Source organism: Galleria mellonella, unplaced genomic scaffold, assembly GCF_026898425.1.
Source record: "Galleria mellonella isolate WM207_F2 unplaced genomic scaffold, CSIRO_AGI_GalMel_v1 utg33, whole genome shotgun sequence".
NCBI classification, from domain to species: domain Eukaryota; kingdom Metazoa; phylum Arthropoda; class Insecta; order Lepidoptera; family Pyralidae; genus Galleria; species Galleria mellonella.
This window is the reverse complement of record NW_026442079.1, coordinates 1,103,165-1,225,403: the sequence shown is the minus strand read 5'-3', so window position 1 is coordinate 1,225,403 and position 122,239 is coordinate 1,103,165. Positions and strand designations below refer to the sequence as shown.

General features: G+C 32.1%; 1 protein-coding gene across 2 annotated transcripts; it reads right to left on the bottom strand.

The window, feature by feature from the left end:
* Nucleotides 1-56,030: 56,030 nt before the first annotated feature.
* LOC113518967 (homeobox protein caupolican) lies at nucleotides 56,031-118,462 on the bottom strand. 2 transcript variants are annotated; one of them, XM_026904011.3, is made up of 5 exons: nucleotides 117,971-118,462; nucleotides 94,362-94,697; nucleotides 86,373-86,482; nucleotides 60,127-60,425; nucleotides 56,031-59,833 (listed from the first exon to the last, which is right to left on the bottom strand). In XM_026904011.3, the coding sequence occupies exons 1-5, from the start codon at nucleotides 118,010-118,012 to the stop codon at nucleotides 59,319-59,321; spliced, it is 1,302 nt and encodes a 433-aa protein (XP_026759812.1). In that variant the 5' UTR covers nucleotides 118,013-118,462; the 3' UTR covers nucleotides 56,031-59,318. The 2 variants fall into 2 exon arrangements, with proteins under 2 accessions (XP_026759812.1, XP_026759820.1); XM_026904019.3 differs by having other exon boundaries at nucleotides 94,362-94,681.
* Between the last annotated feature and the right edge of the window lie 3,777 nt (nucleotides 118,463-122,239).

Genomic DNA, 122,239 nt, shown 5'->3' with positions numbered 1-122,239 from the left:
TACTTCTCTTGATAACGCTTTTCAAAGCCTATTTCTTATTTCGGTTTCGGTATCTGAAGCTTAAATAAGCCTCATATGCTTCGCAAAGCTTCCAATTTGTTTCGAGTCTATTTTTTTTTTTGTTTTTTATTTTAATAAATTCACCGTAAATAAAACAGAATGATCCAACGTGCCGTTCACACTATTTTGACACTAGGTATATTCTAACTATATAAGGCACAAGAGTCGGTTGTTACAGCTGTGAAAGACAAATAAACATTCACTACTGTACCCTTCATCAATAACAACCAATTTGCAATCAGAATAGTCAAAGATTTAGCGTCTATTACTCATAGAAACAATAAAAAATTCTCAAAATATACTTACTGACGTAAATTACACAAAAGCAAACATTAACAGTTATAATTGGATATCTGAGTGTTTTTCAATGTTTATAATCAGAATTCAAGCATTAGAAAAGAAACACATTTTTTTTTGTAGAAATATGTAATTTTATTATAATTATTATTTCAGTCGTTAACTGCTTCTCCATAAGGGGAGTTTTGCCAGTAGTTGCTACGCTTGGCAGGTAAGTTGGCAACCGCAATTAGGTTTTTAGAGATATTTTAAGAGGGTCGCTGCTGCTCATCCCTCGCTTGCCCTGTCTTAGTCGCTTCTTACCAGACTCACGGGAAAGGAAGGGGTGGCCCATTCTATGCCGGGGCACATACAACGAGAAATATGTAACATATGATATTATAATAAATAAACTTTTTATTGAATTGTTTATGTACTTTACACCTTACAATAAGAATAATAATTTATTTAGAATTAAAAATTCCATGTTTTAGGCCATGACTGTAACCATGGCTGAAACCTGGCAGTCCTCAATTTTAATTATTAGATCCGTTAGGTATATTCTATAGTTTGAAAGGGTCAGTGACAAATTTTTAGTAAATACTCAAATGTGAGTAGTTTTTACCAGTTGCCATACAACCATTCATTTAAAAATGATATATTTAATAAATATCAAATAGTTTTAATAGATGTATAATTTGCAGTTCATATACGAATATAATATTTTTTCTTTTTTATAAAACTTATGTTCATTTTTTATCGAATATTTATATAGATACATAACTGGAAATTAACGATCTCATTGTGTTTTTTTTTGCGACAATTTTTCGACTTTATCCGAAAGTCTTCTTCAAGGGGTGTTCGGCGTTTGCGTTACAGCGTCTCGCCTCGCGCTATATATTATATAATATTTATTTACATTATCCTTATTGTTAGTCCTGTACTGCATTTGTTCGTACGGAGTCGCCATTTAAGATAGTTTCTTTCACATCGGTTGTCAGTTCCTCGAGCTATGTGCCTATTGACATTTCAGCTTTATCTTTGGGCTATGTCGGTCGCTTTAGTTCCTTTGCGGATATCCTTATTCCGGATTCTGCTACGCAAAGAAACTCCGAGCGCATATAGCTCTCTCCATTATTCGCTGAGTAATTTGAAGTTTTTGCATACGGGCAACCTATTGGTCAACTTGTTGACCACTGAGACATCATTGAACAAATGGCCTTAATCACCACGATGAAGTCTGTCTTATTATTTATGTGTCCGTCGGGGCCACCTCAAGTCCATTTTCTGTGTGCTCGCTTTTGGAAGAAGGAGTTCACGATAATCCCAATTGCTGTCCCTTAGAATTTCATTGCTTACTTATTTTTATTGGTACTTATTATTAATTTTGGAGGGATTTGCCAGTAAATTTCTTGATAAAAACAATATAAATAAATGATTGCTGTAGTTCGAGAGTTTGAATATTAGAAATGAACAATCTTATCTAAGTATATTAATAATATTTACTTTTCAAATAAACATATTGAATAAATAGGCATTATTTTATTTGGATAAAATTTTTTTGAAGAGAGTAAAAAGACAACATATAAAAAAAAATCACACTACAACTTACATAATTATTATCTAATTAAATATCGAATCTATACTTTTATGTAAATTACTTTTTCTTTCCAAAAAAAAATCTTGTAATATCTACCGTCTATAAATATTAATAATAGACGTGGGCGCGTACTGACATCGGAGTCAAATCACCGCTATCTGTCATGATGCACATAATTGGGTGTCTGAGATGTCCACTCTGCACTAACTATTAACAAGTAGCGAGTTGGCCCCTCATAGCCTTATACACATGTACGGTTGGCGCGAAGTTAAGTGCATAGCCGTGTAGTGGTACGCGCACGACAGCCTGACGGATGGCGGAGTGGAGCCCCATCTTGCGCGGCCCATGTGAGCCCTATACATGGATTTATAAAATTATAAATATAACGTAACGAAAATATAATCTAAATTGTTATTATTGTTTCAAAATACACAGTAACATTTGTTTATTTTAAAACAACTATATGTCGTGAAGTTTTCTGTTTCATTTCCCGTTACAAATAAACGTGATTTTTGCAGTAAATTATTATGTAATGTACGGAAAAATAATAGTATAAAATAAAAATGGTGTTCCATAAAAATAAATCTACTTTAATTTTGGCAAAACCAATTGTGGTAGTATCCAATATATATTTTGGATAAAAAAAAAGAAACTTAAATTGGATTATAACTGTTGGAGTTATGAGGTAACAAACATAAAAGAACACCATCGATTGTGAACCGTAAGTATAGTAAGAATAGTAAGGCAATACGTGGCCTTCCTTTTGTTCCTGTCGTTAGTAAGTTGCTAGAAGAAGCTGATTTGTGTAAATTTTTTAAGGAAACATATTTGTATTTTGCATATATCTATCTATGTTTTTATTATATAATCGTATCTGTTCTTAATTGTCTTATCCACATTGGACGCTCTCATAGATCGATGTTTAGATTCGTAACAACATCCAGCACGGCTCGCCCGATTGCCGGGCTCCCAAAATGGCGTAGCTGATGTCTTAAGTGTCGTTATCGATGATATTCCAAATGGTATCTATCCCTTAAGTAAGTAATTAAAGAAACACGTGATAATAACCGTCCATAGAAAAAGTTATGTCGGATCTTTACACAAAATTCATCATTTTTTTCATATGATTGTTAAGGCGTCAGACGTTCTAATAATATTAGAGTTCAGACTGGGATATTGCAGAGATTGTTAATTTATCTGAAAAAATCGCTGTTTCACCTACGTCTAGGTCCTTCACTTTAAAATTTATGTTTAATTGTTTATATTCAATTTCTATTATCGATTGCTCTAAATTACTTTTGCAAATTAAATGTCAGACAAAAATATTGGAAAGGTAAAATATCAGTACTTACATATTGTTTTTCACGAATAAATTTCTAGGGCAGTTAAAAATAAGCATTGGAACCCAAGTCAGTCATTTTTAGAATTAATGTCTGTCATTCTTTACAATAAAACATACAGCAGTCCTAAAATTGTATTAATACTTGTGCTACGTATCCCAAACCTGGTGTATATTTTATCAGAGTCGGTCGATCGCGGCGAGATACAGCTTGAACCTTTGTATAAAATCGCATAATACATAGAGGTCTCTGTAATTTATATGACAAAATAGCTTTTACCCGCAACTGCATTCATGTGTCTGTGATATGTTCACTGACCGGGATAAAAAGTAGCCTATGTCCTTCTCCATCCCATACATATGTATGTGTATATCAAATTTCATAGTGATTTTTTAAGCCGTTAAGGCGGAAAGTGGTCACAAATAAACAAACTCACTTTTTCATAGTTCCATTTGTTACTTAAATAAATAGTAAGATTGTCCAAAAATGTCCATATTAAATTTGTAAAAAATTCACATTAAAAACTAAAAGTTCATTTTTTATTCGTGTATACATATATGTAACATTAAAGTAAAATAAAAATAATTATTTTTTCCTTAAAGGCCTTAAACTAATGCCATTTACCTTTACTTTACAACATTTTTTTTTCTGCATTAGACAACATAACTTGACTTTTTTATACAAGGCTATTTGCTTTTCCTAATTTTTTTATGTAACTTAGAATGGCAAACAAGCTAACGGCCAACTTGATGGAAAGCGGTAACCGCCGCCTACATGAACAAATATGAACAATGTCATGGATACCACAGAATATACTATGACGACCATATATCCCTCATATATTGCTATTCCTGAGGTAATATCGGTACCGCCCCGATATCTATATATTGGGTTCCTCTATTTCTATGTGGCACATACCAGTCAGATATTTATATCTATATCTATCGGGTATTTCATTTTAATATATTGGAGAATCAATATTTAACATATTCTTCACTGGGACTAGGTATTATCTACTCAGTACACTATAATTTCACAGCCGTATCTTATCTTAAAAACTGAAATATTTCCGTGGAAGCATAACTATTTAGTAGCCGAAACACAAATGGGACTAAGTACCTATCGACATTTTGCTATCAATTTTAAATTTCATATCGTTTTCACTTTATATAGTACTTACAGTCTTATAAATATCCGCTCGTACCAACTTGTCAGCATGGCATGGTCAGGGTAAGACGCCCAATTTTTTTGCCTTTTATCGATCCACACTATATATAATACTTTTGGCAATAAATATATATTCACCATCACTAATACAATTTTCCATTAAATATACCACTTATTTCGATTTCATAAAATATAATAAAAAAGTTATTTGATTAGAATTATTTTATTTAATATTTTTTTTTATACAACTTAGAATGGCAAACAAGCTGACGACCCACCTGGTGGAAAGTGGTAACCGTCACCTATAGACATGAGCAGCACCATGGACACAACAGCGCACACCGTTTCGTCCATGATACCCCCCATGCGTTGCCATTCCTGAGGACTCAGGTGTTATTCCTCTGTACCCAGTAAATTAACGCCATATCCCACCCTTCAAACCGAAACACAGCCATGCAAACACAACTGCTTCACGGTTGAAACACGAATGGGACAGAGGTACCCAAGCAATCGACTTTTGTACAAAGTCTCCCTCTGGTAAAATTAATGCTATGTATGTGTAATAGTGATTGCCAATCATCGATAGTTGGCAGTACACACACACATACTGATGGTAGCGTAATTAAACAAAATAATTCTAATCCAATAACCAGTGATATGGAGTTCCGCAAGATAACACCTAGTTCAATAAAATATTTGCATAATCAAAATCACTAAAATCAAAACTCATTAACCATTTATAAAATATTGTTACACTAGCTGTTTTCTGTGGCTTTGCTCGCGTGAATAATTATATAAAGTGTTACTATGTATTAAATTAGGTAGCCTACCTCATTCAAATCCGTCTCAGTTTAAGTCCAATCTGCAGTTTAAGCATGATTTTTACAAATATTCACTTGTATTATATTTGTAGAATACAAGTTTATTATTTTTAGTAGTAACGGAAAAAATGGTAGTAAGTTTGTCACCCATTACAACGTAAACAGAAAAAAACAAAACAAAAAGAATAATAATCGCTTAAAGCAGGAAGATCGCGAATTTACGTACTTATAGTAATAAATATTACTAATTAAGTAGTTTTTAAATCAATCTAAAATAAAGTAATTCGGTTACACCGCGTGTTTATTGAGCAATCACTCAGGGTTGTCGCAAGCTCGACGTATTGACGGCTCTATCTGAGCTCTGGCAATGCATGCGGAGTCCGCAAACACCTATCGCCCCATCCCTGCGTGCAAACGCGTGCCAAAATTTGATAAAGTCCTGAGTTCATGTTTAATCATACGACATTAAAGGCGAATGTACACAGACAGGGCGTTGAGTGCGCACGATCACATGCATTATCATTTTCCATTAGGCCAAAAGCGGCAATGTTGATTGACTGTTCAAACGTTTGTTTATCCCGTGAATGGCGTGTCTATTTTGTAGCGCACTAATTCGTTTTTATTGCCAACGAAGTAAACGGCCAATATTTTATTTTTTATACTCATGTAAATGTTTTACTTTTTGTTTACATTATTAAAGTATGTAATAATAAAAATAATAATACGAATAAGACGAAAAACAATATTATGCATTCTCTAAAGCTTAAAGCAACATTCAATTTCAATTCAATTTAAATTTATTCAAATTTATGTTTGGATCATTTTAAAATTCATGGATTATTATAAAATGATACAAATATGTATGTGACTTTGGATAAAATTGTCTTTCACAAAAAAAAAAAAACAACCAACTTCCATTACGGCAAAATTTGTTATTCTGATTTAAAAACTATACCACTGAACAGATTTTGCAAAAATTTCTATTGCACCAATCTCTAAGTATATCCTTTTAGATAAGAAAAAAAATCAATATACAACTGATGGAGTTATGAGGTAATTAACATAAAAAATACAGCCGAATTTTTTACTCTTTTTGATGTCGGTTGAAAATTCAGAAGTTTAAATATTTCAATATTAACGCCCCCAAACCGTAATTTAATAGATCAATAATTACATTCAGCGTAATTACTAATATTTTTCAATTTATCCATGGACGTAAATCTCTAGCTCTAAATTTTCTAATAAGCAAGCATGGGGACACAAAATGTGCTACTGTATAAATTTCGCGCTTCATCACTCTTTAACTTCACCCTTTCCCAGCTGATATTAAAAATTAAACTGCTCGAAGTGCTGTTTTAAAACGAGTAAAAGTGTTGTCAAGGCAATTAGAAACAGACTACAAAATATTAAAAGTTCCCCTTGCTATGAAAATGTGTCAGCGACAACGCACTGCCATTCGTCACACGCGTTGCACTGACAATCGTAGACACCATACACGCGCTGCTGTGCACTTAAAATTATATTTAATGTGAACACACCCTGTATAATACATGTATTTATTTAAAATTTAATGCACAGTGTGAATATATGTATTAATTATATTTCTGTTTTATTTTTATAATAATAATAAAAAAAATGTCTCTTGCGTCAGAAATTATAGTAGGATTTTGAGGCATCGTGAATCATCATCATCTTCCTAACCTTATTCCAATTATTATTTGGGGTTGGCGTAATATTCTGTGGCGCTAAACTCCAAACCTTTTATGGACCATCATAAACTATTTTTTTTTATTGGCGAAAATGGTATGGTAACCCCGCCTGCGCTAACGGGATACGCTGGCGGAGCACCGGTGAAGGGTGATAGATGAGAATGAAAACAGGCCAGTTAGCCCATCATGATGAATTCATCAGGAATTAACCATGATAGTTTCCAGGGAGAACCGCGAGGAGGTCAACTTGGTTAGGTATATTGCTAGCAATGGGATTCTCGGTCTTTATTACTAACAATTCCCTTCCCCCCTCATAAACTAAATTTCGCCGTGTAGGTCCCGGTATAGAATGGACCACCCCTTCCTTTCCCGTGGGTGTCGTAAGAGGCGACTGGGAGCATATGGTAGAGGGATGGGCAGCAACGTCCCTCTTAAAACATATGTAAAAGCCTAACTGTGTTTGCCAACCCGCCTGCCAAGCGTGGCAACTACTGGTAAAACTCCCCTTATGGAGAAAGCTAATGTTCACCAGTGGACAGTTAACGGCTGAAATAAAAATAATAATAATAACTAAATTTTTAATTAGTTTGACTATAATCTATTAAAAAATTAGTTCATAATAGTCTTTAGTGTTAAGATTTCGCTATGAGAATTAAAACTCAAAATTGGATCCCAATATCTCACAGGAGTCATTGTGTCTTCTAATCGATTATTTCTCTCTTAGGGTTATTTTAGTTTTTGAGTTTTACATGATTCAACGAACATTTCCTGTAATGTAAAAGGGGTCACCCGCACTTCCAAGATTGTACATCGTACCTACCTCTGTTTTGATCTTGAAACTAAAAATAAGTCGGAAAATAAGAGAGATTTAAAGGATAAAGATGTAGAGATATTATTTATATAGCATTCTGTTTCTACAGCAAAGTCAACGAGTAAAATATTCTATCCGTCATATAAGATTATAATTTACAACAGATGCGTCATCCGATCCACATTTAAAGTTTGCAAAAACTCCGTTGGTAAGTTAGCGGAGCTAGCTTGTGCATACAGCAACACTGCGAAGTTATCCTTCGCAATAACAATAGGTACTAGTCGCAGACTATTCTGCTGCGAGAACGTTTTTCTTCAACTTTTCATTAAAACAATAGATCTTTTAAATGTTTTTGTTTTCTTTGTTTTTTTTTTTTTAATATATAATTATAATTGATGATTAAAATTATATATAAAAAATGACAAATATATAATTAATGGCTACAGAGAACATCTAATTGTCCTTTGTTACAACAAAATTATGCAATGGTTCGGTAATCTTTACCGAGCAATGTGGTATTTTTTAGAAGATATCCAAGCTTTTTTTATTTGGGGTTTTTTCAGTCAACGAGATGGAAGCTTGATAGTTTAGAATTATATATATATATATATATATATATATATATATATATATATATATATATATATATATATATATATATATATATATATATATATATAGCTTCGACTCCTGTCACAATATCATAGTCGGCTAAATATTGTCTTCTATTATTTATTTATTTAAACGTTATTGATCAATGTAGTACAAAAGGTAGTAAGGTGAGCAACCGATCGATCGCGACTATTTGTCCAGTCGATAGTGGCAAGAAAAGAAATATAATATTTTGCTAACTTAGCGGTAACTCAGACGCTATACTCACTAATAGAAATGAGTAGATACTAAGAATAATTTTCAGTTTGTTTTCTCTCTTAATAAAAAAATAATAATACAATACTACATTGTTGTGTACTATGTTGTTTCATTTGAGATTTCAAGAAGTATGTAATTGGTACATCGCACAGGGTTTCGTAAGTACACAGTAGGTTTTGGGTGTAGTCGAGTCGGCCACCCCTGCTATAGGCATTCTTTACTAGTCAACCTTTAATAAAGAGGAAGAAGTTGTTAGTGAAGTCCATCAGCTCCGCTGCGGGGGAAATGGGCCTTAACTGCCTCATTGGGAAGGGGAAGAGATTGTTGGTAATGCGAACTACTCGGAGGTCATGAAAACTACCGTGCTGAAATACTGGTGAAATTTTCATGATGAATTACTTATCTGCCTTATTATCTCACCTATCATCCCTCACTGGTGCCCCGACATCGTGTACCTTAAGCACAGGCACATTACCATTCCATTGTCATCCATAAAAAAACTGCCCCATTGCTAATAATATACCCTATCAGGTCGACTTTCACGGGGCTCCCCTTGAAAACCGTTGTGATTAGTTCTTGTGGAATTCGTCACGGTGGGCTAACTGACCTGTTTTCATCCTCACCTATCGTCTCTCACTGGTGCCTCGCGTAAACCGATATCGCAGGTAGGATTACCATTTCATTTATACCTCTAATAAAATACTTCTTAAAGTGCTCGTAATTTGCTAAATATACCATCTAGTGTTTTTCAGACTCTTACAAATGAATTTTAAAACTTATTTATATGTGTGATATTGTATTGCCCACAATTGTTTTTACGGTAATGATAGATATGGTTGCTTCGACAGATTATTATTATTATTGTTGATTGAAATTTTCACGAATAGTGTAATTAAATTAGTGTAACCAGAGGTACCTTTACTTTTATCTAAAAATAAACCATACCACCCCTTTTCAGGATAATAATAATAATTGGAGTATATTTTTTTTGTTTAATGTTGTCATATATGCCGAGATCTAAATATATTCCTCCACTGATTACCACGAGACAACCAAAAAGTGACTTTTCCAAATTGCAAAACAGTGCAATTTGCTTAATGGCTACCTAAACGTATTAGACTAGGCATAAATTAATGAAAGGGGAGGGCAAACGGAGTTCATTAGTAGCGTGGCGCCAAAGCAACACTCGTAAAAATGAAAAAGGAAGAGAAGGGATTTCACAAAGCCGAGACCAATTTGGATTCAATGAGCCGCGAATTGGCCATACTAAACTCTCCAAGAGGGCTTAAATAGGTGCCCCTCAGTAATAAAATGTAGCTTAATCTACAGACCAAGTTCTATAGTAATTATTTTAACACAGATTTAAAGATATCAAAAGTTTTATAAAGTATTACTTTAAGCTTTAGGTAATATGGAAGATTACAAGGATATAAAATCGCTATAGTTTCACTGCTCATCAATTTTAATGCTACTAGATTTCTCAAATAGGTTTGGTGGTGTGTTACCTTTTAAATAAACACAAATCTTGTCGTTATTTATGAGTTAAATATTTAAATTTCGTCAGTGGTAATGTAAGATAATATTTTTATTTGTTGAAATTAATAAAATGTTTCCGAAAAACACAGTGGGGCTTTAGAGCTTACAGCAGCTAAGCTATATTATGATTTGAACGTCCTGATGAGATTTTATGTCCTGGTAGATTTATTTTAATATATATTACTATAGCATCTTTATCCATACTTAGGCGGGTGCCTACGCTAATGGTATACAATGGCGAGGCCCCAGTGAAGGATGAAGCAATGAAGATGTAGTCATTCCAGTTGGCCCATTGTGATCAATTTAGTAGAAATAAACTAGCACGCCATTGTTGTCTGGTCCCGGCATAGAATAGGGCACCTCTTACTTTACTGTGGGTATCGTAAGAGGCGACTAAGGGAGGGCGACGGGTGAAAGGAAAATAAAGCAAAACACGACATTTCTCTTTATTTATGTATACTTTAAAATATTCCAAAATTGCTATGCTTGCCAGGCGGATTGGCGACCGCAGTAAGGATTAGGAGCTGTTTAAAGAGGGGTACTGCTGTTCATCTTTTGCCCTTAATTATTTCTTACGACACCTACGAGAAAGGAAGGGGTGGCCTATTCTATGGCATGACCACAAGCCAATTATTATTATTATGTCCACTACTGAACATAGATAGATCTCTCCCATAGACTGTTTTTGTCATTCGAGGATTTTTTTTTAATAAATGATAATGGAATGGTAGCTCCGCCTGCGCTAACGGTATACGCTAGCGAAACACCAGTGAAGTATGATAAGTGAGAATGAAAAGGCAGGCCAATTAGCCCATTGTGATGAATACACCTGGAATTCAGCACGATGGTTTCCAGGGAGAACCACGGGGGAGGGGGGGGGGGGCTCGACCTGGTTTGGTGTATTGCTAGCAATAGGGCCCATAGTCTCCATTACTGACAATCCGTTCCCCCCCATCAAAAGTTTAGCCAATTGTTGGCATACTTGGCAGTTCCTACCACGTATTACACCCAAGAAAACGGAAGGATTTCAACATTCTATGACGGGACCACGCGACGATATGGTATGTTTTTTTTAACAGTTAACAAATAATGTAATACATGTCTTGTCATTAAACTATGTAAGATTAAGTAAACTATTATAAAAAAGAAATACAAAGTTTAATTTTTGGTAATGGTTTTGAATTCCGATTCCCTTTCTTTGACTTGGCATAAATAACCTAAACAATTAAAATAAATGACGTTAACAATTAAAATCTCTATGTAATTATTTGATCCATTGTGTCATATTTGGAGACAGAATATTTCGTTTCATGCATTATAAACTAACTGACCACCCTAGCTTTGGGCGGGTGTACTAATTTTATTTATTTATTTTATTTATATATAATTTTCGTGGGAAGCTTACAGCTATAATAATTTAATAATTAATTATATATGACAACAAAAGCTATAAGTGTGCAAATACAGGCTAAACATCGTTAAGATCACTGAATAAATAATTTGCGATGGTTTTTCTTATATAACTAATGAAGAAACTAAATTTTTTTTTATCTTAAATCTTTTTTTATTTATTTATTCTTTATTGATCACATCAAAAATATCTGGTACAAAAGGCGGACTTAATACTATATAATATATAATAAATCTTCCTTCTGAAGTGACAATTTGGTACGTATGCACTTAATATAGTGTCTTAATAAAGAACTCCAGGATTTTCATAAGAATTTCCTTTTATCGCTGTACTTATACTAATAATAATAAATGATCTAAAACTTGCATAATCTCAATACAATTCAATGTTTGTATTTTATATCAAAGCGGTACTAAATTTGTGTTCCCTAATTGTGAGTCTTATTACACATTGAACTGAGGTATTAAGTAGTAATACCGTAAAGATAATATAAAGCGAACTACGCAACAAATCCAGCCAATGGCTTAGTGGTGTTTACAGAGTGTCTCGGTGTAGAGTGGCAGCAATATAAAGATGATCGGTCGACATGTCACCTCATGTATTATGTGCATACAAATTTGAGTGGGCGCCGTCGTGTGAGAAGGCGCTACTGATATGACGTGCTCCTTATGACGGGAGTAAGGAGCGAGGAGGATACATTACAGCCCAGTGTCGCGACGCACTCCTCATGCCACCATCCCTCGCTCGACACGTGTAAGTGAACACTGACGCTTGCTTGCCAACTCCACTAGACCCAACGAATTCGGCGTCGTTCAGTTTGTTCCGCGCCATATTTACATGAAGCGGGAGAGATTTCTGTATTCGATGTAGACGTACCCCTTTTCCGCTTCGCTGTAACAAGGAAATTGTCATAGACGTCAGTTTCACTTTGTAATCAAATTTGCCCACCGCTTTGTTCAGAACTAGGAATTATTAGTCTTTCTTTACATTTATTGCTTATTTATGTTACCATTTTTGTACATATGTGTAGGTTTACTGCAATTTGTTTTTAATACCATCTTAAATCCTGATTTCCAAGTAATAGGCTCTGTAGAAAAATCTTTATTAATAAATATTATTGTTAATTATACATACATACAATTATATCTGTCACGCCTGTCTCCCATTAGGGTAGGCAGAAACAACGGAACGCCAAATGCTTCGATTCAAACAAACCACTTTCGCTTCCTCCACATTCATCAATCTTTTCATACACGCTCGCCGGTTACGGGTACTTTTAATTTAGCCCTTCTTTAGCACGTCGTCTATTAATAATATACGTACTTAAATATCTAAAAATCTTTTTTATTTTTTTACTTTACACTTATATCGATGCAGAATGGCCTATGTTAACATACGAAACATTTATTACTTAACTGATTACAATCGGATCCGACCAAGCACTTTTTGTTATAACATTACGCCATCTAATAACATAAGCAGTTTAATAATGAATCCGTTACCAAAAAGGGCCTGTTGAAGCCCTTAACAAATAATTCCGGTTCAATGTGGGGTTGCTTATGTAATAATAAAGGTTGAGTACAGTGAATACCGCGATGTTCGCTGCGAAGCCTACACGAGTGTTTATATTAACATACAAAGTTTAGCTCCCTGTTAGAAAGGAACCACCCTTTAGGGGTGGTTATATTAGTATAAGCAAAAGACATAAACACATCCCCCCTCGTGAGGCAGACGTGGTGTGCATACAATAGAGTCGGGCATTGATTCTGAGTTAAATATCACCCTTTCTGCATTGTTGTACATCGAACGTGTACAAACATAGTGACATGAATTATCGTTACCAGTTCTGTATTTCTTTGTCGCTATTAATCAGCGGAATACGTTTTTAATACAATATGCAACAAAAGGTGCATTCGAATATAGAATGTAATTGAACATATTATGGTACATATTGAAATATTACAAGTAATAATTGAAATAAAAAATTTAGATATATTTAAATGTATAATAGAATTAGCATCCAATTTTTACAAATAAGTACGAGTATAGGCAATGGAAAACAGACATATGATAACATACGTATAATAATGTATATAAAAGTTAATAAACTATGTTAGAAATGCCCGTCTGTATATTATATTAGCTTTTCATTTTAATTGAAATTTCATATAGGTAATGACAAATGCCGCCTAATAGGATATTATTATTGTAGATTATTTTATTAATATGTTAAAATCAAGTCAGATCTATACGTGAGAGATATGTAAAACAAAACTGATAAAAGTCCAATAGAAGTCAAATAATATTTTTTAATAATTTTGTTTGTCTGTTTGTTTTGATGTTACGCAAAAACTAATGCACTAATAACTTAAAATCTGATATTATGTTTTATCTCGATATGACATAAAGATGATCTATTTAATTAGTTTTCTTAATTTTGAAATCCATTCGTATGAAGTAGTAGGCAAGGAGTAAAAGTATACAAAATATATAAATATTTCATGTATATGCGTACCAAATTTTAAATGCTTTTCTAAAACTTTTGCCCAGAAAAAATATTTGCTACTAGCTATTTTCTTTAGCTTTATAATTTTTTTATAGACCCTTAACAGTTTCACTAATTACTATGAAATTTGGTACACACGCACTTTGTAGGATAGAGAAGGATATAGGCCACTTCTATCCCGGCGTGTAAACATATCCCTGTCACGAGGACGAAAAAGTTGCGGGTAAAAGATAATAGTACCATATAAATCACAGATTCCAAATCAGTTTCGGCCAGTTACTGATATTTTGCCAAAATTTTGACATTAGGTGCTATACAGAAATGGTTATTTGATTAGATCTATTTTGTTTAATTCCGCTACATATATCTAAAATATTATAACCATTATTTGGTAGAAAGTTGCAACGTTGCTTTTATTTTTAATAATCAAGTCTATTAAATTCGTTACCCATCAGATAGAGACTTTATACAAAAGTCGTCTGCTTGGATACCTCTGTCCCATGTGTTCGGTCGTGTTCGTGTTTTTTCCGTGAAGCAGTTGTGTTTGCATGGCTGTGCTTCGATTTGAAAGGTGGGATATGACAATAAAATCACAGAGTATAGAGGCATAATACCTTAGTTATCAGATATTGGAACGTATAAGAAAATATCATGGGTGACACAGTACACTGTGTTATGTTCATGGTACTGCTCATGTCTTTAGACGACGGCTTTTTAATGGATGATAATGGAATGGAAAAACCGCCTGCGCTAACAGTATATGCTGGAGAGATACCAGTGAGGGATAATAGGTGAGAAAAAAAAGGTTTAATTTATCCAACGTGATGAATAAGTCTCGATGGTTTCCAAAGGAGACCACGTGGTGGTCTACCTCACAGGGTAAGGCCGTTTTTCATAAAGTTGGCCGCCAACTTGTTTACCATTCTAAATTGCAAAAAAATCTAGTATTAATAGAAATTGGATCTGATCGCCTATTCGTATTTTTTTTTCTTTAAATACAATATTAGGCATAGAGAGCATAATCTTTTAATAACAAAACGCTATTGAGTAGCCATGTACTTGATATCGTCAGATTTCATTTCGTCAACGTTTGCTTCTTTTGTATGTAATTATTGAATAAAACTTGAAAGGAATATTATATATTGATCTCCAAATAAGATATCTGTACTATTGTAAAGTTTCTAACCCTTTTACAATGTGTACAATAATACGATTGACGAATGAACAAAATTGTATTACGCATAATCGCAAATGTCTCGTGACATTAACGCGAAAAACAACAAGGCGTACATCCGCGTAGTCTAATGTATCGTAGAAAATTACCTGCATTCATTTGTTTGTCAATAGGGTAATCTGTAAACACAAACTGTTAAAATCCGCTCTTTGACGGTATGAGATGGCCAAGTTTGCTCAGGTGTACCCATACAATAAACAGCTTGGTTATAAGCCCTTGAATGTCCCTAACCTACATCATTTTTGAGGGCTGGTGACAGTTCAAATAATAATGTTAAATAGCGCGGTAAAGCAGACCTCTGAAGTAATAAGGTTCTTTATATTCATTTATTGATCAAACTAAGGACATATTATTTGGTAAATACAAATTATTACTCGTAATGACCCTTAGACATTACAATAAAAAATCAGAACAAAGATTACTTATTTAAAACATAGTAATTTTTACACAAAGCTTCAACAAATTCTCTCGCAGACGCAATCATATTCCATATTATTTTGGTCTTCGTATAAAAGAAGTATGTTATGATTATTAAAAAATAAAAATTTACATATTTTCTCAAAAGTTGGCAAATACAACGTTGCGCAGATCAAGGAAGCCTTTATTTCAATTCCCACACATTAAAAATACTTAACGATGCATGGAAAGCGGCAGCGCCAAAATCCCACAGGCTTACTAAGTCAACGCGGCTGAAAAAAAAACCACAATATGTTCACATCTCTTTGTCCTTTTATTCATATTTAATCTCCGGAGAGTCTACAAAAACGAGTGATTTCACGGTACAGCATTAATGCATGTAGGCATAACAGAGAGGCGACCCAAGGCAAGGTAAACACAAGACCATATATTAAAATGTTGTCAATCCTATTTACAGACATTTTACTCTCTGTTTATCTTATAAATCTATTGTGTGCATGGCGGTCGAAATTATGGGATTTTGAGTAAATATTGACGCCCAGCGGGTTTGTCGGCCGTTGCATTTAACACGTCCCACCAGCGGTAAAGATAAATTCAGAGTAGTTGTGATGTGCCAAATGGATAATAGATGGCGCTAAGCGTCGCGGATTGCCCCTGCTTACGCTACAGAATGTCTAAAACATTGACTTATTTGGAAATTAATAAGAATTCATTCAATTTAAATGAAATTTCAATATTAAAAAATATATATGCTTATGAAACTAAATCAGTATTTTATGCTAGATATAGTATATATACAGGTATTTACACAGTTTTGTTTAACAAATTAATATTATCAGATTTATTGTGTATTTATTAAAACATTATTCTATTAGTAAATTACGTAAGTACACATTATATTTTAAAGTAAGAGCAACCGGATTAACTTACATGTATTTTAGTCAAGAGAGCTCGACAAAAATACACGTAAATCCGGTTGCTCTTAAATTAAAGTTCAAATACTTTACTTGGTATAGATCTTTATTCATCTAGATAATACAAGAATGATAGATAATACAAGATGTTTTAAAGAATAATGAAATAATAACTCCTCCTGTGCTGTCAGTTTTCACTGGCGGGGTACCAGGTGAGTAAATAAATATGAGATTAAGTCAGTTGGCCCATGGTGATGAATTCCCAATGAATTAACGACACCTGATGGCTTAGGCATCAAAGTACATAGTAAAACTATATTAGCTACTTCTGTCATAAAACAGCAACTCATAGTTTGTTGTTTCCGCTTTCAGCTAGTGTCATTTCTAACACAGGATTCATGGTACAAGTATTCAGGGTTGCACATCCACAGGGCTACGTGTTATTCACGATTTTATTCATAAAAATAGCAGACTTTTTAACGAAGATATGTACCCAAAAAATAACTGAAATAACAATCCAAATAAACGACGGCACATTTCCACTATATCGTCAAATAATTCATAAAAGGATATATTGATTAAATTAATCAGAACAAATAACTACTGTTTGTTATTTGCGCGGTAGTGTATACAAATGTCATCGTCATTTCAAACGTTAATTGAACATTGAACATAAGCCTTTCCTATAAGAAGAGTTCTAACAGTAGTCGCCAGGCTTGGCAAGCGGGTTGGCAACCACAGTTAGACCTTTAAAGATATTTTAAGTGGGATGCTGCTGCCCATACTACTCTCTACTCTACCATTAAGTTCCCTTAGTCGCCTCCTACCTTTACCAGAGGGAGACTGTACAAAAGTCGATTGCTTGGGTACCTCTGTCCCATTCGTGTTTCAACCGTGAAGCAGTTGTGTTTGCATGGCTGTGTTTCGGTTTAAAGGATGGGATATGGCGTGAATTTACTGGGTACAGAGGAATAACACCTGAGTCCTCAGGAATGGCAACGCATGGGGGGTATCATGGGCGAAACAGTGTACTCTGTTATGTCCATGGTACTGCTCATGTCTATAGGCGACTGTTACCACTTTCCATCAGGTGAGCCGTCAGCTTGTTTGCCATTCTAAGTTGTATAAAAACAGATAACGACAGGAAAGGAAAGGGTTGTCTATTCTATGCCAAGACCACACGGCCACAAATATTATAGTAATTTTAATTAACGTCATCTCTAAGTTTCATTTTCTACGTACTCTAAGTACTTACCTTTTAAACCAACCTAAAAAGTAGTCAAGAGATAATTTGCATTCTCATAAATTGCATTCTATTAGCCTGGTATTACTAGTTACAGGTAAGTTTAAACAATAATCTGAAATCTGAAACTAATTAAAAAATACACTTAACTTCTCTCTATATTTGTAATGCATACTCAGTTCCATTTAATTTCAGCATAAATACCTTTGTTCACTCAAAGAATGTTAAAATTGTGTTGAATTTCTGTTAAAACTCGTAGGTATATTCCTTATAAGTACTTAGTCACTTTATACCTACCTTAATTGTTGACATTGCTAAAGTGAGACAGATGGATTATACGTGACTACTTTGGTAGGTTCTTTTAGTGGGATAATATAGTAAGATAATGTTATATGTTATATACTTGCCGCAATCAATATTATTAGACTAAACTCCTTATTCATAAAATCGCCAAAGCTTTTTTAAACAATTTTAACCTTTGAAGTATTTTGTCCTTTTCTTTTGCATTAAATTCTCAATTTGAAAGACAACGACAAAGTACCCTAATAGTTAAAGTAAGTTTGTAGAACGTTTTAATTTTTATGAATAAAGGAGTAAGTCGATTATTTCTAGGTTCTTTTAATATTGTTTTGAAACTTACTTAAAAGAAAAAAAACATTAAGTAGTCTACCGAAATAGATAGTTAAGTTAGCGTTTTGCGAAATTACTCTAAGAAGATTTTAGTATCTTACTAACTTAAGCCTAGAAGTTGACACAGCAGTGTATGCTTACGATGCGCTGCTTGAAGAGCAAGATACATACTCGATGAAACCTGTAACTAACTTCTGAGGTAAAGTAATACATTATAGATATCATAAGCTATATAGTATAGACATTCTACGATATTCATGAATACATTAGTATTTAAGTACATAAAAGTACAGTAGGTAGACAGTTTATCCATAAAATTTAAAACTACATATCTATATTAAATATTAGAGTGCTTTGTGACTGTCTTTTAAACTGGGAAAATAGCGTTAAAGAAAAAAGCGAAACACTTCAGTAGCTAAAATGTGTTTGTAAGGGATTTAACGTTTTTATGAATTAGGGGGTATGTCTTTCGTCCTATAGATGGACCATTAGCTACTTTTAAGAAAGACAATAATTATACCTACATATAACAAGTCATCAAGCCACCAATAATATTATGTAAACGTCCCAATGAGTTTTTGTAAACCTACAATGAGTTGCCATTGAAATTCGCTTTAAATCGCCTTTTGATGGAGAGAAAAAAAAAGAGACGAAATTATCCGCGAAACGCTAAAGAGGTAAATTGAACGTCGCTGCTGAACAAAGAATTCGGTAAAAATGCGCCATGTCTACGGATATAAGGCGCGTCGGGATGTCATTAGTGAAAACCGGGCCTTTCTAATGCCTAACTGTGCACCGCCTCCCATTGTCGTGGTAATAATGAGCAACTAACGATTGAGACTGCACTCCGGGCCGAAAAGTTTATTTTTGCATCGAAAGCCCTCAGGAGAAGATTGTGCTGCGATTGTGATGGGAAAGTTTATTGTTACAAATAGTTTATGTAATCAATTTGTTGTTTATTAAAAAAAGCAATTAAAAAAATAAATTTAAATTTTTTTAGAAATGAAATTATTGCTCTGCCCCTGAATTTTTTTTAATGAATTTATGCAGTTTAATCATATCATAACTATTGGTACTTATACCGCCATCATCAACTTCAGCTTCTCCACAAATTATTACAAGGAATGGTCGTTTGTTTGGACACCTCTGTCCCATTCTTGTTCCTACTGTGAAAAAGTTGTGTTTGCATGGTTGTGGTTCGGTTTAAAGGGCATGTGAATTTACAGGGTACAGAAGAATAACACCTGTGTCCTCAGGAATGGCAACGAATCGCGGTTATCATGGGCTAAACAGTAAACGCTAAATACTCTGTTATCATGATATATATATATATATATATATATATATATATATATATATATATATATATATATATATATATATATATATATATATATATATAGTGGTAAACCTATGGTACCTGATCTGAAATCCAACTAATCATATATATGAACTTCACGGGGGTTCAAGTAGTCAACTTAACTATACCTTTAGCCTAATGTTTTATTTTTAGGTAATTGTATTTAAGTATAAAATTTCATTAATAAATCTTCTTATTGACTATTTTTACAAGGAACTGTGAAACGAATCGAAGTACTTATTCAAAACCTATATATAAGCCGTAGATCGTGAAACGAAAGTTCATCCTTTATTGAGAAAATAGTTTTTTACTGATGGATTAAGCACATTGAAATAATTTTTCATCTAAAAACTAAACTCTCGAACTGGTTTTGATGAATTTCTAGGAGACCAATCTGTAAATGTAACTTTCAGATGAAAAAATAATAACCTGAAAGGACTATTAATCGAAATCTGACTTTTATACATAATAAAACTAGGTTGCTTTGTCTTAGAAAAGACTGAAAATTGCTTAGCAATAAGACCGCCTTTTGTACTACACTATACGTATTGAAAATTGTTCAACAAATCCTGTTATGTTGGTGCAATAAAGTGTTAAATAAATAATAAATAAAATTTTAATGTCAAAAGAGAAGCAAAGACATCAAAACAGTGCAAACATAATATAGGTATATGTATAAATGTATAAAAGATGTACGTAACATTGACTAAGAGTCATCACAGTTTTTTTACTTTATCCTGTTAGATTTGCACATTACTATAACTACGGTATGCTATCCGTATCATATTATATTTTTTAGTCAACTAACAAACATCAAAAAGTTGTTCACGCGCAAAACTGCTCCGGGCGCTTTGAGACCGCTGTTTCGAGCTGTCAACGATACTCCTGTTATAGCTAGATACGAAAAGAAAAATGAACAAAAAGTAAAGGAATATTAATTACTCGTATATATAAAGTTTAATGAAACTAAAGTTTGTATAGTGAACGACAGACACTGTCTACTCACTATACTATAATTCAAATTGCAGGTTAAATTTTTTACTAGATGACTATTTTATGTTTTTTTTTTTTTTTTTTTTTTTTTTTATACTACTTAGAATGGCAAACAAGCTGACGGCCCACCTGATGGAAAGTAGTAACCGTCGCCTATAGACATGAGCAGTACCATGGACATAATAGAGTATACTGTTTCGCCCATGATACCCCCCATGCGTTGCCATTCCTGAGGACTCAGGTGTTATTCCTCTGTACCCAGTAAATTCACGCCATATCCCATCCTTCAAACCGAAACACAGTTATGCAAACACAACTGCTTCACGGTTGAAACACGAATGGGACAGAGGTACCCAAGCAATCGACTTTTGTACAAAGTCTCCCTCTGGTCTTACTTAAGCAATGATCATAATAAGTCATTTAATATCCCACTAGTGGGCAACGGTCTCTTTCTATGAAAGGAGGATATTGTTAGCCTACTACACATTGGCCAGGCAATTTAATATAAGGTTGTTTTTCTCCTATTGCATTGACATATTGTATTTTGTTCACAAAATTGATACTAACAATGAAAAGAAGAGATTGTATTGTTACTCCGTCATAACAATACATTTGACGTATGTATACATACATATCTGTCACGACTGTGTTCTAATAATAGAAAAAATAAAGAATAAATATTAGGATTATATTCGTATACTCCTAATATTTATTCTCTGTAAAATATATGATACCTATACGATGTTATTATCTTCGTAGACAGATATGTTTGTATACAAACGACTGTGAAGGGGTAATGTCATACATCATTCCCGACAACTGAAATAGGGACATCTTATTTCGCGTGCTGCAGTAGTTTCTGCAAGGTATATGTGTTTCTCATTATATATGCAGCAGTATTAATAATAAGGATAATAATATTAATTTGGGTAAATGCCATATAAACCACATAATCGATACTGCTTCAAGGTATAGCTACATCAGGCCAATTGTCTCATGGTAAGAGGACTCTAAATCGTTTTCCATTGCACTGCTGCGTTTGTGACAATTGTAATTATTACGTTATTATTTTAGCATAATCCTATCTAGATCTATATTCTTAATCTGCGATGCTTATTTTTAGTGCAATTCTATATTCAGACTTAAAGCATTTTTTGCACCTACTCACATTATTGATATTTATAAATTTGGTTTAGATTTCAATTAATATATTTCTATGAAATTACTAATTATTTGCGACAATTTATTAGTACATAATAAGTACCTCGGCAGAGGATAAAATTGGCTTTAAAATTAATGGTTTTATAAAAAAAAAGTTTGTTGTATAATACATTTTTTTACGTTTAATATTATTTTCAACTAGCGATCTGCCCTTACTTTACACGGGCTGATAGATGTAAGCTTTTTTTTAAATAAACACTACCCATGTCATTTGCTGAGAATATAGCTATCTATAGGTGAAAGAATTTTTAAAATCGGTTAATATATTTATTGAGCTTGTCTGTTACAAACAAAATATCAAATCTTGCCCCTTTACAATAATATTAGTTTAGACAAATAACTTTGCTGACGTTGCATTTTTTGGGACAACTAAAATTCGGCTTTTCAACGCCGCTACGAAAGTCTCTCGTCGCTAGAGACGACACGGATGATCGTGAAAACCGTCACGTTTCAAGATCTATGTGGGGTTCGGTGTCGCTGTTTGCATTCGTGTGATTTATCATCACTCGCGGCTCAGTATCGTCGTAGGTCACACCGCAATTAAACAGACTGATCAAACATTGTGCGGTTGTCCCATTGTGTTCCGCGCTGTTTTATGTCGTCTCATGGTTACTTTTACATCATTTAATATTAAATATGTGTGTAATATTAAAACGTTATATTACATTATTTTTTTTAACGATATTTTCTTCTTGAGTTAATCATTTGAGTAAAATATTAAAGTTTTTAATTGTTATTTTTTATTTCGCTTGTATTGTTTCTCTTTCCAGTTTTAATGACTCGTAGTGCCAGCGCTCTAATCCTTATTTATTTGTTTATTTATTGTATATAGTACTTACATTATTTCTTTAGTTTATCTTATTAAATGGAGATGTCATTTCAGTCTGTCACGATCTCTTCTGCTTCATGGAATCCATTCGGTAATAATTCGTTAATTTCAGTAATTATATATTCATATATAAAACACCTGGGTTACGCTGTTAGTTCACGCTAATGTTTAGAATTGTTTAACCGATTTTAAAAAAATCCATGAATATTATAGGTATTAGATGTATAGATAAAAACTTTTTTCCTCCAAAAGATTACAATAGTAATCTTATTCTATAATAATATATTTCTTGTAATTGTTTGTATCTATATACAAACAATTACAAGAAATAAATACACCGAGAAAACAATGGGCGATCTTATCGCTAAAAGCGATCTCTTCCAGGCAACCTTTTGGATGGAGAGGAGTAATTATAAAATTTGATCGGAGGCACGATGAAAATTCTATTATTTTTAAATATGGAGATATGTATATTACATACATGTAACAATTTAAATATATACACATACATATACATACATACATAGAATAGTTTTTTATTTCAATACGATAAAATTTCAGGTCAGTTAAATTACCTTAGCGTTTTAAAAGAAATACAACATGAGAATATAAATACTCTTATTTTGCTCAAAATAGTAATTCTGACAACAGTATTCAAAATTGTAGTTCACAATTACAGCATCACCAATATCGATCATATGTTGCCCTGTTTGCGATTCAGTCGCTTTTGTAACGACTAACTGAGCACAAACAGTAACTATACTATACTAGTGTACCCTTATTGTGTTTGCCTTCGTGTGATTTATAGGCTTCGTCGGATTTAGTCGCACGCACTGGGGAACTATCCGCGGTGTTGCGTTTCGTATGGCTATTAAGGCACCCCCGTCTTTGCAATATTGGATCACAGGCCCATCAAGAGATTTGGTAATCAAACTCCTATAAAAGTGGTATTATTGCTTTTAACAACGATACTTCACTATTTTCGTATGTTTTTACGAATTGATTTTTTTCTTGATTGAGAAAATGGATAAGCTACATCGTTGTTACTAAAGTCCTTATTATTTATAAGCATTTTTAAATCTAATAAAATTTGTATTTCAACTTATACATGAAAATATCACTAACATATTAAATTAAATTTAATACTGGTCCTTACGTTATGTTACTGTTATAAGTTTTCAAATTTTGGTTTTACTATCTATAATTCGTACAAAGCTCGTACAAATTCGTTTCTGAAACTTTAAAATTGACAAGTATTTTCTATCCATAAAACTAAAATCTAATGAGATGTTTGAAATATATGTAATTTTTCCATTTAAGTTCCCACCACATAAAATGTGTAATCAACAAATTGCAAGATGTAAATAATTGCTTATGCAATAGAATACATGCCTATATGTAAGTCCAAATATAATTTTACGTTTTATTTAATGTATAGATATTTTTTTAATGAAGTGTTTAGGTAATTAGTGATCCAATCAAAGTACTCGACCATCAATAAAATTAGATAATAATTATATTTTAAGCCAGTTTTGATTTTAAATAAAATTAATGTACTTATAAATTAAAAATAATCTTCTAACATTTTTCCTATATAAACTAGGTATGGTAATTGTAATAAATTTATTATAGTTTCATGTGGATAAAGTCGTATAAACTGGTTGCTGAATTTTAAATAAAAAAAAATTATTAATTAATTTATGAATACAATAATTATCCGAAAGTATGAAAGATATGTGGTCCCGGCATAGAATAAGCCACCCTTTCTTTTTCCATGGGTGTCTTACGAGGCGACTAAGGGAGGGCGAGGGATGGACAATAGTGTCAGGTAATCTTTAAACATTTCCAAAGTTTAACTGCAATTGCCAATCCGTCTACTAAGCATGGCAACTATTGGCAAAACCCATAAGTGGTGATGAGGGATATGTTTTTTAAATATAGATACAGATTTATTTCTCTTACACATACTTTATGTTTATATAATACAACACATGAAATAAAATTAACAATTTAAACATTTAAAACAATTAACTAACATAAAATTAACCAACGAATACGGAATTATGAGCTAAAATGTCAACAAGATCCCATTGGAGGTGGCTTTATAACCGTGGCCCAACTGGACAATGAAGAGGAGGGAACTGGTGTCATCTGCTTTCAACATAATTAAAATCACTTTAAATAATGCCACTAAGCGCCCAACCCTGTGAAGGTTTTATTTTAAAAAGTGCTATTAGCATTAAATTTAGTTTCGGGGATGATTATGTCGCGTTCAGGCACTGGAGGACATTATGCGCTCAATTTTTGTGAATTATTATTTGGAGAGTATAACCCTCGCCTTTTAAAACACGCTTTTGCCCGTTTTTGACTGCTTGCAGTAATTACTCTGACTTGTCATCTATATTAAATGATAATCCTTATTAATATTGTAAATGTGAAAGTTCGATTGTTTGTTACACTTCTTAGCATTTGTACTGCTTAATTAATCATTATGAAAATGGTATATACGCACTTTTTTTTAATGGATGATAATGAAATGGTAACCCTGTCTGAGTTAACGGTATACGCTGGTGAAGAACTAGTGAGGGGTGATAGGTGAGAATGAAAAGTCAGGTCAGTTAGTTCATCGTGATGAATATAATATAATATAATAATAATTCTTTATTTAGAACAAAAACATTGGTTACAATATTATTGAAAAACGACGATATCCGCAGAAGTATAAAACTAAATATATCCGGCATTCAGCACGACGGTTTCCAGGGGACCACGTGAAGGTCGACCTGACAAGGTATGTTGCTAGCAATGGGATTAGTAGTTCGCATTACTAATATATACCCCAGTATATACGTACTATATATTATGGAGAATGATATAGGCTACTTTTAATCCCGTAAACCAAAGTGAACATATTCCGGTTCAGCGGTCAAAGTCTCGGCTAAAAGCTAGTAGACAAATAACTTTGAATAAAGGCCATAAAATATATTATTTTAAAATAAAGTAATGAATTAAACGACGACATAGCGCCACCTACACAAAGTACACACGTACGATCCGAACATAAAGTTTGCTCACAACAAGCTTATCTCCCGAATCGGAGGCGAAGAATTGAAAGAAAAACAATCGTACATACTCCAAAAGATTCTTTTAATTTATCCGTCGCAGTTTTAAATCGGTGTTAAGAATCGAAAGTCGTAACGTTTTTTCAATTATCAGCGTTGATCTCCACGCGGCTTTACGATAGCTACCGAGGCCCGAACACGCCAAGACTTGGTCTTCGTTAAAAGGGGAAAAAAAATCTTCTAAAACTTACGCTTTGCCTTCCACTCGAGCACCGGCCACTCAATGAGTTCGATTCCGTCTAAACTTTTGTTAAAAATAAAGTGAAATGCGGTTTTATTCTACTTTTATATTCGTTTTTGATGTAATTTGTGCAATATCTATTTATTACTTTTTCGTTCATTATATTAGTAAAATTATAATGTTGGATTTTACTTTATTTTTAAGTTAATGAATTTTTTATATCTAATCTAATATTATAAAGAGATGAATGCCCTAAGTCACTGTCATCGGTTAGTAGAAATCATTTAATGTAAAATTTGTACATTATACTTACAGTAGATTGTCATTTTATAATGTAATGTCATGTCATTTTATAAATAACGCATATTACAATTAATATTCTTTATAAATTAATCCATGAACATGGGCTTTCTTTGAAACAATACTAGTGTAATTCAATTAAAATACAAATAAGAATAGTTAGGGACACGTTAATATATACGACGAACTCGAGAAAAGAAATAGAAAATAATATAAATACCTAATGTGCAAACATTTATCTAAAAACATTGTTTCTTCATTAAAGTGGATCGTTTATTTATTCCATTTTATTCTTTTGTCTATGGAGATCGATGAGATATGCTCATTTTGTTATTTAAATACAGCACGTTTGTTCATGTTGCAATTTTAATTCATGTTGTCAAGTCAGTTTCATTAGAATGTAATTGCGAATCGTTGTTTATAAATTTTTAAATATATATACAATAAGTAATTTTGATGTAAGTATTAATGTATGTAAAATTGTTGTAATGTTTAATATATAACATTTTATTACTTCTCATCATTGTTTTTATTATCAATAAGCAAAATTTTAAATTAATTTTTGATTTCTAATGTAATACTATAAATGTTGGTATTAATTGCATGTTTGATGACACCAGTCATTACTGTCCACTGCTAAACATAGACCTCCCCCATAAGGGGGGGGGGGCTTTACCAGTAATTGTCACGCTTGGCAGGCTGGTTACCAACCGCAGTTAAGCTTCGCTGATATTTTAGGCGCTTCTGTACGTCTCTTGACCATTTAAACTCCTCTAGTCGCTTCTTACGATATCCACGGGAAAGGAAGAGATGGCTTAATCTATGCCGAGACCACACGGCGACTTGCATATTTATATTAGGTATATGTAATAAGTTTTTTTTTTAATAATGGAATTCTAAAAGACCAAAGCAAATAATATTATTCTATGGTAAATTCTATGGCGAATCATCGATTTGTATCTAACCTGTTCTTATGAAACTCTTCTGTTGATTATTATTGTTTATAAACTATTACTAACATTATTAGTATTATAGTTGTATAACTATATATCTTTTTGAATGATTTGTATAATAATTTTGTTGATATTTATAAAATTTCCATAATTTTTAAAATAACACCGTCTTTGAATTTTAAAATTTAAAGTCGTTTTGTAGCTATGTATCTTTACGCTACGAGATAAAAAACAATATAAACATATCAAACAAAAACTATGGACATTTATGTTTGTGAATGATGTATGTAAATTTTGAAAAAAGTCAGAAATCTTACTAATATAATAAAATTTAAATTGACGATGTTTGTACATGTGAAATATTTAAGAAAAAATGATCGAAGGATTTTAATAAGAGCAATAAAAGAGTTTAATAGTCCCCAAAAGAATAATATTTAGATTTTTGTATGTCTGCATGTTTATTCCCGCATCACGCAAGAAATTTAATGTTGTTTTCGTAGCTATGTTCCTAAGATCTAACCTAAAATCTAGTATATGTTTCATATTGATACGATAACTAGAAGTTTGCCTACTTGCGAAATCAACACGTAATTGCGGACAAACGCCAGTGTGTAAAATAATTTTCTTTTTCATAAAATCACACTTGTATTTAAAACAAAATACTCGAAAAAGAAACACCAGGTAAAACGTAAATGAATGAAATGAATATTAGGGCAAACAACTGAACGCATCTCTGTGTAGCACTAAAGCAGTAAAACCTGACCAGGCCGTTTTAATACGGGGCACTATCTATAATTAAACAATGCTCTAACCCACCCTTCCATTACAACCATCGGCGACGTTTAACACATTCAGATAATCTCACTAAATCGGTTTAATCTCGACTCGGTACCGAACTTTATTAAATTTCACGTTAATTCACTTTTGAAAATGAGAACTGTAGCAGGGCGGGGCCGTTAGGATTAGGGCACGAGTGATACTGATAAGCATTTTATGAATTAATCATAGGTGAGTGTATAATTGTTTATATTGTTGTGAACTACTCTGTGGTAGGTATCAATGTGTTACTTATAATCTATATCAAGTACACTTACGCTGAAATAATCAATTGGTTATTAATTCTCGGTAGCAATGCTTATTAAGTACCTTATTTTTATTATTTATTGCTGGGTGGTCCCGGCATAGAATAGACCACCCCTTCCTTTCCCGTGGGTGTCGTAAGAGGCGACTAAGGAAAGCGAGAGATGAGCAGCAGCATCCTTCGTAAAACATATCCAAGGCCTAACTATGGTTGCCAATTCGCCTGCCAAACGTGGCAACTGCTGACAAAACCCCCAAGGGGGAGGCTTATGTTCAGCAATGAACAATTAAAGGCTGACATGATGATAATGAAGTACTTTATTGATGAATAGTACATGGGAGTAGGAATAAATTCATTGTACGATGATTTATCTTAATAATAATTGTTGTAATTTGATGTAAAAATATAATTTAGTAATTATATTCCATTTAAATTTTGATTATACAATAAATTATCTATACTGTCCACATAAATACGCTTAATAGATACTTATAGTAGATATGACAATCGATCTTTACCCAATTCTGTCCTCGTCAGATAAGTAGCAAACGACTGTATTCATAGATACGTTTACATTGGTTACATGAGTTAGAAAGAGACAGCAACATCTAGTATCTTATTCATTTTTATCTGCGCAGTAACGAAAATGTATCTACTTAAAAATTCGTTTGCGACTTGTCTAGGGGGACGGTACTAGATAGAAAAAATCTGAAAAATAAACTAGATGCCTACCATTACGTTAATACAGCAATTCAATCATTGTTTTATTTGCGATTCTAAATCTAGACACAAGCATAAGTTTTCGAATCTCTATGACATAAAAACAGTAACCTGCAGTGCCTCTGCAAGTGATTCTTTGTACTAGCAGAGCCCCCAAAAATAATGCAACAGTGTTATTTTGGAGTTCATAATTTTTCAATATATGTATATATATGTATATATTGTATACATAGATGACACAGTATGCTCTGTTACTGTTACGCCCACTGTAACTCTAGAGATGTCACGAGAACGTTCCTGATCCATAAGAAACCTTATTACGCTCTTTTTAAAGAAAAGTTTACTGTAGTTTCTAGGGATATCCTTAGCAGGAACTCATTCCATAATCAGAATGGTCACGAGAGAAAATTCACGATATTATATCACATCATACGTTAATTTTTAATATTATATCACATTTTTAAAGAGTTGAACCCATAAATTAATTTAGTTTTATAAATAAAAATATGTAGGGAACGACAATAAAATGACAGGTTACAGTGGCAAAACACCTTAGTTATCAGGAATGGCAAAGCATGAAGGATATCATGAGCGACACAGTATACTCTATTATTCATTACTGTTCATGTCTATAAGAAACGATCATCATTTACCATCAGCTGTAAGCTTGTTTACCATTTTAAGTTGCATAAAAAAAATAGAAATAATCACTCAGGTATGTTTTTACAACTTAGATTCTACTAGTGATTCGGTCGTTTGATTGCCCCTTAAACAATGATTACATTAGTAATTTATGATTTCCATGTTTGCATTCCTTTTGTATAGTTTCATATTAAAAAATGACATATTAGCGTTTATATATAAAAATACGTGGGCGGTAGAGTTTTTACTTGACGCTGATCGGACATATATAATTAATGCGCCGCCCAAAATTTTACGTAAAACGGTAATGCCCCATAAAAAATGGCTATAAGCAAAGCACGGTATTAGCAGGTGACATATGATCATCAGTCAGACGGTAGCCGTATCAAATAATGTAACTAATAGAACGATCCCAGATAATATTTATATGGTTTTGCACGCACAAATGATAAATCTCGTTATTTAAATCGTTACAGTAGATAGGCGAGACTGTTGTGTTGTGTATTTTTAGGTTACGTCAGATCGGGCGGCCGGCTGCCGAAGATACGACGCCGCGGCAAACTCATTTGACATTAACAAATTACATTGGCTGTCAACTTTCTGAAACAATATACCAGTTGGCGTTTAACTTATCTTGGAACTTTTCGTCTCGTGTAGATAAAATGTTGTAATACTAAAATGTCATTATGCTCAGTTGGAAGGCCAGTGCTCGTAAGTCACCGCAGAGATAAAATTTCATTGGGCGCGGTGCGGCCCCCGCTACAACGGCTATTATCGGTTCAGTTTGTATCGCGGCAAGCGATTTGTTATGTTATCTCATTACTTTGTTTGAGGTTGATAGGTCAACTTTAAGGTATCTTTCACGGAATCTACCTACTTATACACAAATGTTAGACATCAGAGACAATAGCCGAGTACCGTTTACTTAACTTCTGCTTATAAATGCTCGTAGGCTGTAACGGTACCGCGCTACTCAGCGTGCAGATCATCTCCACTTATGTTACTAATTAATTTGAAACAAATGCGAGCACTTACAATTTACAGAGCTATTATGAAACAGACCGAGTTTGCCTGTAAGTACGAGTACCAACATAACGTACACGACACGTTACAAATGATTGCTATTTTAGGATGCTGTCGACGCAACATTTTTGTTTGAAGTTTGTTACTTATCTACATACGCAAATGATACTTAACCTATTTTGACTTTAAATTCAACTATAGATTTTTTTATGCAATTTATAATGGCAAACAATCTGACAGCCTTTGATGGGAAGTGGCCACAGTCGCCTATACACATGAACAGTACAATGGACATATCAGAGTATACCGTGTCGTCCATGAAACTCTTCATGAGTTGTCATTCCTGAAAGCTAAAGTGTTATGCATGTGTACTCTGTAATTTCATTGGCAAATATTACATATTTATATTTATAAAACAAATATAAATTTACGGGTTGTACTCTTAAAAATTCTCAATATTAAAGATTACATACGAATCCACACCCTAAAACCTATTAGGTAACGTACAGCGCGTAACCTAATGGGTACGCGCTATGCGGTTTCAGTGGAGTTTCCTCTCGCGAACACTCAGGTTGTCAAATGAAGTTTCTGCCGAGGTTATCCCTAGAGATTACAGTAGGGTTTTATTTAAATAGGGCGTAATAAGGTTCCTTAAAGATCGCTTATGTTCTTGGGACGTCCCTCGAGTTGCAGGAGTCTCATCTGACAGTGTATGCCATATACTTGTTTGCCACTATTACCATACAAAAATGCGCATTGGGTGCTTTTATGATTAAAAATGGCATGTACGATGTTATACAATTTTGTCTGAACTTAGATTAGATTATTTATTTTTCATGTCTTTTATTAACGTTGTAAGTGACGCATCCATAATAAATTACCGTACTTTATTCACATATAACCACTGGTCTAACACCTTTGATATGACTTTTTGATAATTCGGGATCCTTTATCTAGACGTGTCTTTCGCATGACTAGTAAGATATATAAATTGTTGTAATATTGTGAATATGTACCACGCTCAAGTTTTATGTATGGACTGTATATAATACTGAATTCTAAAGAGCATAGCAGTGCTGAAAATTGGTATTGAATAAATATGAATATATATCATAGTGTAAAAAAATTAAGCTCCTTATACTGTAATAATAATACAATATTATAATTATATATAATAGAGCACCCCTTCCTTTCCCGTGGGTGTCATAAGAGGCGACTAATGTAGAGAGAGGGATGGACATCAGTGTTTCCCTTAAAACATCTCCAAATTCTAACTGCGGTTGCCAAATCACCTACCAAGCATAGCAACTACTGGCAAAATCACCAAGGGGAGGATTATGTTCAGCAGTGGACATTTAAAGGCTGATATGATGATGATAGTGGTAAAAAAAAGTAATAATAGTATTATATAGGTGGAGTCGTCTATATTTTTTCTTATCTCACGGTCACAGTAGCGTTCAGCTATTAAACTCGTACTTATTAGCTCTGAAAATCAACACAGGTTTTATTAATTGTCTCACTTATAATCTGTTGTGCATATTTAGATTAAGTTTTAATTAATTAAATCGATGAATAAAATTGATAGGGTTGTCACTTCATGTGATTCATGTTCATTTTAGTTGACGTGTCCTCTTTATAATAATTAATTGTTATTTATTATAGTAACCAAGAAAGTGTCATAGATAAGTAGTACAAAATTATATACCTCTATAGTCCTGAGTTTGAATCTACCTGACAGAATTTTTTTCAACATGCCTTTGAGAAGAAGAGAAAAGATGCGATCGACCACTTTCTGCCGAAATAGATTCAAGTATTTTTGGTGAAATGTGGGGTGGGTAATATTGTTTACAAAAGTATCAATCTGTAAACCTCTGAATACCCTATCTGGTTTGTACATTTTTTATTTTATAATAACAAAACATACGTTTCATTGTGTGATAAAATCCAAAATGAGGTAATTTGAAAAAGAAACTAAGGATAGCGATTAAGATAGAGAATATGCAAACTGAAGTGGCAATGGGCTGGTCACATAGCTTGAAGAACCGACAACTGATGGGGAAGAAAGAATTTTGGTGGCGACTCCATACGGACAAACGTAGTATAGGACGATATCTTACTAGCTGGAGTGATGACCTCCAATGCGTTACAGGGATTAAGTGCATGCAGGTGTCGCAGGAGTGTTCCTTATGGTAGGCTATGGGGAAACTTATGTTCAACAGTAGACAGACAATCGCTTAGATGACGATGATGATGATGAAAAGACATCCTGTAGTCGTAAGGTGTTAACATTATAGTAACTGTGGGTAACATGCCAGCAGTTGTCACACGAAACTATTGTTTGTTTTTCTTGCAATAAGAAAGGGAAGAGAGAAAATATTTATTTTGACAGTTTTTCGTAAAAAACATTCACATACATATGTGTTTGCTACAGCTAGCATCAAAATAAATATTTTAATATATATTTTTACGTTACAAAATAGTATATAAGTATGTGTGGGTGGACTTTGTGAAACTTCGTACCTAATTGTAAATATAGTCGCGTTATTATTAATATCTAATTATGAGCTCTTATTAATTTATTTAAGAACAACATGCAGCATTTTTGGTATTTCTAGTTTATAATTTTAATACAACAACGGTCAACTGTATGTCAAGTGATGATAAAGTCCTTACCTTACCTTCACCTATCATCCCCGGTCAATTCCATCATAACCAATTTACTAAGAATTAACCATGATAGTTTCTGGGAAGGAATGCGTGGAGGTCGAACTGATAGTGAAGACGGTATATTGCTAGCAATGGGGCTGCTATACCCCGTTACTAACAGTCCTCCTTTTCCTTATTTGCAATTTTATTTCTGCTAATACTTTACAAAATGAGTGTAAATTGAATGTTACTTAACGCTACAAGAACAAGCGAGAAATATATTTACCGTATCTGAAATTACGATCTTGAGCATATTTTTTTATAAGTAGGTATAAATATTTTTTACTTTAATGACCATATCATTTGAATGATTCCAGTAATATCAGATCATGTACTTAGATTAAATGGCAGTAATCATTTCCGTTCCCGTGGGAATCACGGAAAATCTCTTAAGTTATAACTGCAGTGTAAAAATTTATATTTCTAGTCTAGACTCATTGGTTTGTACTATGCAATGTCTTCCTTTTCCCTATATCTCTCTATTGTTTTATATTAAAGAGTTTAGTATATATAATAGTATAATTAATTAGGCATAGTTGTTTTAATGAACATGAGCTAAAGATACTGCTTGTTATAACGTACTTAATATAATTTATGCGACATTAAATTGCTGTTGAAATATTCACAGTACTCACCTAGTATAGGCATTCTTGCGTACAAAACTTCCACGTTCATACAAATGTTAAGTAAGCGATCCATGTAGGTATATAATTAGTCGACACTCTAGTTAGCAACTTCATAATTAGATGGCCATCTGCTACTGCCATTTCGACTCTGCTTACCGAAATGCTGCCCAGCTTAAACGCTATAACTAATAACTACCCATTCATGGTGGGTAAACAACAAACAATAGATTACTCAAACTTATAAAAATCAACTTAAAAAAAACAACGTTCCGTTCGACGTGTATAATTTTGAATGGGATTAAGTGTAATCTGACAGAAGTCCGCGTTAGATAGCATCGCGGACATCTCGAAATTTTTAAGACATATTGCCTTTTTAGACAAACGGTACAACACGGCCCACGTTCCTGACAATCGGTGGGTTTAAAAAAAACTAATCACACCACTTTTTTATTGCTCGTTTGGAGTGAGGCTAGAAGTGATTTGTCCAGAGCAATCTATCATTCAAGCACTATGGAAATAATTAGTGTCAGCGAGCGCATCCGGACGGAGTGCGAGCCAACAATGAGCCGCGTGACGCGCCATTCAAACAAACCATTAATAATTTTGAACGCTAGTTTTTCTAAGACGGATTCACTCTTGTAAATAAATGGTACAGCGGATTCTTAACTACCTACTTACGGAGACATTTTTTACTTGGACGATCCGTTAGGCGGTTAATGTCGCCGCCGCCGCGGTTGGGAAACGGCAATTTAGTCTTCTATGACTGGTATATGAGCCGTGAAAAGGCATCGTACAACACTTACTCGTAACGTTTCTCTCACATGACTACCAACTAATTTATATGAAAGTTGAATAAACATTAAAAAGTATTTAAGGTGACTCTAACGTCTAGAGGAATTGCAATGTGATATTATATAACTACCGTGTTTCAATAATAGGTACATTAAAGGATATTAAAATACAACAGACAAACTCAGCGAGTAATGGAGAGGGCTGCTTTCGGAATTTTTCACATGACCTAATTGGAAATGAAGATATTAGCAAAAAAAAAAAAAATTAATGTAACCGACATAGCCCGAAGGATAAGCAAGATAAAGTGGCAATAAGCTGATGACATAACCCGAAGAACATACCAACCGATGGAAAAGAAAGGTTCTTGAGTGGCGATCCCGTACGTGCAAATGATGTGTTGAACGGAAATGGACGGACCCCCTCCACTAGATGGAGTGATGATCTCAAAAGCAATGCAGGGAGTCAGTATATGCAGACAGATCAGGACCGTTCCTTACAGCAGTCTATGCTGGAGGTTTATGCTCAGCAGAGGTCAGATAATAACAGAGTTGATGATGATGACGAGACAAACTTATTTGTATGATTGTAGATAGTTAAAAGATGTTTCTTGTAAATAAATAAATAAAAAGCTGCAGTATTGTTCACTCTATTTTAATAGAATTTAATGAAAAGATAACTTTGTTGAAAATATAACAAAAACACTCTATAAATGCAATTATTTACAAATTGAAACATTCAATCAATTAATTGATTTTTGATTTATTTCATTTATACTATTATTGAACGTCAGCAGATTGTATTATAGTCGGATCAATCAATTATTTAGTTACACTTTCATGAAGTTATATTGAAAGAGGCTATAGTTCAGTAACAGGGCAAGTTGCAATTGTAAAGCGCATCGAGTCGCGGACTACAGTTGCACCTCGTTGTTACGTTCTTCAGAATCGTGCACGAAAAAATGTTAAAAATGGTTGAGGGAGCGCGGACGGTCACGGTCGCACACCGCGTTTTGTTTGAACTGAACCGGTGTGAATGACCTCAGCTTCATTCCAAGATATGTTTTAATACGCATTTTAATAAAGCTCGTATTGTTTAGACCATGCCGGAATACATTAAGCCTGTGTCGTTATCAACGAACCGCTTGAGACACCCGGAATTTTAATCGTAATTAAACATACACACGTAACAATGTCAGAATGGTGTCTACTTTCCCTGAGACGTGTTACTGCGAATTATTAACATTAATATAACTGTGTACCCGCAACTTTGTTCGCATAAATTTATTGCACGTTTCCCCTGGGAACCTTTTCGTTTTATTTCGATAAAAGTAATACAAATTGCTGATGAAGGCATGATGATTAATTAATTAGGCGTAATTCTTCTACGCATAACCACACTTTGATAATGCGTGGTTATACGTAATCCAGCAGCAGTATTTCCGATACGACATCGTAACCTTCAAGAAAAGAGCATATTACTTTTTAAAAGGCCGACAGCACACGTGTAATGCCTCTGGTGTTGCGAATGTTCATGGGCGGCGGTTGTGACTTACCATCAGGTGAGCCGCAAACTCATTTGCCTCTGCGTTATAAAAAAAATTAAATGTTAATAATGCACTTCTCTAATTATCATACGAAATGCAATATTCAAACAGTGATTAATCTGATAAGTGGTAATCAGCCTCTGATGTTAAGATAAATTATTATGAACAAATGGTGCGTCTACACTAATATTATTAAGAGATCTGTGAGTTTGGATGTTCAGGGTAAACTCCGGTACTACTAATCCATTTTTTTAAATTCTTTATTGTTAGAATGGTGCATTATCCTTGAGTGATATAGACTACTTTTTATTTTGGTAAATATATACTTTCAATACCATATCAGCCATAAATGGTCCAGTGTTGACCAGTTGCCACGCTTAGCAGGTGGGTTGATAACCGCAGTTAGGCCTTGGGGATGTTTTAAGTGGGGTGCTGCCACCTATTACTCAACCATTAAGTTTCCTTAGTCGCTTTTTTTAAGTCCCACGGGAAAGGAAGGGATGACCTATGTCGAGTCCACATGGTGATATATTTTTAATAAATAAATAAACAACAAATGTAATTAAAGTCGGCAAAAAATGCATAATATGGTGTGTGGCTGAAAGGTTTGAAATAAAGGAGTAAAATCTAGAGCAAAGATGTTATTACTTTTAGCTTTACAAAAAAGTCTGCGACACCATATATTTAAGATTAATATCTCAGCCAAAAAGATATTTTTTGGCTGAGATAATAAACAACTTGTAAAATAGATTTTACAAGCCGCTCATTTTAAAATCTTAGAGAATATTAGTACAATATTGTTACACACACACACCAAAATACCCGCCTTACTTAAATATGTTGAACAGTTTAAAACAAATATTTTTCTCGTTCTCTAGGGTCTCGGGTCGTTAGTATCTAAATAAATTTGATCTATTCTATTCTTATATATATATTATAAAATTAATAAGAAATTAATCGCGTTGGTTTTTAGGTAAGACAGTGTGAAGATCGACTGATGAGAATATGTTGTTAGCAATGAGGACAAACAAACAATCCCATTTCTCCCAGATTCTTTACGTTATGAACTCGTTGTAGAATATCACGTCGAAATTCTATATAAATATTATAAGTAAGAATATGGAATAAAACAACAATAAAAAAAAATTACAATATTAGCATAAGCTTGTTATTGTTTATTATTATTTTCACTATTTGTTGTTGTTATGCTTGTTATTGGAGCTTGTTCTGCTATCTGTGAGGTTAGACTATTCATAAATTTATCAACTGCATTTTAATCCATGTGTCCTCATTTTTTGTTAATAGGTTTTTTTATACAACTTAGAATGGCAAACAAGCTGACGGCCCACCTGATGGAAAGTGGTAACCGTCGCCTATAGACCTGAGCAATACTATGGACATAACAGAGTATACTGTTTCGCCCATGATACCCCCATGCGTTGCCATTCCTGAGGACTCAGATGTTATTCCTCTGTACCCTGTAAATTCACGCCATAGGTTAATGTCAATATTTATTATGATATTTTTTCATATTGCCATACAGAAAATCACACTTAGTACATATATTCAAGTCTGCACTTCCGCACCGGCGTATCATACTATTTTTTTTTATGGGTAAAAATGGAATGGTACTGGTAATGGTGGCCTGTGCTAACGGTATACGCTGGCGGAGCACCAGTGAAGGGTAATCGATGAGAATGAAAACAGGCCAGTTAGCCCATCATAATGAATTCATTAGGAATTAACCATGATAGTTTCGAGGGGGAACCGCGAGAAGATCGACCTGGTTGAGTATATTGCTAGCAATGGGATTCTCAGTCTCCATTACTAAAAATCCCTTTCACCCCATACTAAGGGTATTATAGGTATGTAGGTAGGAACTTATGTCACCATTATCATTACTGTGCTACTTCTAACCATAGCTAACAATGGATGCCTTTAATAATTCTGCCTTAGATCTAATACATGTAGATGTAGTATCAAATGTAATTTTTTTTTAATTAGAATATTTAAAATATTACGGAGAGTAATTCAATATAAAGAAAATGTTATATTTTTATGTTAAAAATCAACAATTACAAAATAAATCAATTTGATAAGCATGTTATTTTCTTTTTAAAGTTGGCTACGTTCGTAACATGTATTATTGACAAGGCATGGGTCATATCGGTACCGCTCCGATATCTATATATTGGGTTTCTCAAGACATTGATGTCGAAAAAAAAGATCATCATCTATTTAGACATCTACACCTATATGATCTTTTTTTTTTACAACACAGGGGGCAAACGAGCATGCGGCTTACCTGATGGTAAGTGCCTACCGCCGCCCATGATCACCGACAACACCAGCGGCATTTTTATTATACATCTATTTTTATTTCGATCAACCGAGCTTTATTTCGGTATTATAAATTGGATAACTGATATTTAATATATCCATTACAGGGTCAGTATACAGAAATTGCAGTTACAGTATCTATTATATATTGCTATATAATACCCATCCCGATTAATGCATAAGTTTGTCACTTATCAGCTATCGTTAGATTTATTTTTTTTAATGTTTTGAAATACAGTCGCGGGTACTACGGTAAATTATGTTGTAGTGTGTATAAGATGTTAAACCGTAATATAGACATTTATACCTACACATATGTTACTATTATTGAGTTTGTTATTTCAAAAATACAGACCATATTTTATAAAGTTAACTCATCATGGGGTCACGCGTGTAATAGGGCTGTCCATTTTTTTATGATATAACATGCATAGATATTTTATTGTACACAGCTTTCTTCATCTTGAATGACAACCCCGTACTTGCAAACGCAGTTTAAGACGACTTCTCACTAGGTCGAGTGACGACCTCAAATGCATTGCATTGTTAGTGGAAGCAGGTGGCTCAAGACTGTTCCTTATAGCGGTCTATGGGGAAGGTCTATGTCCAGCAGTGGACAAATAATGGCAAAAATAATAACAATAGCTATTAGAACATGGGTTATTAAGTGATATTCTCATGATTGTGCATGTTTGTTTTGTTTGATATATGAATTATAAGTCAACAAGTATCATATAACATTTACCATACGTTTAATTTAGATCCAGATGGTGGTATTAACCTCATACTGGAAATTGAAGCACTTACAAATTTTATTCTTTCTTCTTAATCTACTAGAAAGTGTAATATTGACATAATTCTTTGTACTTTCAAATTTTATACAATGCAATCTGGCGTCGATGGTGAAATGTTCTACACATTAGGGCGTCAGTGTAGATGTCTTCTGTTGGTCATTCTTAACATTAAAATTCAACAGTTAGATGTTGAATAATAGACAAAAGAATTTAATGTAAAACTATTATGCAGTTTAAGAGCGACATATACGATCAGAAGTACGCTTGCGAACATCTCCAATAGCCAGGAGTCGAAAGATGAGGAAATACCGAGACAAACTAAAAGACTGGCAGCGCACCTGCAATGCCGTTGGTGTTGTGGGTGATCATGGGCGCCGGTAGTCATTTACCATTAGGTGAGCTGCGTGCTCGTTTGCCTTCTGTGTTGTAAAAAAAAATATATAATAATTTTACAAATGATAGTCCATCAAGATTTCAGCGAACATCAATTTATTTTATAATTATTCATTATTTTACAGGATCTAAGAAAATTGTAAACCAATATTTATTAGCTGGTTGCAACCCTGAGATAATCGCGCAACAAGTAGGTGCCGTTTCTTACGCACTAAAAACTTAATGTACTGTTTAAACTGGGGGAGATTTATCAAAACAATATATGCAATGCGTACTTAGGCATACGTGTGAAGTTACTAGTAAATCTTGAATTAAAATATTTTAGACAAGCCGAGTTTAATGTGCAGTTAAAAATGCTAAAGACAACGAATAATTGTATTTAATGATAAAAAAAGGTGGAAAATTTTTATTGAGTGCTTTTATAATTTATCGTAACACGGCACGGTTTGATATGGTTTTAGTGTTACGATATAATATCGTAATACAGAATAATAATATGTTAAATATTCTGTGATAATAGTACACAACCAAGTTAAGCTCGCCTTTATATATTTGCTTACCTCTGTCATGGGGAGTGCTCTGAAGAATTGTTCGGATTGATACCTGCTGCTGATTTTCACCATCGTACAACCCGCCATAAACTAAAATTTCATCCCAATCATCTGGCCGAGTGGCGGTCCTCTACCGTGCGTTTTTCAAGGCACTTTCTCCCACGCACAACCACTTTTTGGAATCAACTTCCAGCAGCAGTATTTCCGAACCGATACGACAACATAACCTTCAAGAAAAGAGCATATTCCTTTTTAAAAGGCTGGCAGCACACCTGCAATGCCGTAGGTGTTGTGGGTGACCATGGGTGATGGTAGTCACTTACCATCAGGTGAGCCGCATGCTCGTTTGCCCCCTGTGTTGTAAAAAAAAGTCATTTTTTTATGTATTATTAGTGTGTACAATAAACTTTATATAAAAAATAAATAATCGCATTGCATCATGCATTGAATTTTCTCTCTCTGCGTCTCTTCTAACTGTGGTTGCGGACACGTAGAAATTTTACAAGTTGTTTAATTTGATTTTTGCTTATTATTAAAGTGTTCATAGCAGATACTGTAAAAAATAATAACAAAATATATATTTATGTATATTATATTAAATGCTAAGTGTTGTGTTGTGTAAAAAAAATATGGTACATATATGTAGTAAATAAAATCCAAATCCATTCATCCATTTAAATAACTTTCACTAATATAAGAACAGTGGAAACTCTTCACGAGCATTCATAGTTATTACATTAAAAGCACATTTTAGAATGGCAAATCTACCTGATAGAAAATGGTAATCATTGCCTATAGACAAGCACAATACCATGGATATAACAGAGTATACTGTGTCGCCCATAATACCGTTCATGCGTTGCCATTGCTTAGAACTAAAGTGTTATGCCTCTGTATCTTCCCTTCAAACTGAAATACAGCCATGCAAACAATTGCTTTACGCCAGAAACACGAATGGGACAGAGGCACCCAAGCAGACTTTTGTAATCTTCCTCTGGTACATACATATTTTTGACCTGTATAATTTCATTATAAAAGTTTTAAATTTTAAATTAAAATTAAAAAAAGTGTTTCAAAGTGTGTAAATATAAATGTAATTACACCTTTACATTAATATTGTAAAAAAATATTAAATAAGTTTAAAATAAAAAAATGTCTCATTGGTTTTATTTTATAAAAATTACCAATAAGTATAACATTATCCACCTTAATACCTGCGAAGATATAATTAACTTTCTTCTTGGACTATCCAAAAAGTAAACTTTAGTTATTACTAAAATTCAGGAGAAAACAGTTAATGTAAATGTGTGAGAAAAAACGAAACGGTAATTATTTTTTTCTGAATGTAATACTTAAACTTAGAAATTGCAAAAATTACATTGTACATTGTATAGCAAATAATAACAAGACAATGTACACACCTCATTTAACTTGACTAAAAAAAATACATGTAAGTACATTTATTTAGCATTATAATTTATGCTAATTAAATTAGTTTTAAACTCGGCAATAATGAATATTTTGTTACGGAAAGGGGTTCCGTGCGGCTAACCACGCGATGGCTTATAATTAAATGTTTCTTCGACTATTATCATTGTTAATCAAAACATTCAGATACTATAATTAACGTTTAATTTTATTTAAAACATATAATTACGTGCTTAATATAACAAATAATCCGTGTGGTCCCGGTATAGAATAGGCCACCCCTTCTTTTCCCGTGGGTGCCTAACTGCGGTTGCCAATCCGATCGCTAAGCGTGGCAATTACTGGCAAACCCTGCAAGTGGGAGACTTATGTTCAGCAGTGGACAAAAATTAAATTGTAAATTAATAAATTAATAATAAATTGTCGAGCATAAAATAAAAATGATTCATTCTTATTTTGTGTATTCAACAAAAATATTCTAGAATGATTAATACAATAATTATTTTTAATGAATTTATAAATATTTTTTAACCTACTGCAGTTTAATAATTTTATACATTGCATCGTATACGGAGACGGATCCCTAAAAATAGAATAAAAACTAACAATGGCGATTAACCTCCTCTAAAATATTTCTGAACGGGGCCTTCTCTCAGTATAATAAAGAACTCGTTCATAATTAGCGCTGTATATTAAATATAATGTCTAAAACGTGATAATAAGGAAGTAATGTAAGCAAGATCGTTATAATAAAAATAGAGATTTCTTTATGTGTACAACTAAGTGAGCGAGCGCATTAATTGCTTTACAGCAGCTGTTAACGTGTATGAAATACACCTAGACTCACACCACGGGGGCGTGTTATAATTTGGATTTAACTAAAATTTACATTGTAATTTTATTATTTAAAAATAAAAATAAATATAATAACATCTTCCTCGCGCCGCAGACATTATATATTAACTCGTTTGTTATTACTATAATAACGCACTGAAGCGTGGATATTAATATAATGTTTTTCCTTCTTTGAGAGCTTAATATCAAAGCGGTCGGATCCGGGCAGATTTTTCGGTATCATTGGCGCTATTACACAGAAGATGCTTCGCTGTCGACAGATTTAACGAACGGCCAAACAACGCCCTCACAGATATCTTTCACCTGAATATTTAGCTCTTTGAGTAAAAATAAATCTTTCCGCTTCTTGGAATAACAACAGTGTCAAGTCAACTCGCCTTAGAGCAAAGATTATATTTGTCATCGACGTTCGCATTAGACTCGTTTACGGGGTGTTGCGGACGCGGTAAACGATTTACTCGGAATACCGGCTGAAGGCTCTCACTCTCCGAACAGATGTTTTGTCAGCGCCATCCCGTTACATACTTTCTTTTCAGTCGCAACACACTTAAAATAAATACAATTTTTATACACTCCCGAAGTCGTATGGCGGCTATTTATAGAGCTGTCATCTCAGCTTAAAGACCTAATGAGCCGTTTCTAATATCGTATGGTAGTTCTCATTTGGTTTCCCTGTTTGTTTACGTAATTACTATCCACACGTTGCCGCCAAGAGTAGTCGCCGCGATGCTGTTATAGCGCATCGTACTTTAAATACTTAAGGGGAAGAACTGTCGCACACAATACTTCACATAACACGTTGCTTAACACACCATAGAACGATGGTAGATATTCACACGCGATTTTGTTTAACGAGTTTAATAATATAATTATTATAGCTATGATGTTCAATCTTCTCTTCATTATGACTTTTGTCTCATATATGTACTCGTACATTAAGCATATCTTCGTCTTCTCTATTTTGCTTGATCTTTTATTTTTATCTTGAGCAAATCATGGCAGTTACTTATTCAATTTGAGACCTGATGCCTTCTAATTATAAATTTAGGTATCTACTAATATTAAAATGTAGAAGTGAGTTTGTTTGTTTGTTACTTCATAGCGCATTAACGGTTTAACTAATCACTATAAAATTTTGTACACGCGTACTATATTGCAAATGGTTAATTAATCAATTAACAGAATAATTGTACAATATATTTAAATAACCAGACTGAATTCAATTTATTTTTGAATATTTAATATGATATTACTAATTTTAATTAATTAATTTAGTAGCTATAGTTAATATACATGCATTAACGTTTATTTAGTTGTTAGATTATATTTAATTACTTTTACAAAAAATTGCTTGTTTTCAAATAGCATTGTAACCTGACAAATCATGCAATAATTTCGATTTACACTGAATAAATTAATAAAAATTAGTAATATGATATTAATCATACAAAAATAAAGTGAAGTCAGTCTGGTTATTTACCTATTGTTGAAATGTTTCTATATCCGAACAGAATTCATGTACTTATATCTACGTCATAAGAACATTGTACCAAGTCTATATTATACTCTATATAACTCTACTCTTGAATGCATTAAATAAATATATGGAATAAACATATCCCTGTCACGCGAACGAAGCTGCGGGTAAAAAAAATCTACGTACCAAATGTAGTTTTTAATTACATTCAATATTTACTCTTTTCAAGTTCATACTAAACACTAAATTATATAAGTATCGTTAAATAGTTCATCATAAGATTTATCAATGCTAAATTGCACCTTTAAATGTACCAGAAAGGCATCAAAGGCCGTCCGTCGTTGGGCAATATCTCGGTAGCGGCGGGCACCAAAAGTGTGGAAGATTTGAAAATATTCGGGAATTAGTCGGCCCCGCCACCTGTCCGTTCACACTCGACCTCCGGAATTTTTCGGTATGGCCGATGCAAAGTTTCTCGTTAATATGCAAATTAAGAGTTATCTGCACAGAGGACCCACGGATTTAGGGTCACTTTCAAATAACGCAAAGTGCGATGTTAAATGAAAATTGAAACTTTACGCCCTGATTGCACGCGGACCCGTTTAAAGATTTAGCATAATTATTAGATTATAATATTTTTGTTTTATGTATCTTTATCGTGGTACACATACATTAACATATGATTACGCGTGAAATTCGTGACTCACAAAATGTAACTAATGAACTAAAAATTTTAATAATGTGTTACCAGTGCTTAGTTAATTCAAGTAGACTATAAAGAAAGACATAAAACTGTTTACTGCCAGCGTTAGCTTATTAAGAAAACAACTATTCTTTTACCAAGTGTACCTAACAAGTACCATATATTCGTTTCTGTATAATTAGGTACATATTTAGATAATTTTTTTTTTTATATGAATTATATTATAATCAGGAAGATTGTTATCAGTACCTAGAGAATATGGACCTTTTAAATTTCGCATTGTGGAAGTCTATAAAAATAGATGTAATTATATTATTAAGCGTAATTTTATTGAAGACGAAGTCATAAAATTGTGTTCTGGTAAATGTAGTAGGCGGTCATTTAGACAAGCTACGAAGCTATAAAAACATATTACTATTCTTGGTAGCATTCAGTATTTATGGGTAGCACAATATATTCGCAATTATCATTACCATAATGTCTATACTGGTGGCAACGTGGCGGGCCGCGATTTTGTTACTATCTACCTTAAGTACATATTGCTGAATGCAATGACGGCTGACTTCTCCGTCATACTCACGAAGTACCGCATCTTGTAGGTAGCAGTTTGCTGAAAATAAGAATGATTAAAAAAATAATTCTAATGAATATAAAGAGATTTATAATTCTATTTTATTGTACATAACTTAAAATCTTATAAATAAGGCAGGTAAAGAAATTATCTGGAATACTGTTTCTATCTAACCATATTATACTGATTACAGTCACTAGAATCTAAATACTTTTTGGGTTATTTTATAAATTATTTATTCTGGGTAAAAAATAGTATTTTCCATAAGGAAATATTTTCAATTTTGTTACATAAAACATCAATAATATTCCGTACATTGCAATGAAAGCAAAAATTACTTACAAATTGTTAATAAATTGTATTGTATTGCATAAGCCAATAACTGTCCACTGTTGGACATAGGCCTCCTCTTATGGGAACTTATGGATAAGTCTGTTTAAATAAAGATTTTTCTATTTGTATTTTATGCTATTACGGATAAATGTACTTACATAATAGTTCGCAAAACGCAAGTTTACTGCCATCTAACTTTTTCAATTTGAACGCCCTTCTAAGTACCTATTGCAAAATGAAGGTATCAGCTTAAATTTATTCTAGACTACGGTTTTGCTAACACAAACGTTTCATTTCTTGAATATCAATATATAAAAATCAAAATCGGAAATAGATGCAAAGTTTTTAGTACTACATTTATATGTAATGATAATTCTATGATAACGTTTTAGTTTGCTAATATATAGAATACTTTTTCAATAATCAGTGAGAAACATTGATAAATGCTCAATTATTTTTTGAAAATAAATTGATAATTGCAACGTTGCCATATTGTTTTATTTATGCTTTTAGCACTGGAGTCTTTTTAAGGGAATGAAAATGATAACACCACTCGCGCTATCGGTATATGCGGGCGGGACACCAGTGAGAGATGACAGGTGAAGATGAAACAGATCAGTTAGCCCATATTGAGGAATATCACAGGAATTAACCAAAACGGTTTTCAGGGGAAATCGTGTGGAGATTGACCTGATAGGGTATGTTGCTAATAATTGAGCAGTAATATCACCATTACTAACAATCTCTTCCCCTCGAGAAAAGGAAATTATGTCAGTTGGCTCAACATGACAAATTCACCAGAAGTTAACAATGGTTTCTAGTGTATGGAGGGTGAACACAACCTGATGGGGCAGCTAGTACTTCTCCCACACCACTCGTCGTCTATAAAAACAGGCTTGAATAATCTTACTAAATATTCTAAAATTCATGGTTTTGAAGTTTAGTGTAAACGAACACTGATATATATATATATATATATATATATCAGTGTTCGTTTATATATATATATAAATATCATATATTATATATCATATATATATATATGATATATATATATATATTTATATATATCAGTGTTCGTATATATATATATATATATATATATATTAATACTGGAATATAATTTATCAATACTTCTGTTCATATCTTGGATGACATAAGAGGCGACTCTAATCAACCTACCAGTGCGAGAGAATAAAAACTCAAATCTCCATCGTAGGGCAGTAAGGCGAGCTTCGTAATACTAGCTTATCTTATGGTGAGGGGGAAACCATCACTGATGGAAGAGAAGAGGGGGGAAGGGCATGGGAAAAACTTCTAAAATTGTCGTGGGACAATTCATATTTATTAATAATTAAAATTAAATACCATCATAAAAATAATTTATTCTTATGTCACCATCTTACCCATAAGTGCGTGGACGCTGTATTGCGTACGTCATTGTTTTGGTGTGAACAATTAAGATAGACAGTTTTACTTACATTGTGCCCGAAATTATGCTGACGGTTACTATACTAGCAATTCTAGAGTGGCAACACATGAGAAATAACACCGGGTACGGATCAGTTTTATACTGTGATAATCGATGATTTATATCTTTCAATATCTGTCTTCAAGATCACAATTATTATCACCTATATCCTAGTTTAATTGTAGATAAATAAGAAATTGGTTTAGGGATTTCTATTGGACCGACCATAACGCATCAAACATTAGTGTGACTAGGCATAAAATTTTTGTAATTTTAAAATTACACAAATAAAAGTATCATTTACCTTACCGAGTACCTTATTCATCATCATCATCATATCAGCTTTTTACTGTCCACTGTTGAACTTTAAGCCTTCACTTTGGGGGTTTTGCCAGTAGTTGCATTGCTTGGCAGGTGGATTGGCAACCGCAATTAGGCTTTGGAGATGTTTTAAAGGGGCGCTGCTAATCTTCCCTCGCTCTCCTCCCACGATACCCACGGGAAAGGAAGGGGTGGCCTATTCTATGCCAGGACAACACGGAGTTGAGTATCTTATTAATATACTGAAATTGTAATTAGACGACGTCTGTACATGGAAAATAGTTAAGATAAATTGAAGTGAGGAGTTTTAATAAGAGTAATGGATGTTAAAACAATATTTTTTTTTTACAAATTTTGTCTGTCTGTTTATTCTAGTATCATACAGAAAGTTCTCCACCAAATTAAATTTGATTTTCACAGTTGTATTCCTAAAGGCCTAACTTAAAAACTGGTATAGGTTTTATTAATAAAACGTCTGGAAATGGTTTATTTCATTGACTATTATTATTTGTGAATTCCACGCATACAAGACTCAGTACACTTAAAAATATTGAAATTATTCCCGTTATGATACTAAGATATCTCAGTATTCTCACATACGTTGTGATTTAAATTTTTTCATCGACTAATTGTATGACAACTATAAAAGACAAAATTTAAATTGTACTATTGTTATTTGCTTATTCCGCCGTGTGTGCTCCGGCATAGAATGTGCCGTCTCTTCTTTTCTCGTGGGTGTAGTAAGAGACGACTAAGGGAGTGCGAGTTATACGCAGCAGCGTCCCTCTTAAAACATCTCTAATAGCCTGACTGCAGTTACCAATCTGCCTGCCAAGCATGGCAACTACTTGCAAAGCCCCCCTTATAAGGAAGGCTTATGTTCAGCAGTGGACAATTAACGACTGAAATAATAATAAATAAAATACGAATTAGCGGACCCAGTGCTATTTCATGAGTTCAAGCCTTTACGCGGTCTTTCCTGGTGAATTCGCCATTATATTTTCATTCATTAAAAAAGAAAACTACTACTACGGTATCCAATAAAGTACAGGATTCTATATATTCAAGCACGCACCTATTATCAGCATGATTGTAGTACTTCTAGAGGTAACAGATGGCGGTAAATACGGCTGCAGTAAATTACTCCTTGACCACATTAAGACCCGCAACCATTCGATGAAGTGTCACATAGCGATTAATTCCCATGCGTGCTGAAAAAGATTTATTACGAACCATTTGTGTGGATTCCTTAAAGCGGTCTAGCGTCATCGATCGCCTTCAATGGGCGCTGTTTCACTAATGTATACATACTCATAATCAACAGTCTACAAAAAGTAATTCGTAACAAAAACATACCAATTGACGATCGATCTCTTAAACGTCTTAATTGTTTAAATTACAGCGAACAAATTAACTTGTATCCAAAAATGAAAAAAAAAATCGCGCGGTTTTAATTCATGAGCACTCGAGATGAAGCCAGCGCTGATTGAAGTCCCGAATTAATTATATTTTGAATAAATCTTAAGGAAGAAGTCTGGGGATTGTTATTTGAAATTCCAACAAAATAACATTTAGTCGGTATGACAAAACCATCGGTGGACAGCCTTGTTGGCGGAATACTAATATGTCTTAAAGAAGAAATAAAGAATCGCATAATGTTGTGTCGTATTTGTAATATGGACATCGATAAATCATAGGGAACCGACCACAGTCGTTCCGATGACATGGTATGCTCACAAAAAATAATACAAGCAATCATTCAGATGCCCCGTAGAATTGGGTGGGACCTTAGCTCTTCTATAGGGTTGCAATTGTAGCCATTTCGAATAACTACAATAAACATAATATTTAATTTCATTAAAATTTGTAAACATGAGAAGGTGAGGACTTAATAGTCCTCACCTTCTCTTAGCGTAGCATCATTAATTAAGATTAAATTATAATTCCTATATAATGTTTATTATTTTCAATGCTCAATGCAGCTCTAATTTTTTTAATTAAAGTTTTAATTTTTCTTTGCTAAAACTTTTAATATCATAAAATTTGTGAGTTTCTCTGTTTAATAAAAATGTAGTTAATTGATTTTTTTTCATGTTATCTAAATAATTTTCAACGCTACTTAACAATTCGTTAACATTTTAAGTATATACATATATAAATACAGCACAATTTATTTTTGCCAACCTTACCGGATCACGATTCAGATACGAACAAAAGTCGATATTATGTTGAATGGTAATATGACGACTTGTTCCTAATTTATTTTACTATTGTATCGACGTTTACATATAAATGATAAATTTTGTTATTATTATAATATTTCGTTGACCAAATATCAAATAATGTCTCAGTTTTGCATATTTATGGATTTGCTTTAGCGATTTAGCTTTATCTCTTAATGAATATTGAACTTGTAATTCGCAACATTTGCTTTGTTTTTATTAAAGTTTTTATTCAATATATTAATTTGGTGCTAATCTTTCAAAACGTAGGCTCTCTATTTTAGTTATTATGCTAGCACAAAATTAAGCTCTCTCGTCTACCTTTTAGTAACAATGTAGGCTCTTATCAATACTGAATTTTGTGGTATAATATACATAATTTATATTAGAAATGGTGGTGTTGGTTTTATTGAGATAATACACGGTAACTTTAGTGAAATTATGTCCACGTGGGAGAACGTAATGTATTTTAAAGTATGCATGCATTCCCTTGACGATCCCGACTCATTGTTTGTGACCAAAGAAAGAGCAAAACAGCAACCAAGATGGAGATGTCCAATATTTTAGATGGCATAGCAGTCGCCGCTACGAAATCGGAATTTTTGCCTCAAGGATTCTCTATAAAGTTGATATGAAAAAAACATCTGTAAATCAACATAGTTAAAGTCTCTATTACGATGCTCTTAACGGCGCACAATAAGACGATATCAGGACGTTCGAACAACGCTTTAGTAACCAGGTATGCAATAGATAACCATGTCTTATGCTAATCTTATAAGCAGAAACATAACTTACAAATTTTCGAGGGCCTTGGTAAACTTAATGTTTAGTCATGAGGAAGTTGGCTTTATTACAAGTGGATGTAGAAGCGTCCAAGTGTGTGCACGGAATTATGAGCAATCAACTCATAGATTGTTGCGTTGACTTTTGCCCGTCATCGGCTATTAAGATTTCTTTGTTATAGAAACATGTTGGACTATTTACACAACACGTTGCCCTCTGAGCGCCTTTTGTAAAACTAACTTGAGGCTTTTTTCGTTCGTTCTTGTCGGTCGGCGTATATCGCTCTCACGAGTTTGAATGAAATACTCAAGTCACTTACGATGTGACGTTAGAATTTGCTTTCAATATATGAATCGTTTCGATAACTCTATAATATGAGCTGAATGATGGCGATATAGATTGGTAAAGACATAACAAAGCGGGCATCTCCAGTTGACAATGACCTCTGATTGGTGCGTGAGAGTTTGTAATTGAATTGTGAGCCTAAACATCGATTCTGAGTCATCGGCCAAATATGTTGATTGGCCTTGGTATTTATACTATTTAATCACTGCATAATAAATATCTACTTGAGATGTGATGTCAAATAATATCTATAATTGATACGACATAATAACTAAAATAATATGGATTATTCAGCACAGAAACTTTGTACCAAATGCTTCTCAGTTTTTCATTCATTTTTATTTTAATTATAAATTTATTTGCTTATAATAAAAATAAACATTAGGATAAAAGTAATATTAGTGATCTAAACTCAGTTAAAGGACTTACTTGGTGATTTTCATAATTTTATGAGGATATAACTGTACCTATTGACGAATTAAGTTTATAGAACGACCATTCGGATAAATTAACTCTGTAAAAAAATTAATTCATCTATTTTAAATTCTATCTATCTAGTCTATTCTATCTAGTAATCATTGTACGCTTTTTATTTATCTTGACGTCCCACCTGAATTATAATAGTTATTACTGCCTATGGACATTTGAATCTAGACGTCCATTGATATCATCATCGTCGCTATTATTATGTAAGCTTATTTCATTTGAATAGTTAACCATAACAAGCATTCTCCTATATTATCTCCAATAATATATATTGGTGATTAGTTTGCTTAGTGCTTAATAATTATTACATATGAAATTTTAGCAGTAAATTTATATCAATCTTATTGCAATTAGTACAAAAAAAAAAAAACATTAGTTACAGAATAAATCCGATATAAGTTTAGGATTAACATTTCATACTTGGTGTTTCCAAATACAATATTTAATATCAAATTACAGTGATAGGTGTTTATGCTGAAAGAAGGAAAGATAACTATTAAAAATTTCCATAAATTTGTATTATTTTAAAATTTATAGAACTGATAAATCACTCATTAGCTTAAAATCCATAAAGTGCCAAGCGGTATTAATACAGGATGGATGAAAGCAATTGAGTAGTTCTCATGAATTCCAATATAACTCAGTCATGCGTCCTTTCAACGTTGTCATAGCCTGTGCTTCACACGATTTGTTTATTTATATTGTGGTCGCCTTTCATCTAGTATACGTGAGTAAATAATGAATGTACGACATATCACGAGTCGGTGTGCTGACGTCACTCTGCACACGCTTACATCAAAGGGATCACATCGATGATTTATTGTATTTTGTTTGTCCACATCCCAATTACGATCGTGAAAATTTGTGCATTCTAATAATGCGTTTACCGGTAAAGTACTTTGATGTCTAATTAGGCACAAGATGCGCTAGGTAACCAAATACTGAGCGCTGATAGATTTATTGCCGAGCAAAACTTGAATTTATCTTACAAAGCGTGTTGTGGTAATTACACGCGCTCTTTGCAGTACGGGATTGCATATCGATTGACCCGATCGCAAGATTTGCAATCCTTAATTGACAGAAAACATAGATAAGCTGTTAGGTCAGATTGTGTAGAATTATTCATTATTACAATAAAACAAATACCTCTTTTAAAGACTTTGTTTAATGCAGTAATCTTTGTCTTTTTTTAATACTTTTTAACAACTGAGACTGTGACTTCGGCCACGTGAATAAAAAGTTTGTTTGTCTGCTTGTTTTCGCTGTTAAAGTTCATAATGATTATTATTAAAAAATCAATTATGTTTCACTTATGATAAATTCATTATATCCTTAAACTCCACTCTTATTTGATTGAGCTGCTTAGGTGCCAAATAGTAACAAGCAAACGAACCTTTTCTTATAAATGACTAGTATTGTGTATATTTCTGGGAGAATAAGAATATTTCTTATTCAGGTAAACTTAATTATAAGCATTTTTGAATAGTTATTTATATATTATCCTATCTCCAATAAGGAAAGAAATTTTAGCTGAGAAGAAATGGTAAGAAATTTAATTATAGTATTTTTTTAAACAAAACATTAATTTATACTTATAATTTTGTGTTAATACGGACTAACAAATAATATGTGTGTTATTTAATTTATTTAATATTTACAATATTCTATATTTCTACAATATTATAATATTTTAATATATTATATTGAGTTGTCTAATATTGGACTGTTCGATAATAACTACCTCAATATTTGCATGCTTTAAGCTCATTTCTGTTTTTTTTTTTTTTTAAATTAATCTTTTTTGGAATAGTTAAGAAGTATTTCGTAGATTGTTACATTTGTTAAACATAAATTAAACAATTTGCGTCCATTTTCTTAGAAGATTCCAATTCAAAGTGGCAGATGGTGACTCTACCTTTATCTCACTGATAAATTAGCTTTACTAAAATGAAGGGTGTTTTATTATCAGTGCGAAGTTCGCCGGAAATTTTAAACACAAAAACAAAGGGAGACTTTTTACTGTCATCTATATTGGTGCCTTTGGTCCATTAGTATTTCTGTTGCCAAGATGACCAGATATGTAAGTAGATAGAAAGAACCGACTGACGGTTATACTTCACCTTATAGAAATACCTTGCAAACCTACAGGTTTAACAAATTGAATATTATCATTAAAGAAGGTATTCCTGTTTTCCTTACCTTTCCAGGTAAAGTACAGATTACACTGTTTACTTACTTTAACCTTCTAAACAAGAGTATAGCAATATACGAATATATTGCACAACACAAAGAAATGAATTACACAACTAGTGGTAATTTAATCATTATTATAAAATATCAAATTTTAAATACAGTACAAAGTTCGACCATTTTCTACTATAAATTTTATTCCTTTCGCTTAAACAATGATGAGTTTATTTAATTCATTCGAACTATGTCACTTTACTTCAAAATTTGATTGAATTTGAATTGTAAAAAGCAGTGCAAATCTTGACCAAGTATCTTTCGAGTAAGACGAGGGTCCTTACAGAGAACAACTACGACACTAGACGTAATAAATTGTCTTCAGCAACAATACCATCGTCTTCTGCTGCCATCGCTATTCTCTCGCTTGCTCGGATGTCTTCAATGACACAGCAAACTGTAACACTGCGACGTAAACACCATATATAGCTTGAAGAAGACTTTCGGAAGAAGTCGAAACACTTGTCTTAAATTCTTGTTCAGTTATATGATTATATTTCTAATCCGGAATTTTTTATTAGGTGTACTAGCTATATCACATAATAGTATAATATACTTGCATACTAAGATCGATGACTGTGTGGTACTGGCACAGAATGGGCAACTCCTTACTGTTCCGTAAGTGTCGTGGCAATTCTGATAGTAATTCTCCGTGTGGTGCCGGTAGAGAAGGCCGTCCCTTGCTTTCCTTTGGGTATTGTAAGAGGCAACTAAGGGAACTTAACGGTACAGGGATGGGCAGCAGCATCCCTATTGGACATCTTTAAAAACCTAACTGCGGTTGTTACCTGCCTGCCAACCGTAGCAACTATTGGAAAATCCCCCGTTACGGGAGAAGCCTATGTCCACCAATGGACAGTCAACGGCTAATACAATACTAAGATCCATATCGTACCATCACAATGGTAGTTGCGTCGAATACGGTCAGTTTATAACAAAATCACTACGCGAATTAGTCTTCACTTACTTGATAGCCCTAAAAATAGTAGAATTTTTTTATTATGCCTTCAAAGTCAGTCAGAACCAGTCAGAATTAATGTTTGCGGTTTGACAAGTAAGATGGATGATTGAGTCAAGATTTAGTGAAGGTAAAACTTATTGACTTTATATAATGAGTAAAATTCCGAAGGATAATAATGATGATTTTATATACTTATAATCCTACTATAAGTATAAAAGTTTGTGAGGATGGATGGATGTTTGTTAATTTCATATAAAAACTACTGAATGGATTTAAATAGTTTAGGACAGAGGTAATATCCTACATTAAAATATAGGTTACTTTATATAAAAATTCACATACGCCAAGCCGCAAGATATGGCTAGTAATACATGAATACTTTTGCTGCAGAAGAGCTAATTGTTGCGTATGGGTTCCAGACTTACTCTTGGCTGTTAATCTTTCTATTAATTCCGACCTAAATTTTTGAATGCAGTTTTCAATGGAAAACGAGCTGTCAACCCACCGGATGAAATGTGAATCCACTTTTCGTTAGGTAGCTTGACGGGTTGTTGGTTACCAGTCGCTTATAAATATTTCTGGCAAGTATTTGTTAGTCACATTAATTTGTATATGATGATGCTTTTTCTTAATAAATTTCACATTTATCAAACATAATTACATTTTATATATGTATGTTTCTACAAATATTTTCTTTGAAATTTTTCATAACGAAGTTTACCAAAGTATGGCAATACCAGAATTGATTAATCATATTTTTAAAAACAATAAAATATAATAAATAACATAGTGAACGAAACAGTTAATCGTAATCATAGTTACACATAAATTGCCACAAAATATTTTGAATATTTAAAAATTTGTATTTGCTTCAATATTTTGATTAATTTTTTGCCATCCAAAATTACTAATGGTAAATTAATAAGAAATTCTATGATTACCGTATTAATTTGCTATCAAAGTACTTTTAAATTAGGCAATCGTTTTCGGAAAATTGACATATAATTCCAAAATTGCCGCACTTAATTAACTTCGATATAAATAGTTTTAAGTAATATGTAATATTTAGTTATAACATTCAGTAAATGGTAAGGGTAAAGAAATAAAAACACAAAGTTATTACTTCTTTATTTATGGCTTTCATTTCTTTAATGACAGTTACCGATTATCGATTAATATAATGTTTAAGTTGGTTATAATAATACGTGTATAAAATCGTGTTATATGTGTTTAATTCGTAAAAAATAAGGGCAATTGAAATAAAAATACAAAATTATTACTTCTGTATTAAATTTTATTGCATCTATTCACACACCTTCATGGGGTCCAATTAAAAACGTTTAGCTATCAAAAGAAAATATTATTTAAATAAATAAAGTAAATTGTGGAATAAAAAATAATAACTTTATAGTCCATAAGATGAAGCAATGTTCCTAGATTTTAGAATTAAATATGCATTTAAGAGTTAATTTCAAGTAACAGTTTTAAATACAAAAACTATTTGTTTTGAAATGTTTTTAACGCAATAAAACTCCATTCATAGATCATCCGTCTTCGAGAAATTTTTTTCGTTGTTTATATAGCTACTTAGAAGATATCTCGTCTTCCGTCAGAATTTATTTACATCAAAGGACTGCTAATACAGAAAATTTATTGCATTTACCTCTCTTAAATATTCACGTTATTATTACAATATATATACTTACAACAGTGACGTATGTACAAAACTATAGACTCAATTTTGGACTTTCAGTCTCTACATACAATATTGAAAAGAAAAAAATATTTTACAGTTATATAGAAACAAATTGAAAATATAAATTTACATTTATTTAACTTTTACAATAATACAAGGCCATTTGAGACTTAAGTTATTTCAAGTTACTCGGAGAGATGAGTCTTAGGCAAACATTTCGAACTGAATGTATTTTATCAGATAGGGCTGGCACTGATTCACTTCATTTAGCCACCAGGGCCAGAAGCATGTTTACATTACATTTTTAATTATATATTCACATACTTTGAGTATTATTTGTTTTTAAATATAGATGATTCCATTTATCTTTATAATAGTTATATATTGTGATTATTATCTAAAATAAAACAATAATTGTTGAATAAAACTATCATGATCATACTGTATTGTAGGTAATTATTTATATCAACTCTACTTATGCTTTAAATTCGGGGATATCCGACCAGCGGATGTACTCTTGAATCTAATATCAAAATCAATCTAATCTATTGCCAATGACAATTTTATACTGCATTCATGAAACAGAGTTAGAAATAAGAATTGGGATCGGTTTGCAAAAATTTGTACTGGCAAGTTACACTAATATGCATCTATCAGGATAATATGTAACCATTATGCCGCTAGTACTGCAATTCGAGAGTACGAAATGTGTCAATTTTAATATCGATTTATTGGCATTTATTTCAAGAGTAACCCACCAGTTTATTGATATACGATCGTATGCGTACAGCGACGAACAGCGCCATGGTCGCGCAGTACTACTAGCGACACAGCCGTAGACCGCGCTCATTAAGATTCTATCAGGTTCGAAATTAGTCGAGCATCCCTGAATTTAAACAATAATTATAACTTGTTATAAATTAACTCAAATTCTTCATTAAAATATTAAATATTTTCAAAATATTTATAAAGCGAAAATGTTTCAACATAAAATGTTAAACTGGTCATTATTCAAGACGTTTTCATCTCAGTTCTAAATTCTTTACATTTCGTTGGTCCCACATTGCTGACAATGTTTGGAATGAATGTTTGGCAAAAATGTCCAGGACTTTCAATATACGATAATAAATATATAAGTATTAAATACAACAGAATAAAGTTGAACACACAATGTTAATGACAAAGAAGAATGAAGTTCCAGGATATAATGGAATCTCAAATGAACTACTAAAAATGACTACAATAACAGTATCTGATCCACTCACCATTTTTTTTAACAAAATTTTTGATAATAAAATGATAATCAGTGGTTATTATCTACTAGAGTCTTAATACACAAAAAAGAGACCGTAATGAAATAAACAATCATAGACCAATAAGTCTTATGTCTGGAATCAACATTTTTATTTAATTATATTGCGATGTGTAATGAAAACCCACTAACAAAACTTACCAAGAGAACATGCTGGATTCCGTAACGATTATTTGACCATAGATCACATGTTCGTAGTTTTCAAATTGTGAAAAAATTTAATAAATACGGAAACTCCTTATTTCTATGTGACAAATGCGGAATTCATTTGAGAAGGCCTATGTTGCAGATAAACAGAGGAGACTGAAGAACCGATGTCTAAAGAAAATAATACATAATTGTGTATGTGTGTTTATATATATATATATATATATATATATATATATATATATATATATATATATATAATTATGTTATATACCACACTAATATTATGTATCAAATCTTGTAAACTCAGAATAAAGATTTTATTATTATTAAATACAAATAATATTTTATTTCAAATATCAACCATAAAAAATAAAATATTGATTAGTATAAGCTCCTTATAACTAAATAGGCTGTAATCCATACTTTACTTGAGATCTAAGGTTCACATTGATGTAACCTTTGTGCCAGCCCTATTATTCCAACCACTAATTAACTATATAATGTACACGAGTCCAATAACAAATGAAACGTAATTATTGTAATTTTATTAATATTTAACATAGACAATCATAGTCTTGTGACTAGAAATTATTTATACAGATTTTTCAAAATCCTCAACAATTGTGTATTGAATAATTTGTAGATTATAAACTTATAATAAAAGCTTGTTAGAACTACTGACCTCGTATCAATAAATATTAAAATTCGAATGTTAGATGTTTTAAGAAACTATCAAACAATAGAAAAAACACTGGACGTAATTAGGCACTAAATATAAGGAGAATATTTTCAAAATAATAATTTACAATCTACATACAAATAATAGTCTAGAACAGTGTTTGTTTATCTAGTAGAAACGTAACACATATTAATACCTATTTTCAGTTAAATCACCTCGATTAACCACGTCCAATAATAACTACAGCAACATGTCGCAAGGTCCAACTTGTATAGCACCTAGTATTGTCGGTCAGTCGGCGCACAGGCACCGCGAGCATCGCGGCGGCGTAGCGCCGACGTCGTTTGCGAGTTGTCAACCTCACGGCGCGGCGGGCGCTGTGTCCACTATCACAAATCTAAGCTTCTCTACCGGTGCATATTAATTATTATCACGTATATATCGTATGTATACATATTTATATTTTAGTCTTTAAACGGTATTTACAGGTGAAAGGCCCTCGTGGCTCCCGTGGGGCGAGATCGCGGTTATTGTCGATGTGCCAGCGGCGGGCGGGGGGCTGGTGGTCAGGCGCGGGGAGGAGGGGGCTGCTCGGCCAGTGAGGATGTTGAGGAAGAGGACGGTGAGGGCGCGGGGGGAGCGGGTGCCGGTGCAGCCAATGCTAGCGAGCGGGAGTACTCCAAAAGCGCAACATCCGCTGGATGGGTTGGAGGGTACAGGCCTCGGTACAGTTCCGGCCGACCATAAGGATGGGCGAGGCGAGCGGCCGCTGCAGCAGCTGCTGACTGGTAAAATGCAGATGCGGAAGAAGGTGGCGCCGGCGCGTCACCTTCTTTACTCGCCATATCTGCTAATGACCATATTCTTGGTTTTGCTGACGCTGGAGTACTGCCCGGTGGAGCTCTTGAAGGTAAATGCTGGTAAGCTGGATGAATTGGCCGCTCATAAGGCTCAGGTGACTCTGGTCCACTGTCAGCTCGGGATTCAGACCATTCTGATTCCGTTCTTTGACCTAATAGATCTAACCTTTGTTGCGGCCTATCACCGTCTTCACTAGAGCCCGTTCCGGAGTCCTTTCCATCTAAAATAAAATAAAAATCGTATTCATAAATAGTATCTTATTTTAAATTGTTTTTATTAAATAATCTTTAAAAAATAATAACTTGATATTTTGGAATCCTAACTTACAATTAAATTAGGTTTCCAAGCATTTTTATAAAAAAAATCTAACATTTTTTTGTAGCCTCAATGTTCCATATAACCAGAGAACGAATGTTAAATATATGAAATCAGACATATATGAGTCACCTGAATATAGTGTTCACAGCAAGCCAATGAAGACATTCAATATTTAGTTAAAGGAACGATAGTTACCTAATGCATCTTTTCCATCATTGCTCTTGTGATCATCATCATCATTATTATTGTCATCGTCATCTACCCTGTTTCTTGGTTCCCATGTCATTTTGTTCTCCTTCTTGAGTCGTCGACGTGCGTTGGCAAACCATGTCGATACTTGTGTTAACGTCATCTTAGTGATGATCGCTAGCATTATCTTCTCCCCTTTCGTTGGATAAGGATTCTTCTTATGTTCATTGAGCCATGCTTTAAGAGTGCTAGTTGTTTCCCGGGTAGCATTTTTTCTTCTCGCTCCATTGAGGTCCATTCCATATCTGGTGGAAATGAATAAATGTTACTTTATTACACTAGGTACTTGTACTTAGACAATATGAATTAGTTTAGGCTGTGGTAAGACATAAAGGATTTTTGATAGAACAAGTTGTAATTGATACCGAAAGCATAGGTCACGCGTTCCAAATACAAGAAACTCAAATAACACAAAAAGTAATAATTTCGCAACTCTAACTTCTAATGAGGAACACAGTTAAGCAACTACCTCTGATTTTCAACCGACTTAAAAAACAAGAAGGTTCTCAATTCGCTTGTACTGTTTATGTTTGTTATAACATAAAAAAATAACATAATTTCGTCAGTCAAATTGGAAAATACTTTTTTTTATCTGAAAAGATATATTTACAGATTAGTCCTACAGACATTTCACAAAATTAGATTAATAATTTAATTTTGAAAACAAAATAAATGGTTTTGATACAAGAGTAACAGTTTGGTATTCTGACAATAAACTGCTTTTCCTGAAAACTGGATGTTATACTCTATAACACCCAGTCTTCAGGAAAAGCAACTCATTCATTCGCGTCGACATGGGTGCTACAGTAATTTATAATGCTTAGCATGCAACTACTTTTACATCTCAGCTTGTTTATAATAACTAAGTATTTACTATTACTATCAAAGTAGTACAAGTATATCCAAAATTTGTATGGCAAGGAATGAGGATTCCATACTTCGGTTTGTTAGTGATATTTATTGATTATGAGGCATAATCCTTTAAGAACCTTTCCATATCCAAAATACTATATTAAATAATCTTAATTCTAAACTTAATAGATATTCAATTTCGCAATGACAACTCGAGAGTACATCTCTTTAGCGGAACGTTCACGTTTAAAAGAACGATCAAGCGTAAATGGTAAAGTCTGATTTGGGCAAGATTTCAGATAACGGGGATAGACCGCCCCAATCCTGGGCGCGTCCGCTCCCGTGATCGCCTCACTGAGCCAATGAAAGCGCCAGCATAATAATTGAAATCGAGATAAAGCATCCACTGCTGTGCCAGCGCTAAGCTCCGGCTTATCTCAGACAGCGACGTACGCATTTGTTGGCGGACCGCGCGCCGTTATTTGAATTGTCCTATCTTTATTAGGATGCAGCCCCTGTATCACATTTCTATTAAGCTTAGTGCTCGGTTTGTTTTAGTTAATACCTTATTCCATTTTATATTTTAATCAATATTGACCGTTAGTGTTACTATGATAATGTAATTTCAGAAAATGCTAATAGTACCAAAAATGATGAATACAAATAAACTATTTCACAGTTATTCATAAATATTCGTGAAAGTTTTGTCTGTTATGACCGTTCCAGAATGTCCATGCTTATTACTGTTAATATGTAATCGAAAAATATATACATAACTATAAAGGCGACTTCCAAACGCCATCTATGACTTGTTGCTATATTACCTTAGACTATAAGATAATATAGCAAGTTCAATCGGGGATTGTATAAAGATTGGGAACAAACTTTATAAATTGACTTGGCTCCAGGTGTTCTGTTACCAGATGTTAGTTATTGTATTTCTTATAATTATTTTTATATCTTTTTACTACATATCTATATGTAATTCATTAACATGTAAGGTTTTTAATTATAGAATATATTAGCAACGCAATAAATTTTCATTTGCGAGTAACGATCTTTAAATAGAAATGTGTTGTTTAAAATTTTATAACTTGTTGGTTATAAAACGCGGTTCGGATGCCGTCTCCATATGCCGCCAATGCAGCTCTGTCGGAAACTGAGGGTGGAAAATGGGGATGAGTAGTATGGGAAATTAATAAAACTGTCACTTAAATCGCAGAAGTGACGGGCAGCAGCCCTTATCGCTAAACCCTGCAATCAATTTTGCGTCTTAAAGAGTAACGAGTATGGTTACAATTCTCGTAATGGCCCGACGAAATAAACTCTCTATTGTCGAGCTCGTTGTTGACTTAATACTTCTCGCCCCCGATCGAATGCGACCTCGTAAATAAATATGAAGTGAAATTAATTTTATTTTGTTTCTGTTCATTTAACTCGAGTAAGCATGTCGGCGTGCGGTTCACCCGGCGAACCGAATGAACGGGCGTACTATATGATAATTTGTGGATAAAACGTCGCTTAAAGGCGACATAAATTTAATGACGCTCGCGTCGCAGTCGACCCTATGAATGAACTAACATCCATAGAATTCAAGCGACAATACGAAAGTGGAGCGACGCCAGGCTTAGGCGTATTCCACAAACAAAAAACCTTCATTTATCCACGGCATGCCACTTTCACAGTATCCGAGCTCGCGGGGATAGCTGTGCGCGGCTTCATTTTTTTTATTATTTCGCTTCCCCCGCAGTCTGCCCGCGCCCCAGGCGGGCGGTTGCGGCTACACTCCCCCACCCATCCTCCACCACCTCGCCTTCAATTAAATCCCTATCTCTCGCACCACCTCACGCTTCCTACTTAAACTCATAAAAATGAGATAAACACAAAAATATTGCTCGCACTCAATGTCGTTGTTATTAAAACCGACCGCCACTGTAGTTAATTCGCCCTAACATTTTCGCATTTGAATCTGTTTGTGATTGCGTTTAATGAATAATTAGTTATCGACTCGCCTAATATCGAAGGGGTGGTCTCTCTTTGTCTCCGTTACGTAAACATTTTTCAGAACGAGCAATAAACGCGGTACGAGGCGGGCTCGAATTGAGAGTCACAACATAATAATGAAATAAAGGTAAAAGGATGAAGCACAATGGTCAAGAGCGTTCCATTTAAAATACTTTTTACACGATGACGAAATAATGTAATGTTATGATATCACTGTGTTTAAATATTAAATATTGTTTATATATCTTTATATCATATTATTAGCAGTTCGTTACATTCTTTAAATTGAATCTTCTTATAACTATGTATCCTTATCGTTGTTGATATGCATTAAATAACGAATAAGATATAAGAATTTATAAATAAATTCAGCGTCGTCACGTTATTTTGTTTACAACGAAGATATTTTTCGCGTTAAAAACTGGTGAATATTTACTAATACCTGCAATATTGAACTCACTGATGCGAGAAGGGCGACAGTTTGTACAATTGCCATACAGCTAACTCGTCATACAATAGTATTTGTATAGATCAATATGGTTTGGGCTTTGTAGGTAGCTTTGTTAATAAGTAATAGAATTACGGGTTATTGTATGCTTTGACATTTGGAATGCGAATGGCAGACATTTGCATTATTGATTAACTGGAAAATCAATAAGGGTAGGATGTGATTTGTTCATCGAGAGTTATAAAGACAAGGATTTATATTTTTAATTTATTATTAAAGTGATTAGATATCACTTTACCTATTATATGATTATTATTAATTCCAAATTGGATATTATGTATATTTAAGTGTATAATTCGGAACGTTAAAACAGAAATATTGGCTATAATAATTGAAAGTAATTATAATTTACATTTAAATCTGATATAATTTTCACAATTCCATCGTAGGAATTCACACATTGCAAGGTTAATGAGTATAATAGAGAAATCAATTTAATTCAGTCATTCCAAGCGGGCGTTGGTTTGTTGTGTACTTTTTTGAAACTGAATCATCACTTAGCCGAAACATGATTTAAACACGAATGACTGTCAAAGTTAAAAGAGACAATTTTGTAGTCTGTTAGTTAACTTCGGTTTTAGTGGTTGGAAGGGAGTGAAATGAAAGACATTACAGCTTAATTGTCAGGATTTGTAATATGTGATTTCCATTGTACTGTTTATGTTACAATTTTCGATTATTATTGGTTCGCCAGCTTGTTTGCACGCAGGCTGTTAAAACAGGATTGCAAAAATTTTTACATGTATACTGCTTTATCAGAAATTATAAGGAGATTTACTTCATAAATCTGCAGTGATTTCTTTTTTATAGAGTTTTATTAATAACTGAATACACATTAAACAAAATAACATTATAAAATCCCAAATGAAAATAGTGATCGATATTTTTTAAAATATTTCAGTCATTCTAGCGTGATTAACATGATTTAGGTATTTAAAAATCTTTCTTCTTACCGAAAATATATTTAAACTTGCAATATGCATATGTTCAGTACATATTAAGATGTCTTAGTTCAAAAGCGTGGTCAAAATCAAGCAAACAAAAATATGTCTTATTAAGAATAAAAGGTATTTAAAGTAACAAATTTTATCACATTTCTTTTTAATTATCTACAAATAAACATTACCTAAACCGAGTAAACAATATTTAATAACTCATACAGAGTTTTAATAAACTTAATTTAAAAAGATTTTATTTGTAATATTAGTAGGTTTGATGTACAATATTATTTTAATTTTATAATATTTTATATACTTTATCACTTTAAAATAAACATACGAATATATGACAGGATCGTCATATCATCACATCAACTGTTCTCTGCTGAACACAGGTCTTCCCCGTAAAGGAGGTGCTGCCAGTATATGAGAGAGTTGGCAACCGCAATTACATGTATTATATTATTTTGTATTTTGTTTCTTTTGGAATAGTGCTCGCGATAAATATCTGTACGTATAAAATTTATCTGTAAATTGTTATCTCTGAAGATATTTATTCCCTTATTTCTGTATTACCCTCAAAAATTAGTAGAAGATATTGGTGAAAATAAAATACAATTAGTTAGGTAGCCTAATTATGGGTTAATTAAATTAACGTTTGTTTTGTTCATTTCAGATTCTGATATTACTTCTATTCTTCATCAGGATACCCTAGTTATTACTTAGATTTAGATACCGTCTCTGAATATCGATTTCAATAAGTTAATGATTTCTTACTAGCTTTAAATAAAGACGGTGACGTGATCGAGGGAAAACATCGAATGGAGCTTTAAATAATAAAAAATGTGTCTCATAACATTTTTATAGTAAAAAATAGAACGTTTTAGGTATCGTAGATAAAACATCTGACAATCGGCTACATTAATCAAAAATGTTAAGGTCACCGAACAACTGTGACTCCCAACTTACGTTTAATCAAACCAGTAACTATATACGCATTTTTGTTTGACTAATCATGCCGACTTGATAGCCGGAGACAAGAGAGATATAGCGTTTCTCAACAGTTCGAATTTACCAGTGACATCGGCCATATAAAATTACATGGAACGATATTTTGTAAGGTAATAGATGTACATTTTTTTATTACGCCTCAACGAATTATAGGATAATCTGTGGACTATGAAATTTAAAGAGGCGTTAATAAAAGCAGTGACAGTTTTTGTGTAAAAATACTTAGCGGCTATGTCGTGTCACGTTACTTAGTGTCATTGTACTTAATGACTTTTCGTATATAGTTTTAAAAAGTTGTCTATCATTTGGCTTTGTTATTTTAGGTATTAATAATTTACTTTAATAACAGAGAGTTACGATTAACCTTGCAGTGAAATCTACTGCTTTCTCACAACTAAAAATTAGAGTGGTCTATTCTGAGTAGCCTAACCTATAAATATTATTTTGGCTAGACTAATCGAACGGTCTGCAAATGTGATTCCCCAATACAGAACACGACCCAGGATTGTCCATATAAGTAGGTATAAGAGAGTTCCAGTTGACTTGTTCACCCCGGTGAATGACGCAATCATTTGGATGTTAGAAAAAAGTTACGTTTATAATAACTAATAGAATGAGTTCTATATTATCTTTATATGCATATATAAAACATTTATTATTTAATAGTTATGTATGTACCTTATGTGATGTATATATATATGTTATGTATTAGCTATTACACCTGATATTCATCGTATTTATATATGTATTATGGCTAATAAACGCACATAACTAATACACTACTAGCTAATAAAATCTGATAAGTATAAAATACGTTGTCCTCAAAAAAAAAGTACATTTCCAACACAAACATCGCCTTTCATGCTACAAGTAAATTACCATGTTCGTAAAAATAATATCAGATGAAGCTAATTATTCGTCGTCGTAATATAGAAATGGTCGCACGCGAGGACCAATCTCGGAGTATGGAGTTTTAAAAGGTACGATACAGCACCAAAATATTGGTCAGATAGGGCGGCGGTAGCGGCACGCCAAAAACACATTAACAGCCGCTATTACGGCCAACCGCACGCGTTCACGTCGCCCGATAGCTGCCACCCGAACATGCTATACGACGACTAATTGGGCAACTCCATGCATAAAAACCCCTAATAGAAACAACCGTGAGGGAAGCCCGCTCGGAACGTAAATAATCACAAATTATAAGGCCGACAATCGACTGAGTACGTTTCGGCTGTGGTGGACGTTTAATGAACGGCCAATCGTTAAATGAGCTTGTATTAAGGGCGTGTTATCTAGAGACCTGGGCGGCGCATGTCACGTGACAAACCGACCGTAACTCACCACCGATTCGACCACCGCGCCATCTTTGTTCAGTTCCTATGGGGTTAGTTCTTTATTTAATTAATGTCAATTTTCGTTCTCGAGTTACTTTATACCCATCCAGTCGTGACATTTTCGTTTAACTTCCTCTTCGAATCACAGAAAGAGCTAATGATGAATACCAACATTATTTTAAATCCCTACACATCAATCTTATCCTCATATCTGAAAAGAAACTTGACGAAAACAAGGTATAAATTGTCTTCACTATCTATCAGTGGCAAATTATTTTTCTGTTAAACTGGCTGACCCCGATGTTTGCGTTAAGATAACGCTTGAGCGCAGGGAATTTTTAATTAATACGACATCATGACAGTAACGGCATTATTGTGTCAACCAGGACTCATTACTAGATTATAAATAAACAGTAGCTGCACGAAATACACAACTGAATTTGGCGAGGTAAACGTTAATACTTTATTCAAAAGCAGCTTTCAGCAGTATTCAGAAATGAATCTAATTACATATTAATTAAAACAAAAATGTTAAAGATTTAAAAAAAAATTAAAAAAAAGTTTGTTTAATTTTTACAATAAACAACAATCTGTTCTTATAATTGCATTAATTTATAATATGCAACTATTAATTCTTCTTACGTACTTGTTCATTTAATAAAAAAATATGTGGAATACCTACTTACTAAACATATGCAATATGTTATATAAAAAATAGACTAGATATAAATATAGTTTTACAACACTTAAAAAATATTAGAATATTACCATATATTCAGTATTCGATTCTACTACGCAATCATTAGTAACCATTTGTAAATTGATGTAGAATATTATTCGAAATAATATTTTTATGATTTTAAATCGACAATTATTTAATCAGATCTTTAAAAAATTCCTAATATAATTATTAAATATTTTTTTATTATTATTTATTTATACTTTTACATTAAAATATGTCGACAGGGAGGACTTAATGCTTGATGGCTTTCTTTACCAGTCAACTGGTATTTTAAAGTAGTATTTTAGAGATTTAATAAAATCAATTTATAACTAAAATAAATATACTTAAAAAAATAATTTATAACAAAATATATAAGTACTAGATAAAAAAAAGTAATAAGTATTACATATTAATATAATAAATATGTATGGCATGGCTAATCATATAAAAGTATAGACTGAAGTTCTTCGTTGTTGTAATAATTTGAAGTAATGTTGAACTGCTAAACCTCCCCTATGTTAGGCTTTGTTATGTTTAGGCTATGTTAGGCTATATGCTAGGCATCCCCTATAAAGAGGATAAAATATTATTACTGCATAATATTATCAACTTATTATACAATAGTTTTTACTTGCGACTTGACCTGAACAAGAAGTAGCCCATTTCCTCTTCTATCTCTAATACCAGGTGTATACCTTTTAGAACGATTGGTAGATCTTTAAAGAGCCATAAGTTAATAAACAAATAACAAATTTAATATCACATTTATAATATATATATATATGTAAAGATGCAAGATGCGATTGTTGTATTATTCTGTTAATTAATTGTCTATTATGTTGCCAATGATTTTGATTGGTGTGCTTTTGATTTAGCATATAAACAAGTTTATCAATTAAACGTTTATTTATGATTTGATACTTGGCAATTTACTAATTGCAAATTGTTAATTATTTAATGATTGAAAATTTTTCGAAGCCAATTATTATTTTGAACTAGCTGTGACTTGTAGGTTCGTTCGTGTGAATGAGTACATAGTGTATCGTATATAGTGGGTAAGAATAGGTAAAGCCCACCCGTGTACCAAATTTTATTCAAATCCGTTCAGTAACCTTTTCGTGAAGGAGTAACAAATATTCATCTATCCATTCTTGCAAAGTTTCGTATTTATAATATTAATAGGCTTTTATTTACATAATCTACACAAGTGCTAAGCATTTGCAACTGACGATTTCAGAAGGACGTCCTGTGAAGCGGTAACTCAACTGGTAAGAGCATCGGCTTTGGCATTGCGCAGAAGGTGAAGGTTTAAATCTTGTCAATTTCGAAAATGTTTCTATAACTAAATAATAATTTCAATATGCTTGTTAGCCAGGAATAACTCTTGGAGAAGTTTGAAGCTGTAAAAGCCGTTTACGGCCAACAATATTAGAGTAATTCGAAAAAATATAAATAATTAGTGTTAATTTTAGTTATATATAAATCAACAATGTTATAAAATGTTTCACCTAAATTGTTAGACATACATAAATATATGACAAATTTAAAGCAATTATCTATTACAAAGCTTAATCGATGAATCGCAGGTTGATCAAAAGATTTATTTTTGTGTTGATAAAAAATTCTGCGCAATTGATTTTGTGTCACCAGTAGCCGATGCGGTATTTTGATAAATAATACAAAAATTATACCTAAATATGTCACTATAATCACTGTTTTATTTATGTTTTCATATCGCATTTTGTTAGCATACGAATCACAATCGAATCACAATAATAATAATTTTAACTCAATTTAACGTTTGATTCGTTTTATTAACAATTTTTATGCATTTTAACTGACCTAAAGAAAAGAGAAGATTTAATTCTGTCATTTATTTGGAGTATTATATATAGTCCGCGATAGATTTTAATTATTAAAATAAAGATATATATTTCGAGACATGAAACTATTTTTAAGCGATATGTTCTGTGTATCAGAACCCATTTTCTTGATTTTATGTTTTAAAACCAAATTCTTTATGTGTCGTATTGATCCCAGTGTTGATCTTTATTCAATATAAATTGTACGAAATAGTTAAATATTTATTAAAACGAAATTTTGCTAATATTCTTTAATTTTCTTTGAGTTCCATTCCTATTGGAGGTTGTTGTCCAAAAAATAAGAGCAATCTCAATTTCTGAAGTTGCAGCTCTGAACAGCGAAGTGATGCTACAGCCAAGCTACTGCTAATATTATAATTATGAAGTTCTGTAAAGATGTAGAGATATTTATTACTCAGTCATACATAAATAAATTTAAATAATAAAATACGGTGCAAAAATAAAAATAGATATAATATAGAAAAATAGAAATATATACATATAGAAGAGAAACAAGAAGAAGATATTTTTATCTTGCTACAAACAAAAAATTACGGGATAAAGTTAATAATTTATAAATGCAAAATAATTGATATAATTCGTTTTTATTCATTGACAAACTATGACCTTTTAAAATTTGCATAAATTGCTTCATTATATTTTATAATAGAACAAATTATTCAACCTATTTATTTGTTAATTAATACCCACAAATGTTTTAAATGTCTCCTAACTACGTTTCGAATTGAAACCTTGAATTGAAAACAAATGTTTAAAAAGTACTATAACTGGATTTTGCATTAGACATCGTAGTTTTAATAATTTCATTTTTACACACAGAAAGGCTAATGAAATGTTAATCTTCTTACCTGATAGTCATCGCATTAATTAGATAGTGCAAAACATTAAAATTAACATTTATTTTTTTGTGATACACTTAATGCAAATTTAAATTGATGATTTTAAAGATAAGCATTTTTACATTTAGGCAAATGAATACGTGTATGTATAAATTTGAGTTGATTTTATATTTTATTAACATTTAATATCAGATCATTTTAGTCTGTGGAGTGTTGAACGATTTTAGGATCAATACAAACAAATTAGCCTAAGATCCTGCCGCTAACTTTGGTATGTGTTAGATTGTTTAATGAAACTTGGTTAAAATGAAAGATGACCTAGAATTTTAGATTTATCCATCAAAATAGTCTGCATGTATAATACAAATTTTTGCTCGTTTGTAACTAATGAGACGAAGAATTTTGTTCCGCATAAATTGAAATAAGTACAACTCGTTTGTGCAGACTTTTAATGTAATTTAATTAATTAACATAAAAAATACATCCATCATCATTATCTTCAATACGAGCATTAATGAAAAAGGCTGTACATTGCTTTCTTGAAATGTATCGTTGTTAAAAATAAATTTAATCGCCGGCCGGAAAAGACAACGCTACCGCTCACTGGTCACGTCGTATTTGTTATTCAATTCAATGAGACTAAGCGCGGTGTATTAGAAATCTTTACTGCACCGACAGTACCTAAATTAAACTTATAATTGTTATATTGATTTCAAATTTTCGCATGGCCTTTATCTTGTTGGAAAATTACATTTCAATTATTGTGCTGAATTTGAATGATGACTCATTCAGTCATTTTAAAATTTGATACAGGTACACACATGGAGAAAGAAATTGAATATGTTTTAACTAGATTCAAGTCAAGAATTACGAGAATGATGTCGTAAGTAGATTTAGGTGATTAATATCACTGATTCTGAAGAGAATGATGGGTATATTTCTTTTTCTTTCATCAGTATTCGTAAAAGGGGTGTAATATTAAAGCGTCCATGTAAGTATGTGATTTCTTTATTTCACCATAACTTCTAAATTACTAAATACATTTTGATATATGAGATACTGTTAGAAACCTTACATCATTCCGACTGGTAATGGTTATGACTTTTTTAAGGCAGTTGTATTTTTTTATTTGCAAAGCAACTTATACTTATTAATGTATGTACACGTATTAGGAAGTGTTTATATCTATGGTAGTTTAAGTTAATGATATTATAATTAAAGTCAATTGTTTTATGATCAAATTGTATAACGGTAATAGAAAGATTGTCCGCTCTTGTCTTAACAATATTATTTTGCTGTTATTAGCCGGAAGGGTATTGAGTTTGGAAGAGGTTTCTTCAGGGTCGGCAACGCGCATAATGATTCTAGCGTTTATTGGCTTCTTTAGTCGGGCCGTATGCTTGTTTGTCTCCACCACAAGTGGTATAAAAAAAGAGTATTGAGTAACTTATAAAAATTCAATTATCATTGTTACTTTCAGCGTTGATAACCGACTTTCTTATAGTTGTAATATGTATTTTTGATGTTATATTTGCACATTTATATAATTTCCTTATTTTAGGTTTGTGTTTGTATAATATTCATCATTATTATCATCATTATTTTAGCCGTTAACTGTCCACTGCTGAACATAAACCTCCCCCATAAGAGGGGTTATACAATATTAATTTTGGGTAATTAAATATTAGCAATAGTGATTTTATTCGATGACTTAAAGAAACTTTGCAGTCATTACATCTCATTGTCATCTTTTTACCCTTACACCAATTTAACCAGTTATTATTTGGGATCGACGTAACATATTTTCATCTTCCGTTTTTCTCCATTCGTATTCACAGTTGTTTCCGTATTCACTCCCATTCTGGCCATCATCATCTTTAATACATTCCATTCTATGTGATGTCTATTTATATTTACTTCGCAGCCGTCACATAGAGCCACAATTTTATTTACACCAAAATCTCAATATAACAATTATGTAAAATTTCTAAAGAGAATATTATGATTTAAGAGTATTGATAGTTGGCGTTAATTAATACAATTACCTTTAACATTAATAATTTTATTATCTTTATATGGACAGAAAGAAATAAATAATAAACATATCTTTATGGTCTGCTATAAACTCGAAGCTTGTAAATAATTAATAATATCTTAATGCTTCACAACAGTAATATAATCAAAGAAAATAACAACACACTCTACATTAACATTTTACAATGAGCAGATGTGTACAATGTACAGTTTTATATCATCTTACTAATATAATAAAATTATAACTACACGATATCTGTGTATGGGAGATATTTAGGAAAACTTGATATGAGAGGTTTTATTAACAGTAATAAAAGCCATAACGATAACTCTTAGAAATTTCTTGTCTGTCTATCTATCTGTCTGTAAGTTTGTCGTGATATGATGCAACAGCTACTGTACCGAATTAGATGAGGTTTTTCCAATTGTTTTACTGAAGGTCTAACTTTAAATTTAATATATGCTTTATCTTGATACGTTATCTAGAAGTGATATGTTTATTAGTTTCTCTTATTTCTGAAATTCAAGCGTATTAACACGGTACATGATAATTGGAGATCTGATTGTTTTATTACCTATTATTATAATAGATCAACAAAATTGTTTTATTTTCCTTTTCGTACTTATATTATCGTAAGAGATGATTAAGGTAACAAAATACATTATATCAATATAAAAGAAAGAAATCTAGAAATAAAATCTTATAAACCTATCTTACAAAGCCGCTTGGCTGGCCAATTATCAATAGGCTAATATTATTTATTTATGGAAGAGGCTTGTGTCAAGCAATGGGATGATATGGAGTTGTTATGGTGACTATAACAAAATAATGATCATCATAGGAGTAAGCACGCTACCTGATGGAAATATCAAGAATTTCTGAAATCGCTGGGTTGTATGTATAAAACGAGTTATGAAATTGGATGAAATAAATGACATATGCAGGGACAGAGACCTATGGAATTTGGCTATTTTTACTTTAGAAATATAGGAGCAATATAGCTGTATAGTAATTTATAGTCTTTGTAAAAACGTCTCAAGTTCAGAACTATAATATAAATACATATACAAGAAATAGTAAATGGTATAGAAACAAGTGTAAATAAAATTAATCAAAATTCGTCATAGTTAAACTTTATTTAGAAAGAATATTTTATTCAAGGTATACGGCATTGTAGGTAGTAATGTAACATGTGTGACTGTAATGAATCATAATAATAAAACTGCAACGACATATGTTTTATTAAACAAAGCAACTTCGTATTTATTACGTCAAAGATTATTTTATTTGAAATACATATTAGATTTTATCACAAGCGTACAATTATTGATTTTTTTATTTAACTTCGAGTGGAAAATAAGCAAAATGCTTATTGGATGGAGAGTGATAAACAACGCCTGTAGATATGAACAGCGCCATGGGCACTACAGAGTATACTGTCATACTCCTGGTACCTCTTATGCGTTCTTATTACTGATAACTAAGATATTATGTCTATGTACCCAGTAATTTCGCTGACATATTGTCGTTTAAAATGTTTAAAATATAACATTTTCATAGGCCAATATAGCCTTAGTCAAGAACAATGCGTGCACACTGTGACTTTTTTCATGTATTATATCTGTACATGTGCTTAATAATTAGGTATATAAATTATGATAACTGAAACCTTTAAAACCAAAACTACTCTATTCAAATATATTTAATCTAATCTCATATCATAGGTACGCAGTTTATCCATAATGGCTACATTATATTTTTTATGTTTGTATGTAAAGATTGCCATTTTGCATCGGTTAATCAAAAGGTTGTTGATAAAATAAATAAAGTAAATGGTTTGTAAATTTTTAAGATAAATACGTATATATATTCTTAATTGTAAAGAGATTTGAATATTATTAATTCAAATTATAACACACGCGTTATTATTTAAGTGTCTATATTTATGAAAAATTTTATTCCGTTAATGGATGTATCATCCATAGAAATAATATTTACTAAGATTTACCTTTAAAAACATAAAATACATAAACAATTATTAATATTATATAATTCCTAAATAAAGAAGTGGATCTCTTTACATACTCTTCAAAACAAACTTATAAAAAAAAACTTTCTGAAATATTTCTTCAAAACCTCTAATTTTATTTTGTCATTTCCATTGAAACATATATATACATATATCCATTTAAAGAGCTCACACATACACACACACACACACACACACACACACACACACACACACACACACACACACACACACACACACACACACACAATCTAGTAACTATTGTTATGATATACTATAGTGTAGTTTTTTATTTTTTATTTCCTTCTAAATTTTATAATTACTCTAGCCACGACAAATTTATATCGCTAAGTCAGTGAAAACCTGTTATTGGCTTTTTATATGGATAATTTGTTATTGTTTTAAGCTATAAATTGTAAGCTGTTGGTTTTCCAATAAATAAATAAATAAATAAATAAATAAATAAATAAATAAATAAATAAATAAATAAATAAATAAATAAATAAATAAATAAATAAATAAATAAATAAATAAATAAATAAATAAATAAATAAATAAATAAATAAATAAATAAATAAATAAATAAATACATTTGTATTCTAATACAGTAGAAGTCAACATTGGTAAAGTATTGTGTTTTTTTAAAAAAATATACCTAATCAAAAATAAACCTAATTTTTGTTTTAGTTACATTCTGGTTACATACACGCCAGGTCTTTACGAGGTAGAAAAAAAGGGCAGAGTGTCAAATGCCTTTAATAAAGGCCTCTATACATATCTTCCTTAATTCACTTTCATAAGTCGTTTATTAATTACCTTTTAATAAATATCTAAGATTATTTCTTTGATCTGATTGAATTATTTTTGTTCATTTGTTTCAAAGTCTGTTGCGCTCTGAACTCTTGGTGAAATCAGAATGTCAATAGTTTATTTACTCGAACATGCCAGGAGTCGTCAATACATATCAGCCATCAACCAACGAGCATGAATCGTTGCGTATTGCACTGGCGCCGCAGCTGATAATCAGACCTCACAAGACGACTTATGTGGAACATATAAACTAGTGAAAATTAAGTGTCGCTACTACGGTTCATATATTATCTAAGGTCACGTCTCATTTTATTACTGACATATTAATAATATCGACGGGAACATTGAATTAGACGCAGCTAGATAGTGTTTCGTAATAGAAGTAAGTGAATTGTGCAAGTGTTTCGATATTTCTTTAATATTAACGGTCGACTGCAATGTTACAGTTTATTTCTGTAGGAAATAACCTAAATTATTTCTGCTATGTAGTTCATTTGATATTTCTGTTGAAACTACATTCTATTTCTATTATAGTGGATGTCAATTTTAATATAGTATCTAATAATTTATTTCTAGAATCGTCTAGAATATTAGAGATTTAATTTTCAGAAGAATTTCAATCCCAAATATAATCATAAAAATATAATTAATTTGATTATATAAAATTAGGCTTATATGTATATATAGCAAGAACTATATATATTATGATAGTTGTAAGAAATATATAATGTATTTTCAAGTATTCAGAATTATATCCTAAGAATTGATCAGATGTTGAAAGCAGAAAATGCAGTGAATGACATTCATTCTATATATAATATGAACTAGCCGAGAACGATAACTACCTAGCCTGACTACATATGTCTACAATGCGCTGACCAATACACGACCAAATACAACAAACTGCCTACAAGCGTACATACGCCCTTATCAGAAACCACAAATTGGTGTTCCATTGACAATAAGTTACGTAGCACATCGTAGATAACATATGAGGTTTATAGGTCTTTCAAGTTGCAAGAGGATAGATCCACATTGAGTGAGTCGCCTCGTGCCCGACGCTGACCGATAGGAAAAAGGAAAGAGGAAGCGTCAAATGCGCCTAGAATGAAATTAGCCCGCCGGTCAATTACTCCGTACCGACTGCGGGTTACTAATGGGACAAGCGGCGTCCCCTGCATACACCACCACTCATTTATATGCCGTCGCGCGTACTCTTTATTGTTCCATAGATTGGTAATACACGGGAGGACTGGCACTTTGTGCTGTAAATCGTCGTATGTACACGTATCCACGATTAACTGTGTGCTGTTACCATAGTCGGACTGGCCACGGTGTCAGTACAAGCCGCTTGTGCAAGTGTGACGGTGACATCATGTCCGGAATTGACTGGCCACACAAAACGTGAGGGTACGTGTATGAATGATTCTTATTATCGCTGCACGTAGCACAAAGTTCCGTGGATGACACATAGCCCTTCAATTAGACGTACAAGATATTGATTTTTTGCAGATCTACAACCTAATATACTTTCACAGTTTGACCTAAGTAAGCTTGGAGTTTTGTTCTAGATGAAATATATTAATGTGTACATTTGATAAACCTATTTTAGAATTCTATGCATTGAAAATATTTACAACAAAACGAGGTGGAGCTTAAATAAATCAAAAAATACATAACAATAAGGATACCAATTTTTAAATTATCTGTTACTATGTTATTAATGAATATAAAAATATTAAATATAAATAATAAAAAAAAATTTACCTAAAAACTGAAACATAAGAATGTATTGAGACAAATCAAGCCAAATTTGACATGTATCTACATAGATTTAGTGGAGAATTGTTGTTTAAACCATAACATTTTTTATTTTTACTTAAAATGTATTAACATATAACAATAATAATTTATTTAAGTATTTTTTTATACCACTGAAGTGGCAAACAAGCATACGGCCTTCCTGATGGTAAGTGGTTACCGTAGCCTATGAACACCTGCAATACCAGAGGTATCACGTGTACGTTGCCGACCCTGAAGAAACCTCTTTACCCACCTTTTGAAGAACCCCATACTGTAGTCTCTTGGGAAAACCTCGACAGATATTTTGGATACGATTAATTTCGTATATCAAATACTATAATTTTTTTTTTTAATTTTACCATTCATTTATTTTAATATTTTAAACAAAAATTATTATTTTCAATAAGGCTAATTAAAACTTTTTTCTAGTACATTTATAAAAATGATAATTTTAAATTACAATGTGCAAAATACTGTAAAAACGAACGTAGAGTCAGAGATATTTTTAAATGCATTTTTTGTAAATTAAGTGGAAATAGAGACTCGATATAATCTGAAAGATGATAATGTTAAATGAAATGGGATCTAAAAATTTCTAGTCAGTTTTACTTGTAGAGTTAGTAACAATAGGAAAGTACATCTGTAGCTAAAGAGATGCATGTAGTTATTTTTTTTATTTATGTTATGCGACTTCTTATAAGTAGTAAAATATGTACAAATACTTGATTAAAAGTAATTTGTAAAATTGGGCAATTACTTTAGTTTTGTTACATCAGAAATCAAATTTATAATTTACCAAACGATCTTATTATTTGTTTTTTTTTTTCATAATTCAGTCCTTAACAAGTCGTGACCTAAGTGTATCATGGGGGAGTGATATCCCAGTCATTCCGTCATTTACAACATTATGACAAAAACACACATGCCTGGAATACCAGTAAAAGTGTCCCTTTCTGTCGTTTTCAATATATAGCAAAAAGAGCACATATGCCTATAATAGCTGGAAAAAATACGCATACGATGACATTTATGTCACACTACTACATTATGCCACATTTTTTTTAGGAATAAATTCCTTCTCACCTTCTTATTATGTACACCGGTATGGCTAATGTCAAACACGTCGAAAAGGCTAAACAATACTCGTGCAAACAACATACCAACATTAACTGGTTACAGTAAGTTTAATAATACTGAATAAATATTGCGTTTTTAATGTAACTGAGTAGCTGTTTTTAATTATGTAGAATCGTTTTACACTGAATGCATCAGTATACACTGGTAATTGTTCAATTATTTAAAAATAAAACAGTCGAATGTAGTATTAAAAGAAATATCGTAAATATTGAATTTAAACTAGCCTCAGCTACTGACGGAAGCAATAGTATTATGTTAATATTCAAAAGCCTCTGATTAACATGGCTAGCTGCAGATATGTAGGCAATTGATGAACTGGATAGTTTGACTGGTTACTATAAACAAGTAATTCCCGTTTGTAGAGCACGTTTCTTTCAATGCATTCCATTTATTTATCATCAAGAAAGAATTACCATGTTTAGTATTTAGCTCCTTCATTCAATAATATTTATCCGTTGTCAACAACCTTTATTTTAACATGTTTATTAAGTTTCCGGATTATGGATTATTTATTTAATAAGTCATCTTTTAATAATTTCACTTCTTTACAATGAGATTTTACTTCTTAATGTAACGTAACTTTTTTCATTTCTGTTTATTTTTAACATTAATTTTTTGATAAAGAGAGTAGATTTATAATTCATCTTTATCTCTTTGTGTCCGCTACGTGATTACGTCACTAACTCTACCACTTTCTTATTATTTTTATTAAATTTAGATTAAACTTGTCACATTTCTTTGCTAAGTGAAAAATTGCTTGTTATATTTCAAAATCTACTTCAACTTCTAAATTGTATTAAATATTTATTTATTTACAAAATATCTCGTTCATCAATGTATGTGTTTAATTTACAATTGTAGTCACAGTTTTTTAGATCAAAATATACTTATTTATAAGTTTATATAAATTTATAGCAGTTAAGATACGTTTATCTGTATATTTAATTAAGTTGTTCCACTTTTGAAATTCCATTCATCGCTGGTTCGATAGATATCGACAAAATAATTTGCTTGAAAGCAAGCCATAGCAGATATGTGTAGAATTTTCTTTACCCATTTATAAATCACTAGTCCTGAGTAAGCAGCTACTAGAATAGTGAAAAAGTCGAGTCTTAAACCATATCCCTAGAGAGTGTGATCGACAATTTGTCAAAGTAAAGCCGCCGTACCCTTGCTTGTTGGTCACCCTATTGGAGATATACGCTAATCTTTTAGCGAGTAAATTTTTCGACATTTTTTGTAGATGAATACTTTTAGTGAAATTGCACATAAATACACACAATTTATATTTAAAATGTGTCTTCTAGTTTAATAATTTTTATAATTCTTAAATTGTTTAGAGCTTTTTTATTTAAAAAAAAAATTGTCGAACTGTTTTTTACGAGTAAATATATTCCAAGTACGTACATTGTACATGTTACGGATAGAAAAAACACAGGCAAGTAATATACACATGATATAAATGTGAGTATACATTCCTACATTATTCGAGTAAAATACATTAATTTATTAACATAATATTTTTTTTTACTTCCAACAAAAAATAGATACGGACAGCGATAGTGAGACAATGATTTAAGCATATTTTAACAGGAAACAATAGTTGAAATTAGAAACGATTACCATCGTTGATTCACAATGCCAACCGGTGGTGTATTGCCATAATTTTTGTTCAAACATGAACCGACAGGCGCCGTCATATTGGGAAGTTATAACCATTAAGAGAATACAATCGCAATTTCTTCCTGTCGTAAATAAACTTTGGCGGGTATGAGTAATCATTACTTTGTGTGCACGATATCGGGCGGGGGCCAAATAGATTGGTACGTGATCTGAATCACTTCTCTCCCGGTGTATCGGTTCGACGAAATTCGTCTACTTAAGTTCTGTATGGTGTTGGTAGTTGAATTTTCCGTTTGTAATTATATCGGTGCAGAGCGGAAGTGTCGGTAGTGGTTGCTACACCAGTCACGACGCGGACGGTTGACGACCGACACCGATGGTCGTCCAGCGACGCAACTAACGGGTAAATGCCTCGAAAGGAGCCCGGCGCGACCATCTCATAAGGGACCTAATTAATTTTGTCGGTGCATTCAAGGATATGTAATTGTTGTTGTTGTTAGTTTTAATGTGTTCAATGTTTTAATCTAATACTTAATAGCTTTGCATTATTTTTATCATCTTTATACTGTTATAACATTTCGAATGTTATATCTCTCAAATTCAAATATGTATTCGTTTGACAAAACTAAATGTTGTTGTTAATGTTTACTGTACTTTTTTATTTTTGTACTTCTGTGTATTAATTTAATTATAAATAGAGCGTAATCTATTAAAATACAATATAAAGCATTAAAAGTTTAACAGAGTTCTTTGAATTAAATGTAGGCATAGAATGGATTAGTTGGCAGGTAGAAGATAAATTAACCATAATGTACCAGTTTTATACTAAGTGAGTGACCAGAGGGCGAAAGCGGAGGGCAAAGAGGGTTTGTTTGTTCGAGTCATTCTGGGAACAGGCCCGATGTCACTCTTCATTCCCTTCCAAGCTTCCCTCAGGCTAATTGTGGGTAAGAACTTCCCGAGTGGTTTTATTATTACAATAGACGAAGATCCATAAAACACTTTGTCGAGTTTTAAACTGCTATATTGACTTCAAAGCTTTTATGATTGATGTAGTAGGTATGCCAAAATGTTGAAACAAATTGAAAAAGCGTGTTTTTACATTTCAAATTATTTTATCAAAGACTAGATATACTTGATGCAAATCAAATTACCATGACAATTTTGTTTATTTATTTTTCTAGAACTGCGTTATTTGGATTTTCTTATTGATATACAGAATATCAAACAAGCTTACAGCCCACCTGATAGAAAATAGCAACCGTGTCGACTATAGACACTAATTGCACCACTTCTTCATTTAAGAATAAATTTATCCGTAATCCTAAAAAAACCAATTGCAATTGAATTGTTATTTATAAGTATTTAAAATTTATCTTTTTTTGCTAATTTAAGTTTTGGATTCTTCTTATAATATTTTAAGTAATAGAAGAACTTTATTTCCTTAAATAAAATTAGCCTATTGTACAATATAGTTATAATCCTACTAGGCAAAGCCTGTCTCATGGAAGTCAAAGTAACATCTACATATATTTAACCAAAGTGGTAATCAACAGTTATAAAGTTTTATTTTTGTACACTTTCATTGATGGTACTGCAACTATATATATATATTGTATATAAATATATTTATTTGTCGACCCAATAACAAACACCTGTTTACATTTTCCTTATAGGAGAAATGTTAAAAATACGAAAGTAAGTTTATTAACCAATAATGATGAAATTTGGCATACATTTAGTCATCATCGTATCATATCAGCTTTTAAGTGTCCACTGCCAGACATAGGCCTCCCCTTTGGAGGGTTTTGCCATTAGTTACCACGCTTGGCAGGTGGATAAGCAACCGCAGTTAGGCTTTGAAGATGTTTTAAGAAGGACGCTGCTACCCATTCCTCGCCCTCCCTTAGTCACCTCTTACGACACCCATAGGAAAGGAAGAGAAGCCTAGTCTATGCAGAGTTCACACGGCTTTACATGCAGTGCTTGTAATTATTTAATACAGGATATTTTATATTTCGGTCACGTAGACGAAGTCGCGGTCATAGCTAGTATGTCATAATATATTTTATTGGAATACTCGCCATTAAAGACAAAACGATAAATAACTTTAACAAATAAATAATCATAATATAATTAATTTTCCACAACTTTAAGTTAGAAAATTTCAAGTCCAAATCGTTAATTCAGCACTTGGTTTCTCAGACGGCGCGACGTTAGAATTAAGCCACTCACTGATAAGCATTATTAAATTTCCTGACATACTGTGTAACATAGTTAATTGCACTTAATTACGGTCGGTTTTCTTGTTTATATAGTAAATATCATTACGGATTGTTGCCGACGTGAGTGATTAAGGTGTGAGATAGGTATCGGCCGGGCCGCTGTTGGTATCACACCTGCCGTGTCCGTTCCGAAGCCTCCTATTACGTTATTAACAAAGATTCCCCCACAAAGTTTTACAACGTTTTAATTGCGTTATTTAACGCTTGTTATTGCATCCGAATGATTTATACGTTTAAAATTTTGGCAAGTTTTGATTTGTTGTACTTCTTGTTTGTTAGTAATCATGTTTTTCTTTAGTCCTTGAATATGTCTTCAGTTGTGACTTAGATTATATTCAAGATTTATTTTGTAAAATTATATTTTCTAACCAGAATTCTAGAACAAAATATAACAAGGCTGATACAATTTAAAATCGTCTTCATTTAATTCCCCTTTAATTTAATCGTAAATTTAAATCAATAAGTAACTTGTACATTAAAAACTGTCTTGATGCCAGTGAAATATATTAATAATTAAATAAAAGAATATTTCATTAATAATATTGAATATAGAAAATTCTGTTATACATATGTATATATACGAGTGTCTACGTCTAACGTCTAATCTATATTCATTTCGCGGAGCTCGCGTTGCGTGCATCACTGCAATTAAAAACGTATAAATCAAGACGTTTGGTTCACATTCAACATACATACAAACATTGTTAATACACAAATAATATTGTTAGCTCCAACAACTTCCTTTTTACCAACTACGGAAGGTTTATGGTTTTAGCAGCAGCATTTTATGTATTATGGGTACGTTCGTCTGTGCGCTCACAGATCGTAAATGTCATGTCATATTTTAGCAAATTATACCATGTCTGAACATGTGGGGACTCCAGACTATATATTTACAATTATATATATATATATATATATACTTGTGTAAGTATTTTTTTAAGTTAATCTCGTACGCGACATGTGTTTTTCACTTAATATAAACGTCACGATATCAATTCTGTCAAATTTTGTCCATTGCTCTACTTTGCTCATATTTAATGGCCGTAATATCTTAAGTACGCCGAGAAGCATGTAAAATATTTTTACCTTAACAGCGGGAATGTCGATAAATGTATCTAGAACTTCAGTCAAAGAAAGTCAACAGAATAATTTAACCTCTTTTTAAATTACACATTTTTTATTTAGTTATAGTTTTACAAACTACATTTTGTCATCCAAAATATCTTAAAGTTTGAAGACGGAGGTCTAAAACCAATGTGTATTGCTAGTGATGACTAATGAAACCGAAACATGAGCCTACACGGTTGCCCATGTAGTAAGCCATGCCCAGTATGTAAAAGCTTTGAGTTACTAAGCTACCTATATTCGGAGTTTCTTTGCGTGATAGAATCCGAAATGAGGATATCCGCAAAAGACCCAAAGTGATCGACATAACCCGAATGTGAAAGCAAACTGAAGTAGTAATGGGCTGGTCCAAAGAACCGACAAGCGACGGAGAAGAAATGTTCTTGAGTAGCGAAACCATACCGACAAACGCAGTGTAACACAACCCTTCTTTAGATGGAGTTACGACCTCAAATGCGTTACAGGGAGTCAGTGAATGCTAGTAACCCAGAATCGTTCCTTATAGCAGTCTATGGGGGAGCCTTACATTTAGTAATGGGCAGATAACGGCTGATATGATGATGATGATGATGATACTACAAGCAATATTATTTGGTCATAGATTGAGCCAATAGATTTCGTAGTATTCCAAATAAAAAAAAGTAAAAGTACTAAGTTTTAAAGTCCGTCTTTATAAAAATTGATTCAGTTTAAATATATGTAGTCAGCGAGAACGTAATACAAAACCTAAAAGGAGACTAACAATATTAACCACAGAAATAATAGGTACATGATAATGCCTAGAAATAAAAACCAATATCAAGAATTAATGAAAAATCTGCTATTAATAATTGAAATAAATGTAAAAAAATCTAATATTAATTGAAATTATTGTAATAATGCCATCTTGTTACACATTTACATTTGAATTGAAATCTAACATCTCATCATTAGGTGTACGAGTTCTTTCCTGTCTCTCGATGAGGACAATAGTCTACGAGGGAGGCCTATAGCAGAAATGAACGATGAATGGATGATATTAATATTATGATAATGATTCATACTTATTGATTGATTCATATATAAAATATATGAATCAATCAATAAGTATGTATATATATACAATATAAATGTTTATAATATTGTATCATGATCATCAATTACAATCAATTGACGCCTCATGTCCAGTTGTGGAAAATCAACAAAGCTCCATAAGAGGCCGGTATTAGCCTACTATTACATCACACAGTCAAGCTACTCGTAGAATGGTAGAGACTTTTATAGCGAATTTTCCTTCTTTCTTATTGATATTATTCTCATTCCCTTTGTTGCTTCATACGAATTTCTAGGGATAAAAATGAGTTGTGACATTTGTATTTTTGTTCCATCATATCTTTTGTACAAGTGCGACAAGGAATATATATATATATATATATATATATATATATATATATATATATATGATTTATACTTATATGCGCATTGCGTATTGATTAATTCGAAAGGTTCGAAAGAAGAATTAAATTCATAATCATTAAATTATTAATTAAATTCGTACATCTATATGAGATGTAGATGGAATATGCTTCATTTATCCCGGTCACGCGGATGAAGTCACGGGTAAAACTAGTAAATAATAATAATGACCATTAGCATTACGATTGCGGATGAGCAAATATTGCCTATAACGTCAAACTATTGCGTTTTGTATCAATCAATTTTAGTATTTAACGTGTGATACATTAAAAATATATTTGTAGGTATATTTATATGTATGTAGATAAAGATATGTAATGCTAGATAATAGTTCGATATTGATTGAACATTACACCGACAGTCGTGTTTCCCTGCGTGTTCGCTACGCCGACAAAGATACAGTTTCGATAATCTGATACAACATTCATAATTATCTAATAAACTCATGTTTTGTAACCTTTACAGTTTGCCGCTATCGGCTTACATGTGTGTTGTTCAAATCAAATCTACCTAAATCAGCTGATAATGACAATAGGTAATTCGGCAATTCGGTTTCATGTTAATATTATTCTAACGACGTCTAAGAACGATTTTTCATCATAATTACATATTATAAAATATTATTAAAATTAATTAAAAGCCTAGAGATAATTTACGAACAAATTTCTACTTCATATATCACATATCGAACGAGGTTGCACTCGAAACCAGACAAAATAGTGTACAGGGAACGAGGGGTTAAGCGACGCGACAGCACGTACGGCAGACACTGGGATTCACGTTAATTCTCTTTTTGGAGATTTGCACGTCGATTGTCGATAGAAGCCGTTAGGGACCTATCTGTCAAGCCCGTACTGTCTGGTATAGCTCCGAGCGGTAACTTACTCAAAAATTAATTATGCCAAGCGCCGAACTCCCCAAAGCTGTCAGAATAGACTGGGATAATGTAGCAAGGAACGTGAATTTTGTATAAAGTGGACAGCTCCAGCCCATTTTAGTAAGTATATATCTTGAAATATTTTCTATTTACAGTACCTATCTATGACTAGCTATGTAACAGTGAAATAATATAGATACTTTATGTAATGATAGAGATGCATAAATAATCCTCTTAATATTATTACATATATAAATATGAAAGTTTGTAATGATTGATGGACAGATGTTTGTTATTCTTTTATGAAAAACTATTAAACTGATTTGAATGAAATTTGATACACGGATACATTGTCTCAACTTAACACATAAGGTTCTTTATATATTGATTTACGCGGGTGAAACCTAATGTAATACAGCTGTTAATAGTAAGTAAATTAGGTATTCAGTTCAATTCGTGGTCGTATCCGTTCAGGAAATAATTTTTCTACATTAGATTAGATTAGTATTCAGGGTTATGGCTCCAGATTTTTCAATGTGAGTTGTGTTGTCACTACTCGTACATGGGTTAAATGTTCTTGTTTGAGTATCAGTAAGTTTGTGTAAATGTAGGATACTTGAAAAATACCATTAACGATTTAAATCACGACCGAATATAATTACATTCTTGCATATTATATCATATAATAATATATATAATAGATGAACACCGAGGCTCAGTTGTAGACACATTGCTCTACGTAATTAGGTCCCAGGTGCGATTCTCGGTCGGGTCAATTTACAAATTGATCTTTTCTAAATTAACTCGATGTATGTTGTTTAGTTTCTCATAGCATAGGATATCCTAGCTTGAAAACAAGGTGATTGGTGTAATAATGTGGCACTTATTATAATTATTACATGTTTATAACTCACCCATTAAAAGGGTATCCAGCGAAGGCTGCGTCATAAGGATGATAAACTGTAGGGTAAGGCCAACTTGCCGCACTCGCTGCTAAGTTCTCCTTTAGCTCGATTCCTGGAGCCTGTTGTCAACATAAAATAATTAATTTAACTCTATTTTTACTATCAATACATTTTTTTGTCGTTACTAAGTTTTTTCTTATTTTCTGATGCATGATATCGTTTCGTAACATTTATTTAGAACAACAAATATTATATTATACCTGTAAACGATTTTAGCATGTAGTAGAACCCGCATTTAATGAAGGTATTAATGGATTAATTAAAAGAAGATACTTGATTTTTATTATCAAAGTTATAATCATAATAAAAATTACATTGTTCATTTTATTTAATAAAAATAAAAATAAGCTAAAAGTACTCTTTTTACCTCACAAAGTTAATTGGAAAAATACATTAATAACATAGTCATTAATGGATACTAACGTTCATAAAATAAGATTTTTATAAATCTTGTGTGTCTTAATTTAATTTTCTCCATTTACCATAACATTTTATAACAAATAAAAAATTCATTGTCATCAACTAACTATTAAATAACAATATCTTTAAATTCTCTTTTCACGTTTCCGGTAGCTTTAACCATAATCCATTACGAAAATGATGCTCGTTGGATTGATTTCATGATCGATCGCTTTAACGTTTCGTTTTAACTATTATTATTTAATGGGCCAAGATACGAGGCACACGCATCAATCATCATTCGGTCGACAAATGTATCTTTTTTGTCTCTTACGAGGATTGTTGAACTTTGCTTTCTTTTATGTCGTCGAGATAAACAACTAAATTTATTACCACTATTTGTATATGTATCATTATTGATTAATGTAGTGATTTGTACTGATGTGAAATAGAGCAATATTTATGATTTATGTTCTGATAATAACATATAATGTATAGTTAGTACATTTAGAGGTATACCTTGAAATTTGTGCACCACAGTAGTCGCATAAGAAGTCTGGCAAGTTAACGAACAGAGGGTCCAAAAATTTATAGCGACGCATTAAAAAATAACCCGGGAGCGAGTCTTAATGCGGTCAACCAGGATAAATCTATCAAAAGATTTTGTTGTCCAACAACTTCATTGGTGGCCGAATCGAAAATCCGATAATAAATTTTACTCAAGTACGACAGCGTAATCCAGTCGCGCTGTCGCTCTTTGTTGCTTCGACCTTTCTGATAGCTATAATTCCAGTTTTCTGTTACCTCAAATAATCTTACTAAGCCGTAACGCAAATATACCTGTGGATTTATTGTATGTTGTTAACGTTACTTGCCCACCTTTCTTAGCTCCAAGAAAATATTTGCAAAAATAGATGAGTATGTTTAATTTGCAATGATTTACGGTATTAAACTGCGGGTTCATATTATTTACTTTAAAATTTAATATTAATTATCAATCATCTAGTTACATAAGAATGTTTTATTGTAAAATTATTTAAATTTGGATTCTACAAGGCAAAATATAGGCATGTCAAATATTATGTTTACCACAACGATAATAGTCGACAAATACCACTGATAGAACATCCAGTAGGAGTTATAGTCGCGACCATACTCTTTTTTTTATTAATTCTATCAAATATGACATTATTGGTAGTTCGTTCCCACTGTCAAACCGGTAAAGTACCAGGCGTGAGGAGACAGATATAAAATCATTGTTAAAAAGCATATGAAATAAGGTTGCCCTATAAGCACCGCATTTTTTTCTACTCAACATATAATACAACTCAATATTCTATCTAACGATCTCTCAATGTCGATGACAGGTATTGAAATATACTCTATGACCAAAAGCCATAATCTTTATTGGTATCAACATCATAACTTTAATGGAACCCACCTATAATCCCTTTAACATTAACATGTTGAACTACGAATATTTTTATGGAACGAATGAGTTTAATCCGTCAAATGACGCTGTACGCACGCAAACTCAGGTAGCATTTGAAATAAATATCATTGGAAAAGTAAGGTATTTTCATAATAATAATATCATATTTTATGAATTTATTTGGAATGTTAAATTGCTATACTTTTACTAAACAAAATGAAATTAATATATAAAATTCTTTTTACGGTTGACTCAGTTTTTATTGTTGCTTAGTTTTCGATCGTAAGTTTATTTAGGTCATTATGTTTTATTCTGCAATAAATTAGTATTATGGCCAGTATATAAACTATAGTGTTATTGTGTAAGTAATTATGGATACGTATCATTTCTATAATTATTTATTTATTATTGAATGCTCACTTGAGCCAAGACTCACGTAAATCTTCATAGATGTTATTATTATCATGAATTACGACTGTCATTAACCACAGATCTATTAGTGAGCTGTTAGACAGTGCGAGGTGATGACTTATTTTGGGTTACTTCGTTTAAACTATAAATTATTATTTTTTCAATATAATAATAACGTCCGTTTCCTGCGACGGCGAGCCACATGTGCGAATGGAAAGAGTTCAAATCACATTAGAAGTTAGAATATATTGACGTAGAATATTTTCCATTGCTTTATTTAGATTTGTCTACAGTATAAGCATATAGCGATAATAACGGTCACAAGATCATTAATATAAATTTTACATGTAAGTTTATAGAATTTTTGCACTCGGATCTGTCTGCCTACACTCTATGGGGCTTGGCGTGAATTGAGAAGTGTAGAGATAAATAATGTAAGGTTCCATTGTCACAATTATCAACGTTAAAGATTAATTGTGTATCACACCAAACAAAAAGTTTCGTACACTACCCTTACGAGTCAAAACAGAATCGTGAACTATAGATATTATAAAAAGCATGAAAAAACGCGGAGGCAGGATCCCATTGAAGGCGAGACGTCGGGCGGTGCGAGTTAACACTTTCGCCGATGATATATGATCATATCTCTATGAATGATTGAATCATCTGCCGAGACACGTTCACGGCCCCACCTTTTAACACCTTCCTCCAAAAGTTTTACTACACATCATATATTACGTACCGTGGCTACTTTTATGTTGTTATGATCATTATCATTCAAAGTCACAACCCACACACATGGCTTTGATGGTTCTTGCTCATAATACAGACAGTGTTTTTTATTATTTAATACTTAATTAGAAGTTCTTTTAATGTAGAGTATTTACAAGAAAATTTCTTTTTATTTATAATTTTATCTTTGTTGTTTATTACGTTGTAATTAGTTTATTAATTCGGAATCTACTTGCATTACAATGTATATCTTATTTTTAAATTATTAAAGTACCATATAAGACATGGGCTTGGTTTTAGAATTTATTAACGTGATATAATTGTTGACTGCCAAAAGAATTTTATGTCAGCAACTAAAGGGACTATGTCAAAACTCATGAAACAAAAAATATTTTTATCTGTCTTTATAAATATTTTTTACTTTAAAAATGTAGTTTTTTGCCTAATTTATATAGGTATTGAAATTTACTTTTTGTTTCAATGCAATATCTCAATGGAAGCAGAAAACTTAAACCGGATTTCAATATAAACTCAGTTAACTTAAAATATAATCCTACTGTACCCTAAATTCAGACAATATATTAAAATCCTGAATAAAAGAAATTGTTAAACTTATTGAGCTTATTATCTGACAGAGATAGGAAACAACTTTTTTGAAATGATGAACAAAAGGATTATGATTCTATATCATACGGATTCTTGTGTCGTAAACTTATTGTGGTACCTACTTAACACGACGCACAGCGACCGATCTCCAAATACTACTATTTTGACATTGGATCCTAATTATTTTAAAGTAATACCTTTTGTAAATGGCGTAGCATAGAAAAAAAAAAGTTAAAAATGAGCTGTCTCGATGTTACCGAGAATAATCCCTTTGATTTAGATGATATCTCATCTTGGAATGATGTGGATTTAAGCCTTTGTGAACCTAATTAATTCTGGTCGTAGTTTAATGCGATTAAAATAGTGACAGTTTATTTGGTAGTTGAACGAAACAATGGCAAATGGAATATTTGTTGTGGCTAGATGAGTAATGACTCAAATGAAGTATAGTCATAGAAAAAAAACAAGAATTTTTATTTTGTCCATAGTATTGTTCATTTAAGGCTTTACATTGATTTAATAATTGTATGATAAATCAATAATCGTTGTGGATTTATATTTTGATTATCAACTGATTTAAAGAAAAGAAAAGATTCACATTTTATTGTATGCATGTATGCTAAGAGTTGTCTTTGCTAATCCTGAACAAATCTTGAAGATTTGTTTATTATAATAATATATATAAGGCCCAGCTGATGATAAGCGGTTACAGTAGCCGTTGAACGCTTGCAATACCAGAAGCATTACGTGGGCGTTGCCGACCATGAAGAAACCTCTTTATCGCTTTTTTAAAGAATCCCAGGCTAGAGTCTCTTGAGAGAGTCATTCCATAACGTGAAAGTTAATGGGAGGAAACATGTCTGAAATCGCGCTGTACGCGACCATATAGGTTCTAAGGTATGAGAGTGAACTCTCTGTTAACGGTAAGCTGTACGACGGTAGCCGTTATTTATTGGTATTTTTTAAGAAAAGCAGAAAATAACATTAAATATGTTTTAAGAAAAGCAATTTATAAATTTTGTTGTTAGATGTGAACTTAGTAACAATGAAAAATATATCGTAAATAGTTTTCTTTGCAAACGACTATGGCATGAAAATACATATAAATTTCTTTAGACAAATATAATTAAAATTTATTTATCACTGAACTTTATGAAACTTTTTTAACTTTTATATAATCAAGGTTTTATTTTATTAGAAATTAAATTTAGAGCGATTCGTTTTATTTCCATTTGGAGTTTTAAAAAAATTATAACGTTGCGTATTCTAGTTATTTCAGGTTTCCAAAAAATTATAAGTTTCTCAAAAAATTATACTGTTTATTTATTATTATAGATATGTCATCTCTCCTGAATTATTAATATTGCTTACTTTAGTCTGTAAATTCGTTTTAATATATTTATTAACACACTAAAATATAATTCCGCATTCTCTATTCTTTTTATATTTACAAAAATTATTTAATATAAAAGTAAAGGTTGTGCAATAATACCTATTATTTATTACTAAACATTATATTTATAGACCTTTCAATACCTATACTCTTACAAATGTATATAATTACCTAAATGGAATTTCACGGTAGGTATCTTAAAATTCGCTACTAATATTTTGGAGCGGAAGTACCGATTTTTTGGAAAATGATTGAAGTTAATAACTATTATATTACGCCTACTATATCATCTTTTTTATATTTTTAAAATTTAAGATATAAATGTAAAAAATATAAATAAATTTAAGTAATTGAATTTATACGTCAATAAAGAACGTGTGCAATCGTGGTGATACATATTTTAATTTACATTATAATGTAACCAAACTAATTTGTCCACTATAGTGAATACTAAAGAAATATTAACTACATATTTTGTAATAACAGAAGCGTCTTAGAATCATTGCATTCACTCGCCTATTGAATTAATCTATATAATTATATAGCAAAATTTCTTTATGACTACAAAATTACGCTGTTACCATTATCACAAGACGCCTATGATATGTAATAGTGACCTCAAAGATTTTAAATAAAATCTTAACATTAGAACTACTTCTCTCATAAACGAATACCTATGATATTACCTTAAAATATTTTTTAACTAACAATTCACAGGGTAGGGTTCAGGGAAGCAATCAGGGAAGTTTTGAGAGTGTACACACCGAGAAAAAAATATTCTAGTAAAACTATTTAACGTACTCATCAAGTGATCAAGTGATTTAATTCGGACTTATATACTCTGATTAATAAAAATAAAAAAATAAATACTCCAATGAATCAATTAATTAAATTAGCGATGGGTCTCTTCATTTATGTTTATACACGTGTATGTTATATTTAGTTTTTATTCCCATTATGAAGGTAAAATAAAATGTCTTTCAATCAAAGTATTAATGATCGTTTATATGTATCGCACAAAAACAAGTAAAAGAAACTTGTTTTAAATCTATCATATTTAAACATGTTGTATTTAAGACGTAAACAACTATTGAGCGCAATAAGCTGCAATTTGTAGATATGCACAAAATTTATATTACATGACTCATTTATAAAAAACAAAATGTCCGCAATGCACTACATATTCGTGATATACTCATATGTTATATTTTGCATTTATTTTTCTAATCTAAATGTAATTAACCAATCGGATGAGTAGATAAATAGTAATTATAACCTACATTTTATTATTTGCAAATTGAAGATTTCAAAATCATTCTAGCAAAGCATTCATAAGGATATCATATAATAATTTAACAGCGCGGAAAATAGGAAATTTATAGGAGAAATTAATATGAGGGGTTTCAATAAGAGCAATAAAAGCGAAAACAATAATTTTAAAATTTTGTTGTCCCTATGTTTGCTCTAGCAGCACACAAAAACTACTACACCGAATTGGATGCGGTATTCCTAAATGTCTCACTTAATATCTGGTATATATTTTATCTTGATATGCGATCTAGATTTGGTTTACGAGTATTTCATTGGTTTTCCTATTTTTAAAATCCACGCGTACGCGCGAAGTAACGGGCAAAAGCTAGTATAGTAAACAATAGATAGACCTGATGAAATTTACTGAAGAATAAAAAAGGTAACCTTTTTATATATTATTATGTGTAGCAATTATGCTATAAATGTATAAATGTTAACTGTCATCTAAGTATAGATAAGTTGATATTAAACAACAACGCCCATTGATAACGCTGCCACTTCCAATGGTTAGGTGTTATACCTCTTAAGCGCTACATTTAAATTTCTTTTTGCGAAAGAACACGATGCAAATTCACGTAATCAGTACCTACATAGTAGAGGTGTGTATAATATCTATATATTGTAGTGGTAATAACTGTATATTGGCCCAATAAATAATATATCGGTTATCTAATATATAATATCGAAATAAAGCATCAGATTGAAATGAATGTAGATATATTTTTGATGTGGATAATACCGAAATGAATGATGCCTTTTTTCCGCCATTAATGTTCAGACGGACCTAATATATAGATATCGAAGCGGTATCGATATTTTACCCATGCCTACTACATAGATGATTTTATTAAATTTAATACTATTTCTAAAAATAGTTGTCAAGAGGTAAAGACATTATAATAAAATTATTTTATACAGCTAGTCCTAAGGGCTGCCTTTTATTCTATATTTTACTAGTTTGTTACTAACTAAAGCGTATCTTTGCATATTCATGAATAGATTTTTCAACACAATTTAAAGATAACTTATCATCAGTTAAGAAATATATGTTTACGACATTCTGTACACTTATGTCATTCAATTTTTAGTGTTGTTATAATGTTTCAAGAAATATTGTTTTAAATGAACAAAATTTGTCTTATCGTGTATTGCTTTACTGTGATATTGCCTTGTACCTACTCATACTTGATTAACTACACATGTAATTTCTCTATTCGGATAATTAGGTTGAAATTTGTGTCAACAGTCATGCTTAATTATCGCAACTAATAAGTATGAATAATTTGGTAGGTATCACAAGCTAACATAATGTCAAGTGGGTGATCTGTCAAGTGTTGATTTCGCAAAATCATGTTCTAAGTGAAAGTAAACTAAGAGAGGTATTCAACAATAAATAGTTCAACAAATTGATATAATAATATTGTTTTTAAGTCTATATTTATTAATTTTGTAATTATTATATTAATCTCACGGTTCATTTTTGCATGTAACCTATCTGTAGTTGAAGTATTATTATTTTCCTAATTATCTCTGTATTTAATCTGTATTTATTCACTGTTAATATTTTAAATATGTTTTACTTTCTACCTGCCATTTAAGATTGCTTGAGTGACTGTAATAGGTATATATTATAAAATATATGATTGGTACTAACAGCGTTTGTGTAGAACGGTGGCTGATCAGCAGCGAGTGCGGGGAAGTACGCGGCCATGCCAGCAGCTGTAGCAGCTGCCGCGTCGGAGTACGGGGCGCTGTACATAGACAGCGGCACCCCTGAAGCCAGCCTCTGGTAGTTGAGAAATTCGTACTGGCACGAACAAACAGTTTGTCCAGTGATAGGGTCTTGGAATATTGTGCGGCCGGTATCACAGCAGCGCGGCGCGCCCGCAGCCGGCGAGCTAGGTCTCCCCGCACCGCTTGCACCGCCCGCACCACCGCTCATTCCCGCTTGCGCCGGCGGCGGACTGTTGGAGGCTGTCGATATGGTGCTCTGTAAGTTGTAAATTTTGAAATGCCTTTATGGCGCGTTTTCTCATTCGCTATTGCAGACATACAGTTTTATGGAGGCCTCCGTACGCACAGCGTATACACATGTACATATGTACATTCGCAAAGCAGAATGTGGTATGGTTACGTGATTACTTACTCATTATAAAAGTACACGACGCGTAACGTCGAGGGATAAAATAAATTATTAGCATAGTAAAATTTAATTGATGGATAGTAAATTACTATTTAACGATTGTGTGAAAAGGGGTGAGAATAGATGCTGGGCGTGTCATGTGCATCGTTAGTATACGCAAATTCGTAACGCTCCAGAAACCCCTTTGAAACGAATGAAAAAAAAAAATGCAATGCATCGAAACGCTAATACGATTCTATTAAAGAATTTAGAATTTAGCAACAATGGCTTCGAGAAGGACATATTGTTGTCGTAATAGATTTATTCACTGGACTACCTGAATCAATACGCGGCCGCAGAATAAACATCCGCTTGTGTCCGACAATAAAGCAGAAGATGCGAACTTAGTTCGTACGACCTTTTATTAATTGAATACTGCAGACTCGTATGCGGATAAATAACTTTCTAAATATTTGTCATTTGAATGAAAAATGGTCCCCTACCGTCCAACGTTCTTTGTATTCTGTATGGGATTAGAAACCGAGAAATGCCACCCGAGCGCTTATGATACAACTACATGTCAGTATTGAAAGAAAATCATAATTAATACCCCCATTGTGTCCTTTCCGTGTTATTATAGGATATTTCCGGAAAAAAAATATTGTTATGAATGAAAATTGTCCTGATAGATTAATGACATTAATCTTTACGTAGGCGATTGGGCCATGTGACACCACTATAATGATTCACTGTAGATGTCTTGAGATGCGTGTAGTGATAGGTTCTATGCATTTGACAACAAGAAATAGAAACTTGTAAATTGTGAAACCATTACTTGTTTACTTAACCTATAATTGCGTAAATAGATGGTTTTTCCATTAAGTAAGCCTAGTAAAGTCGCGTCGTGGGTCGCGGTTGACTATGGACTAAGCTGGTGCCCTGACCCGTCTGTCTGGTATATGGCTTCGCCTTTAACACACCGCATGTCACCGATCTCTATGTCTTCCACTGTTATCAACTCCAACATTTTGACTTACGCATTCATCAGGGCCTATAGTGCGACAGGCTAAAAACATTTGTTGTGTTAAGGGAATTATTGAGGTAATCCCGAAGCCGTTAAACGTCGAATCCCTGTATTACCTACATTACATACCCTGCATAGTTATTTAATCCTTGCTCGCTAACATTGTATATACACGTCGCGGTTCCAACTGTAGGTGTTCAGAACTCGAGCTACCTCTCGTTCGACCTAATGAGTACGGTAATAGAGATTATATTGATCTGTATGAGGGGTGCGGCTGAAATCGACGCCGGTGCTTAAAAGGGATTCAATCCGTTCAAATGATACGTATGTCTGTTGGATGAAATGACATAATTTCTGTAGTACAGCATGCCCTCTTTATCCGGTCGGCCATTGTGGTCTGTATATATGGGTATGTGTGCATAAAATTTTCATCATGTTTCACCTATGTACATGTACGAGTATGTGCCTTGCTGTATCGTGTTTCACCCCTTTTGGCAATTATCAGCATATAATATTCGTTACCTGTTTAAAGTATAATGAAAATCAATATCTGCTGAAGATTTAATATAATCTTTAGAATCTATGTACAGAAATAATCCCTTTTGTATATTACTATTTGAAGTAATAATTATGTTCACGCCACATAGACAGCGCAGAGAGATAGTACAGTAGTGAAAAATAGTATGTTTAATAAAAATAATATATAATTTGAAAAATAGTACAGTAATAGCTATAAACAACTAAGTTGTCCAAAAATACGTAACTTGCTTGCACACTAAACTTAATCTAGTAAATTTAATGATATTTAAGAGAAGATGCTCGGAGTAAAGTTAAGTGCACGTTACTAGTAAGCCGTCCCGGCTTTGCTGGGATGCAAATTCTCCATAAAAATGAGTAAATATATAAATTATAATGAAACCATATTCAAAACCGTACCGTGGTTTAGAAGAAGTAAGTGGAGAAATAGGTAGACGCCGTGAGTAATATTGTTTTACACTATCTAAAAATAAAGGCATAATATAAATTCTGAGATTTAGTTATCATGCAACTCGATGAATTACAAATCTTAAACTTAGATTTTAAATTCCTACTGAAGTTTATTATTTGTAAACAATTGTAACTTTTGTAACGTTTACTGCCAATTCAAATACTATCGACAGGGACAAGCGTTAAAGTAAGTAAATGTACGTCTTTAAGTATCGGTTATATGTGCTTATTAGATAAAGAGCACAAAAAAGTTGTCATCATATCCTTTTCAAATATCGGACGGCTGAGGATTAAAGTGCCGCTGCACCTTATCTTTAGCAGACATCTTTTAAAAAACAAACACGAGAAGTATTCTCTTTTTGTCGTCTTTTTTATCGTAACCCGCAGGATGTGTTAGAGTCGTTAAGCCCTTTTAAGTGTTAAACCATGTAACTGAATATTCGAGCGTATAAGGGTCCGATCTATTTGTTAAATAATGTAAAAAAGTTAATCTTAGAGAAATCGGACCCAATGACATGAATTTCGTTAAAGACATCAGCGCAGCAAAAAATATCGATGACATGTCGCTCACAACTAACTGCGGGTGATGTCGAGACTCTGCTCAGGTACCACGGCGATTTTTTATCAAAGCACTACCTACGGGGACATCGTTAAAGTATTAAATTTACGATAAGACATACGATATGCAGGACTAAAATATAGTGCTTGCTAATAGTTAATTTGTGAACAAAGCGACACTAACAATGTTTGTTATTATAGATGGCCGAGCGCAACACAATTGCAGGCCATCTCTGTGTTCCGTTAATCTTGCATGATCTGACAATATGTAAGACAACCGATGTATTAAGATCTCTGTTTACAGTTCTCCGAGGACATTGGTAGCGTGTTGTCACTAAAGTGTCAGTGATTCGAGTAGTTAGTACGAATGCAGCTTAAGCTATTGTAGCTCTCAGAGTAGTGAATGGAAATGTTTAAGAATTAACGTTCTCAGCTAATTTTTTCGCACATGAATAGGATAATAATCGCAATCCGATCGATTGTTGATAACGCAGTCGTGCATCACGGCAAACTACGCTATCGTTACATTCCCGCCTTGAGAAAAATGTGTGCGAATTATTCCAATCTGGCACATTTTTTTCTTTCTCTAAACATCAGGTTAATTGCAATAGATTGTTATCTATTATAAAATCATTTGTTTTACAGCGAGCAGTAGCAAAACTTATTGGTATATGGCATAAATCTACATAATTTATTCACACGTATTTATTAATTTAAACTTTATTGACCAATAATATTATACGAAAGTTGTACTTAATGTTAAATATTTTCTATCAATCTCTGAGAATTGTGGTCGTGTGGACTCCAGAAGAAGTTTGTAGTATCTAAATATAATAATTATTAAAAGACGTTTAATTTTCTATTACACATTTTCACGCTATATACTCTATACTTAGATAAAATTGTACTAATGTATCTTGTAATCTCTGTGCAAATTTCTACCCTTTGAACCGAAACACAGCCATGTATGCACAGCTGTTCGGCGGCAGAAACATCTACTACTACCGATAAAATTAAAATTTGATTCAATCCAAGACAGAGAAACATCACATTATATGTATATAATCTATACTAATATTATAAAGACGACAGATTTAATTGTTAATTGTAATGAATAATTTCAAAAGCTACTCAACCGACTTCAAAATTTGTTTCATTTATAGAAAGCTAAATTATAGGCTATATATTATTTTCAAAAATTCTATCTACCTGTGCGAAGCCTGACCCGATCGCTAGTATTAAATAAAACCAGAACAATTACACAAATTAATATTACAAATAAAATGGTCCAAATTTACATTTATTTTTCAATCTTTTGAGCTTTTATTATAAGACGTTATCTGTCACTATTTAATAAACGACCTTTTAAGGTCTTGTCTGAACATTGTCATCTTTGTCGTCGACCTCTTTTTTTAACTCGTTTTTCCAATTTATTTCTAAAGTGGCTGCTGATATCAAGAGCTTGTAAGGTAAAATACTAAAGAATAACACCAAAACTTTGTTGGATGTGTGCAGGTAGAAAGTTTGCCATGACATGAGCGTTTAATGTATTTCTGATCTAAGTCTCGGAAGGAACTGATCGGGTTTGTTACTATTACTACTTGCAATATTGTGATTTGATTAACGATGTCTTATATAGATTTTATATATATCACATAGAGAAGTCACAATTGTGGTCTATGATAGAGCCAATTAGAGAACGATGCACGAATTTGTTAGCCCGTCAAAAGTAAACTCTTATGTATTGCAAAAAAATTATAGTAATTAAGCCGTCCGTGAAGCTCCTATTAGAACCATAACATATTTTGAGATATTATATACTTAATATGAGAATAAATCAACATAAAATAGATAAGAAAAAATTTACAAATATTAAATAAAATAAAATAATATCAAAGACACATAATTATGTATATGAAAAGGTCGACTGACCAAGCTATTAATAAAATTAAGAGAATAAAACTGATAATTGATTATATTAATGTTACCAAGTACCTACACATTGTCATAAAGCCATAAGCTGATTCTTATTAGAATAAATTCATTTTCTAACATATCGTGTGATCCGGTCTTAATTATTAACGTGCCAAGTCTTTGCGTGAATAGGAAAACTGTTAATAATTAATCTCTCATACTAAGTTTTTTGCAGCGACTTTTCAACGATCTAAGATAGGTATAGTGATTGAGCTCGATATAGCATGATAACTTTATGTCTGACATGTGCCTTTCTCCAGGAAAAAAAAAAATAATCCCACTGGATGAAGCATTTCGAGTTCAGTAACCTTTATTAAATGAAATGATAAGTAAACACCTTTTCACAAACATATAATTTAAAGATTGCCTGTCGTCATTTCTAAAGTTATTTCCATAAAATTGTGACTTTAATTGGACAATTACATGGTGGATCACGAGACGGGTAGGTGTCTATTTCGACCGCAGCCTGTATCAAGATATCCGTGTAGATAAGAACACAAAATTGGCCCACCCTCGAAATGCATAATGCCTTTGAGGAAATTCACACCTTCTCTAATTAGGGTTGAATTAGGGAAGTATAAATATCTGAAAGGAACCGGCGGCTATTCTAATACCCTGCAAAGCGGTAACTAATGTAAAGATAAATACGTAATAATGGTGTATAATGATTATGAATGCATATTAATATTAAGAGTCGTACGTCAAACGCGTTCATGGCCGCTAGCGCATCTACAGGCGGCTCCTGATAACGAATGACGAAATTTAGTTAAATACCTTTCGTTATATCATTTATCGTGTTTTCCTCTAAATAAATCGACATTTAAGCAGCAAACGGGTTGTATAGGCCTACCAGTTCCGATTATCCCACACCGAACTCTTTATTAACCAAATGAGATAAACGGTACCGGTATTTGTGTCATTTACATATAACATAATTATGTTATTTTTATTGGATTTTTTATTTCATAAATTAATTACTTACACGAAAGTTTCATTTATGCGAATTATAAATAGGTGAATTTTAATGGAATACTACAGTTATAAATTTGAACACAATGTATAACAGGTATTCTTTTTATTAAGGTTTTGTTTTCGGCTCCGAAAAAAAAAGCAATAAAACAGTGTCGGCAATTTATAATATTCTTATCATCCGTTGATCAGTTAGCAATGTGGATAAAAGATACTCTGTAATTCTATTTTTTTATTGTCGGATTATGAATCTAATTATATGACCTCAAGTAGCTTCTCGTTCACTGTAACACTGGTGAGGGTTTTAACAGTTCGTATGACACCTCATTACGGTACCGCTTAATGTATAATGAATAATAAAAAGCATAGTTAATTCAAGGGACACAATAACTATTTATATGTATTCGTATACAAGTATCAATAAATGTATATTTAATATGATGGAAATAGGCGTGATGGTGAACATTTGATAACGTACACACATTCATCAGTACTGAACTCTTAGAATACTTACTAATCTTAGATATCTGAATGAATACGATAATTACGACTATCATAGTAAGGTCAGCGTTCACATATGATTTATTTCATTTCTCCGTATTCATTATTAGCTATGTACTTATCAAGATTTTTTTAAACAAAGTATATACATTTGATTATATAGTCATTAAATTCGATTCGCACAGAATCGTATTGAAAAACAGCATATACGTTGTTACGTTATACGATTTAAGTATATTACAGCTGAGGTGTTTTATGGTGAGACGAAACCTTTATTGTCAGAGTATGAATTTAAAAGTTCATACAGCCACATCTGAGCAATGCGCTTTCCGCGTCGCTACGCTCTCCGGCCCCATATTATTGTGTTTCATTCAAATAACTCATTCATAAAATTGCAACTCTCTCGCGAGCAACTGGAGAGCCGGTCGATACACTCCATCGAACCCACAAATGTGGTCAGCTTTAACTTTGCGCTCTTTTTGAATCGAATTTAATGTTCGATTAATGGATACACGTACAGAGGAAACCGAATTCGTATTCGATAATTCACAACAGTGCAAACATAACTTTGATTCAACTAATGAAGTTGTTTCAGATTGTTGGACTAGATTTATTGGCCTCTGTTACGGAATAAACATGTGCTAGCGTTTCGGGTAGCAACCTAATAATAGTCGTACTATTATTCTGGTTAATACTCCTGTGAACCCGTCGCAAGCATTCCTGCGTCCAGTATTGCTGAAATTAGATGCAATCATAACCGCCCCTTAGTGTGGGTATGCTATAAAATGTATAATTACCGTATACTGAATATTGGCAAATCAGTTGCAACAATGAACGATTTGTTTGCATTCACTATAATCAAGTAATCACAACACGATTTTAAAAAATTGTGTTTTGGTAACAACTGTTCAGGATTAAAGGAGATTACAATTATAATAGTTTGTTTATAGCATAGACGAAAATATATTCTACTTCCACTATAGCGACAACTGTCTTTATACGCCTCTGACTACTCCATTTAGGAATATAGTATATATATATTTATTTACTTTATCGATTACAATTATAAAGTCAAATATTAAGTTGATAATGGAGTTCTTTACACCAAAATGTATTTTTAATAATTACACATATGATACAATTTATCATTCGTATTCCAGAAATGAAAATTTAAACATTAACTTTCAAAGCCATATCGCCTTTATTGTAGTCGCCGACGTATGTCTCAATGGACGCCTGCCGTCTTCAAATTCAAGTCACAATTACGTCGACAAGCCAGAGCCGCCAGTCGTAACTCTTTATAATAATCGTCAAGAAAGAGTACGTAATTTATAAGCATCCGAATATATAAAATCTGACACCTTTAAGTTTTTTTTTAGTCGTATCATAGTTATTTTTATACCAAATTGTATTTGCTTTTATTGAAATATTTTTATACTCATAACACTTATATCATTAAGTATGTTTAATAGTAAATTAGTACATATATTAATCAAAGTTACGCTCAATTTCTGTACCTAGTTTCAAAATTCGTCTAGTCATAATATATGTGTGATTGAGTGACAAATATACAAACTTCTTTGCACATTTTTACAATTTAAATAGCTTATGTACAGATCGTAGACGACTAATAGGGTTTATTACACGCCTATCGGGTTTTTATGGAAACAAAAATTATATTAAAATTGGTAAAAGAAATTAATTTAATGTTTTAAATAAGCAAATAATTTCACTGTCAGAAGTCTTTTAAATGAGTGCTCTTTTAAATTTTTAATATTAAACTATAATATTTCCCAAAGCAGATTCTATATTGGAATCCAAACAACGAGAAAATTTTAAAATGTGTGTTAATATAATAAGTTCGAATTTTTTGTCGTCCATCGCGTTCAATTATCAAATTGGTATAGAAAACTACTTTTTTTTTCCGTTGGAACAAGTTTTGTTTCACTAGTCGACGGCTCACTTATAAGATTAGGTGCCAAATGACCCTATAACAGAATATCCAATGTGATATACCAAATTTAACTGGAAAAGCATTTATAAACAAAATGTGTGCAAACCGCACTATCAAGTTGTACCATGTTGAGTTTAGAACCGGTAGAGTACCGAAATATGAATTATTGGTTAATACAGATGCCATTAAATCGGTGGCGATTCAAAACATCCCGTGCACAACCCGCTCAAACCTTTATTGCCATGGCCCTGTCGTTAGTCACTAATCGACGACTATATTACCAAAATAACTCTGTATTATAGGTCTGAACACTTGAAGTAAACCTCTATACAGTTTGTGCACATACTTTCTGGACTGTTTTGCATTAAAGTACTAATGCATCTAGTACCTATCAAGCGTTCGACGAGATAATTGTACATAGTTTGAGTAATTATCTTAATTAATTATATGAAATTACCTAATTAATATCATTGACTGTATTTATGATGTTTACCGAATTTATTTCAGAACAAATAACAATTAAACAATTATAAAGAGTTACTGTATGTAATTATGATATAATTTATTTTAATTTATGAATTGATTATCTCTGATTAGACTTAATACATCGAATAACTTTGGATATACATAAAGATTCTGTTTAAACATACCTATAGTTAATTTATTATTTCTTTAATTGATTAAAAAAAAGTTGTTAATCGTATTGATAAGTATAACAAGTGTTAATTTAAAAAAAAATATGCTTACGACTACTGTGTTACTATATATGTGTATTAGTGCAAGTAGCACTCGACATGCTCAAACTTCGCCTAGCATATTTGAATCCAATGAGGCAGAGAGTGAATCTACTACAGTCTGTCAGTTTATAACGGCGTTTCCTGCTACCAGAAAGTTAGTTGATATATTAATAGATGCATGAGAACCTGCTAAGTAACCAGTATGGTAACTACTGGCGAACGCCCAAAGAGGAGGCTTAAGTCCAGCTGTGGACAGTTAAAGGCTGATATGATGATATATATATATATATATATGCCCGATCCTGACTGTTTAGGGGCTTTAAGCCCAGCGGGGCGCTTGCATTGCATAGCGGTATTATTACTGAATTCACGAGTGTCGCTTCTACGCGATATTCCTTACTCTTACGCCAATATAATGCTCTCAATTTAAATGTATTCGAATAGATACCGACCTACGTGTCATTTACAGCAATTGTAGGAAAATCAATCAAGTCAACACCATACTGCTTATCACAGAGTTGTTATCATTTAATAGAACAAAATATATGCTTTCAATTATTAATCTATAACAGATTATTCGATTAAAAATATACTTAATTCGAATGTACTTTCGTTCAATTTTGAATACAATTTTAAAGTGTTTTATGTCTAAATACCAGTATGATGTGCATAAAGATGTAATCAGCTGCATAATTAATTGTCTTCAATATAGACACAATATATGTACATCTATAAAGTATATATACATTTTATTAGGTAAATATATTATTACAGTATATATATACTAGCACAAATTATGCGTCTTGATGATCCAATATATTAAAAAAAAAAACAAATTAGATTGATAGTTGTATTCCAAGTATTATTTGGTTTCCAAACCCGTAAAAGATAGCTAAGGTGTAAGCAGTTAGTTATCAATAACATTTAAACAAATTAATAAAAAAAAAGTTAATGTCAGGTATAAATATCATCGCATATCTTAATTAAATTTAAAGATTTCTACGTCAATTGTCGATTGAAAAATTCACTCTTAACAATATTTTATATTGAATTGATTTTTAAGAGACTAAAATAAATAAATCCTTAATTCGTCTTAATTTTTTATTTTGTATATATTTCATACATTTAAGGCTAATCTTAAACTGTTTTTAACATATTCAATAGGATCACTTTGTTGTAGTGCGAACACTAATTATTTTTTTTTAACAAAAAATATACTTATTTATAAAACAAATGTTTTATCGTAGTAATACATAAGTACGTAAATTCCATGTAAATGTAAATCTGTTAAAATATTTTAATGCATCAAAATTGCGAGTATATTTTGGCAAACAGCATTAATTAGTACACGCGGTCACTAGTAATGATATTACAGGATATTTCAAGTGACACTCGTGACACACAGCCGACTAGTTACACGCACATAATAATATTGTGTAATGATCAAACTTCAATGTAGCTGTCATTTAAAAAAGATATAAGTCATTTAATTACGTTCATACGTAACACTAATACAATTGGAAAGTATTTTTAGTGAGTAATCAAATAAAAAGCTTGCTGTAATAATAAAAATATTATTTTCTTGAACTACAATAAATATATAATATAATTATTATGTAAGAAATAATTCTATATATGATTAATATATATATATATATATATATATATATATATATATATATATATATATATATATATATATATATATATATATATATATATATATATATATATATATATATATATGATTAATATTATAATAATATATATACCTAAATGTACGTTCAGTATATTCAAACTAAGTAAAAAACTACGTACAACTATACAGACAACGGAAATTTAATCAAGTTTGACGTTCATCTATAATACCATATATTCATACTTGTGTTGGTGAAGGGACAAAGTAGAAGAATTATCATTTATCAAGAGATATTTTTATAAATATAAACTCCATTAGTAAACGAGTACTATTTTTATTTTATATCTAAATCAAAATGTTCATATTGTTTGTCTGAAATCGGTATACACGTAATTTTTTTTAGTCTTGATTTTTAATAAGAATAGACACATATGACGATGTTGTCATTATCGCTGCCTCAAGAATGAGGTTGAAGAAGACAAAAATATCGCATCTCCTATTCTTTTCCATACACTAATAAAAATGTTTCTATCAAAAATTCATTTGCTAGTTTTTCTATATACGTTCGTATTTTACAGCTTGTTTGAAATTATTTATAAATATAGTTAATAGTTTAATTTCAATCTAAATGTTAGGCCACAAAGCGACTATGTAAGTATTAAATAATATAATTTTTATTGTAGATAATAAAAATAAGGTTGTAACTTTGTAGCTTAACACCCGAAATCATACTCGTTATTCGAAAGTAAAAGGTTATTTTTTATTATTATTTATTGTATAGAATAATAAAAAAGAAATGTTTTTCTGTAATAATTTAATCATTACGTATAAGCCTAATGTAGGTACTTATTCACCATATATATAGCTTAATAAAATAATTAGTTTGCATTTAACATTATAAAAAGAAAATATCGAAGTTTGATTACAAGATATCTTCTTTAATATTAATCTAGACGAAATATTTAAAAACAAAATATTATATTTTTATTAAACAATTAATTAAGGTAATTATCATATTCCATTATGAGTTGGGAATACAGATGTTTATTGCAAATATATCCTGTAATATAGAGTATCCTAATTTTAGGATATCCCTGTACTGTTGTATTCATTACTGTGATTCTTATTATCATTGGCCATTACATTTAATATAATTAATTAATAACCTTTACCCAGTACATCCAAAAATTATGTTTATCAAATTACTGGAATCATTGAGATAAGCCAATGTTTACGCCTTATATAATAAAACATATAGGTATAAGTGATATAACTGGACTATTAATTTCAATAACTGACAAATACAGAAAGATTACCTACCTACTAGCAAACTGTCAGAAACCAAGAAGCCCAAAGTTTGATAAAACAAACTCTCTTGTTCTTTAAAAAACAAATGTGAATGTGGCGTGAATTTACTTGATACAGAGGAATAATACCTGAGTCCTCAGGAATGGCAACGCATGGGGGGTATCATGGGCGAAACAGTATATTCTGTTATGTCTATGGTACTGCTAATGTCTATAGGCGACGGTTACCACTTTCCATCAGGTGGGCCGTCAGCTTGTTTGCCATTCTAAATTGTATAAAAAAAAATACATAGAATAAGAACCATAATTAATGACAAAAATCATAAACGTCAATACCTTGTCAAAAATACCTAGATCAACTCTAACAAATTGAAACTATACAAAATAGTGTGGAATACTGAAGAGTCCGTTAAAATATTTCGTTAAATAAATTCTTAAATTGATTTAAATACTATCATTTATATATTTGATAGTACAATAATAAAAAAAAATAGAATATTATTCCAGAAATATATGTAGTTGCGCACACTTTACAGCTGTGTGTCATACCAGCGGCGCGTTGTATGTAACAAACGCCTCGCGAACGCGGACGATTCGCAGTCGACGAGGTGTGAACTAATGATATGTGAGCACCTTATTTAAGGGTTACCAATTTGTCAAACTAGATAATATTAATGTTAATGTTCGTAATAATAAAAATACGTTACTTTCTAGAATTTATTATGTATTATATTTTTTTTTCTTTTGTGTACATAAATGTAGATACCATTTATGTACACAAAAGAAAAAATATATATAAATTTTTGACTTTCTAAAATAAACTTACTACCATTTATATTTGAAATTAAAAAAACTGATATTTCTAATGTGTTACTAATTGTTGGCCTTCATATGCCACACTACATGTCTAAATAGATTTATTCATTGACAATTTCGAAATATCAAAGTCTATTTAACTTTTCATTATGCAGAGTATATTATAGCAGAATTTCAATGTACAACCCTAATATTCCATCGCACACACGGTCGTGGGCGAGCGCGACACTGCGCGTAATCGTGATACATGTGTATTTTAAGTTCACGATGCAATAAACTTTCACGACTCTATTGCGTCTCTGATTAGGGCTACTAATGAAAGATCTGTGGCCAAGACGCGACTAAATGGATGTTTATTCGTGTTTACACCAGCAGCGTTGATATTGTTACGATGCCCCTTTTTTTTTAAATCTCCCAGACTCCTTAATAATGTACGCCAAGTAATTAAAACATTTTTAGCATAATGTTCTTATGGCAGTGATCGTATAAGATTTATAATCAAGAGCAATATATGTAGCTCTGGTCAAACAAGCGAATATAATTTCTAACAAGAATATTATTTGAATCTCATTAGTGCGTTGGTTTTTTAGGGCAGAAGCTAATTTGCAAGAGCAAATCTTTGTTCTTGTATTTTTTATGAATTAATTTATGGCATCTCTATTCGTTTGTCTATTTAGTTATTCCAATGAGCATATGGTATTATGACTCATACATTGTAAGTACCTACATTATAGTACACACTGACTCAGATATAGTGAAGTACATACTTACATGGACCGTTACTATACATTATGTTATACCTACCTCCTCTATAATAACTGCATAAATTCTTGTGTTATAAAAACAGCGATTACATTGCTATAATTATACGAAAGCGAAAGATTTTGTTGTCATCGAACCCCAATATGCTAAAGCGATAACGTCAAAGGCAACTTTAGTAGGTGGCAAGAAAATCTATAATCGAAGAGCTGGTCTCGCAGACAAGGCTCGTCTTGGTTGAAAAGCGTAAACGAGTACATACGATACGCACACATGCGCCTACAAAATCCGGTTCCACAGCTCTGTTGTATGGGAAACACTATCACAATTTTCGTCGCCATCCGTAACGAGAGACTACGAAATTTACTAACCACGTGAACAACACACTCCCTTCATTTCCGAGAAATTAATTAAAGTTTCTCAGAAGTGAGCGTTTCATTCACCTATCTGATTAGGGAGAGTCGAGTGCCTCCGAGGTTAATTCGAGAGCGATTTTAAGGACCGAAGCGATAAGGTGTCAGGTTAACGGCACCCGACAAAGGTTCACGGATAGGATTTTATTAAAAGACAAGGAAAGTTACGCTACTTTATCGTCGACAGCATTTTATCTATACAATAATATGAAGAGGAAGAAAAATTTTATATTTTTGTCACAATATTCATAATATCTCACATAAAGCAAACGAAATATGGGACAACAATTATTAATTATTTAATTTAAAGAAATCATATAACTATATAAATCAAAATTAAATCAATGGTAAATCCACAGACCATAAAATAAGCTCAAATTTCATAAATTGTATTACATTACATATACCATAACTTTTAAAAGTATACTTGCATAACATTTGCCTCATTATCAAGAACAATAGCTTACCAGAGGAATATTTACTTAATCACAGCTCTTTATTATGCTTTATTAAAGTCGAAAAAAAAAAGAAAGTACGAAACGTTAAATTACGAGTTCGAAGAAAAAGGGGTCAGAAAAGCGACGGTCGAATGCAAACTGCAAAAATGACGAGGATTGTTCATGGCTCATTATGAAGTTAAATGAATGGAGTTGGTTTGCTTTACGGTTTACGTGTTCCAAGATCGGGCATGCGTGTTCTCTAGAATATAACGAAGTTGGTAAATGCAGTATATATGTATAATAGTGTGGCCAAAGCTTCCCTTTCGATTACAAATCCTGGTCGACGCGTACACAATATATTAATCTTGAACCTGATACTCAACGGTCTGACGAGAATTGCATGACCCAAATAAAAACAACTTCATCACCTTTTGTTCCAGCTTGTTTATGAAATAAGAATGTACATATGAATGTAGGTACACAAGCGGACAGATAATATGCATACCGTCAACGACATTCTGTTATTTTAGAGGTGAAAACAAGTTTATTTTTTATTACAACAATAATTATCATACATCATGACCTTTTGTTCGCACGAGAGATGTAACTCGATCACTATTTCTGTTGTGGAACTTATTTAAAATTTAACAACGTATTTGTAAGGGTATGAAAGTAGACGCGATTCAACTAAACCGGTGTTTACAAAGTCAAACCAACCCTTCTCTTTACATTATGTATAACGCCATCGCGCATGGCGTTGTTTGATATAAAAATGGCTTCCTAACGCGATTCAATTTCGACCCTCTCGCTGAGCGTTGCTCAAAATTCGTACATGAATTTTATAAGACCATAATAATTCAGTGAGCGAGTAAGAAGTGTGAGAGCAAATAAAAAAGGGGGTAATATTACTTGCTTACACTAAGAAAATAACATACTGGAAATGGTATATTAAAATATATAGGCAGATACAGTTTGTTGTAAATAGTTTTTATATAATGCGTGTTTCTAATGAAGAATCTAAGACAATCTATATTGGGCAATTTAACAAAGATAACAATTTAAATCATTAATCACAATCTTTACTAATATTATAAATGTGAAAGTGAGTTTGTTTGTTACTTCTTGACGGCTCAATGGTTTGATCAATCGCTATAAAATTTGGTACATAGTTATAATATAAGACTTCTTCTTCCACTATACGTTTATAAACTAATTTTATCCCCGTTAATGAATATATCCCGGTCGCGCGATCGAAGTCACGGGTAAAATCTAGTATTATAATATATCACTCAAGTTAAAAAAATAAATTATTAAAACGATTAATGATAATTAATTAATTATGTTTAATCGTATTTTCCATTAATTCATTTTAATTAATACATGATTGGAGAGCCATTATACAGTTCGATACATTTTGAAGACTTATGTTCTCCTGTATAAAGTTTTCAAATTAATTTACGGATAACGTCGATTGCTTCACACTGATTGCCGAACAAGACCATAGGGTGTAATTCAGCCCAAATGAAGCATGTGCTTAAACATTTTATTTGCGTGAGTAAAATGATGCCATCCGAGGTTCAGTGAGGCTGAGAGCTCTTAAAGTGTACGATACAACGCAGCATAAACGTTTACAGCCCATTCTTGTACTTAATTGCTATTTAAATAAAAACGTACCATGAAAGCAATGAGATCCCGACTGGTATAAAAAAAAAACTCGGCATTCCTATTAACTAAGTGTATTTAAGGGTAAACTTTATAGCAGTTTTTAATATGAAATAAAAGCTGTGGTTTGTATAAATTCTTTAGTTGCAGTGGTCGATTCGAAGTAATAAGATTTGCTCTGAAGTTAACTGTGCTACATTAGGTTTATAATAATTACGTAATGATTTTTTTTTCTTTTAATCCGGTCAAGTCTAATATGTCTACCAATGATAATATATTAACATACTCGCGAGTCGGTCAGACTGACGGAGACATATTGATTGACCGGAATAAAAAGTAGCCTATGACCTTCTCTAGGCCGAATATTGAGTAACAACTCAAGCCGGCAAAACTAACAAACAAACCAATTAATTCTTACATTTATATCATTAGACTCGGATGTAAGTCGATTAAAGGGAAATTAAAAAAGTTCATTGTTTCATTATTTTAAAGTCTAATTGCGTTAGAAACTAATAGATAATAATTACTAAACTAACATTGAAATCAAGAATACAGCCCGCCTGATGGGAAGAAACTAAATTTTAATATCCCATAAAGACTTGTAATATTAGGTAAGTTACGCTCTTCTCCTTACTTATTCTCAATAGGAATTACAACAAAATATCCTTGCTTGCTTTTAGAGCAAGAAATAGTGTTTTAGGTATATTACATTTTTTAAATAAATAATCAGATTAATAACTTGCCATCAACTTTACCATAACAATTAGGTATAAAAATTATTATGCTACGTTAGTGTACCAAATTTAAACTAAATGCACTCAACTTGACTGAGTAACAAACACTGAAACATCATTACAAATGTTTGCTTTTCAAGTTTACAACATTAAAAAAGAATATACTATCTAATAAGTAAGTATAACGGAAAGTTTCAATCCAACTGAAAAACTAATGAGGATCCCCTTCTATCGAGGCGAGGGAGTGGGTCCTTCCCTCATATGCAGGTCTTATCACTCAGATAGCGAAAGTAGATCGGTCGTGGCACGCACCGGCGCTGACCAATTCACTTCATTATTATTATCTTTATTAACATTGGTCTTACCATTCACCATTTTAATTATGGCTTTACTAAACTAAATAAATTGACAGATAACTCTGACAATCCCAATATTAATACGACAGTCATGAAATTTAATAAACGACTATCAGATAACATATAAGGGTTTCAGTAACTAATAATTTATTAATGAAATCACATGCACTTCACAGATAACGTTAGAGATTTATACAATGAAGTTATGATTACGTTAAATTAAGTAAATATTTTCTATGTTAGTTTACTAGAAACCATATCTTTGAAAGTCAACAAAACTTCAGGCTGCTTATTTATTGACATCATATAACATACTCAAAATAAACATATAAAGAATAATATGCTATGGATTTTTTATGTTTGTTAGTACCTATGCACTTAATGCAGATTTTGGAATAACTAATAAAAGATTATAAAGTCATCAACAACAGTACCAGTACTAGTAGTAATATTATTGAAATATAAAAGTGTTACAAATTACTACTTCCAATATGAGAAGGAACTTCACTGCCAGGGATAATACAGGAATAAGTCATAGATGTCTGTATGATTATAAACTGTATTGCCATGTAAAAATTGTATCTAATTCAACCTAAATCTATTTACATTATTATAATATGCACTATATTAAATGTTAAATTAAATTAACTCCTAATCATTAAATGAAAACGCGTAAAGTTGTTGCTGTTGTTTTAATCTTCTGAATAGAAGTTTAGAAATAGAGCAAAAAAATTTGGTGTCTTTTTTTTAAATACCAATGCCAAGTAACGAACGGTTTTATAAAAATGAAGAATGCAACCATGGATATTGCTGAAATTACTGAATCACTTACGGCATCTTTCGTTCATTATGTCTGAAATTCTTGTATTTTTTTAAATTCATGTTTGGATGTTTGCTGTTGTAATTGAAGATCTTCATGTCACAAAGGTCAGCAACCCACGAGTGATATCTTGAGCCATCACGTTCACGGTCTACGTTGATCACTTGTCATTAGATAGATCTTGTTCCACCTATATACATTAATTAAAAAAAATATATACTATCAGCAATGATGGTATCGTTATGATAATTGTCGTAACTCACTACTAGATGGCGCTACGACACATTAACAAGGGTTATGCCAGTCAACTGATCACTATGAACAATTACGAGTATCTCCATACAAATTTGGGCTCAGTCGAGATATCTTGTGTATCATATAATTTACTGTAACTCTCCACTAGATGGCGGTGTATCAATGTAAATTCTAATATAACGATCTTTTGTTTTTATAGGTAAATAATTATACATAAAGAAAATATATACTATATTATAAATGTTATTACTATTATAGCACCTTGTACTCATCAACAAACCAACAAACATCAGCATCAAGATACTTGTTACTCGCCTTTTACATAAATCTCTTTGTTCTTACATCAAGGAAAATAATGAGCTGATTTTAATGAGGCTTGTGTTACTTATTATTATTAATATGAGATACATATCACACTTTATTAATTAAGTCGTGGCAGGGCAATCTTTTTTTTGCGAATGATGTATGTACACATCTTTTATACATTGTTGAGACTTATTCTCAAATGATTGATGGCAAAGATAACATAATTTAATTATATCTTTCTAGATAGTAACTAAACTTTTCTGTTACCTGATACAAATAAAAATACTGATACAAACTCACTGCGTAAAGATTTTAATTAAGTGATTAAATCATTGTAGCGAATTTTATGTACAAGTACACAATTTTTGGTTTAATTTTTGTCGGTCGGATGGTAGGTACAGTTATAATATTACTTAGAAATTATTGTTAATTTTTAAATACAGTTTAGGTACCTGCTTATTACGGACTAATAAATTAAACATGTTTAATTTGTAAATAATTTTATAAGGTAGCCATAAAAGTAAGATTTATTTAATTTAATAAGTTTTAGGTAATCTTGAGGAATTGCAGAAAACGGGATCTAATGGATTAACTTTCCTAGTATATACCTTCCATCCTTGTATTTTCTAGATAAATTTGCATTAGACATAATTTACTGGTTCTCTCGTGGAACAAAGGAAAAAACACTGAACAGTAAATTAAACAAGCTCTATTGTGCTCGAACGTTTGTAAGTAACATTTCATGCTTCGTTTTTAGCTTAAAGGTTAATTACTTCTACAAAATAAAAAATAAACTAACTATAGGTATATTTGTAAAGACGAAGAATTTAAAGGTAAATGGATACAGGATCTTAACATGTCAAAATAAAAAATAGTATTGACAAGTACTGCAGTAGTCTCTGGAATAGAAGACCGGGAAAGAGCACGAAATTGCTTTAGAGAAAATTGGCTTTTGATATTTTAATTATATGTACTTGTTCAAATAAATACTATTTAAATAAACTGTAGACAATAAGTGAGTTTTTATAGATAAGTTTGGTACCTACCTGTTACTCATATTGGTAGACTTATAACACTTCGGTGACATCCATATTACACATCCAGGGTCCAACTACCTATACGCAGAAGAACCAAAGTGGCTGACATAGTCTGAAGGATAAGTAAGCTGGCTGTGGCAATTGGCTAGTCATATAGCTCATAAAATCGACAACTGATGGATAAGATTATTGAGTGGCGACCCCGTAAAGGCAAACGCAGTGAAGGCGACCCCCCCCCCACTAAATGAAGTGAAGACTTCAAATGAATTACAGAGATTCAATGGATGCAGATGTATGGTCCATACCTTATGGTAGTTTATAGGGGAGGCCTATATTCGGCATGGACTGTAAAGGGCTTATATGATAATAATGTCAACTTTAATTAAAGTTTAAGTTAATAAGAAAATTAATATTAATAAAAAGATAAACAGAAAAATAACAAAAAATACTACCTATTTTGTATAACACTTGTAAAAATATATTTTTAACATATATCAATAATTAATCGTTAGAATGTATTTTATTTTCGGGACAAAAAGTAATAAAATATACCTATATAACTTAAGTATTACATGTACATTAAAAATATGTATAAATATTGAAAATAATATAAATATAAAGATAATAAAATAAGACTCATTAATTATTGTAACTGTTTGGATTGAGAGTCTAAGTGTAGGCAATATTGAAGATTTACTCGTATCGTGTACCCCACAACGAAAACACACAATTACGCTTATGACTACTCCATCTGCTAAGTCGTAAGTTCATTAATTCTTACTTAGTTTAATATGTAAAATACATACTACTAAATTTGTATGATTGATTCGTCCTTGATTATTAACTCAGCTGATTTTCTCGTTAATTAATTCTTGCTCATGCGTTGTTTTTGCAGGTGAATTTAGTCCCTACTAATATATTTACAGTCACTTTACAAATAAGCAAATAATGTCCTAAATCTTACTAGCATGTAACAAGAATAAATATATTTCGACAGTAACGCCAATAAGGAACGCCATGAACAAAGGACTGTCCAAATGAGCATTTGAATTTTTTATGCAACTCAGTTTAGCAAATCAGCTGACGGTCCACCTGGTGGAAAGTGGCAACCGTCGTCTATAGACAATAACAGTATCATGAACATAATAAAATGTTCTGTATTTTTTTTTATACTGTTTATAATTTTTGTTATCTCTCCTTCTTTTAAGTTTATTACAGAGAACATTCCTAAAATTTTCTAAAAGTATTCTTTAATTGCTCTCTTACATTTGCTATTTGCAATTTTTGTAAACCTCGTTCATTTACCTAAATCTATCTAATTTTACGTTCTATTTTATTATTTCTATAGCTCTTTATCTTTTTACTTTTTTAATTTATATCTACCTTAATTACTTCGTTAATATATGTAGGTGAAACATTTTCATTAACTATTCATAATAGTATTATTAATTATCCTATTAGTATATGTAATTGTAAACATATTCTTTTTTCTTGTAAAAAATAAAACACAACATAAAGAATAGAAATAATTTAGAAGTGTAAAAAGGTGCTATTGAATCCAAACAATGCAGTGAAGCAATTTTGTGTTCATATATTTGTAACTGAAAAATGTGATTATTTTTTACTTATACTTACCTTTTCTTTCTTCGTATAGTATGTATACTACTTAGAGAGAAATTGTAGGGAGAGAAGCAGCAACACCCATCGCCACCCTACTATATTCACGTCTGGTTTTCTAGTGGGCGGGTTTAGATTTGGCAATGTAAAAATAACACTTCCAGTCTTACAAGCGTAACTACCACCCGTCTGAGGTATTATTTATCCTTAGACAAGCCAAACTCTTGTTAATTATAAATCTGTACATATATTGATAAAATTCCTAATGTTCCTATATCATATTCGTATTTTTTTAATGTCTTGACAAAAGAAATTTTAACAGTGCATTTTTATAGGTTTAGTGGTAAAATCTATATCTGTAACCTTATGTATTGTACAGCTAATAAGTACATTGTGATGTAAACGGATATTATTATCGGTGTAGTAATTAGCCATTCAATGATATGTTACGAAAGGTAATGAATACTTTATGATGACAATTAGAACATAAGTTTCAATATTGAAATTTGTATTCGAGTACTTTTTTTCTCTTTAGAGTCAAAGATACATCAAATTATTTATTAGATACATATTTTTTAACGTTATTTCTAACGTATAAGTATTTATAGTAGAGCTATTTATAATCAATTTAAATCAATAGTCGTTTAAATCTTTCTTCGTTCATCTATAGGTCAAATGAGATAATGCTTGTTCCTTTTCTTCTTTTTTTATTTCTTGTTTATGCTATGAAAATTCGAAGAGTACAATGAGATTCTTCGATTGCTCTATTGCATTCGCATACAACTTTATTTTTCTATTGTTCTTTTAGTTTCGTCCTGCTAGTATTGCTCTATCCCAACTCTCGTTCTGAGCTCTTGTTTAAGACTTATTTTTCCTTTATATGATGTATTTTGTTTAACTGATCAAATCCTACTCATACTATCTGCTAAGTATATTACCTTTTTCTTTTCTATGTTGCACCTAATAATACCTATTTTTGTGCCTACGATGTTATTTAGGCTAAATTTATTATAATTTAGCTCTAATTTGTCTTTCTTTTAGTACTGTTGCTATTTAATTATATTGCTATAGGTATTATTATTTCAAACCAAATAAATCTGGTTGCATGCTTTAGGCACATTTTACCCCTCTCTCTTTCTCTCTATATATTTAATCTCTATATTGTTTTGTTCTTTTAAGTAATTTATTTAATTATCGCGTCATCTTGTATTATTAAAGAACAAAGAAATTTTATTATTCAATATATATCTGTCATGGTACGAAATTAAAACAAGTAGTTAAAAATTTGACTTAGTAATAATAACCTATATTAAAAAAAAATTGTATTACTTTTTAATGTTATTCTGTTATAATTAACGTAAAATGAAGAAAGTAAAGGTGTATCTTTTGTTACATCACATGAAAAGATAGGTTCAGAGAGTGTACTTGAGACGAGGATATTGAAAAAGTCATAATTTCTCAAAATGTGTACCTAGTAAAAAGAAGTACTGGTACAAATGTAAGTAAATACCTAATGTCTCAAATTTAGCCAGGATGTTATAAAGACAAACAGTAATGCAAACAATAAACGCGATATTAAAAACAGTACCAACCCATCTAATTACCTAAAAACGTTATGAATCCTATTTTTGGAATCTTTTACATTATATTAATAAATATAGAAATTTAATAAATGATAGTAGGTACCTACGTACGGAAAAAGCATAATAACTTATTTATTATTAATTAATTATAACCGATAAAAACAAAGTGAAAGTGGTAATACAATAACAACAACTAGGAAGATAAGTAGAGTACCTACCCAACAAATTGACGACGTCTCTACCTACTTATTTTAATAAAATTTAAATTAGATACTTATAAGTAGGTATAACTTCATTGTTTAATTGCAATCGAAATTAACAAAACAGTCGATAATATTTTACATGTAAATTTTAAATTTACATCTAGTAATTATAAAACTACTTAAGTGTGGAAAAGATGTTTCTGATGAACGAGAAAAGTTAACTAATTAGGTACAGTGTTTCTTTATTAAATAATTGTTGAATGTCAGTAGTGTAAAAATAACTATATAAAATGATCGCTCGTTGAAAGCAGTATGGAAATTACATTTCAAAATAAGTCATTAAGTAAACACATAAACATACCACATACTTCAAGAACATTTTATTAAAATGACAAATTTCCTTAACGTTACTTAGATCGCCCTGCAAAATTGTTAAAAGTAACTGTGTACTCAACAAATGTAAATTAAGTTTTTAAGTTCAATATTTTACCTGATTTGGAGGAGATCCTCTGAAGGCGAACTGGGATGTCATTTTTCACAATGAAACTTGATAGTAAACTTAATAAGCACGTTTCTCGTATTGTTCGTGTCACTGTCCGCACACACTTCACAGTTGCATGTTGTCGCGCGGCAGCACTACTACCAACATACGGGATAAAGTTGTTCACGGTGCATCCCCGAGAAGAGCGAATAGCTGCGATTAGAATATCACGGAGTGCACTCGCGACGGTAGCCGGTCGCGACGGTGCGAATATCGATTGAAGTGCAGACTCGGGGTACCAGCGGAGCGTCACAAGAGCGGAGCGAGCCGCGTGGTGCAGCGGGCGCGTGGTCGCGCGCGCGGCGGCAGTGGGTAATGCGGTAGCTGCCCGCCAGGTGATAGTAATTGGCGCCGCCGTCCCGCTCTCGCCTCGACCGTCCCTCTCGCGCGCACACGCACACTTCCACTTGTGTGCGTGGTGCTCGCACACCGCTCCTTCTTTTCACGCTCGCGTCGCCGTTTGACCCCGCGCCGCCGTCGACGCTCTCGATTTTTGCGGTGCGGTGGGTGGCGCCCGCCGCAGGGGCGGCCCGACGCGGTGGGGGCGATCAGAAGTGGGGGTAGATGCACTCCTTTCTTTTTTAAAGCTTCTCTTTCTTTTCTCGTATTTTTTATGTTAGTATTGGTACAGAGCGGTCTCTTTTATTTTATTTTATACATATATATTGTGATAATTAACAGTGACGCTGCTCACGACGAGCGAGTTTGCCGAAGCGTCGACTTAATGATAGCTTTGCATTTGATTAAAGGTAACCACGACATTTGTAATTTTTATTTTCCTTCATCGTGGAACGCAAATACCTTAGTAGTTATCCATAGCAGGCTGCTTGTGATGTCGGCGGTTGTGGCCTGTTGTGTACTCGATAGCTTATATTACTGGGGTCGCTTTAGCGGTGGAAACATGTTAGCGGTGACAGTATTAAACGGTCTTTGAATGTGTTTATCTCGACTGTATATGTATTGCGTACGATATTATACGCAGAGTTATAGCAGTGTTGAGACTTCTGAAGTTGCGATAAACATTATTTTACCTGTCGTGTACAGACTATAAGAACATAGAAAGAAATTACAATGATTAAAAGTAATGGTTATGGTGAAGCTAATGATATTCAAATAGGTAAATGAAAGGATCTAAACTGCATGTTGTAAGCAGGTACCTATATTAAATAGATTATATCTATTTAATGTACTGAATACTAATAAATTCCTTTTAATAGCTGTTAACACGTTACTTTCTTTAAATATGGATTTATAATTACTTATTAAATAGGTAGATTGAGTATAATGAACAGATAATTAATAATTTTTATTTAGAAATAATTAGCTCTTAAATTCTTGCCTGATTTAATTAGAATAAAAAGTATGTATTATATATGAACCCTGGACGTGGCGCATCTCTACACTTTGAGTTAATTTGTTTAATAATAAAGAATATCTTTATAAGCTTCATCATTTGTAATATTACTTAGTAAAAAGTATCTTATATGTTAATAATATTAATTATGTATCTATCGGTATTAGTAAATATCTTTAATTTAAGAGCTGTTTAGGTAAACACGTTACTAAAGATTGTTAAAAATACGAAAAATATATGTATCTAACTAATTATGTCTGTCATATAGTTCAAGACGACGCACCTACAATTAAGCTTTGGAAACAACACCGTCAAGTATCGAAATAAAAAGCGCAACGTCCCCGATCGATCTGTTCCCCTCTTCTTTCTTATCGCGCGAATATTTCACACTGAACGCATACCGACCGAAAAAACTCACACAGATATAAAATATTCAAACGGTATAACATAAAATAAATTATCTTAGGTGAGTGTGAGAGTGTGTGAGTGGCCCCCTCCCCTGGGCGGGCCGCCAGCGAGCAACCAATTGGGTCGAGCGGCGCGCGACGCTAAGCTGAACTCACTCAGCGCTCCGCTCTCACTGATGTTGCACGCATCGCTCTCTCACCCGCTCATCGCCTGACGGCCATTACTATGACCTGACCTTAATCCTCTAACTCATTACTAGTTCACCTACACCGCAACGTACGAGATGTGCATCTCTGTAAGTTGTATGTACTTATTCCATTATATTAGGAGCAAAGTATTGTCATTTATATAGATAGTTTAGGTACTTAGTTTACAAAATTAAACCATTGTTTATATAAATGCCTCTAGAATCTAAACATTAAATATAAATGCGAACTAGATAACAAACTTTTTTTTAATTAAATAATCTTAACTTAGGTGAGTTGTTACAGTTTCAATGATAGGGAAAAATCTAATTTGTCGATTCTTATCTAAATTATTCGGTTTATTTTGATGATATGTATAGATGCCGTTGATATTTAATTTAACTAGTTATTAGGTACTGTGGGATTGATATGATACTCGTAGATTATAATACTTATAAATATAGGAATAATAGATTATTTTTTTAACCTAAGATATTGAATATAAAAACCAAAATAAATTTTTAAGCAAGTGCTATCTTTGCTAATATTAAAACTCAAATTAAAATTTAGAGGTAATAAACTTACTTTCATACAGTGAGTTTGTTATTTCTTAGCGTCTCAACGGCTGAATCGATTATTATGAAATTCGATATACCTACACATACTATATGGGAGGAAGAATTTAGGTTGTATATATATAGGTACTCTACATTCCGGTCAGTGAACATATCCTAGTCGCGCAGGGGAAGTCGCGGGTAAAAGTTATTCTTTAAAAATTAAGTTTTATTAATCAATGTCCGATTACGAATAATTTCATGTTAATAAGTGTGCAAAATAAATTTTATGCAGTTGTTAATTATATATATTTTATTGCCTATTGTAATGACAGTAGCTAATCATTATGATAAATCTATTTTGCTTAGTAAAAAATAGGGGATATGATGATAACAGAGTAAAATATTAAAATAAATTATATTAGAACACCTAGTTGTAAGTATAATTTGAATGTTTTATACCACAAAACTGACCTAATTTCAATCCTAACTACACAACTGAGAAACACCATTACGATCAAATGATTGACTAAATTTTTCTTTGCAATTAAATAATTGATTATTATATTTTATACATTTAAATTTATACATGTACATTTTTTATTCAAACATATTATGAGTTTATTATGAGTATTTCTAGGTATACCCACTGTACGTACGAATTATAGTATTTGAGAATATTTGAATTCAAACACTATTAAATATTTTAATTATTACTTAGTCATATTAAATAATTAAGTGAAAATTAAAATACAGTAAGGAATAACTTGCACAAATATGTGCAAATCCATTTAAAACGCAAGAATTTCAATCCCAAAACCTTTTTGGTCTTGAGAAGACAAATATTATCACACAATTACATCAACTGCATAGTAACTACTCATGTTAAAATAACTCTGTATTAAAAGGAATCAAAAGTATATATTTGTGAGTACAGGCATATTCCTGAACTCATAGATGTAGATATTTAAAGAAGGACCAGGGACGTGCCCACCCCAGGAATGGTTGGTGCCTAATCCAAGATGCAAGCGAAGCTTCACAAACATACGTCTGAGAGTATACATATGTCTGTTTTAAAGAACCCTTCCCTAGAAAATAATCCTAAATACGCCAATACTAAACGTTATATTCATATAATGGTAAAGAATTTGATGAATAGAGACACATAATAATACTAAAAGCATAAATTTCAACAACATAACTTAGTTCTTAATAGTTACTTTTTTATGAATATAATGAAATTAAATAATCATCAGTGGGTTTGCGAGCAAGTAAGGTGCGGTCTGGTCCTCACAACCACATTATCCGAGCACGCTTGATCGACCACGCCTATTGTTTGAAATTTTACGCTTTGATAATTTTGCGCGTTTAATACCAAATGATCTGTAAACGCCATTTATCCTGCTTTACGCTTGTGTTATAGACGAATTTTTAATCTAATATTGATATATTAATAATTATGTTTTATACAGAAAATGTAGAAATATTAAACTGAAATAACGTTATACTAAGTTATTAATATTAAACTATCTAAAGCAGATTACTTTGATTAGATAGAAGAAGAGAATAAAGCAAGCTCGAAAGTAGCACTCAATATGATTAAGCAGAAAGGAATAACGCAAAACAGCGTAGGTACTACGGTAGGAAGTAATGCTCATATAATACTCTGTTCTTCATGTTTGCATTAGAGAAACGACAGACTGCTCGCAGAATACTC

What these genes read in the sequence shown, in the direction of transcription:
- LOC113518967 (XM_026904011.3), bottom strand. Translation starts at nt 118,012, where the DNA reads ATGACATCCCAGTTCGCCTTCAGAGGATCTCCTCCAAATCAG. An exon ending in GAGGATCTCCTCCAAATCAG is followed by an intron (nt 94,698 to 117,970) that starts GTAAAATATTGA and finishes TACAACTTACAG; the next exon opens with AGCACCATATCGACAGCCTC. An exon ending in CACCGTTCTACACAAACGCT is followed by an intron (nt 86,483 to 94,361) that starts GTTAGTACCAAT and finishes TGTTGACAACAG; the next exon opens with GCTCCAGGAATCGAGCTAAA.